This window comes from Stegodyphus dumicola, chromosome 2 (assembly GCF_044657685.1).
Source record: "Stegodyphus dumicola isolate Sdum_Otavi_A_Nest chromosome 2, ASM4465768v1".
NCBI classification, from domain to species: domain Eukaryota; kingdom Metazoa; phylum Arthropoda; class Arachnida; order Araneae; family Eresidae; genus Stegodyphus; species Stegodyphus dumicola.
In genome coordinates, this window is record NC_140769.1 from 207,952,727 (window position 1) to 208,094,662 (window position 141,936).

A 141,936-nucleotide genomic window follows, 5' to 3' on the forward strand; every position below is an offset into this window, starting at 1 on the left:
TCGCAAAGAGAAAACATCGCAGTTCTAAAACATCGTCGTCGAAAATAAAGCGCTTCAAAAACTTCGCAGTTTAAAAATATCGTGGTAAAAAATAAAGTATCTACAAATTATCGCATGACGATAACATCGCAAACATGCTTTTTTCAGGCTTTAATAACTATACATGGATATTCCCGTAATGATTTGTGAGCACAAGATGGAAAGAAGGATAATTTTTACTTTCATATTTTTTATTAAACAATAAATTTTTGCTGAGAAAATAAAAAAGAAACTTAAGCATAGAAAATTAATGCAACTTATAGCATTGAATAGAATTTTAAACCGACAAAGTTAACTAACAAAGGCCATTAATAAATTAGTTTTTGTAAAGTTTTCACTGGTAATTTTTCATGAAAAGTATAATCTATAAGTTGCATTTAGTTTTCTATGATTAAGTTTCTTCTTACTTTTTCAGCAAAAATTTATTAGTTAATAAAAAAAATGTGAAAGTAAAAACTATCCTTCTTTACATCTTGCACTCACAAATCATTATGGGAATATCCATTTACAATTATTAAAACCTGAAAAGAGCATATCTGCGATGTTATCGTAATGCGATGATTTGTAGATACTTTATTTTTTACCACGATGTTTTCTCCCACGATGTTTTGTAGCACGACGTTTTCGCATTGCGTTGTTTTCTCCGCGACGTTTTCGTCCGCGATGTTTTTGCCGCGATGTTATCGGCGGACACCTTAATCCAGACATGACCAAACTGCAGCTCGTCGGCTGCGGGGGGCTCTTATACCCTATAAATGCTACTCAACAAATCGTAGTTTTATTTTCGAAATACAGCTGCATCTTGAAGAAGAAATCGTGCAATGACACTCTTAGCAGTTTCTTAAATATTTTATACATGTAATAATTTGATCGATTTCAAACTGTCCAAGATAAAACTAGTCATCAGAGCAACAAATAAAATAACAAATAATTGGGCTTCTGCGTATTTTATTACATAATGACCAAATTATTTTTAGAGCAGGTCATCGGGACAGCACAAATGATAAATGCGAAAGCCAAATTAAAAAAATAAAAATAAAAGCTAATAAAGATTAAAATAAAGCTTTCGTTTTATTTCAGGCATTTTTTTCTTGTTAATTATTCTAACCTTCCGTATCGTAGTAGCTTGAGTTATTTCTTCGCATGTTAATCGAGAATCTTCTTCCTTCCTAGTCCATTACAAGTATCACATTTCCTCCGTCTGTTGATATTTGTGGTGTTACTGGCTTTCGGTCATCTTTAATTTTTCACGAAATTATTACAATTTTTCACGAAAATTGGCATCTCGGTAGAAGATTGTGCGAAGATTTACTACCTGATTACTATAAATTTCATACATTGCACTGGAAATTCTATTGGAATTTGACCACATAAATTTTAAGTTTTGAAACATGATTGTTTGATTGTCTACAGGCATAGAGATTCTTTGTTCTCCTTAGAGATTCTTTGTTTTTGGGTACCCGCGATAACTTTCGCTATCCCATTATAACTAACTAGCTTAGAGATTTTCGAACACTTAAAAGTTCATAATTCACTAAGAGTTCGAAGAATTCCATAGTACTGGAAGTAGTAATTAACGCATATCGTGAGTAAAAGTTCATAAGTCATAACTCATCAATGATGAATACGAACCGAAATGAGACTATACGCTATTCCTAAGTACCGAAATTCCAAAACAGGTGATGAGTAACTGGAGGTATTTGTAATTGGGTGTTAAAGTACGAAAAAAATAGTGTCAAGCAGATTGTAAAAGGAAATGCCACTGATTGCATAAAATGCCACAATTTCATACAATTAATTTGTAATAATAATGAATATAAACAATTATGTGCGGGTCATATTACAAGGGAAAGCAAAAAATATAAGGACATGGGTGGTATACAGTAATACAGTAATACAAGAAAATATACTTAAATACATTTACATACAATTTTTTTCGTACAGTGTTGCTATTCTCGCTTTGAAATCGTATAGTTTGTTAATCAAAAATTCCTTGAAGAGTTGCAAAATATGAAATCGATAATAAAACAAATTTCAAATTAGGGCCCCCACATGCCCATATTCTATGGAAGATTACGTTATTCAAATTTTAATGGCTCTAGGTACCGTTGTTTTATCACAACGCGAGAAACATGAATACATTCATGTAGATTCTTCATTATTTAATTTCTTTAAATATAATACAGGGCGATAATATTTGGTGGCAACAATTTGAAAAGTGAAACAACGCTTATCGTGAATCGATGCAAGATGCCAAACCAGAGGGGGGAAAAAAAAAATACTGAAAGGTTTTAGATTTTAAATTACCTCAGAAGAAAAGTTTTTTTTTTTTTTCTTTTTTTTTTTTTTTTTTTTTTTTTTTTTTTGTCAGTTACTTTTATTTATTAAATATCTTCGCACTTAAACCATGAAATTCAGTTCAAGAGCAATATTGCAAAATAGTTTTAAATTGAACATATCTTTAGAATTTCCGATACAGTCTCGTGCGTTGGAGATAAAAATGTTTTTTTCTGTACAACGTTTTTTACAAAATATGAAATCGATAATAAAACAAATTCCAAATTTCAAATTTGGGCTTCCACATGCCCATATTCGCAGTAGGATTACGTCATTCAAACTTCCATGGCTCTATGTACCGTTGTCTTATCACAATGCGAGAAATATACACTAAATACAGCTGGAAACCCAAATTTTGGGTTCCGAATTTGATTTGTTATCTATTTTATTTTTTGTAAAACTTTAACGAATTTTTGATTAACGAACTCAACGATTTCAAAGCGACCAATGGCAACACTGCACGAAAAAAAAAAAAAAATTGCATATTTATTTCCAGCACGCGAGACTGTCTATCGGAAATTCCAGAGCTATGCTGTTTTTAAATATTTTGTGATATTGCCATTGAATTAAATTTGACATGCTTAAGTGCAAAGAATGTGATATTTAATAAATTACGGTAATGCACAAACGCCCGTTTGGGCTCAATATACGGTAACAAACGCCCGTTTGGGCGTAATATAAAATCTGAACGCTTTCAGATTTTTTTTATTAGCCCAAAGGAGTGTCAGTCCAGAAGGGCTCTTAGGCTTAAAATGATATTTTGCGTTGAATCACTACTGCAGTGAATCATAACTATAAAAGTCTGAATCACTTTTCAAATTGTTTCCACCAAATATTAGAGCCCTGTATTATATTTAAAAAAATTAAATAATGAAGAATTACCATGAATATATGCATATTTTTTGCATTGTTATAAAACAACGGTATCTAGAGACATCCAATTTTGAATAACGTAATCTTCCACCGAATATGGGCATCCGAAAGTCGTAATTCGGAATTTGAAATTTGCTTTATTATCGATTTCATATTTTGTAAAACTTTCATGAATTTTTTATTAACAAACTGAACGATTTCAAAGCAAGCAATGACAACACTATACCGGGGGGAAGGGCATTTTTATCTCCGGCGCTGGAGACTGTGCATCAGAAATTTTAAAGATAGGTTCATTTTAAAATTTTTTTGCGACATTGCTTTTGAACTGAATTTTATGGTTTAGGTGCGATATTTAATAAATAAAGTTAATACACACACCACACACACACACACACACACACAAAAAAAAAAACAAAAAAAAAAAAAAAAAATTTGCCTGTTTGGACGTATTTAAAATTTGAAAGATTTCAGATTTTTTTAAAAAATATTTTGTGAAAATATTTAACTCAATTTTATGTGGCATAAATGCTAAGAACATGATATTTTATTGCCCACCAGCGGCCGAGCGGTAAAGACGCTGAATACTGGTAGTTCGGTCCGAGGTTCGAATCCCGCGAACGGGCTGGCTGCATGGGCGTTTTCGTGGTTTTCCCCATGTGTAACGTGTATACGAGCCAGTTTCCCTTAGAAAGTCCTCCACGAAGGCATCCCTCCCTTTAGGCAGATAGCCCTCGTGTGCTTTGCCATAATTGAGTAATCCATCCAATCCATGATATTTTATTAATGAATTTGACAAGCAGAATAAATAAAAAAAATATTAAAAAAAAGAAAAAAAAAAAAAAAAAAAGAAGAAGGAGAAAAATTTGTGCCAACACTTAACACCTCATCGGGAATTCAAAACAAACCCTGCTTTTAAAATTCTTGTAATTTTGTTGTTGAATTGCATATGGCGTATGTGCGAAGAAAATGATGCTTAATAATAAAGATTTTTATTGTTGTCTTTTTAAAGATAAAAAGAAATGGGTTAGCTTGAGTGATTGCAGCAGCAGACTTGTAGATTCTGAGCTCAGCGAGAGCATATAATAAAACCCTTACAAACCCTTTTAGTTGACCATTAAAATTCATTGCTAGCCATTTTTTTTTTACATTAACAAATATATTGATAGATATGCTAATTAGTTAATTTTTTAATCATGCACAGTCATAGATTTTTAAAAAATTGTGTACATAAACATTTTCTGTGTATAGTTGAGATTTAATAATAAGAATTTGTTGACATGCAAATGTAAATAAGCCATTTGATTGAAACTAATTTTTTAATTTTTTAACTTTTATTCTAGTGTAAATTTTTACACGGCACTTGTTTTAAAATGTTTGTAAAAAAAAAAAAAATCGAATTTTAATATAAAAGCATAAAAAATTTAAAAAATTTTCACATTTTTTAAGGGTACCTTATTCCTTTTGGAAAGAAAATGTTGAGAAATGCACTGGTAAATAAGACGGTTATATGTTTGTAGGGTTTATATTTACTATTTTAACTAACATTTATTTTAAGCTATCTTTCCTGTCAAGCCTTTACTTTCCGCTAGAATTGCCAATGCTAGAGTATGTAAATTGTAGTAGAGCGCGTAGTATATTCAAATTTTAGCAGAAGTAAGTTGGGTTTAAATAGAAAGGAAACGAGATTGTAAGTGTGCTTCTTGAATCGCGAACGTGAAGGTTGCTAGGTAGAAATTTAAGAACCGCGCGTTTCGGCCTGTGTGCCTATCTCGGCAGTTTGCTGAATCTTTCAACTGCTTAATTAGTAAGCTCGCTGAATCTCAGCTGTACTTTAGAACGCGGTTAGGTTAGTTAAGATCTCAGAGCCTCGTAGGTAGTGATCTAGCTATTTATTCATCCAGTCATTATTTTTTAGTTTCACATTTCTGTTTTTGTTAAACCGCCGGGTCGGCGTAGTTCGTGAGCGTCAAGTGAACGCAGCTGTTATTTTTAAAGTGGAATAAAACGGGCTTTAAACCCTTCTTACGTGTTTGTGTAAATTTACATTTCGTAGCAGTCACTACCACAGTTGCTGACAAGTTGGGGCCACACGTTACCACATGTTTTTAAATATTAATTTGTACACGTTATTAGCTTGTCCATATAATTCATGGAAGAATGGTTGCCAGAACATCAAGGAGGTAGTTTGTATATGTCGGGCGGGCATAAATTACAAAAAAGTATTTTTAAAAGGGTAAAATCCAGGCAATATAGTATCATTTTAACCAAGATTTAATTAAAAAAAAAATTATATCATATTATCTTTTTTTATTCTGGTTATTTTCATTGATGAAAAAATTAGCAGCGTTTCCTTGACATAACTTAATTCTTCTGCCAAAAATATAATTTTTACTTAGGGCAAGGCCATTCCCAGCAGGGGTGCAGCGCGTAAAGTACGCGGGCGGTCGAAATCAGGAGCGGCCGTACTCTTGCGATACTTAGCCTAAATATTTTTAATTCGTTGTAAGAACTTTTCATATGTAAGTACTTTTATACAATTTGTCATATGCGAGTACTTAGTGAGTATGAAATAAATTATTGAGCATTTTTTTTTTTTTTTTTTTTTTTTTTTCAAATTTGAGGACAGCAATTTTATGAAAGTACGCTGCAGCCAATGGCCTAAGAACGGCCCTGACTTAGGGACTGAATTTTAATTCAGAAGCAGTATGGATTTAGAAGGTACACATAAACATTCTTCAGTAGTCTTCAATGACCAGATAGCGTCATTACTAAAAACATAATTCACATGTCACCCCCCCCCCCCCCCTTAAAAAAATAGTCAAAAATATTTTGCTGATATCCTGCTAATTTTACCTCATAAAAATTATCATTATTTCCTGCCCTTTTAAATTATTCTGTAATTTAAAATAACGTTAATTTATTATGATTTTAAGTCGAATTTTTAAACGTATTCCCCTTTCCGCCAAAAAAACAAACAAAAAAAAAAAAAAGTCAAAAGATACATTGTGACTATCCACACACTTTTTTTTTTTTTTTTTACGAGGGGAATGCGAATACAACTCTCTAAAACTATGCATTTGCTGGATTTGTTCCCATATTTTCAAATGTAATAGGGGTTTTAATGTAAAAATAATATAATTTAATTCATTATAATTATTTGAAATGCTTAAAAAGTATTGTCAGCACACAAAAAATGAAGTCAATAAAAATCAACCAATAAAATGGTAGCTCAGATTTGATGAAAGCTGAATGAGAAACGATCTTGTATAAATTAGGTTAAAGACAGAAAAAATAAAAGACAGAACTTTCGCTAGAGTCAAAGCAGATTTCATAACCAAATCATGAGGCGTAATTCTAGAAGTTAAATTTAGTTTATAACTGGAACGTTCCAGCTGCGTAATAGTACTGCGGAAAAAGTAACCAAAATTATCTTTACGATAGCCCAACTAAAGTCGAGTTTTTGCACAGCCAAATAGGTGAAGAACCGGAAACACAGAACGCAGGTCACGTGACGGAACGGACCAATTTGCGTAAGGGAGAGCAGTCGGGAGCACAGGGACGGATGGGATCGATGGGAGGACAAAGAGAACGCTGAGGCATAGGTATAGCAATTTTGAAATGGCAAAGATGTAAGTAAATTGAAATTACTATCATGTTTTATGTTTTATTATAGTGAACGAAAATCGCATTCTCTGAGTCGTCCTTTAGCAGGCATTACGAATTCAGTTATTTTTAGATTGTTTTCGTCGTACGTTCGCCATTGCTTTTTGTTTGTCGTGCCCTCTGGCTTCATAGTGGAGAAAAACTCTCCCGGCGATGTGAAGAGCTAACGAAGAAAATCGCAAACGCGGATATTTAGTTTTTTTTTTTAAATCTTTCGATTGATTCCTGCTATGTTTACAACTAAAGTACCAGAAAATGAATTTATTGGATTTATACAGCTCGGAGTTTTTTACAAGAATAAGTGCAATGGATAATTAGCATAATCGACAATGTGAATCCTCTGGGGAATCTATCGTTAAGGCGGCGGCGCAAAAGCTTGAGAACTGCGTATTGACAGCCATGACAGCTTTCTTTTGCTTATCCCGCGTGGTACTTCTGATCCCTGGGGCTATTTAGAATTTCTTAGACGTTGGGCAACTCGGAAGCTAAGTCTGTAACGAAGCCTTTTCGGCAGGGTTGTGTTATTTCTTTTATCTCTATTGTTTGTCTTCTTGCGAAACTGCCAGATCTTTTATTTGCGACGTTAGCATTAATTTTATCGTTAGGCTGAATCAGTTCCCAAATAAATGTCAGTTGTTATTATTATTTCATTAAGGTACCAGGCATGATTAACTTTTTTTAACGTATATGAGATACATTTTCCGGTAATAACTGATTAATAATTTTCAGTCAAAATTATCGTTTAAATGATTACCCTCGTTTGTCATATGTTCAAATATTAATGTAAATTATATTACAATTTGCTCTGTATAGAATTGATTTGTAATAATAATTGGGAGATGTGGTGTAAATATTTAATTATTCGTTAATATGATTTTTACCAATTTTTTTATTTCCCAGTTATTATTACTGAGTCAAATTTTTTATTATATTTAAGCGTGTATTTTAAAATGTATTATTTTGCGCACAGACCATAGTCATACATACTTTTACTATAGTTTTTTAGTAATAACTGTTTTGTATTGTAGCCTGACCAAATTAACTTTTTTTCGGACAAGTGTGTTGGTTTTTTAAAGATTGGCATATATATAACATTCTCAAAAGAATCATCCACTTCTAACAAAAATACATTATGGCAATATACAAAAAGAAAACTTTATTAAAGAAAATCAGACATAAGAAATCTTACCACATTCTACCAAACCATAATAATGAAACTATCTCTCTTCCAGATACATTTTTTAACTCATTCTTTTTACAATTTAATATCAATGTTGCCAAAATATTAAAACTTAAAATTATGTTTTATAAACAAATACTATCAATTACCCCTTATTTGTATTTAAAGATATAATTTTAATCAGGCAGTCATGTCCATACTTTAATAGTCCATCTTTTAATTTCGCCCTAGGTAGATACTTTGTTAAAATATCCGCTTCTTGATTTTGTGAACGCACAAACTGAGGAATGATTTGATTCATTTCATATTCATCCTTAACAAAGAAATATTTTCTAATAATGTGCCTTGAACTGCTACTTTGTTTCGTTTTTTTAATCCAATCTATTAATGCTTGACAGTCTGTTTTAATTTCTATTGGTTTTTCATAGATCATCTTGACCCAATTCTTCAAGTAAAAAGATGATGCACATTCACAGAATGCTAAAAGTTTAGCTTCCATTATAGATAAAGCAACTATTCTTTGTTTGTTGCACTCACAATTCATGAAATTTTTACCTAATTTAATGAAATAACCTCCAAATGATTTTCCATCTTCAGTGGTACACCAACTTGCATCTGATGTAGCATTTAATTTCCCATTGTCTGAAGTATACACTAAACAAGCATTTTGTGTTCCTTTAATATATCTAAATATCCTCTTTACGGCTTTCCATTGTTTTTCTCTGGGATCGTGATTATATCTTGACAAATTACTTACTGCAAAAGCTAAGTCTGGCCTTGTGCCTGTTGCTAAGTACATCAATGAACCTAATGCTTCTTCATATTTTGTCTTCGACACAAGTGGCAAAGATGCTATGTCATCAAGATTTTCACCCAATATTCCTGTAGTCTTGATAGGTTTACATTCATCCATTTCAAAGTTTTTTAAGATTTTAGTTATATAGTTTTCTTGACTGAGTATAAGTTTTCCAGATTCTTGCTGGATGTCTATTCCTAAAAATGTTTGTGTTTTAGTGACTTCTCGTAACGTGAACGATTTAGATAGTTGAGAGATGATGTCATTTATCTCAAAATTTGAATTTCCAATCACCATTAAGTCATCCACATATACTGCTATGATAAAATATTTGATCTTATCTTTATAAATATAAACACACGGATCTGACTTTAGTCTAGTTTAAATTCTTTTCTTTAAAAACTTTACATAATTCATCATACCAGCATTTTCCTGATTGTAGTAATCCATATATACTTTTGTTTATAAGATATACTTTGTTCGGATCTGATATAAAGCCAGGTGGTTGTTCCATGTAAATTGGTTTATCCAAGTATCTATTTAAATATGCAGTTTTTACATCGAAAATCTTATTTTGTAGTTTTTGTAAACTGCAATCGATAGTAATGTTCTAAAGGTTGCAAGTCTCATTACTGGGCTAAATCCATCTTCATAATCAATTCCTTTTCTTTGATTAAATCCGGTTGCTACTAGTCTTGCTTTGTAAATTGTTTCTAAATTACCCTTTTCATCCCTTTTTGAGAATATCCATTGGTTTTTAATAACTTTCTTATCGATGGGTCTTTCAACTAATTCCCAGACTTCATTAACCTCCATTGAACTCGATTCTTCTGTCATTGCATGTAGCCAGAATTCACTTTCAGCAGATTCTATAGCTTCATTATACGTCTTAGGTAATCCTTCATTTGTATTGTATACTACATAATCTTTTAATTTTTCTGGAGGCTTCGTAGTTCGCGCTGGTCTTTTCTGTACAGAATTTCCATGACTATCATTTCCAGGTTCTTCATTTATTTGTGGATACTTGGTTGGCTTTTCCCATGAATTGTTATCATCGTGTTCATCATCACTGTAGGATGGCAAAATTTTCTCAGCTTCTTCATCTGTTGTATTATCGTCTCTATAGTATCTGTCAGCTATTTCTGAATTATTTACATTTCCATTAGTTTGTTCCTTATAAAAAATAATAAGTTCTTCTAATATTTGATATTTTATCAAATTTTAAATAATTTTCTTTTAGTAAAGGTGATCCAAGTTTCTGCTCATCAAATTTTACATCTCTCACTTCTTGAATTTTATTTAGTTCAGGGATATAAATTTTGTATGCTTTTCTCTTCATGCTATAGCCTATCATAGTTCCTTTCTTAGCTTTTAGATCCATCTTTCTACGTTTTTCTCATCTTATATGAACATATGCTTCACATCCAAATCCTTAAGATAAGTAATGTTAAGCTTGTGTCCTTTATGTACTTCATATGGCGTAAACCTTTTATCATTTTTGTGACTCCTGTTATTCACATGTACAGCTACTTTAACGCTTTCAGACCAAAATTTTATCGGTAATTCTGCATCAATTAACATAGTTCTAGCAGATTCAATTATAGTACGATTAAAACGTTAAGTTTTTCCATTACTTTCCGGAGTATAAGGGGTTGTAAGTTCATGTTTAATTCCCATTTTTTCAAAAAACTCTTTTATATTTTTAGCTAAAAACTCACTACCATTATCACTACGAATTCTTTTTAGTTTCTTTCCTGTTTGATTAGAGCTTCTGCAGTTTCACTCTTCTTCTCAATTGTTATCACAAATATGAAATTACTGTAATCATCTATCACTGTTAAAAAATAACTTCCATCTATTGATTTTTCAATTGGTCCAACTAAATCTATGTGCCATAATTCTAAAATATCTTCAGATTGCTTAAATTTCACACTTTTATAACATGTTCATGTTATTTTACCTAATGTACAAGGTTAACAATTGTTTTCAGAAATTTTTACATTTTCTAATCCAATGACCGATGAGTGTTTTTTCATTTCTATCAGCCTTTGATAATTTATATTACCTAGTCTCTGATGCCATAGTACATCATCAACATAACTAATTTTAGCTTCTTTAACAATATTTCCTTCAAATTTATTTCCATTTCTGTTAGCTATATGTAGAATGTTTCCCTGTTTATTGATCACTTCTGCTTTATTCTTGGTACTTTTAAATCATGATCTACAATTTTTGATACTGACAGCAGATTTTCACTTAAATTCGGTACTTGCAGAACATTTTCTACTCTCAAGATGTTCTTATTTCTATCAGTTTGCATTTTAATATTACCAATACCAACTGATTTGATCATGGCCCCTTTTTCAGCCATCATTATTTGTCATTCTTCATCTTTAAAATTAGTAAATATTTCTTTATTAGTTGCCATGTGAGATGTGGGGCTAATCTTTGGAATATGGTAAAAGGTAGTTTGGCGACATTTTGGTAAGGCGATAAAGGTTACTAGCTAGGACTTTAGCAGTGTACATGGATAAAGTCAAGAGTGTGCGCAATGCCATTTTTGTGCAATTCTGGGCTTTTTTTTTTTTAAGTGAAAATATGTCGACGTGTACATGGATGATACCGTGTATGTGGAACATGCCTTTACTTCGTGAAAACAAAATGGCATCCAAAACAAAATTAGGAGGTTGCTGTAGCACGGTTGATCGCGAAAGTTTCGCCAAAAAATCGCGAAGTTACCATAATCCGAAGATTAACCAGATGTGGCTCCTGAATCAATAATCCATTTAATTTTTCCATTCTCTTGTTCATTTATTTTATTCTTTCCATCATTTCTATCTTAAGATATGAGCTTTCTATTTTCTTAGATACTTCAAATAAGCATGTAGCTGATTCATATTCTCTTTTCTTGCTTGACATTCTATAAGTTTTATTTGTTACATTTCTCTGCTGTCAGTGTTCTTGTTTAGTTTTTCTTTTACATTCAGTTGATTTGTGGCCGAATTTCCCACAGCAAAAGCACTTTATACTATTATTATTATTTCAATATTCTTTTATTAAATGTCCTAATTTTCCACAATTAAAGCATCTTCTTTCATATTTCGATTTTATCCAGTTTTCTTTTGCCTTAGAACTTGTACAGTCAAAAGTCGTTAATTCGGACACCCATAATCCGGAATGATCTATAATCTGGACCTCAAAACTACAAACTTTCTGCGCATGCGTCGCATCCACGCATGCGCACAGGCGTTTACGAGAGCGCGTAAGACCTTTACGGCTGCTAATATGTTTGTGCGCATGCGCATTTAATGTGTAACGGAGGTATAAGCTGAGCTAAAATTATCTAATTCAGTTAATGTTGCAGATTGCGTTGTTCCTTAATCTTCGAATTGGATCCGGCTTATTATTTTTTGCAGACCGTTAGAGCAATTTCATAAAAGTAAGCTTGAACTTTCGATTATGTCAAATAGAATTTCCGATATATATTTACTAATATGTAATTTGTATCTACAAAGTGAAAGTATGTTTTGAAATCCGAAATCTGTTTATCAATTTCACGCCAAGGATTGGAAGTTGATCTGTCAGCACTATCCTTATCTTCAGGGCAGATGTTTTTATTTTATTTGGCTTATAATTCCTTGCTAAGTGTAGTATGAAAGTGACCCAGAGGTTATTGAAAACGAAAACATTTCGATTGACAAGTAAGCCGGTATTCTCGGCACAGCAATTACGGGACTTGAACAGCGGAACTTTGTAACCGAACAAGAAATTATGTCTGTTTATTGAATTAAAGAGAAAGTATTATCACAGAAAACGAAGCAACTTAAACAACTTACATTGAAAGAAATGTTTAATAAAGTAAACAAATAAATATTAAGGTTTTTTTTTTTTTTTTTTTGTAAATTTTGATACCCTTTAGATCATAATTGTTCTTTATTTCATAAATTACGGTTTCATATTTTTAATTTTATAATTTCTGCATGCCGTCTTACCAGGTTTAAACTGATGATCTATAATCCGGAATCGCCGAAGTCCCGACGAGTCCGGATTAAGGACTTTTGACTGTATTTCTTTTTCTCTTTGTTTATTTTTTCCTTCTGTTTCTTTTAAAGCTTGTCTAATTGAAGCTAGGTGTTTCTCTTTATTGCTTTTAATAATTTTAACATCAAATTCAAATTCCTTTCTAAGTCCTTGTAGTATGAAGTAAATTATTTCTTTATCTCTTATTTCATCTCCAACTTGAATAGTTTTACTTTTCAGAATTACAGCTCTATTCATATAATCATCTACTGATTCATTTTGACTCATTTTGTTGAGCTAATTCTATTCTACATTTGATTTGAATATCTTCTGTTCTTGTCACCATTTCATTTTTGATTTTCTCCTATGACTTCTTTGCATTCTTTTCATTCGTATATTTTAACGCTTGTGGAGCTGTCATAGTTTGATTCATTATATTTCTTGCTATCGCATTATTATCATCCCATATTTCCCAAGTTTTTATTTCATTTTCGAAATTAACATCATCCTTTTTATATGGTTTTGGTGGTTCATCAGCTTCTATCACACTTCTCCATATTTTTAAACTTCTTAATTCACTTTGAATTCTGTTGGCCCAAATAAGATAATTATCATCACTTAATATTTCTATATGACTCAAATTTATCATATTATATGCCATATTTTCTAATTTATATTCACTAATTATAATACAAGTCTACTTTATCTCTTAGAGAAATTGGCTATTTTGTTAAGCCTAAACAATATCAATGTTCTATCTGAAAGTTTATTAACAGAGTGGGCAACCACGCTCTGCTACCAAATGTTGGTTTTTTAAGATTGGCATATATATAACATTCTCAAAAGAATCATCCACTTCTAACAAAAATACATTATGGCAATATACAAAAAGAAAACTTTATTAAAAAAAATCAGACATAAGACCACATTCTACCAAAACCATAATAATGAAACTCTCTCTCTTCCAGATACATTTTTTAACTCATTCTTTTTACAATTTAATATAAATGTTGCCAAAATATTAAAACTTAAAATTATGTTTTATAAACAAATACTATCAAAGTGTTACACATTTTCTACAGTAGTACAGAGCTAATTATTCAGTGACCTAATATAAATTACACATACACACAAACTGGGCAAAGAAATTTTAAACAGTTTTTAACAAAAAATAAGTATAAGGTGAATAATATTAAATTATACCATGGTGTATCAGTATGTTAAAAAAAATCTAGCTTTTGATTATAGATTCATTATATATTTTTAGAGGGTTAACACAAGTGATTCATTTGTTTTGAAAAGGCTAGACTTTCAAAAGTATGTTACATACACACATGAAAGGTATATGAAAAGAGCCACAAACTCACGAAGTTCATACACCCTCTACAAATGTGCTGAGTACGGGCCCTTTGGTGACACAACACACATCTAGACAATAATCGAGCTGATGTGGTATATTTTTGTAGCATTGTTGTCCAGATATTAGTCCTGTCAATTGACCAAATGTTCGGAATACCACAAAAAACTGTGTGGAAGATTTTGTGTCAATTCAAACCATACCATCTGTAACTCCTGGCCCACTTTAAGCCGGAGGATTATGACCGACAACTAGATTTTAGCGTCAACATTGGAGGAGAAAATTTTACCAACAAGATATATTAAGCAACGTTCCACTTATCTGGGAAACTTAATGAATTTGTGGTTCTTTTCATGTGTATACCTGTAATACTTTTGAAATATAGCCTTTTCAAAATTAATGAATCAGTTATGCTAACCTTGTATTTTCTGATTAATTTATGTTTTACTTGAATGTTTATTATCATTGCAGCTGAACCTGAAATACTAGCTGAAAATTGTGATTTTGAGCAGATCAGTAGTAAATTTGTAATAAGCTTTGTTGTTGCAATCTTTAAGCTAAAATCTACCTTTTAATTAGAATTAACTGTATGTTTTATTTAATCCCATTAGTAAGTAAGGCAATTACATTTCAGGGGTAAAGTGCAGAATCACCCACTTATTTGTTTGGCACTTTTTACAAGGGTAAGGAGAATTGGATTTTTGTCAATTTTCTTTTACTTTTTAAGTGAAAATAAGTCAATATGTACATAGATAAAGTCAAGGGAGTGCACAGTGCCATTTTTGTACAATTCTGGTATTTTTTTTCAAGTGAAGTAGGTCGATGTGTATATGGATACCGAGTCTGTGCAATTCTTAAAAACGTGCCAAGTAGTGGGTGATTCCGCACTTCCCCCCATTTCAGTACTAGCAAATGAGCATATCTTAGCATATGTAAGGGAAATTCAGTTTTCAACCCCCCTCCCCAAATAAGACAAAATTGAATTCCATAATTTTTAAAGTTCTGTGCACTTTTTATATTGGTTGTTTATACTACTTTTTTTTTTTTATTTCTTTTAAATACTTCTCTTTGGAAATGTGATTTGGGTATCTTTATTGGTTCTACAGCTGATCTTTTCTATTACATAATTATCTTCATATATCCTCACACAATCTTTCGTGCATAATGATGCTGCTGTATAACAGTTATAATAATATGTCTGCTTAAGTCTTTCTTGGTTAAGTTGTTCTTTTTAGCTTTACTACATATTGAGGTTTTGTTCTTTTTAGCTTTATTACATATTGAGGTTTTATTCATCTTTTAATGAGAAGAATTATCCTTATTGTTCTGCTCGCAAGTTGTTGCATTGTTGTAAATTTTTCATTAGTTCGAATGCTTCTAGGAGTACTTGTTGAACGACATATTAACATATATATGTCATTGACTGTGTAAGGATCCAGTGTGATCTACCTGTGAATTTATGTATTTAAAAACTGAATGCTGCTCTCCCATTTGATTGCTGATGGTAAGGAGTATTCAATATATGTTTCTTCATAAATTCTGTATGTTTTCTTATTTACATATTGATGTCTATTATCAAATATATGACATCAGTACTTTGCTACAGCTTGTAAAATAAAATTTATATAATTGGTCACTAGCTGATAATCTGGTAATTTCAGAAAAGTTGAAATAATAATCTGCTGTTGATAATTATACATCTTTTGTTTATCTCAAATATGTGCCAACTTTATACCCAGATAAGAACATCATATAGTACAGTCAAAAGTCGTTAATCCGGACACCCATAATCCGGAATGATCTATAACCCGGACCTCATAGCTGCAAACTTTCTGCGCATTCGTCAACGCATAATGCGTCCACGCATGCACATAATACTTTTACGCATGCGCATAATACGTTTATGCATATGCGTTTAATGAATAACGGATGGTATAAGCTAAGCTAAAATTATCTAATTATCTGTTTCAGTTAATGTTGCAGATTGCATTGTTCCTTAATCTTCAAATTGGATCCGGCTTATTATTTTTTGCAGACTGTTAGAGCAATTTTATAAAAGTAAGCTTGAACTTTCAATTATGTCAAATAGAATTTCAAAGGATCTACAAAGCGAAAGTATATTTCAATGTCCATCAAACAAAAATTGTAGAATTGTGAAACAAGTGGAATTGCTGCAAAAAATAGATAAAGGTATATCCTTTGTTTCTGTAACCATTCCGAAATCTGTTTATCAATTTCGCGCTGATCTGCGGGGGTTGGGGAACGTCGCAGAGCGCAATGAATTGGAAGTTGATCTGTCAGCACTATCCTTATCTTCAGGGCAGATGTTTTTATTTTATTTGGCTTATAATTCCTTACTAAATGTAGTATTTCATCTCCATGTGCTCCATCTTTGATATGATTTAAATCAAATTCCTCGTCATTACAATTTGCTTCCGATAGTAAAGAAAGTGTCACAGAGGTTATTGAAAACGGAAAAATTTCGATTGACAAATTAGTCGGTATTCTCGACACAGTGATTATAGGACTTGAACAGCGGAACTTTATAACTGAACAAGAAATTATGTCTGTTTATAGAATTAAAGAAAAAGTATTATGGCATAAAACGAAGCAACTTAAACAACTTACATTGAAAGAAATGTTTAATAAAGTAAATAAATATTAAGCTTTTTTTTGTAAATTTTGATACCCTTTAGATCATAATTGCTCATTATTTCATATTTTTAATTTTATAATTTCTGCATGCCTTCTTACCAGATTTAAACTGATGATCTATAATCCGGAATCGCCCGACGAGTCCAGATTAATGACTGTTGACTGTAATATGGGTTTTCTCACCTGTTTTGGAAATGCATTCATTATATGATGCTTATTTTATAAGTCTTATCTTTTTTTTTTTGCTTGTTTAAAAGGCATCAAAATAGAACATCTCTTCTTACTTTTTCTATACCAAAGTGACCCTCGTTCATTAAGTTCGACATCTTCTTTTGAATGAATAAAAGGATTGTGACTCTTCCTCTTTTACCCGCTTTATCCTTTTCTGTTATCAGCTTATCTGAAGTAATCCAAGTAATTATTGGTCAGCATTCTTTTTGAATGGAGTAGAGGAAATGCTGATTTATTTTTATAGCAAAATATTAATGCAGTATACATTGAGCCATGTAGTTTTTGATAAAAATCTCATAATCTCATAAACACCTATAAGTACGCATAGGTCAGTTTGACCGATGGGCATTTTTACATTCTGATATTGCCAATACTGGTTGATTGAAACTGAGGAAATTAGTGAGCTTCACAATTACACCAGTATATAAATGTTTGGTAACAAGTTTACTGCTTTTGTGAAAGTTTCAAAATTGTAATACATTTACAGTCAAAAGTCTTTAATCCGGACTCGTCAGGACTTCGGCGATTCCAGATTATAGATCATCAGTTTAAATCTGGTAAGATGGCATGCAGAAATTATAAAATTAAAAATATGAAACCGTAATTTATAAAATAATGAGCAATTATGATCTAAAGGGTATCAAAATTTACCAAAAAAGAAGCCTAATATTTATTTGTTTACTTTATTAAACATTTCTTTCAACGCGCGGATGCGTAAAGCATACCTTACGCATAGCCGAAATTAGAAAATTGCAAGCAGAAAACTATTTGATTTGTATTCGTGATATTTATAATGAGGAGGAATTTGATTTAAATCATATCAAAGAGGGAGTACATCGAAATTAAATACTACATTTAGTAAGGAATTATAAGCCGAATAAAATAAAAACATCTGCCCTGAAGATAACGATAGTGTTGACAAATCAACTTCCAGTTCATTGCCCGCCGCCACGCCCCCCCCCCCCCGCTCAGAGCAGCGTGAAATTGATAAACAGATTTCTTCTTTTTCTAGATCCTTTGGGAGCTCCAGCATCGAAATTCTATTTGACATAATCGAAAGTTCAAGCTTACTTTTAGAAAATTGCTTTTACAGTCTGCAAAAAATAATAAGCCCTATCCAATTCGAAGATTAAGGAACAATGCAATCATCAACATTAACCGAAATAGATAATTTTAGCTGATACTGTCCGTTATATATTAAACGCGCACGCGAAAACGTATTCTGCACTTGCGCAGACGCATATGCGCAGTCGTAAATGTCTTGCGCGCACGAGTAAAACGCCTATGCGCATGCGCAGAAAGATTTTAGCTTTGAGGTCTGGATTATAGATCATTCCGGATTATGGGTGTCCGAATTAACGACTTTTGACTGTATTAACAGTCATGTTTAATAATCTTTCTTTGTTAATTTAAATCTTTTTAAATTTTTTATTGCCTTACAATGTTTTCTAAATAGTAAAACAGGTAAAAAACATTAAAAATGCATGTATGTTCAAAATGGACACATGAGTACCTTTGCATTATAATGAACATGTGTTCTTATAGGTGTTACCTAAGAAATTTGACATCCTGTAATTTTCTGGAGCAAAGAATGTTAGAACAAGAGTAGGTTCACCTTATATGAACTTTATACAGGGATTTGCATTATACGAGATGCTTTTCTATTAAAACCATATGACTTGACCCTCTTTTTGTTTTAGTGTATTTCCTCGGTGTCGATTTCTTGGCAATAATTGTCTTTATGAACCCGGCATGCCAAACTCTCTGTCTGTGGACTGCATATGGCTTTTGACTCATTTTTTTTCAGCCTACCCCAAGAAAATATGAAAAATATAAATAATAATATGTAAATAAAAGTATGATGTTAAAAAGAGCTCAGATAATCATTTAGATAATCTCATAACAAAATTACTTTTGCAGCTGATATTGAGAAAGTGCCAACCCATATACAGATGGAATTAACAGAAAATAACATGCAATTCAACTGTAAAGCAAAAAACTAGTGAAGTGGGTATATCCAGATTTTACAAATACTTGCGTGTTGTCATTGTAAGCCACATATTATCATTATATGTTATATCCATGATTGGTTGTACATATATGAACAGCTTTGTTCCTTACTGCAAAGGCTATATACCTAAGGGAGGGGTGCCTTTGTGGAGGACTTTGTAAGAGAAACTGCCTTATATCCATTATTGCATGTGAGGAAAACCACAGAAACACCCATGTAGCTGCCTAGTTTCAATTATTAGTGTTCAGTGACTTTACTGCACAAAAGCTGGTTGGCTCATAATTTTTATCTCAGTGTATTTTAGGATTTCAGATTTGTCAACAGATGAAGAAGGTAGTAGTTCCCTTCCCTCAAGAAAGAGGTGTTTTCCCATTGAAAGCTTGCACTCAAATAATCATCTCATGAAACTAAAATGATTCAAATGGCTTGCTCATGCTGGGAATAAAAATTCCCAGTATTAGAAAGGTCTGCATAGCCATTTGAACAGAAATGAAATTTCTTGGATGAGACATTTTGTTACTGTGACATGATTAATTTACTTCATGTTGTATATTAAATTGTGTGAAAGCTTGCCTTAAATGAATCACAGTGCAGTGGTTGAATGGAATAATTCTCTTAAAAAATTATGTGTAATTCGTTGGTATCTCATCCTAATATTAAAACAGCTGTGTGCTATAAAATTGTAGAAACAAAAGAAACTTATTAAAAATATAACATAGGCCATGTTCTTCCATTACAATGGCATTTTGGAGAATTTTATTGTGAAATTAAAGAATGTTATTTATTACTGTTTCTGACTGTCTCATTTCATCTAGTTATTGTGCCAAAAGCATCGAAAAATAAACAAGCCAAAATATGGCACCCAAAATGCATGGCTTTAATTAAAAAAATTCTGTATATTATATTGGGCTCATTGTGATTGCCATTGCTACTGTAATAACCCAATAAATCTGCTTATGTGTAAGAGTTGTCATCTTAGGTATTTCAGATATTTTGTTTTCCTTTGTTAAAAGGAACAGAAACTCATATTATGTTGGAGGGGGGAGGAGAAGGCCATAAGAATCCTATAAATTTATTTACATAGTTTTTCTTAATTATTTCATCAAAAAGTAATGTTAACATGAGTAAACAAAACACAATGGTGATAATTATTAATGAATTGTTTTTCTTTTCTGTATTATTATATTGTATTTTTGATGCTTAATTTTATTCAGGGTTTAGTTTTTAATTTGTAGTGATGAGCAAATTGAATGAATTTCTTTCATTTAATTAAGGAATTTGTGTTAAATATGTGTTTGCTGCAATGAAAACACATCATTTGCAATTAAAATCATTGTATTTGCTATATGCATCAAACTGTAATATGACTAATTTTGTGAATTCCATACATTGCTTTATAAATCAGCAATATCAGATTCTTAGCTTCCGAGTGTTTAATTGTTAAAAAAGGGAACTTATTGAAGAGTGTATATGTGATTGATCATTTGAATTTTTTTTTAGTAGTAAATGAAATTTAATTGTTACTTATATAATATAGTGAAATTCTAAGTACTCTTGGAGTCACTTTTCTGTTACATAATCTCATCTGTGACAGTTTATGATAAAAGTTTGATTTATTTTTGGTTTATTCATTTAAAAAACCAATTTTAGAGTTAAATGCTAAATTATTTCTTAACCCGGCGGAAGTCGCACCAAGAAAAGTTACTTGAGTGGGCGCGTGGGGTATCACATACCCCAATATTTAAAATACGATAAAAATAGTTTTAAAGCTGTTTTTCTTGTTCTTGAGTGTTATAAATACGAGAATAATAATTGGGTTTCAAAAAATTAATTTCCAAAATAATCTTAGAGTTAAAATTAAGATAAATGAAAATAATAAAAAATGAACATCATGCCTCTAAGTTTCATTGCATCTCTAATGAACGAAATAAGTTCACATGTTCTTGGAACAGAATGTTTTCACATTTTAAACATTGCATTCACGTTCTTCTGTCCTTAGCACGAAGGCAAAGAATTTATCACATCTTTCATACTTAGTTGTTTCGAATTTCATGTATTCGTTTTAATTCTTCGTCGAAACTTCAGCTTTTGCTATATGCATCAAATTCATGCAGTACGTTAGTTTCTCGGTAAAGTATTAATCTCTGATACTTATTTCATTGTAATGCTAAGTCCTTCAAAAACAGACTTCTGTGTCTGGTTGGTGGATTAGCAGTTGAATGTAATATAATTCAAGCATTTATTACAGCAACATTCAGTGCAGGAAAGAAAATTACCATTGGCCACCTCACCTCCTTGTTATTCTGGCAATTGAATAATTGGATGATATTTCATCCCCCATATCCACTGCTCCTTTAGTCATATTATAAAAACATATACAGTCAAAGGTCGTTAATCCGGACTCGTCGGGACTTTGGCGATTCCGGATTAACGATTTTTCCGGATTATAGATCATCAGTTTAAATCTCGTAAGATGGTGGGCAGAAATTCTAAAATTAAAAATATGAAACTGTAATTTATGAAATAAAGAACAATTATGATCTAAAGGGTATCAAAATTTACAAAAAAAAAAAAAAAAAAAAAAGCTTAATATTTATTTGTTTACTTTATTAAACATTTCTTTCAATGTAAGTTGTTTAAGTTGCTTCATTTTATGTGATACTACTTTCTCTTTAATTCTATAAACAGACATAATTTCTTGTTCAGTTACAAAGTTTCGCTGTTTAAGTCCCCTTAATTGCTGTGCCAAGAATACCGACTTGTCAATCGAAAATTTTTCGTTTTCACTAACCTCTCTGTCACATTCTTCATGTTTCATCCATTTTTTTTAAGCAATTCCACGTTTTATTTGTTGGACATCGAAACATACTTTCGTTTTGTAGATCCTTTGGAAGTTCCAGCATCGGAAATTCTATTTGACATAATCGAAAGTTCAAGTTTACTTTTATAAAATTGCTCTTACAGTCTGCAAAAAATAATAAGCAGGATCCAATTCGAAGATTAAGGAACAACGCAATCATTAACATTAACTGAAATAGAGAATTAGATAATTTTAGTTTACACCGTCCGTTATACATTAAACGCACAGGCGAAAACGTATTCTGCACTTGCGCACACGCATATGCGCAGTAGTCAAGGTCTTACGCGTACACATAAAACGTCTGTGGCAATGCGGCACATGCGCAGAAAGTTTTTAGCTTTGAGATCAGGATTATAGATCGCGGCACATGCGCAGAAAGTTTTTAGATTTGAGGTCCGGATTATAGATCATTCCGGATTATGGGTGTCCGAATTAACGACTTTTGACTGTTCCTGACGTTCCTGACGTTTTATTTTCTCCAATAGTACCATCTATAGTATAATCGTTATATAATGTTGAAAGCATAAGAACAGTTTTTCCTTTTTTAGGAACATCAGGAATTATTGTTTTATTTTTTTCGAAACCAAAACACTGTAGAAAATATTCCTAGTTTCATCTTCAGTTTCCGAAATGCAGTCTTCATCTCTTTCAAATATTTCTAATAAATCTCACAGGCGTTGCATCTCCAATTCATAGGGAGTCATTTTTTTCACCATAATGCAATTAGAAATTTTTCAGAATTTAATGTCAAGTACTTCTTTAAAATCACTTGGGAGTAGAAATATTTACTGTTACACTCTAGGAATAAATTTCTGAACTAAATATTCAGTCAGAAAAACACTTACACGGACAGGCGCGTGGGGTGTGTCATACCCCAGTTCCAACAAAATACCAATCTTTTTCTGAAACACACAGGCAAGGAAAAAGTGGTTCTGAAAGTCAACGACAACGAGAAACTCAGCTACTGAAAGCAGCACAGAATTTCAGTTTCACAAGTTAGGAATATTCCACTTATATGTGGGGTAGGGGTATGATATACCCCACGCACTTTAAAAAAAAGTAGGGCTTCAAAAAAAGTTTTTCATTCCGGTTCAACTAAAAAACTATACAGTCAAAAGTCGTTAATCTAGACTCGTCGGGACTTCGGCGATTCCGGATTATCAATTTTTCCGGATTATAGATAATCAGTTTAAATCTAGTAAGATGGCATGCAGAAAAATTTATAGTTTTATAAAATTAATAGATTTATAAAATTAAAAATATGAAACCGTAATTTATGAAATAATGAGCAATTATGATCTAAAGGGTATCAAAATTTACAAAAAAAAGCTTTATATTTATTTGTTTACTTTATTAAACATTTCTTTCAATGTAAGTTGGTTAAGTTGCTTCGTTTTATGCGATAATATTTTCTCTTTAATTCTATAAACAGACATAATTTCTTGTTCAGTTACAAAGTTCCGCTGTTCAAGTCCTATAATCGCTGTGTCGAGAATCCCGACTAATTTGTCAATCAAAATTTTTTCGTTTTCAATAACCTCTGTGTCACTTTCTTCACTATCGGAAGCGAATTGTAATGACGAGGAATTTGATTTAAATCATATCAAAGATGGAGCACATGGCGATGAAATACTACATTTAGTAAGGAATTATAAGCCAAATAAAATAAAAACATCTGCTCTGAAGATAAGGATAGTGCTGACAAATCAACTTCCAATTCATTGCGCTCTGTGACGTTCCCCAACCCCCGCAGAGCAGCGCGAAATTGATAAACAGATTTCGGAATGTTTAGAGAAACAAAGGATATGCCTTTATCCATTTTTTGCAGCAATTCCACTTTTTGTTTGATGGACATCGAAACATACTTTCGCTTTTTAGATCCTTTGAAATTTTATTTGACATAATTGAAAGTTCAAGCTTACTTTTATAAAATTGCTCTAACAGTCTGCAAAAAATAATAAGCCGGATCCAATTTGAAGATTAAGGAACAATGCAATCTGCAACATTAACTGAAATAGATACAGTCAAAAGTCGTTAATTCGGACACCCATAATACGGAATGATCTATAATCCGCACCTCAAAGCTACAAACTTTCTGCGCATGCGTCATCACGACGCATGCGCACAGGCGTTTACGAGTGCGCGTAAGACCTTTACAGATGCGAATATGTTTTTGCGCATACGTGTTTAATGTGTAACGAACGGTATAATCTAAGCAAAAATTATTTAATTCAGTTAATGTTGCAAATTGCGTTGTTCCTTAATCCGGCTTATTATTTTTTGCGGACTGGTAGAGCAATTTCATAAAAGTAAGCTTGAACTTTCGATTATGTCAAATAGAATTTCCGATATATATTTACTAATATGTAATTTGTATCTACAAAGCGAAAGTATGTAGTGAAGAAAGTGACCCACAGGTTATTGAAAACGAAAACATTTCGATTGACAAATTAGTCCGTATTCTCAACACAGCAATTATAGGACTTGAACAGCGGTACTTTGTAACTAAACAAGAAATTATGTCTGTTTAATAGAATTAAAGAGAAAGTATTATCACATGAAATGAAGCAACTTACATGGAAAGAAATGTTTAATAAAGTAAACAAATAAATATTAAGCTTTTTCTTTTTGTAAATTTTGATACCCTTTAGATCATAATTGTTCTTTATTTCATAAATTACGGTTTCATATTTTTAATTTTGTAATTTCTGCATGCCATCATACCAGATTTAAACTGATGATCTATAATCCGGAATCGCCGAAGTCCCGACGAGTCCGGATTAACGACTTTTGACTGTATCAGCAATTCAGTGTTGGAAGACAGAGCCCTATGAAGGCTTGGTGAAAAAGGGGGCCGTCACGTGCGCAACTCAGTTTGGGACGGAAAGCAAAAGAATAGAGAGCCTGTTTGAGAGTTACATGTGATTTTTAATTTATTCTTTACTTGACTATTTACTTCTAGTTGACCATTGTACTTAGTCTCCATGAATTAATACTGACTGTCATTAGCCTTTTTACGTCTCCTGACCAATTAGAGACGTCTTTTATTATTACACCTATGTCACAATCCCTTTCTTTCTTAGGGCAGCGCCACACTGGATACTTCCTGCTGAGCAGTTGGTTTGTCTATCTAAACAGTCACCAACATCTGTGGATGATCACATGTTCAGGTGCGAAAAATGTAACTTAGACTGATTTTATTTCTTTCAACTGAATTAAATCTGCCTTCTACAAGTAGTTTCATACGAAACTAAAAGAGAAAAGTACTAGTGAACATAAAAACACTAAATCGAGATGCAATGTACATGTAATGATGATAATTATATGATTGACGCTAAATTAGAAAATATTGATAAGCTATTTATGGTAACAAAATGACTGAAGATATATCGAACCGAAATAAATTGATACTTTTTTTTTGGTTCAGTTCCGGTTTTCATTGATACTAAAATGACTGTTTTTTCTGGTTTTCGGTTCAGTTCCTGTTCGAAGCCCTGACAAAAGTGTGCATTTAAGTAATACTGAAATATTTTAATTTTTTTGAGGGGTGGTATGTGTGTGGGGAGGTTAATACCATGAATTATGTTCCAGATAAATTATAAAATTTTCTGGAGCAAAATATTTGCATAATACTTTTATGAGGATAATCAGTTTATTTAACATTTTCTTCTGAAAGCAGACTTCCTTTTGTTAAATCTTGTAATATTTCAATTGAAAATTTGGAATATGTTTTGAAATTGAATGACAGATTTAAATAGTGTTACAAAATTGGGTGTTGTCAAATTATCTATGATAATCAAAAATTGAAATACCATCATTGGGTGTTCTGAGGAAGTATATCAAAGATAAAAATAAAGATTATAGTTTCAAGTTTAGTAATTCAATAATTCGAAATTTTCAGTAATTGAAAATTTCTTGATTTGAAGGATAAAATTAATTTCTTTAATCCAGAAGGAACCTTTTACAAGTGAAGTTAAAATTCTATATTTTCTTTAACACTTTACCGACCGCTAGCGGTTCAACAGCATGCGCATGTTCGACCAGCTGCTCAGCAGCAGATTCTCCCTAATAATAAAATGCAGATGATATAGCAAAAGGCAATTGTTTAATCACCATGGCTACCGATTAATAGGTTATTTTTAGGGAGCCCCGAGAAAAAAGGCGATTAATAGGCTATCGGTCGTAGCTGTTGGCGTAAAAAAGCCGATTATTAGGTTATCGGTCATTAGGCGTTAGCAATAGAAAGCCGATTAATGGGCTATTGGTCGGTAGGCATTGGTGAAAAAAAGCCGATTAATAGCCGATCAGTCGGTAAAGTGTTAATAAATCAAATCCAGTCATGGTGTCTTGCTATGCCAATATGAGCGAATTTCCCATAGAATCCTTCACAGAGGTATCTCTTTCTTACAAGGTAGATAGCTTAGTGTTCTTTGCGATAATCCAGCAATCTAGATGATGGTTTTCTATCATTTATTTAATAAGTAATTGGATTAAAAATTTTTAAGAGCCTGTGCCCTGTCTAAATATGCAGTAAAATTAATTACTAAATAGTGATGAATCGTCAAAACCAGGGATTGTCAACATTTTTTTTTCCATTGACTCCTTTTAAAAGAATGGTTTTCTTCATAGACCTCTGTTCATTTTTCTCTGTAATATACAGCATATAACATAATCATAATACAAATAATTGCTCATAAATAACTTAGATAACAGTTAGACTAAGAATACAAACAAAAGTTTTCAAAAATTGGTCTATTAGATTTATGTTTTACTTTTTGTATTATTATTTTTAATTTTACAAATATAAACAAGTTTTTAGAAATAAGATCACAGATTCTAATTTGCATGATAGTTAGATTTTAATTTTAATGGCTGCATTTGATGTATTGATGCAGTTTTCTTTTTTTTTTAAGCCCAAAGGGCATTAGTCCAGAAAGGCTATTAATTTCATTTTGGCATATTTTGCATTGATTCACTTTTCAAACTGTTGCCACCAAGTATTAAAGCCCTGAATTATATTAAAAATAATTAAATAATGAAGAATCTGCATAAATGTATGCATGTTTCTCGCATTATATTAAAATAACGATACCTAGAGACATCAAATTTTGAATAACGTAATCGTCCACCGAATATGGGCATCTGGAAGCCCTAATTTGGAATCTGTTTTACTATCTATTTCATATTTTGTCAATTGCATTTGGACCTGATTTTGCTGTATCGAGCGGGTTAGACTCGGTCTTTTTTCTTTGATAACGGCAACAGTTAAATACCATCCTTACCTGATCACATGCAGAGCCTTAGATAGGGTTTTCAGTACCAGGAAACAACTGAAGATTTTGTGCCAATTTGGTAACATCAATCTGGCACCAGATAAATTATAAAATTTTCTGGTAAAATGCTGCTCCCGGGGACAGATGTTCCCCCTTACCCCCCCTAGGTACGCCACTGATCACGTGATCTCCATGTCGACACAGATGAGTTCATTGAAAAATGTGGAGATGGTCGTAATATTTTGGCTCGTCGGTGTTATTTTTACTTAGGCAAAGAAGTGAAATTTAATAAATATGGGAAAGAGACTAGAGCATGTGAAATGATAAATATTTAGTAAGCAAAATTTCAAGTTTATTAAAAATAGTTTTGAGATTGCTGGTCTAACATATAATTTTTATGGTAAACTGACTAAGTAACAGAACAGTGTTTTGTATAGAATGGGACAAAAAGAATAGCATAGTATAAATTCTGTAATTGATTTATTAAGCTGAAACAAATTAATTCTGAAACTATGATTGTGCAAGTTTTGTCTGGAAACAGCAAAACATTTTACAGTCAAAAGTTGTTAATCCGGACTCGTCGGGACTTCGGCGATTCCGGATTATAGATCATCAGTTTAAATCGCATAAGATGGCATGCAGAAATTCTAAAAAATATGAAACCGTAATTTATGAAATAAAGAACAATTATGATCTAAAGGGTATCAACATTTACAAAAAAAAGCGTAATATTTATTTGTTTACTTTATTAAACATTTCTTTCAATGTAAGTTGTTTAAGTTGCTTCGTTTTATGTGATAATACTTTCTCTTTAATTCTATAAACAGACATAATTTTTTGTTCAGTTACAAAGTTCCGCTGTTCAAGTCCCGTTAATTGCTGTGCCGAGAATACCGACTAACTTGTCAATCGAAATTTTTTCGTTTTCACTAACCTCTCTGTCACATTCTCCATGTCTTTATCCATTTTTTGCAGCAATTCCACTTTTTGTTTGATGGACATCGAAACATACTTTTGTTTTGTAGATCCTTTTGGAGCTCCAGCATCGGAAATTCTATTTGACATAATCAAAAGTTCAAGTTTACTTTTATAAAATTGCTCTTACAGTCTGAAAAAAGTGATAAGCCATTCAAATTAATTCAAAGTTCGAAAATTAAGGAACAACGCAATCATCAACATTAACTGAAATAGATAATTAAATAATTTTAGCTTATACCGTTCGTTATACATAAAACGCGCACGCGAAAACGTATTCTGCGCTTGCGCACACGCAAATGCGCAGTCGTAAGAGGTCTTACACGCATGCGTAAACGCCTATGCGCATGTGTCAACGCGGCGCATGCGCAGAAAGTTTTAGCTTTGAGGTCCGGATTATGGGTGTCCGAATTAACGACTTTTGACTGTATTACAAAATTGCCGCTACAGGCACTGCTAATTAAGATATCATATCCATGCAGAATAAAAGCATATTGTGTTTTGAAGAATGGCAAAACATCATTGTTTATCCTCGTTCAAAGACATTTTCATGCAAAATTTGGTAAAGAACCACCACATTGTCCAGCGTTGAAGGGTGGGTGAAGCAGTTTCAGGATGTGGGCTGCTTGTATAAGAAAACCAGCCCAGGATGAACAGTAGCAAAAAAAAAAAAAAAAAAAAAAAAAAGTTACAAAACGTTTTTACCAAGTCCTAGAAATTCAAGGTGTAATGCGAGTTCTGAACTCAATGTGCCTCATAGATTGGTGTGACATGTGTTTCGGAAACATCTATAATTCCTGCCATATACCTTTCAAATGGTTCAGGTGTTAAAACCGTCGGACAAACTGTTGTGTAAAATTTTCTGTGAGAATTTGCAAATAAGCTGGAAGTAGATGGTTTTGCTAGTAGGCTTGTGTTTACAGATGAAGCTATTTTTCATGTTTCTGGCAAAGTTAATCGCCAAAATTTATGATTTTGGGGCACGGAAAATCCTCATTTCATTGGAACATGAGCATGATTCTGCAACATTTTCAACAGTTGTTTTGGTACTCTCTTCCTCCTGCAAAAAATCAGTTCATGGCTACATTTACCAAGATATGCTATCACAGTGGTTCTCTATTGGAGGAAGCAGTTCCTGGCTTCGTTTTGCAGCAAGGCGGTGCTTCACCACATTGTCATAAAACGTACACCAGTACCAGAACAGCAGTCTACCCCATTGCTGTATTGGCCAAAAAATATGCCATTGCTTTGTTAGCCTTCGGTATCCCCAGATCTCTTGTGTTTTTTTTCCTGTAGGGTTTTGTTAAAGATAAGGTGTTCTTGCCTCCATTTCCTCAGGACTTACAAAAACTGAAGCAGCTGATAACTAAAGTCTTTGAATCATTAACAAGGATATTCTATCACAGGTGTGGTAGAAACTGGAGTACCGCATAGATATTTGCAGTGTTCCCGGAGGGGTTTACGCAGAACATATATAGAAACTTGGATAACTATAATTTCACTGTAAATTTGATCTGTCATAGAACGAGGATAAACAATGATCTGTCATAGTAATTGCAGCATTCACAGGTATTCTTTTTGACCCATTTAATATAAATTCCAAAAAACTAATAAACAATTCAGAAATTAATTTTGGTTTCACGAACAGTCTTTTCCATTTTCCCGATTAAAATGCTGTTAAAGTACATATTTTTATGCGTTTAGTTATATTTTAGTTAGTTTTAGTAATTAGTTTAGCTTGTTAAATTTTAATATTTAGTTAGTTTTAATAGTAAATTAGTTAAATTGTAATGCTAATTTGAAGGATAAGTTTTCTCATAGCTTAATGTTATCAAGTAGCCATGGGCAAATATGATCACATTAAGTAGCATCTGCTGTATGATTAAAATTCATGGCATTTTTAATAATGTACTGTTCTACAATCATTAGTTATACACGATTAAATTTAAGTATTTCTGCTGAACCATATCTTTTAAATAACATTTTCACTTTTCATTTGCTTCTGTTGCTATTTATAAATATTATTATATTTTTAAGAATATTTTACATAAAATAAAAGTAAATTTTATATTTGGTTGTGAGTTAGATGAATATTTGGCTTCAAATTGAACCAGATATTTGGTATCTGGGAAGTTGCAATATCTTGCATAACTAATTAACACAGTAAACCAAGAAATTTATTAAATTAAAAAATTAATAGCTTTTTAATTGCTATCTATTTAGAATTTTTAAAATTTATATGAAATTTGAATTTATCCATGCACCAGATACATGCAGTTTTCCTTTGAGGTCTTTATAAGGCATATGCATTTGTTATGCGTTAAAACAATAACTTATTAATCAATAAAAATAATTAATAAAATAATATAGTAATAGCATAACATTAAAATAATTATTACCATTAAAAATGAATAATTTTACATAAAGCAGTGTAATGAGATTTATATCAACATGGGTTTGTATTTCTTTTGTAACATTTATTATTAATTATTGCAATGGTTATTTTTCAGTTGCATGGGCAAAACAAACTTAGGATGCATCAAAATACAAGGGAAACATTAAAAATATTCAGCTTTACTATTTTTACTTAATGCATACGAATTCTGGACCTTAGTTTGACTATTTTAAATAGAATAATGTTCATGAGGTTATTTTCTATGTAGTCAGTTAATTTTATTACATAAACCCCATTGTTAGGATCCCATGAACAGTCATGTACACTGGGCATCAAAACTAAAGGATAATGAGAAAAAATATGTTAACTAAGTTAATGTTGCAACCAGTGCCATAATTATTTATGTTAAGGAAATGCAATTATGTTAGAATTCTAGTCTGTAGTATTTGAAGCGAGTGTGGTTTCTGAGAATGATCAGTATTGGCTCAAAGGCATAAAGGCATTTAAGTGAAGGTCAAGAGTGGCAAATAATTTGTAGAATTGAGAGAGGTCAAACACGGACGTCGCCCAAGATTTGAATACCCATCAAAGTGTCATATCAAGAGTTTGGAACCACTTTTGAAGCTCCGTAATAGACAGCCTGGGCAAGGGCGACTAAGAGCAACAACTGCATCAGAAGACACTTTTCTGTTGCTAGCTCAAAGAAACCAAAGCTCTGCTAGCTCAAAGCTTCCAGAGGGGCCTGCTTAAACTGGTGTCGTCCTTATGTTCAGTGCAGCCTAGATGACTGGGCCCAGATATCATTTACTGATGTGTCCAGATATAGTCTGAAGAGTGAATCTAGATGTGTTTTGATTTGAATAGAGGAAAGAACACATAACTTGCCTTCCCTTGGCCTTGAAATGTCCTGTTTCCACGACCACAGTTTAATAGTTTGGGGAGGAATAATGACAAATGGCAGCACCCACTGAGCTGCATATCTGTCATGAAGGTTCTGTAACCACTGTGAAATATGTGGATGAGGTAATGGAACCGTAGGTTAGACTGTTTAGTAGTGCTGTTGGCCGAGAGTTTTTGCTAATGGATGACAATGCTCGACCTCTTTGAGCATATATAGTGTCAGAATACTTGCAGACAGAAGATATCACCAGTGGCATAGCTAGGATTCCAGCGCCTGGGAACAACTAAAGAATTTGCGCTCCTTTCTGTGTGCCAAGAATGGAAAACATTTCATTAAAAAATTTCGTAGTATCAATTTGGCACCACCTGGATGCTGCGCCCGGGAACAGATGTCCCCCTTTGCCCCACCCTAGCTACGCTACTGGATATCACTCAAATGGAGGCACTGAATATCAGCATGCTCAAATTTCTGCCTAGATCCTCCAGGAGCTGAAAAATACACTTTTAGAGGAGTGTGCAATTCTACAAGACCTAATCAACACTAAAGTCTATGAAATCAAGATGTGAGGTATGCATATCTGTCCCAGGTGACCATACACCATATTAAAAAAAAATTTTCCATAAAAGGTGATTTTTCCATCATTTTCCAGTTTCTGTATGTTTGGTTTTAATTTCAATATTTTGCGAATAAACTGCCGGACGTAATTTATTTTAATTAATGATTTTGTACAAATTTCTATTAATAATTTTTAATGAAGTATAACTTACGTTTCATTTCTGTCATTATTCTTTAATTTTGATAACTATTATATACACCTTATTGATTGCTGTGAGAATATTTGTTCCTAATACAGTGAAACCTTTAATAACATATCTTTCTCTCTTTTTTTAATATCCTAATATTTGATTCGGATATGTTTCGCATCATAATTGTGTACAATTATGTTCCGATTATTTCAGTTTTCCAAAGACTTTGATTATGATTGTCCTTCTACAAAGGGTTTTCTTATCTTTCTTTTGCTTACTCTCATTTATGTTGCATGTTTATATTAGATGTAACATCTCCAAGTTAGCTTTATTTAGATGGTGGTGCATGTAGTTATAATTGAGCTTTATTTAGGTGGTGACGTGTAGTTATAATTATGATTGTTTTTCCTGGTTCATAAAAAATGGTGCAATTTTGTCAAAATTTTGGGATGCGAAATTATGTTGGGTGTAGAAGAGCTAGCAAAGGTAAAATATCATAGATTCTAATATATGCTCCATGTGCTTCCATGATATATAATATTATGCCAAGCAATCAGATAGCAAATCAGGGCCTGTAATATTATAAGCTATAATCATAAGTGTCTAGTGTTTTCTTTCGATTCTGAATGGCAACATCACCCTATGAATGCTCAATATTTTACAGTTATGAAATTAATATACCTCGTTCCAAGGTATCATGTTGGAAGATTGATAAATTCTATTGGAGGGAAAGAAAAAAATTCAAAATCTGCAAATATATCACATACACATGCTGAATCTTATATATTTAGTTCATTTCAGTCAGAAGTGATAATTAACAGATTATTTATGCGATTTTAAAACCGGTGCGCCCACACTGAGGGTACACGCCAATAGATGGCAGCACCAGTCTTCTCCTTTTCTTTTCTGTGACATAACAGAATTCCTTTATTATTATAACAGTTTATGATGTAATAATTTTTCATGATTAATTTATAAGTCTTTTAGGATTAAATATTATGTTCATGGAGGAATTGGGAGTTTATTGACTCTGCGCTAGGACTGAATACAAGTATATTTATTTCATTTATTCTTTGTGTACTCAGCTCAAGTTTTATTCCTCTGTGTTTAGTTAAAATTTTTATTTCAGCACTTATCCCTTTCCCAAGAGAAAGACTCTCGGATTTCAAAATTGCCCTCTGGGGTCAAAACTTTACACAATTTTGGGGTTCCTTATCTTCAAGGCAGATGTTTTTATTTTATTTGGCTTATAATTCCTTACTAAATGTAGTATTTCATCTCGATGTGCTCCATCTTTGATATGATTTAAATCAAATTCCTCGTCATTATAATTCGCTTCCGATAGTGAAGAAAATGACACGGAGGTTTTTGAAAACAAAAAAATTTTGATTGACAAATTAGTCGGTATTTTCGACACAGCGATTATAGGATTTGAACAGCAAAACTTTCTTTGTAACTGAACAAGAAATTATGTCTGTCTGTAGAATTAAAGAGAAAGTATTATCACATAAAACGAAGCAACTTAAACAACTTACGTTGAAAGAAATGTTTAATAAAGTAAACAAATAAATATTAACCTCTTTTTTTTTGTAAATTTTGATACCCTTTAGATCATAATTGCTCATTATTTCATAAATTATGGTTTCAAATTTTAAATTTTATAATTTCCGCATGCTATCTTACCAGATTTAAACTGATGATCTATAATCCGGAAAAATCGATAATCCGGAATCGCCGAAGTCCCGACGAGTCTGGATTAACGACTTTTGACTGTGTTACATATATTTGTTATGGCACTTTCAAAGTTAAAACCCCTTCCTGAAATTCACGAAAAATATCACATCCATTGTAGTTCCCTTTAAAGAGCACATGCACGCCAGTTCCTCGGTAATTTCAAAGTTCTCATCAACATCGCTTATAAATAATATGAATTAAGCAGTATCATTTATATCAGTGCTTTCATCCATAGCTATGGAGCAAAATTTAAACTGGCCAATTTTTGATTCTAATTATGATGTCAAATTTTCATTGATGTTTTAGAAGTCATCGTTTTCGAGATAAGGTAACAGTCTCAAAATTATTTTTCTTGTGTGGACAATAAAACATTACAAACTTGGAGTATGCATTGTTTAATGAACTCCCCATTATTGACAGCTTTATTATTTTTAGCAATATTGTATGCTACAGTATAACTTGCATATGTAGCTGCTTCTTGGAGAGTGTTTACTTTCTAGAAAAATATTGTCGGCCTGATAATTTTTTACAAAGACTTTCTGCAATTTGTTTTCTTTCATATTCGGACATTGCTTTGTAATTTGAATCCTTATGTTTAGATGTGAAATGATGAGAAATGTTATATTCTTTGAAGATTGCTACAGCTTCATTGCAAATGAAACACACTGGTTTATCTTTTACAACTGTAAAAAAATATTTCCAGGTCCATTCATCATAAAAAGCACGGCACTCTAAATCAACTTTTATGTTTTTTAGTAGCCATTTTGGGGTTGAAATATTTTACAAATAAATCAAACAAGCACTAGGTATACTTTTTAATAATTTCACCACAATTCACAAAGATGCTATGTCTGCAGTCTTTCCATACACAATCAATAATAGAACTCGCACCAAAAGAAAAAGCTGCTGGCTGGAGCTTAAAATGTGCAGTCTGCCACATCATGTGAGGTCTAATTCGTCTATATTGGATTCCCATATGTTTACTCCCCGAGAAAGAGATGACGCTTGTTGGCGGCAATCGACAGCTGTAACAAAGAAAGAACTTCTACTTTTAACATTTTACTGATTAAAAGCTGTCTGTGCTTGCTATTTCCGTCGATTTATGTTTTGTAGAACAAAAATAGAGAAAGTAAAAAGATCATCAGTCCTTTGAAAAAAAGGAAGGAAAAAAGGAATATTTAAACAAAGTAGAAAAGGAGATTAATATATAAATTATATTTCTTTTAATTTGCCTCGGGGTGACAAATAAAAATTCCAACCGCGGGCCAGATAGAACTTTTCAGTGGCCCATAGTTTGCCCATCCCCTGCTCTATGTTATGTTAAAGTTTTAGGTGTGAATATAATGTGTTTTCTATTATTTATTGCTGATTTTTAAATGCTTTTCTTCATGTTTTGAAGATGTATCAAGTTTTATTTTGGCTTCTTTTTAATACTTGATTTCTCCTCAGTATATAAAATTCCAAGTTCTTCATATGATTGATTTTTTAATATTCAGTTTGATTTACTTAAATAGGACTTATTATCATTTTGTTTCTATTCAGTTTTTTGGGAGTGAGTGGGTGATACTAGCTTTTTTTTTATATGTTTCTTTCAAAATTGCAATCGCCAAAATAGGATGATTGGGGGAATTAGCAATTTTTTTAAATGCACCCCACTAACTCATAATATGTAATCTTATGGGGGTTCAGAGCCAGATTTGGAATTGGTAAGGCCCTATGTTATTTGAGTTATGGGGCCTTTTAAAAGTCTGTTATACTATATTTTAATTTTTTAGAACACCCCAATATTTGGTATAACTTATATGTAAATCCTACACTGTGGGGGGGGGTTGCCTAAGAAATAATATATAATTATTTTTTGCATGTTTCATTTGTTGTGCAGTCTTCTCGGAACCAATGAAATGATTTATGTGATTATTTTATAAATTTGTCTTGTATGATTTTTGTTAATGAAATAGTATATTTTATTATTTTATGTATTGTTTGTTATGTGATTAGTATTTTCTTTACTTTAAAATGAGTTGTCTTTTTGATATTGTATTTTTCTAATAATTAGGTGGTAATGAATGGTAAAGTATTTGCTCCACTAAATCACTGTACAAAGTTTCATCTCAAACACCTTGGAGCCTAGTCTGAAGTGAGTATTGCTATCATGCAAAATAATGCTTTCACTTTGCAGGCAAAGTTTAATACAGAATTTATGTTTGTGATGTTATGATTATCTGGAATTATTTCAGTAGTAAAAAGTGTTTGAGTAAAAACTTTGCATAAAGTGCACATTGTTAGTTTTGTCTGACAGAAAGATAATTAGTGTCAAATCAGTTTTTTTCGAGTAAATTTTGAAGTGTACTGAGAAAATGTTCATTTTCTGCCTTTCGTATATTTTGTTCAAAAACAAGTTGCTGGTTTTGGACTAAGTGTGGAACAGTCTTATTTCTAGTAGTAGTTTAAAAAGTTTAAGAGCTTTCCACAATCAGCTGTTACTTTACAGGGAAAGCCAGAAGTATGGCTATAATGGAGCTGCTAACTCTTCCTGTAAAATGCTGGCTCCACATTTCCTAATTTCTAATTTCTTTGAATTTAGATCTTTTATGTCTTTCCATTGTTTCTAGTGTAGTTTTAGAAGAATGTTGATCATTAAGTGTTAAACAAAATGAAAATGTAAAAAATTTTGATGACAAATTCTTCAGAAAAATTAAGCTAATAGAACTTAAAATATATACATATTTAAAATTTGAATTTCGGGATAGTTTTCCTGATAAAAATATACATAGTTAAAATTTGAATTTCAGCATAATTTTCCTGAATAATTTTTATTTGATTTAACCTGATTCAGTCAATTATAGTCATTTTATGAAACACTTTATGAAGAATTATCTGTGTTTAATGGTATGTTATGGCATGTTTTATGCATATTAATGATAGATTATTTTTAAAAGCACATTAATAAATAAAAACTTTTTTTTTTCTTGTTTGGATTTTTATCAGTGTAAAATTATAAGACAATCAGAAAAGGGGAATGAAGCTTATCGAGTGATACATTTACCTTCAGTTATTTTATTTTTCATAATTGACAACTGTATCATTTGATGACTTTATGTTTGGGGAAATGAGGCAGTGCCAGTTCTTCAAACTAAAGAATAAAACAGCTTTAAACTGTTTGTCATTTTGAATGCTTTTACCATTCTTACTGATTTTTTCTGGATATTTGTTTATATTGTGGAAGCTTTCATTTCACCCACTTTACTCGGAATTAATGGTAAAAGTATTGAATTAAAACCACATTTCTCCAGCAGTTATGTGGCCTTACAATTATTCCAGTGTTCAGTTGCCCACACTGCAGCTATAACTTTCTGCTATATGTTAGTACCATTTTTGGGTAACGTGTTTTAATGTTGTCAGACATGTGATGGAAAAAATATATTTCAGGGTCCCCCTTGGCGAAAATTGGCAATTTTTTGTTGCCATTCCTGTTAATGTGCAATGCTCTTCCAAGTAAAATGGCATCCAAAACATAATGCAATAAAATTATAATCTCAGTAAACTGCATTTTAAATCAAAATAAAACAAATAAATAACATAAAATTAGAAATGCATGTCATCTAATCTGCGCAGTTCAAAAAGGAAATATCAACTTACCTTATTTGGAAATTTGTGTCTTCAGTGTGTAGCACACAGAATTCCTTAACAGAATCCAAAACCTGGTTAAAATTATCTGAACTAAATCTATGTACTGCTATCGCCTCATAAATTCCCAAAAGTAAGAATAAAAAATGTTCTTTATAATGCCGGACTGTTGATGACATTTCTCTTGAAAATCCCTATTAATTACACCCCACACATACCTTTGATAGTGTTGATCCAGCTTCTGAATGTTACTGCATAATTTACTGAGAAATAATGAATCTATTGCAGAAAGACAGTCGTATGACTTCCAGCAGTCAGATATGATTGTTGTTCCAGGTAAGATATTCCGTTGAATTATGAATGAATCATAGGGCATCTTCAAGTTAATCTTAATCACTGGGCAATAATTTTACAGTGTAAAGCAAAAAATAAGCAACTTGCTTAACCGACATTTAACGCAGAAATAAGCCATGAAAATTATTTTTCCCCAAATCAAATTCAGCACCCTGATCTTGCATTAGAACCAATCACGTCATGATAGGGTTTCCACGTTAAAATACTGAGGTTATCGTAACTGAAATCACTTAGTAATAAATGGTTTCCACTTAGCTAATTTGGCAATAATTCAAAGGATACCCCAAAATATAGACTACTCCATGCAACTCCAATTTAAAAGGGGGGGGGGAAATAAAAAAAAATCTGAGAGCTTTCAGATATTACGTCCAAAGGGGTTTTTCTTTAATATTTTGTGGTTGTTACCTTTATTTATTAAATATCATGTTTTGGCAATTAAACCATAAAATTTAATTCAAAAGCAATATGACAAAACATTTAAAAGTGCATATCTTTAGAATTTTTTTTTTACACAGTATTGCACGCTGGATAATTTTTAACAGTAGTGTCATTGCTCATTTTGAAATCATTTAGTTTCTTAATCAAAAACTCATAAATGCTTTACAAAATATGAAATAGATTATAAAACATTCCAAATGCCCATATTCGGGTGGAGACGTTAATTTTTCAAAATTTGATGGCTCCTAGGTACTGTTGTTTTATCACAGTGCAAGATATATACTTTTATGCAGATTCTTCATTATTTAATATCTTTAAATATAATACAGGGCTGTAACATTTGGTGGCAACAATTTAAAAAGTGATTCACTGTTTTTAGTGAATCAACACAAAGTGCCAAAATGAAGTTAATAGCCATTCTGGGGAAATTTCCGCTTTGGGCTAATTAAATTTCAAGTTTTAATACGCATTGTTTTCCATTATCATCTACAATATACTGTAACATTTGATATTTACCTCGCACATGTAGTCGCAACTCCCTCTGTATTTTCAAAATTTGTGTATTAACTGCAGGTGTTGCAAAGGTATAACTTGCAAGTAAATATCTGCTTTGTAATCACAGCCATATCCTTAACTTTCTCTGATTTTGTGTGTTTATTTTTGTTTTGAATTTTTTATTTTTATAATGGGCTTCTGGTATTTGAAATATTCAAAACAAAAGATATCCATTTTTTGCAGAATTATGAAATATTGCTGGAAAGTCGAGAATGATCTAGTTCCCTTAGAGTATTGCATATCACTGAAGTTCAACATTAAAACATGCAGACAGACGGTAAGAAAGAATGTAAGAAATTGGTTTGAAGAAAGCTGAAACTTAAAACAACTGATAATGTATTTACTGTTTCTGTAAGGAGTTTTATTTCAGGCACATTTTGCCAAGAAATGGAGATGGTGGATAGAATTATTTTGAGATCTCCTCATTGAAACTGAAAAATTGAAGCCCTTGATGCTAACATTGTTGCCTAAGTTAACATTAGTTGAAATTCTCATTCGAGAATAACATAATTATCATATTTTATACTTTATTGTTTCAAAATATGTATTTACTTCTGCAGGTAATCCATTGGCAGTGTTTTAATTTCTGCTTGCCAAAGCTTAATTCCACACTACCAGTTCTAACTACAGTTCGAAAATTTGAAGTTTTTTAAAGCATAGAGTTAGTGAAAAGAAAATGTACTTTATTGTTAAAGGTTGGTCACCTCATAGGGCTGTGTGGAGATTTGAAGTTTCCACATAATGGATAAGGTGATTAAGTGCTATTAATTATAATTATTAACATTAAAACAAAGAAAGAAGGAGCCTTTTTCAGGAAAACATGGAATTTTAGCATTACATTAAGAGTCGTACAAGTATTGTTTTATGAAATTTTATTGTGATATTTGGAACTTCACTTTGTACTAAAAAATTGAAAATAATACTGATTTAAAATTTGCATTATTACCCAAATTTTTTTTAAAGCTTTAGTCCATATAATTAATACATAATTTTTTCCAACATTTAAGGTTTGATCCTTAGAGGGGGGGGGGCTTGTAAAAAATGAAAAAGATGTTTGTAAATTGTGATATGAAATTGCATTTTTGAAAAGGACTGCATTTGACAGTATTCAGAATTTAGCCTGTTTCTGTGTTTTATTTATTGTGCTAAGGTGGTGTATTTAATTATGGCAAAGCACACTAGGGCTATCTGCCTAAGGGGAGGGATGCCTTCGTGGAGGACGTTCTAAGGGAAACTGGCTCGTATGCACGTAACACATGGGGAAAACCACGAAAACACCCATGCAACCAGCCCGTTCGCGGGATTCGAACCTCGGACCGAACTACCAGTGTTCAGCGATTTTACTGCTCGGCCGCTGGTGGGCCTTATTGTGCTAAGGAAATTTGAGGTAAAGCCTTATAAATTCTTTTTTTATCTCATTTTTGAGCAATTTGGCATTTGCTACAGCTTCAATATGATGAATGGTGTATACATACTAGTTGTAGAATCTACAAACTTGTTTAATGTTTTGTAGTTGGGGATATATATTAATTTCATCCACTCATCAGAGGCTCTTCAATCTCAGTGTAATGTGTCATTGGCTGCTGCAAATGTTCTTCCTTAACAAAAATTAATTTCCTCTGTTTATAACTAGCAATTAAAATGATGGCTAAATGTAAAAATAATTCAGTGGGAAGAATATAAGGAAGTAATAAACAATGGTAAAGGCATGAAAAATTCAAATTTGGAAATTTATATATTAGAAGTTTAAAGTTGAGCATAGAAAAATGTTAATGCAATAATAGTTTTTTATGCTTTTCTTTGAACATATAATATAAAAAGAAATCTGTGATGTGAGAATAAGATAAAAAAAAAGTTAATACAGAAATTTATCCTTATTACAAAGATATGCTCTTAATAGTTACATGTTATAAAAATTAGATACATAATAAACTTACAAATGTTGTAGATGAGTAAAGCTTTTTATAGTCTTACTATAAAAAGCTTATAAAAATGAGATACATAATAAACTTGCAAATGTTGTAAATGAGTAAAGGTTTTTGAAGTACAAAGCATCTAAGGGAAAAATTACAATCTGAAAACTTTAGATATGTCTTAATGACAAAAAAAAAAAAAAGAAAAGAAAAAAAAAAAAAAAAAGAAACTAAGTAAAAAAATTAAAATCTATACAAACATGCAATAGAATTCAAATAGTCTGTGAGCACTTGTAATCTGGTTTTAATTTTTAATATTAACAGAATTTTGGTTTTAGCTTCTACATCAGTGCTGTTTTTATGAGTGCGCATCATGAACATTAGCAAATTTTTTGCTTTAAATCAATCCTTGTTTCTGGATGCAAGCTTTTTTAACATTCATTTTAAATGTATATGATTAATTTACTTTTAAAATTCTCTGGCATCTGTCAAGAATTTATTCGTCTGCACCTTTTCAGATATCGCATTCAAACAAATAGCTGCTGACTCTCCTGTTTTTTTTTTTTTTTTTTTTTGTCACATCTTCTGGTCTCCCCATAGATGGCCAAATCTCCCAGTTTTCAATTTTTAGCCTTTGTTTATGAAAGTATTTTCATGTCAATAAATGAAACTTGAACTCTGCATATTTTGTTATCCCACCCCATTGTTACTTTCATCAGCATATTTCAGTTGTCATTCTTTCTTGTAAAATTATTATCTTTCTTACTTGGAATGTTCTTTTAAAAGGAAATTGCGGAATGAAATTGTACAAAAATTATAAAATTTATGGTATTCAATTAAATATTAATATATTGTATATCAGAATAACATAAATAGTTCAAGTATGTGAATTATGTTTTATAAAATGAATAAAACAGTTTAAAGTTCTTTTGAAATACATCGGTGCACAGTGTGAAAACTTCCTAGAAATTTTTAGTTTTCGGCATTTGATTTTGCATGCTTTAAGGCTGGCAGCTATAATATAGTTTCTTGAAAATAGCAATTATAAAGATTTTCGTGCATAGGAAATGAGAAGCATAAAGGAAAAAATGCTGAAGAACAAATTTTTCTTTTTAATAAATCTGAGGTTTCAGCTGTAACATTGATAAGTCATTTATTCAATTCAAAATAAGTTCTGCTTTGTCTCTAGATAGGCAAAAGCTTAAGGAATTGTAGTATGCATGCATGTGTAATACACACACACGCATGCACACTATAATTTCATAAGCTTCTGTCATAGCTTTTTACTTGAAATATATATATATATAAACTTAATGCATCTAAAGTTAAGATTAAATTGGAATCAAAGCAATTCCTCAACAATATTAATAATTGCAACCATGTATAAGAGGTTATATATATGAGATAATATAATCAATATTTCTTTCGTAAATAAATTATTATCTTACTTTGAAGCTATTGAGCAAGTATTAGAAAACCTTGTTTTTGAATTCAATGAATTTTAGATCATTCAATAAAAGCTAACCATATGCTGCATAAAAGACATTGAGAGGTGTAGGACTAAGCCTGTGATATCATAATATATGCAGATATAATTTATTGTTTTAAACTGAAAATAAGGAGTAATAGTTTATTATTCTAAATGTGTATTTAATGCTTTTTAAAATTTACATTTGTAAGATTAATCTTTGGTTTTACTGAAAATTATTATCAGTTGTTTATTTTAAATAACATAAATGAACCTTAAATCTACCATTTATAAAGGTTGTAAGCAGTGTTGCAGACTCATGTGTTTGTATCTCATACAGTTTAATTCAGAATTTTTAAGCCTTGGCAGTAGCATAGCTGCTAAGTTTCCCACTTATTAAAAAATCTCCAAATAGATTGCTTTATTTGATGGTTTTTAATTTTTAGCCTTTATTAAGGAAAATTGTCCTCACAGTAAAATAAGTTTATAGAATTAATGAAACATAAATTGTGCTTTCCTGCAAATTTTATAAGATCTGAAGACATCTGCATTTTTTTTTTTTTTTTTTTTTTTTTAAATTTTTTTTACTACTAGTGTTTAATTAGTTAATATTTGTGTTTAATTTTGTTTCACGTCCATAAATAGTACATTACCTAATTTATTCAGATGATATTATGTGCAGTGATTTAATTTTTTTTTTCATCCCATTTAATAGTGTTTTGATAAATAAAGCTTTTTCCTTACTCAGTGTAAAATTAGACAAAGGGCATAGAATTTTGAATATTTAAATAATACATTTTGCATTGAGAATTGTATAAATAGTTTAATATCCATAATCATGCATTTTAAGTTGATCTGCATTTTAAAGTGAATAAAAATGGCACAACTTGCAGTGCAAAAACTTCCATGAGAATGATTTCCTATATTTCAAGATTGGCAGCTACATCATCATTTTTAATCAAATTTCATGTCATGGAACACTTTTAATTCTGCTATTTGCACAACCTATTTTACCCCGATCACAAAATTATAATCCATTATTGCATAACACATTAAGTGGATTGATTTCATTATTATCTGAAATTTTTAAGCTTTAGCATTAACATAAGCAAAAATAATTTCTTTTATGGCAGATGAGCATCATACATAATTATATTTTCATTTCCAAACCCTCTGACTGGCTAAACTTCTTGGATTTACTCTTCAAGAATTATATTTAAATAATGTCTGTTAACTTAATTTGTGTGAATATATAATATTACGTTTTTCTCTTCCTGACACCAGTTGTTACGTTATTTTCTTCCTTCATGTTCGCACGGGGTTTATGGATTTGGAGTGAATAACGATGACACTGGATGAAGTATCGAAACACACTTTATTTAGCCAATATTATTCAGAACAGCTCCAATAACACTTTTTACAGTCATCAAAAATCTACTATAAACACGCTGGAACAATCAGCGACACAGCCTTCACACTGTCAGACAATAACGGTGGAGATGGCTTTACTGCAAAGCACCAGAGTATAGCTTCCGACTCTGTTTGGTCGTTCTCGGAACTCCACGTACTCACGAGACTCTCTACGCGATGCACTCGACGATACACAAGAGTATAGCTCTCGACGATGCACTAACTCTCGATGCACTCGACGACCAACTTGGCACTGGACTTCGAGACACTCGCTCAATGACTGACTGACTATCAGCTCGCTAGACGAGGCACACACACATTAACTGACTGCGCGGACCAGCAGGATTTATATAGCTTTTGGCTTGTGTTCAAGAACATTCTGGGCTAAACCGGTAAGGATTCGTTCCAGAAGGTTCTCCATCCGTCCATGGCATAGCGCCAAATGTCGCCAAGTAGAGGATTTCTCGCCAAATGTGGCAACCCTGCTATACCTTGCCATTTTATGGCAACCCTAAAACTGCTCTGCATCATACCCCACCTGTACATTTCGTAACAATATTTTAGTCTCTATTTTCATGTATTTAAATTCAGTAAAATGTTTACATCAATAAAGCCCCCCCCCAAAAAAAAATAAAATAAAATAAATTTTCAAGTTAATATATATCTAGTAAAAAAATGTTGTGCCCATATATAGGCAGTCATGTTACTCAGGGCCCATACAATATCAGTATCTATTAAATGCAGTTTTTTGCAATGATGAAAATAATGTACTCTGCTCAAAAAAAAAATGGGACAGTCCTATATCTCCCGATCTACTAAGCCGATTGACAAAATTCAAATTGCGTTCTTCATGTCTCGAAAGCGCGACTTAGGATATATATTAGATTTATATATAGAACTATTCTAACATAGGTATTTTGACACAAAATCGGACTTTTTCTGAAATAACATACCAATTTTTTTACATATTTCGGTTCTACGACTCAAATTATACACGTTACACATGGGAAAAACCACGAAAATGCCCAAGCAGCCAGCCCGTTCGCGGGATTCGGACCTCGGACAGAACTACCAGCGTTCAGTGACTCTATCGCTCGGCCGCTGTTTCATCACGAGGAAAAAAAAAACATCTTTAGGTGACATCCACACACATCACTGGATAAACTCCTGAATCTTCAAATAATTCGAATGAGAAAATCATGGGATTCTCCATTTATGATACGATATGATGTTCTATAACGTAATTTAAATTTATACAACCATATAGTCTGAACCATATTGCCTTTTCTGTTAACCACAAGCTCAATTGATGGTATTTGCTGGTGTACACGTCCAAGTGTTTTTTCTTTGAACACCTAAATTCATTGAAGTATCCTGAAAGTATCTTCAAAAGCGTCCAACTTTTTGAAACATCTTGGTATGTCTGACAGCCAAATTTCTCTGCAAATTTTTGCTTACTTTTCTCCCTAATTTTCTTCTTTCCTTCTACAGTTATTTTCAGTGCACACACAAGAAAATTAAGATTTTTCGATTGCTAGACTTCCATAAATTTTGCTTTCTTGTCAATTTTTTAAAATATCAATTGCATGAATTGCGTTTCAGCTGAAGACAGCTTTTCATTTTCTAGTCATTTTAACTATAAATAAAAAAAAAAACGAAGTCCAAAGAATAAATATTTTAATTAAAAGATTTTTGCTAAATGACAAAGAAATAAAACAGTCCAGCAGGGTTAATTCTGTACCACCGAGTGACCCGATTCTTATATCGGCTGAAACAATCTAAATCATATTAAAGATCATGTTTTTTTATACAATCTATAACGCGAGAGAAAAATTAGCTTCTTAAAACATTCTTTCTAAGAGGATTAATATAAAAGATTATTGTTATATATACATATTTTTAAAGCTGGGACTTGAACCAAACTGTAAAATTTTTAAAGTTTAATTTACATGGTGGTTATAATTAAAGTTCAAATTTGAAATGGTCATAAAAGGAAAACTACCGTACCAAATGTTATCAAACTTGGGAATCGTGTAAAGGAGGTTATGGGAATTTATTTTCAGCGAGAAAAAAATAGTTAAAAAAAACTCATCACCGGGGGGAAAATGACGCTGTATACAAGATTCTTAAATGAAATAAGACACGAAAACATCTGCTTAAAATGTGTTTAATATTTTCCGAAACGTGTTACAAAGCATGTTCAATGTAGCGTCTAGCATTTTACGAAAGCAAGTTAAATCCTGTTACTGCATTCTCAACAGCAGCTCTTAGCATATCGGGAGGAATGTTACGGACATGTCAGTGTTTAACATTTTTCATTTCTGCCAAATTGTTTAGATTATCACCATAAACAGTGCTTTTGAGAAAACCCCATAGCTAAAAGTCACAGAGGTTGAGGTGTGGTGGGAAGAGGGGAAGTGTTGGCGTATAAGACGTTCATTCGTGAAATGTTGCCTAAGTAACTGTGCGACACACATAAGGTGGGGCTCAGCCGTGCATAAAAATCGTAGTATCTAAAATGCCACGTTACTGCAGTTCGTGTATCACGAAACACTTTAACATTGACTCTAAGTGAGCTGCAATCACAGTGGTCCAGCTGTCGACTGTTCTTCAGAGAAAAATGGTTCAGTTATAAAACTAGCTGTCATTCCACACCAAACGGTGTGGAATGACTGCTATGCAATCGAATGTAGTAGGAGAATGCAATGGAATTAGATAGATAACATGAGGGATTTTTTTACCTCAAATCGATTAAAAGCGTTTTGAATCAGTATCTTTATGTTTTAGGGCCGAATTCAGGCTTCAAAAATTACAAATTAGCGATCGGTAAGAAAACGATTTCCAGATTGTACGCACTTGTGCGAGTGATTTGCGATCTCACATTTTCTGATCGCTAATTCGTGGTTTTCACGGACGAATTTCTCACTTACACGGATGGCGCACTCGACGTTTATCGAATTTAACGCCTTTAAATGGTAATTTTCTTACTTCAAAATTTCTTAAGGGTATGCAACATATTAAACCCGTGCAACAAAAGGTTAAGTTAGATTCCGATCCATATTTCGTTTAAAAATATTGCATACAGCGCCATTTTCCCCCTGGTGGTGAGGTCTGGAACTTCCCTTTTTTCGCGGAAAATAAATTCCTATGATCTCCTTTACACGAATACCAGGTTTGATAACATTTGATCCAGTAGTTTTTGTTTTATGACCGTTTCAATGTGGAACTTTAATTATAAACACCCTGTATATTATTAAATTTTAATTGAAGCTATGCGTTATATGTGTACCATGCGTAAGATTTCCGCTTTTATAGAAAAAATAAAGAATCGAAGCAAATATACTTAGGATAATGGAACAAAACTGAAAAAAATTCCCCTCCCTCCGAAAATAAAATATTGAAACTTCGACCTTGAATTTATTGGATTATCGAAATATTCAATATGACTTATCTTCCAAGTCCTAGTTCCGACAACAATTCCGTCAAAAATTCCGAATTACTTAAGCTGATGTAAAAGATTTAGTATATATTCACTGTATGTTAGTAAAGTAATCAGAGTGTAATAAAAATAGATTATAGAATTTACGCTGATGCAACCTTTTGTCTGACTGCACAACATGTAATGGAAGAGAAGGCATTGTAGAGATCTGTTTTTGACATGCCTCTAAAAGTAGTCGTCATACTCCTTTTGTCTCTTCAATATCAAAAAACTTTCCTTTGAGAGGCAACTTTAGTTTTTGGAAAAGAAAAAAAATCACAAGAAGACAAATTTGAAAAACATGCAGGACGATTGAGTACACATACTTATTTTCGGAACACAAGCGGTTCTCCGACTGGTTATTGAATAATGAAAAGATGCATTATCATGCAATACAAAACATTTGGAATACGTTGTCTGACTGAAAACGTAAGATTAAAAGTCATCTGCTTAATTCACAACCATTTACAAGTCAACTACTGGGGCAATTGCAGAATCGTTTTGATCTTGAGCTTCTAAGACAAACCTTATATCACTGGATTTAAACACTTCTTTAATCTTCCGAGAACGTTCCTTCTTTAGCTCATATTCCAAGAATATTAAGTGAATACAATTATTGCAAAAGAAAATGAATATTCATTTGCACTACGGCTTGGTAGTTCTGCTTTTTGTGTCTAAGTATACAACAATATTTTAAATATTTACAAATAAAATATTAAATTGGAGATTTAATTGGAGCCTCACCAGTTGCCTAGCATTTGAAGATTGTTAAATAGTAATTGTTTGTTGCGAAGTCTAACCCAGGGTTTTGCATGGTTGGTTTTCGTAGTTTTCTAGGTTCTCTTTACAAAGGTTCTCTATGAAAGCATCTTAACCAAATAGCTCCCATATTCTTTCTATGTTCAAATAGCCAACTAACCTAGTTTAAGCGCGATTTCCAAATGAAGTTACTAGCAAAACCCGAATACTCATTAAAAATCATGTAGCTTGCCAGTCGGGAGTAACATGAAAGATACGGCGCCAATAATTGAATTGCTGTTACAGTACGCTGTTTCTAAATTTAGATGGTCATTCCTTAATTAAATAGCCCACCAGCGGCCGAGGGGTAAAGACGCTGAGCACTGGTAGTTCGGTCGGAAGCTCAAATCCCGCGAACGGGCTGGCTGCATGGGCGTTTTAGTGGTTTTCCCCCTGTGTAACGTGTATACGAGCCAGTTTACGTTAGAAAGTCCTCCACGAAGGCATCCCTCCCTTTAGGCAGATAGACCTCGTGTGCTTTGCCATAATTAAATAATCCAATCCAATCCTTAATTAAATATAATTGATTTGTAACTTCTACTAGAGCTGACGGTAAAAATTGAAGTGCAAATAAATAATATCGTGTGCAATCTTGATTAATATAAATTAAAAATTTTGCATAGAAAAATATTTGCATTCAGACAGAAAGTTTTTTGAAATATTTGCAATTACTTTATAAGAAGAATTTATTAATAACCGTAATAATTACTTATTATATTACTGATGATTAGGATTCAGTTCTTGACAATTACATTCTAAATTAGAATTTTAAGGATATAATGAAAATAAGCTACGCTCAAAAATACATTTTTACAGATTAAATTGACATTAAATACAAAAATACAGAATGTTGGTTGTCGTTTATATAATTATTCTTGCTTGTCCACAGAATCTGCTGAGTTATCCAGCCATTAAGTAGCTGCAGATCATTTCTACATAACCATTGAACTTCCATTAATTCAGTCTCTACAGGGTTGTATGTTTATATCATAATTTGACTTTTATAAAAATGATTATTCTAAATCTTATATTTCTATAAAAATATACTGTGCTTTAAAAATATGGATGATAGTATCTGCCGCTCTTTCAGCCACTTCAAAAGCAACAGTTTGTTTAGAAATAAATTATGCAGTTAATGTCATAAAATATTTTCATTAAATTCAAATAAACATTAAACGAAAATTCTCAGTTTCAGACAATTCGATTTAAACGAAGTAAAGTAGCAGACGATAAAACGCCGAAGGTAAAAATTTACTCTTAGAAAAACGTACTCTTATTTTTTTAAAAAAAGGAAGAAAGAGAGAAATTAAAAAAAAATTTTAAAAATTTGAATAATATCATCTATAATTTAAAAAATAGATTTTCATATAGTATTAATAAATATTTATTACGCCTTATTGTGGGAAAAAATTTCATATAATTAATTCTCCGTAAAATTTTACTTGAAATTTAAGGTTAAAAATAGCTGTGGCAATTCAGTGTAACAAAAATCCATAGACCACATTTGGCGTTATTATCGCTCAAAAAAAAGATGCCAAATTTCAAAACGCGAAAATATGTAAATTCGTGTATATCTTAGAAAATTTTGAATAAAAAAAGTCTAATTTTTTGCAGATATGCTTAAAAATACACTTACTTTATGATGATGGTAAAAATTTTATAGGTTATAATTCAAAATTTTTTTCGAAAAATTTATAAAAATTATTTAAAAATAGAAATTTAAAAAATAAAACACAAAAAATGGGTAAATTTTATTTGGAATGAACCTAAATTTCAAAATGTGAGAGAACAAATAAAAAAAGTTTAGTAAAAAAAGAGATATTAATAAATATTTGCCAAATTCAATTAACATTGAGGAGCTAAAATTTTGAGAGCTAATATTTTAAAAACTACTCGTACAATTTTTACAAAACTTGGTATTCTGGCATAATTTGAGCCGTAGAATCGAAATATGGAAAAAAATTGGTATGTTATTTCAGAAAAAGTCCGATTTTGTGTCAAAATACCTATGTTAGAATAGTGCTATATATAAATCTAATATATATCCTAAGTCGCGCTTTCGAGACATGAAAAACGCAGTTTGAATTTTGTCAATCGGCCCAGTAGAACGGGAGATATAGCACTGTCCCATTTTTTTTTTTTTTGAGCAGTGTACATAATGTTTTGCTATATTAACCCTTTAATGGTTGACCCGTATTTTCTCGTTCTCTTATGCAGGCCTCTTGACAGTTCGCTATGGAATGTTTTTAATTTAAATGTACCTTCGAAAACGGATCGTCTCGTGTATTTGTAGTAGCGAAAAGATACGCTAAGAAGGACTAGCCCTTATTTTTGTACGTCTTCCAACCCCCAATGCGTAAAGGGACAAGGTTCCACGCAACCCTGACGACAATGGGTAATGTCTGTCATTAATCGGGAGAAATCTTGATGTTTTGAGATAAAGGCCTTACACTTAATCAAAAGAAACAAATTTATTACCAGTTACAAAGTGAATGTATATATAATAGGAATTAAAAATTTCCGTTTTAGAGCAATTATTGAATAAAATGAAGTTATATAATATTAATAATGTATTATATATGCATTGCGGCATGCAATTAACTGGAAGTTGATCTGTCAGCACTATCCTTATCTTCAGGGCAGATGTTTTTATTTTATTTGGCTTATAATTCCTTACTAAATGTAGTATTTCATCTCGATGTACTCCGTGTTTGATATGATTTAAATCAAATTCCTCATCATTATAAATATCACGAATACAAATCAAATAGTTCAATCACGAATACAAATCAAATAGTAATCAAAATGATGCAAACTTAAAATTTTTGAGATTTTTAGTTTATTCTTTAAATGGAAATATGTGCAAAACATTTCTTCAACATTAAATTTTAAGACCTCTAAATTGAATTTTATAAAACTCGGTTTACCACGCCATATTTTCATCCGTAAACAGTGTTTGTACAAAATTTAAACTCGGTAGCTTATTGAGAAATAGTTTAAAAATCGATGACGAGCTTCTGATTATAGCGACAAATACTGTGAGTGGAATAAATTCAATTTTTGAAACAAACTTGCCGACTCTTAAATATTATATTTTTAAACATTTTGGAAAGCTCTGTAAATTGTTGATATCACATAATCGTAATTTTTATAACATTCTTTTTTATTATAAAGCATGCATGTGACATTCATACATGATTCCCAGCAGTTCTATTCATTTGTCAAAGTGGCTGCTTTTGATAATATTGTGATGCTCATTCTATATGCTCCACTATCTATAATACTCATTATCAATATTTAATTATGTTCTGTATCTATACAGAAATATTGGTAAGATTAAGAGAGGTCAGCAAAATTTACGCATATATTTAATTGAGTTATATAACTACTTATACTAGCTCAGAAAATTTTGAGTCATTATTCCTTTCCCCACGCTTAATGACTTTATTACTATTCTGATGAATGTAAGGTTATGAAAACCAAAAGCTGAGTATATAATTATAAATCTAACTAATTAATGCTTTACAAATACAACTCTTCATATTTCAGGAGAATTTTTTGAAAACACATTTATATAGATTGTTGTAGAAATCCATATAGTTTTATGCCAATTTAAGGTTTTTTTGTTTCCCACAGTTGCTTATGAGCGTATTAAAAAAGCTTTCCTGCTCAAAATGTTAAGTATTTTAAAATATTCGTAATCACACTCGGTTTGATGCTTACAGTTTTTTTCCTCCTACGATTTCTCTAAAAAGAACTATAGTTGCATTTAATACAGAAAATTTAATGGATTTGGAATCTGTGCAAGAGTATGAAACTATCATGGAGGGAATTGCTAAGGGGAACTAGATCTCATCCACACTGAACATAGAAAAACCCTGGAAAACTTTCTATAGAACAAGCGCGTTCGCCAGGGTTTGAACCCATGTCGAATTACCAGTGCTCAGCGGTTTTAGCGCTTGGCCACCCGATTTAAAAATCTTGTTTAGAAAACTTTCATCTTGATTTAGTGTGACAGGTGCATAGTTTGAGGGTTAGGATTATTTGAATACAGCAAAACACACGAGAACTATCTGCTTTTAAGGAGAAAGATGCCTTCATAAAGGACTTTGTAACGAATGGCTCATATTCATGTTACACATAGAAAAATACCATACAGCCATCACATTAGTTCATCTGAGTTTGAATCCAAATCGAACAACTAATATTTTTAGCAGTCTTATCGGCCACTGATATGGCCATAGTATAACAGGGGAAATAACTATTACCAGAACTGTATGGCATCTAAATTAAGAAATTTTAAAAAATCCACTTCTGAGGTAATCTTCAACCCAAGTTAATTTTTTTTAAATGCTAATGAGTAATATAATTATGAAAGAGTTCACTTCATTTGTGTCATTTTCAGATTATTAAAATTAGTGTGGTTTTAATCAACAATTATTTAAACCTGCTACAAGAAAAAAAAAAATACATGGAAATTTTCCTTTAAAATATCAGGAATTATTGAAAAAAAATTCTGTAATTTATAAACGAGGAAACGTATTTAACCAGATTTTACATGTGTGAAAAAAAATATTGAATTATGATCTCCTCTAGTGGAGATCTTTGAAATTATATTTCTAGTTCCAAAATCAAAGTGAGAAGAAACTAGTCGCTGAAGCCACAGAACACTATCGATTCTTTTAGGCTTCTATTTTCAGCGACGGAATAGATCAGGTGCATGGAATTTTTATGATTTTTCTCTATATGTAAACTAAATGCATGTAAGTTTTCCTTAGAAAGTTCGTCGGAAGTGAAATATTTGTATCTTGGAAGATAGATATTGCGTGCTTTAGTAAAGTTAGCAAATCAGAGTCAGTCGTCAGTAATATGTTTGGGGAATTACATCACCCCCTTTTACTTACTTTTATCTTAGAATTATATATTGCGTCTATAAAAATTTCTCTAAATTAATGTTATTTGGATTTGACGACCATTTTATGCTAAAATACATGTTCCCAGATAGGCATCTTTTACTCACTAGGAGTTTGTGCTTCTTGAAGATGCCGATCCATGAATGAAGTATTATTTTGTTACTTTTTTGGTTTCCCCTAATCGTTCACACGAAGGCCGAACCTTCGATCGAAAACAGCCTATCTGTTTGTGTTAATTCCTCAGTAAAGAGATACAGCACTGAATGGGGGAAGTACGTTTGTTCATTTGTAGAAATCTTGACTTTCCTTTTCCCTCAAAATTCAAGCAATACAAAAATCTACTATAAAAGATATGCTCTCTAAGGTATAAAACTTTTGTGTAATGAAATTATAAAATGCGGTATATATATATATATATATATATATATATATATATAATTAACAAGCAACATAGTTAGTACATTAACATAAGACCAATTTGGTCTAAATAATGTTTTTGCGCAATATGCAGCAAAATTAAAGATAAGAGAAATTGTAGAAAGCTCGCCAAAAAGTTACCAGGAGCTGTGGCTCCAAGAAAAGTTCAACACATTTTTAAAAAAAAACTATGTCATTGAAGTGTGAAAAATGTGCTATACGTTAAGTTAAATACAGTAAAATACTAATCTTTGGAAACTAGTAACGGCAAAAAATACAATAAATACCAATCGATGAGACAAGTGTAAAGTTAAAACATAGAAAAACCAATCAATGGTACAAGTAAAACATAAAACTAATATAACATATAAAAAATACAAAAATACAAAGCGGAAAATGGCAAATTAGCTTAATCCGAAGTTCAACCTGGCTTTTCAATGGAAATTTCTAGCTGGACATCGAATTAAGCTAACTCCATTACACGTTTCGCCGAAACAGACAATTGAAACTTTTGCATTACAAATTTTAACTAAATAGACGTATTGTCTTAGAAAATTTATTAGCCTCAATTCTCTGTTCCAATTTCCCTACGCGTCCGCACAAAATGACACATTGTGTTAAAAGAACTAAAAACAGTTTCGATTTACAAGAATTCAGAAAAATAAAAATAAATAGCTGTCTGCTATTGGTCAAAAATTACAATAACTTACGGGCTGGACCTGCTAGCTTAAATAATTATACCTCTATAAATTTTAGAAAACTGAAATAAAATTTAAACGAAAACAAACACAGTGGGTCTTGTTAAGACCAAGAAAAAATTTTTGTAAAAGAAACTGAAAAAACAGACTTGTGGTTATGTAGAGTCCTCCATCGTGGAACGAGTTGAAAAGGGTTTGCAATTCCCCTCAGTGTCCTTTATCGCCATCCCACTCGTTGTGTGACGTAAGTAGCGGGGAACAACATCTATACTAATTTTAAATACGAAAATACATTTTTCTGCGGATACGTAAGCTTAAGAAAGTAGACAGAAATCTGCATTGTTTCACCTATCAACATACTATGATGGAAAAAGGATACCAGAAAAAGTAAATTCGAAAAATTTGCGAAAGGCGGGCAGACTTTGGAATTTTTTCGAAGTAAGAAATGCAAAATTTCTGCAGTGCTCTCATTATGCTTCTACCTATAAGGTCTTCCAAATTCTAGCTGAAAGAACATCCATTTATAGCAAGCTAGGGAGATTGGCATAATTCCTTATTGTTTCCCTTTTATAGGGGGAGTGAGAAGAAGCACAAGGCACTGTCGGCCTAACTCATGTGTTCACGAATTATTATTTATCATGTTTGCATTTGGGTGCCACTGTAGAGACATTCTGTTTTTCTGAGGAGAAAATACGAAAAATCCTCTATGCTCTTACCGGGATACGAACCGTAGACCTTCATACTGCTAGTCCGATCTACTATCACTTACACCACGAGAGCCCTAAAAAAAAGAATGAGATACTTTCTTATAATCTATATGGATATACAAACTGATGATTCTAAAATTTTATTATCATAAGACTGGAAAAAATTCAGGGTTTATTTATTTTCATACATTTTAAAAGAAGTTCAATTTTTCAGAAAGTATAATAGATACAACACATTTGGCAATAAGTGTCAAGATTGTCTTTAATGGTTTTATCTTTAAAGAAGAGTTTCTGAAAATCCTACTGCTTAAGAGCATATACGAGGAAAGAATTTATTTTGTGCAGTAAAAATGTTTTTGATTGACGCTAAAATACCGATCGAGAAATTGTGTGCGCAAGCCGTGACAGGGTAGACTATGCATATACTGCTTTATGCCAACAAGATCCTTTTCTTCCAAAATTTTTTGCATATCATTGCATTATACACCAGCGCTCATTGTGTACAAAAATCATTGTATTCCAAGATGTAATCACTGCTGTTGCGAAAATAATCAATTTAGTAATGAAAGCAAGTTGAGTGCAACATAAAACTATTTAAAGTGCTTTTGGAAAATGACGAAGATACACAAATTATCCATCTTCTTTTGCACACTGAGGTTCATTGGCTGAGCTAAGGAAACATGCTAGAGTGACAGTTTGTTTTGGCAAATAAGAGGTGGAAACTATGACCAGTTGGAAGACAAAAACTCGTTAACATATTAGGCTTTTTTTACCTATGTAACATTGAAACTTAACGAGCTAAATTTGAAATTACGGGTCGGAAATAATCACATTGCTGACACGGTCAGCACGATCAGTAACTTCAAATCAATGTAGAATTGTATAGGTCTTATCTCTTACGAAAATTATTAATTCATTTCCCCAATACCGAAAAAATGGCACTCTGAAAGAACATAATATTAATAGAGTCATATCTTCAGATTATCTCTGCTTTGCAAACTTATTTGAGACAGCTGTAGCAGTATTGAACTATTTTCATCTCAACAATATGGAAAACATGGAATTAGAAATGGTAAGCTTGCAAAATGATGTTATTTTAAAATCTTATGAAACTAATAAGATATTTTGGTATCATAATTTGGGTAATGAGATATCTTGGAACAGAAAACAGTATCTTATTTTAAAGTCGTGTGGTAAAGATTAATTCTTATTGCTCAAGTATCTATAATTATGAGACGGTTTTGAATATGACTTATTTAAAGTCAAAGTATCATTCAGAATTTACTGATTCATACTTAGATAATTGTTTAAAAGCATGCAACTCAAATTATGTTGTCAATTATAATTAGCAGACAAATTACAAACAAAAACTTAAAGTTGATATATCAAAAAAATTTATATAAATGATATGAATTATAATTATTTGTTATTTAGTTCAATAAAGTTATAGCTCTTAAACAAAATTAGTTTGCAATATGACGTTGGATGGTTGATTTATGAAATTTGAATGAGTGGTGCCTGCTAAGAATTTTAACCACTTGCCTGATTATCCCGAATTATCTCGGGTTTGTATATATTGCAGATCATTATTATCCCATGAAAACTCGGGCGAAGCTGAATTTGTTAGTACGATTTGTTTTATAACAGTTTTACTCGGCCTAGAGGAAATGAAAGGAAATATTCAGCTTTGAATGGCAGTTTGTCAAATTTTGTTGGTTGTGCTTTTGCACTTCTTTTGGAGGGACTGGTCTCGTGTTTCCCTATTGTATACATCGGCTTGTGGATTAATAATGTATAAAGAAGGATATATGCGTTGAAAAAAAATAAAATAATGGCGATGATGCAAGCAATGATTTTTCAGGTAGTGATTATGAAGAAGTGGAAAAAAATAATAATAAAAAAAAATAAATAAATAAAATCCAATGAGACGGTGTACTCTGTGCTCCCGTGAAAAAGATTCCAGCGGTAAGCCAGTAAGAAAAGAGACCAGATACCAGTGTAGAATGTCGGGTATCACTGGGTGTTGTCCCTTGTTTCAAAAACTATCATACAAAGACTAATATTTAACTTTTTTCATTTGCCCGAGATAACTTGGGATAATAACCTAATATTAAAACTAAATGCTTTTACACCTTCAAAAAATTAGAAATTCATCTTAAAACCTACAGGTTTTGATTTATTTCGTTTTGTTGTATTTAATAATAAAATTAAAAAATGTGATGATTTTTTTGCAATTTTTTTCAAAAAAATTTGTAAGGGAAGCAGTTAAACTTTTTGTTTTCCATGACCGCAAGGTTGCCAACCCCTGATCTAAATCATCATGTGCACACTATTATATATATATAATAAAACCCATACCGGAAACATTGAAATGATTGAAATTATTTAATTTAAACTCTCCAAAGTAAGGAATTTATTTGCATTTAAATGTATTATGCTGACATTTGTGAAATTAAGTAGAGCATCATGCACAACAAAATAGATACATGAAATTAATTAAAAAATAGTGAAGGGTGTGTAGCTAATATTGCTGTACTTAAAAGCATTATTGCAAAATACTGAAGATATGTGTAGTGCATAGTAATACATATGTAAAACAGCCTAAGTGCAAGTAATATATGTGTACATGCATAAAATTAAAGAACAAACTACATAAATGATAAAAATAATAGTGAATTTACTTTAGAATCTGAAGTTAATAGCAGAATAGACTTTTATAATTGATTCAATAAAATTTAAGAATTTTTCTCCCATGATGCATTTCTAAATAATATTATTTAAGTTACCTTTATCATGATGCCTTGGAATAGCACTTTTAATTGCTTCCCATGTGCTCTCAGTCGTATTTGTATGTGTGCTTGTCTCGGGATCTTTGAATTGATATTGATTAATCACAAAATGCTGAAAGCCCTTCTTCTTCAAACAGCCATATGGTTTTCAATAATCAGATATTGTTGTAGTGCCCCTAAAATGGATAGAAAATAGTACTAAAGCAAAACACAAAAAAACAAAGTTGGGTAAAGTATTGCAGATAGTATTGTGAATCTCTTTTATTAGAATAAAGAACAGTAATTCATGTATAAATAAATGTCCCATAATCTCTGATTTGTCAATGGCACAGTAAACTGATTAGAACTGTAATTTCCAGACCATTGCTGGTGATCTGTTTTAGGCTCTCAGCTAGCAGTCTTTATCAACAGACAAACTGCTGTTAAATTGCCTGTTACCACATACCAGAAATCAATCCTAAAACAAAGTTTTCTCCGAGTTATAACAAGCTGACTGCTTGTTAAGATCAAATGAGGTAATATTTAGTTGGCATTCCTGTCCTAAACCCAATTGTTAGGTAACTCTTCTCAGTACATATGGTTAAAACAGATTGGATATTGAACCTGAAACATGCCATTGTAATTTAGCTTGTCGTAAATTTAGAATAGGTGTAAACATGTGAGAGAGTTAGTATTGAGCCTGCTTATCTTGATGAAAATTTTTGTTAACTTAAATAGAAAATTAATGATTACCCTGTAATATACGAGATTTTTAGATTTGCTTGATTATGGCAAAACATGCCAGACTTATCTGCTCTGAGGTGAGGGATGCTAACATAGAGGATTTTCGAAGGCAACTGGTTAATATCTTTGTGGCACATGGAGAAAACCACGAAATTGGCCATGCAGCCAGTCGATTTGCAGGGATTTCAACCTCAGTCTGCCTCTTGTGAGCCTTAATGGTATTAAGTTATTCTGTATTTATAGAAAACATATTTGAGATTTATTTTAAAAACAAAGTGTTGTTGTATAAATAGATTTTTTAATGTGGTAATGTGTTTTTGTATGTCAGTATGTTTTATAGGGAATGTGGAATTTCATAATGCAACACAGTAAAGATTCTTTTAAGAACAAATTTCGATGTATTCTGTTTCTTCATTTATTGTGCTGTAACATGATGGATTGGTACATTGTATTATTTTATGTGTATTCATTTTTTTTTTTTTTTTTTTTTTTTTTTTTTGATAAACTAAAATGTGATGAAGAGCCTGAATACTTACTGTGCTGTAGTTTTTTTTTTTTTTTTTTTTTTTTTTTTTTACTCTCATTATCCTGATCCTGAAATGTGAAATTCTTATTTGTTAATCATACAGTTGAACATTTAATGTCTGAACTAAATGAAATTGTAGCCCATTGTCCTACTAGAGATTTTATTTATTACATTTCATTTTGGTAAAATTATGCAGTTAAAAATGATGCTGAAACTTTCTGAGTATTTGTTCCCTCCACTGAAAAGTTACGAACTTTTTGCTGACTAATTTTTTGTCAAGCTAATCGAAAAAGGCCACCACCATTTCGTGTGGTGGGTTGAGAATTCTATGTAACTGCAATTAATCAATTAAAGCAGGAAATATTGGTAATAAAATACTTAATTTTTTTAAAATTCTTTTTTGATCTGTTGTTCTGCTGATATACACTGCTCTTGCTTAAAAAACAGAGAATTGCATAAACTCATGTCTGCGTGCCTGTCAAAATAGACATGTGCTATGTGCATACCTGAGGTGTTGCATAAACACTTTTTGGCAGCATTGCGAATGTCACATAAACATTTTTGTGACATATTGCTTTGCCTCATGAATGTTTTTTAGTGACTTTCCTGCAGAGGTGTGGATTATCAGAAAATATATTAAAAACAATCTTTCTCTTAAATGAGTATATCAATGGACATTCTAATGTTAATCAGCTATCATAATTTTGAACAGAATAAACTTTGTTAGTACATAAAAAAATTATTAATTAAAAAAAGTACTGCAAAATATTTTTGTTGTTGTTGTTTCATTGTTTGATTTTTGAATCAGTATTCTTCTAAAGCAGTATTTTGAAAGTTTTAAAAATGTAGATGAGTTTTCACATGGCTCATTCACTCGTTATACTGCAAATGTATTTGCTAGCTTAGATGATAAATTACGTGATGAAACAAAATAGATGTGTTAACATCAAAATTTTAAGTTTAAGATACTTTTGTTAATTTAAAAATTATAAAAATAACTTTAAAATATTGACCGTTTTAAAGATTGGATTTTTATGATGTGTTACTAAATAGTGCCTTTTTATATCATATAGATGATAAAACAGAAATGACCGAAAGTAGCAGGCAGAGTACTGTACCCACTGCTCTGCCTGGAGGATATGTGCCTGCTATTCCGACATCTAGCGTTGGACCAGGATCTGGTTACTTAGGACAAGATACATGGATGGCTGGATCAGCCTCCCATCTTGGTCCTCCATATACAGTTATCACAGCTCAATATCCTTCAGAGTTCACATTAGCTGAAAGCATCAGACCTGCCTTTCTCTCACCAGCTTTCAGTGCTGCCTCATCATCACCTCATGGTTTTATACATAATTCTGTAATTGATGTGCGTGCTCAAGGACCATTGTTTGCTAGATCAGTTAGTGGTGGCAATTGTTTTCCAGTCTCATTTGCCACTTCTCATTCTTCTCCTGGAACAGTGTTCACAACTAGTTCACATGAAAGTGATGCTTCCCATCAAAGAACTGTAGAAAATTCCTCTGTGCCAAATCACGATGCTTCAGCTGAAGGACTTTCTGCTCGTTTAATGTCCAAAAGTCCAAGCAATAGTTCTATTAGAAATGTGCCAACTCCTAATCCTCCTTCTCGAGATGGAACACCAGCTGGAAATGTAGGTTACAGACCATGGGAACAAATAGGTGGAGGAACTGAATTTCCTCATAGTCAGCCATCGACTCCACGATCTATATCTGATATGCAGAATGAATCAGGTCAGTTGCAGGAACATTCAAGTGACCCTCCGATAGAAAAAATTAATTCTGCAAATATGCAAGAGATTGAAAATAGAGTATCTTACAAAAACCAAGACTTTTTATCACAAACAGCTCAGCTATCTGATTCTATACAGCCACCAAGGTCAGTTGAGACCCCTGGTAGGCCATCCTCCTGCATTTCTTCTGTGCCTAGCCCTGTAGATATTCAAGATTCTCACTTGATAGAAGAAGCTGTCAATCGGGACAATATGCAGAGAATTGCAGCTCATGCTCAAAATTTTTCTAATTCAGCTCCTGCATCTCAGCGTTTGAGTAATATCAATATGCAGGTTAATGCTGCATTAAGACCATATCCTGGTGTTGTTTATTTTCCACCTTCTAATCCTCAGATGCAGTCTTTCATTTCTGGATCTCAAATGATGGTAGGATATCCTGATGTCAAACGTCTGAAATTAGATTCTGAAATATCAGATTTAGATTTGCGAGGAAACACAGAAAACACATTTCAAGTGCCTTCAGTGTCTTCCACTACTCCTCGTCAATCTATGTCTCATATTCCATCTCATCAAGTGCAAATTGAACATTGGGGCGATCACATGAATCAGCCAGCGGTTCCTAATATACCACCTGCTCCTGAAGTTGAGAAAGTAACAAGAAAGAAGCGAAAACGTTGTGGTGAATGCCCTGGGTGTCAGACAAAAGCAAATTGTGGCCAGTGTGGTCCATGCAAAAGTGTTCGTAGTCATCAGATTTGCAAAATGAGAAAATGTGAACAGTTGAAAACCAAAAAAGAAAAAGTTAGTATTTGTTATTTTTATATTTAGGACATTAATTTTTCAATTATTATAATATTTTATTATTCGGAATTATTTGTACGTCATTATTTCTATGTTTGATATTTTTATTGGTAAATAGCCAGAAGCATTTGGAGGGTGGGACGGTCCTATTTTAGTTCTTAGTGAAGCTGTTATGGAAATTTATATTGGGACTATTATAATTTACCTTGTATTCTTAAATTAAGATGTATAGGTAAAGAAAATGTGTTACTTTTTCATTGGGTTTATATTTATATATTAAAGAAAAAATCATGGTATAAAGTCTGGTGTATTATAGTTGTTTTACATATTTGGTTTCCTATCGCATAAATTTGCAACTTATTATGTCATAAAAAATTTGTTATATTTATGTCTTAATATCATGATTCCGGACATATATTTCCCTTAGCGTTTTTCAATGTATGACTTAGAAACTTGGTAACAATGTAAAAGAATATTTTTGATATATGTTAAGTCATTTGAAATACATAATATAACAGTATTAGTATGTTTATACATGTGTTTTAATGTGCTGTGTGTATTATTCAAGCTGTCATCATCAAAAATAGTCTATATCACATATTTTTGCCCTCCTGGGTTTCAAACATTAAAATTAGTAAGAAAAGGAAGGATGGGCATACACAAGTAAGTACTTATTTGCTTGCTTCCAAAAATGTGATATCTGATGTCTAAAATTGCTTGTCTTTTAAATACTTTATCCGTTTGAAGAAAAAAAGGGGGCTGGTCAGTGCCTAGTTATTGGTATACATGTAAGAGTAGATATGTCTGAAATGCTGTGTTTCAGTTCAGCAAGTTTCAAGAACTGCTGATCAGCCAGTAAGCACAAAGCAGTATTGAGACTGTTTTTTACTTCCGGTACAACTCTGATATACGCCCTAATTTCACCAAATGTGGGGATATGTGTTCTACGCTGGTTTTTGGAGCGATTGCATGTTATATGGCAACCCTATTGACGTTGGAAAATCTTTTGCTGGAGCTCGTTGGTTCGCGTCATGCTCTGTGTCTGAGAAGATAGGGGGGAAAAAAATAAAATGTCGGAAGTTGTTGAATTGAAGTTCGGCAAAATGAAATATCGTGGTCATCCTGTTGAGGGACAGTGGGTATTTGGAGGTGTGGAAAGAGGGTCTGGGAAATTATTTTTAGTGGCTGTGCATGATAGAAGTAGTGATTTTATTTATTTGTGAACCATAGTATGAATTCTCTGAATTGTGTGTCTGGCTGTCATATAAATACGATAGTGATTACGTGGCAGCATGTTAAAGGCGGTATGGAATTGGTATTTCTGCTGTTTGAAAAAGCATTAATTCATGGTAAGTGCATTTTATCCTTGTTCTTATTTTGTAGAATGTTATGTTCATTGTATTTTTAGTATGAATTTCTGTAGTTATTGTTGTTTTTTAAATTATTTGAAATTTATTTGAGTTTATTTTGTTGATTAGTGCATAGCGTCTAGATTGCAAAGTTGAAACTGAGCGCTGTGTACATGGTATTCTTTGAAATTTATTGTTGTTATGTTAATTTATTAAAGCGAGGTGTGCGTAGTTCGTAGATTCGTTTGTTGCTTAGATTTTGCAGTTCGTAGATGTTTTTTTAAGTTTAAACAGGATGCTGTGTACATGGCATTCTTTGGAATTTATTGTTATGTTAATTTATTAAAGCGAGGTGTGCGTAGTTCGTAGATTCGTGCGTTGCCTAGATTGTTCCATTCGTAGATGTTTTTTGAAGTTAAAACATATCGCTGTGTACATGGATTCTTGTCAAATATTTTTTGGTTAGAAACTTTACGTTTTTGCTATCTAAATCTTTTGTTTTTGTTTCGGATTTGTTGCTTAAATTGTGTGTTCAAAACATGGTTTTTGCATGTGCGAAAACGGCGTTTTTGGAGACATTTTAGGCTTAAAGTTCGAAATGTAGACAAAAAAATTAAATAGAAACATGGCAGCGTGGAGTTTCTCGCCAAAAATGTTTGGTGAAAAATTTGGCGACTTGAGGGCGCATATCAGAGTAGTTCCTTACTTTCTTGTACGAAGTAAAAAGGAAGTATTGTAATCGCGAAAAATTTCGGGTATTGTATTTCAATGAAAATATCCATTTTGACCACTATCGAATGCAATTTAATGATGTTTTTGCATGACATCTGTACATAAGGGCAGAATAAACGATTCTCCCCCCCCCCAAAAAAAAATTATAAAACTGATTTAAAGTGAATTCTGAAGAGATTTTTTTCGGCGTGACTGTATGCATGTATGTATTTCGCATAACTCAAAAATAAGTAGCCTCAGAAAGTTGAAATTTTGTATATAGTACTGCTATAACATATAGATGTGCACCTCCCATTTTGGTTACAATCGGCCACACCAAAAGTATATGAATATATGTAAATATATAGCCACTCTGTTACTCAGCTCAGTGATCTCAGTTTCTTTACTCTTATATGTTTGTAAATTGTACATTTTTTTTTTTTTTTTTTTTGCTTTAAAAAATTATTGAATTATGTTGTTCTTATCTTCCAGTTAAGGATTTTATGCCGTTAGTAAATCTGTATGCAATATTTTTTAGAATTATCAACAATTTTAAAGTTGTTTAAGTGCCACTAAGCCTAATAATTTTTTTGATGGCGACCATTGCTTGTTTCCCTTTGAAACAGCAGGATAGTGGATTTATTGCCAATCTAGTAAAATATTGTAAAGAAGTAGGAGCAGGTTTAAGAAAAGCTTTGCAGTCATACTTAGATCAGTTTAGATACCTTCCTCGAACAGTATTTTTTGGGCAAAGTAAGATACTTTTCTTACAGTAACTGAGTTTTCTTTCTTTTTCTTTCCTTTGCACCTTTTTTTTTTTTTTTCCCCCCCTTTAACCTTTAAATAAAGTCTTTTTTAAAATAAAATATGTGCTTTATTTTCTTGTACTGTATTTCAACATTAAAAGCAGCTTTGAATGTATTGTTATGAATTTTGTATTTAGTTATTTATTTTTAGTAGAATTATAATTAAAATTGTTTTATTTCTCTGTGCAGTACAGCACGAGACTATTTTAAGAGAAGGCTAGGCAGCAAAAGTAAAAATACAGGAGCACATGAATTTAACATTTAATAAATAGATATCAGAATTTATATTTAATTTGAGTAAATGTAATTGACTACTATGTTAGCTATAACCGTAATTCTTCTCTTTTGCTTTCCAGAAATCTCGAGAAGCAGAAATTACTAGAATCTCTAGTAACTGGTTTAAAAGCCATAAAAAGCCAGACAGAGAGGATCTCATTTCAATTGTTGCTGTTTACTTAGCTGCTGTAATTTTGTTGATAGAATTAACTATCTTTGCGCTGTGGATTGCGTTGTGTTCTAATGCTTTTACTAGTTTAAAGGATAGCTACTGATTATATTTCACGATATTGTGATATTGTACGATATATTTAAAATATCTAAGGAGAATTTCCTGCATTTTGTTTTATTTCTTGTAAGAAGAATAAATTTTATTAATCTTTTACCGGACTTGTGCATTCAATCTATTACGAGCCTGTGCACACACTACAGTGTATTACGTCTGCTTGTTACGTAGTTAAAGTGTCACCATTCTGTTGGAAGAGTAAATGAAAAACATTCTGTTATTTTATTTGGCTTCTCTTACATTATTCATACAGTTTCTGAGATTTTTAAAGAATTTTATCACCTGGAATTGTAAATTTCTGTATTAAGAAAATGATCCATCATAAGCATTAGTTAAAAAAATACAATTTAACAACAGTTTTGTTATTAATTTAAAGAATATATCTAGTGATGTCTTCTTATATCTGAATTATTTAATAAAAATGTTTAATCTTAATAAAAATATGCTAAATTAAAAAAAAAAAAAAAAAAAAAAACCTTTTTTATAGGCTGCTGCTGCTAAGGCAAGTGGACATATTCTTGTAGATTCTGATAGTAGTCAAAACATGAATGGCCAGACTTCCTTTCAAACGGATAATGATTCTTTGCAGTTACCAGGAACTCCAACTGTAAGTTTTGCCACTTACTCAAAAGTACAAAGCAATATGTTTTGCTGCAAAATGAAAATAAGGTACTCTTCTGTTATCAGCCCCTGATTTAGAAATGTATGTTTGTATACATGTGCATATGTATATATGTGCATATCCCGATAACAGAACAGTGCCGAAAATAATAATGCTGCTAAATTCTTATACATATATCTGTGTTTATGTAACTTTTAAGTAAAAATAACTTATGGATCATTGAAGTATTGCACATCTAAAAAACAGTGTGTCAAGTAGAAGATAAAATCTTAAACTCAAAGTTGTCGTATTTAAAGCCGCAATCTAGTGTACCAACAATTTGTTAAAATTTAAAATAGTCTGATATGTAAAAATGGAAATATATCTTATTAAAAAAATGAAGTATTTTTAAATAAAGGAAAAAAATTTTAAATGTTACCAGTTTAAAAATGCCAGCAGCCTCACTAAGCATTGATTTCTAATTAAATAAGTGGCTAATAACAGAAATATGCTATACTGCAATAACAATATTGAAAGTATGAGTCCCTTGCTTGAAATTTAACGTATTATTGAAACAAGATCAGCCCATAGAAAAATGCTACTAAATCACTAAACTGCTAAGGAGATTTTATGGTCACTATAATTTTTTTTTCCTTGTATTTCAGAGATGATTTTCTGATTTTGCATTTTCTTATAAAATAACTTGTATAAAAATCAGGAGTTTTAAAAGAACCTGCATATCAGTATATTTCACATTAAGTATATTTGGAGTTTTTACTCTTCTGGTTAAAATGATTATATTAAGCTTTAAAATTATAATAGCAATTAAGCCTTAAAATTATAATAGCAGTTCTTTGCTGTATGTTGCATGCAAATTTAGTAAGTGGTCATTCATAGAGAAAAGTGTTGGACAGTGCTATTCCGAGCAGTAGAGGAGTAAGTAATAACCTTTAGCGAATTCCTCAAAGTGAACTGTAATCTAATAAAACATATTTTGAAAAATATTTTTGTTTTGAAAAACGTGAATTTAGGTATTTTGAAAAACTTTTTTGGAAGCAAAGTATGGAAACTCTTACATAAAAATTATACCTGTAAGCCAAAAGTACACAAATGTAGTGTATCTTAATTTGCGTTCATTTGTGATTTGTTGCAATATTTATTACTCTTAATTCATATTGCAGACTCTTTGCTGAATTTAAATTTACTTACTTTAGTAGCATTTTGATTATTTAATATGTTTTTTAAGACAATAAGATAAAATTTTATACTTTATCCTGCAAGCGTGTGCACTGGGTCAGTGACCTGCACGATTAAATGAACCTTTCTCAAAGAAAGCCTATTTCACGCAAGCTATTGACGTCCAGTGTAACTGTGTCTGAGGTTGACCTCTTTATGTTTCCGATGTTTTTTCTGTGGACTTTTAATTCACAGCCTTGATTTAGATCGAATTGGATCTTAGATTCAGTGAGGCTGTTCATATTACTGTTATATAGATGATTTGTGATAGTATAGAAAGTGGCAAACATCTTGCGTAATTTTTCGTACAAGGAAGAAATGTCGCAAAAGTTATTAGATGTATCAACTGGCAAAGAATGTATTGGAGAAAATGAGGATTGAAGTGATCATGAATTATTAGTTCACGTGTTACTGATTCAGAAACTGATTTAAATTCTAAAAACAAGAGTAAAAATGACGTAAATTGCTTTACTGGGGGCAAAAGTTATTGTGAATGAAAGAAAAAAAGAGATGCAGTGTTTTGCCCATCAAAAAAGCACAGAAAACGAAAACGCGCTGCGCCGAATGTGTTAGTGTTTGGAACACATGACAACACTTTATTCGGTGTTCTGCTAACATTTGTTGTAGCATTTTTTGTCTGTGTGAAGAATATAAGTGCATATAAAGAAAATAAAGAATCAATACACAGTAAATGTATACTTTGTTTCTTCTTATGCTAATATATATGGTGACATGCTTCTTTTTATATGTAAGAATGGCAACATGCTCACCATCAAGGTTGCGGGACCACTTCTTGAGTGGGATGCAACAATGAATTTCGAAGAAATTCATTGTTGCATCAATACGAGATGGGAGCAACAATGAATTTCGAAGAAGGACTCTGAATTTTTATGATATTATTCTGCGTTTTATGATGCTATGGACAGAGCTTTCTCTTCTTACTTATTTTTATTTGTGTTATCTTCATGTTAATTATGTTTGTTGTTTTCACTAAATGTCACTAAATGTTACTACCGTTGTCCATAACATCATAAAAAGCAAATAACATCATAATAATTCAGCGTCCTTCGAACTTCAATTTTGCTTCCATCTCGCATCTCCCTCGAAGTGTTCATGTGATCTTGCTTTGCTGGTGAGCATGTTGCCATTCTTGCATAAAGAAATAAGCATATCATTACATATTAGCTCGATTTGTGTTCTTTTAGGAAATTTTATTTCGTAAAAGCATTCGGAGAAATTAAAAAATTTAATGTGCATATTTTTAAAGTTTGATGATGAAATTTATTATTGGCATAGATGTAATACTTTTTTTGAAAATTTATAATTTTTTCTTCATAAAACTCAAACTGGGTCTGCATGCTCTTGTATATATGCTTTTATGTAGCTATTCTGTTCTCTTAAATTATTGAATAATACTAATGGCTGAAATAGTTTTTAATGCAGCAACTTAACCAATTTAATGTGTATTCTTAAGTTAAAAAACTTCCCTCTTATTAATGCATAAGGTAGAGAGTTTTTATCTAACTAATTTGGTATTGATGTGTCTATAAATGGAAAATAATAATAATGTAGTGTTTTCAATTGTGTTCAGTCATGTGAATTTTTCATTTGATATCCAGTGTGGTAAAATTACCCTTCAGATATTATTTATTCGAGTTGAATAAAAAGTTTGGGAAACTTTTGCAACTATAATAGCTGTAGCCTTTCAGTAGATTTTACTAAAAAAAAAACTGGATGTTAGTTGTCTTTCCCATACAAATTACCTCTGATTCCTTTCACTGTGATTAGCTAGCGATGGAGAATTTATTGGCAAATAAATTCTTAAATGGAAAGCAGAATTTGTGGACCCCTAGCTGTAAGAGATCCCAGTAGCATATTAGATTGAAATTGAAGAGTTTGTTTTAGGTAAATTATCTCAAATATACTTATTTATTTGAACACCTCTATCTGGCTGTTAAGTCTAGTGAATTTAAGAACTGGATAGATTTTCTGAAATCGGTAATTTCACTTTTATAATTAACTCAAATAGCTTGCAACATTTTAAGTTTATTTTTTTAAATAAAACATTGAGAAACCCTGGAAGCATTTTTGTGCAGTTAAGATGTTAATAATAAAAACTTATTTAAAATTAGAAACGGAAGTTTCGTTTAAAATCATGCAAATTAATTCCTAAAGGAAAGGATGCAAAAAAGGACAATGGAAATTGAGTTGATTCAAAATATTAGATTACTAGTTTCTACAAATTATCTTAGTAGGCTGATTTGTATGGTATAATCATAAGTTACTGTTGACACCAGATTAGAGGTCTTGCTAGATGTATAATTTCTGCTATATCGTAGAAATCAACGACCAACCTTCCTAGTGAACTGGAAAACTTCAAATTTTTCATATGATCCCCTGGATGAATTTAGGTTTCTTTTTAATGTAATTCTGGAAGAAGAGTTGATTTAGTATAAAGTAAATTTTGATAGTTTATTCTTTAAAAAAATGTATATTTTCATCTCTTTAATGAAATGGTACTATTCTCGTTTTGCCGGTGCAAGTCTCGCCAAGCAGACTTTATTGGCGACAACAAACAGTATACATATAAAAAATGTAAACAAATGTTAGTTCCAAGAAATTTTATTTAAATTTTTTATTTTATTTTTTTTAATGTCGTTTCAAATTTTGTAAAAATACCAATAAATAAATACAACAAATTTTTAAAAAGACGTTAATTTAAGAATTTACTATGCATTCATGGCTCAACATCCTGATTCGCCGTTTCATATCACGTGACCCCAAGTGATCTCATCTCACGTAAACTACGCTACAAAAATCTAATTCTCTCAGTAATTATCTACATTAATTTCAAGTTAAATCTTAATTTGGAATATAAGTTTAATCGCAAGAATTATTTCAATTCTTATGAAAAGCTTACTCAGAAATTATGTAAAACCGCAGTGCTTTACTTCGCTAGTGCATTCTCATTAGAATTGATGAATTTAACCCTTGACTTTGCCTTTTCTATACTTTCGCCATCGGGTGAGTGGTGTGATTGCATCCTAATTGACTTAATTACTGCCCACGAATGGCCTCAGGGCATAAAATTGAACTATCTTTCAAAAATTCTATGTAACTGTATGCCAGTATTGAAAGAAACAATCAATCTGATAAGAAATGGCTGCGACTTGTTTTGGAAATAAGACGTAAAAGGTTATCAGCGAGGATATTCCGTTCGGCATCGGTTGTCCATTATTGGCGACTTTATCGCCTGCGCCGGCAAAACGGAAAAGTACCAATGAGACTTTAAAGTGTGAAAATTTCCATATTGCATTTTTTTCTCCATGTTAATTTTAGATTACTTTTTTAATGCTGTCAGAAGTGTTTTAATACAGTACAGAGTCCGAGATCCGGATGTCCAATATCCGAAATGATCTAAAATCTGGACCTAAAAGGACCACTACCAACTTTTTATTTGTGTGCTTTATGCATGCACCCCCCTACGCACAATAAAGCACATGGAGAGTCCCAATTCTTAATTTCACTTCACTAACTAAAATACTTCGTTATTGAAGAAACAATCATTTTAGCATAAATTTGTATGATCAATAATTTGGCTCCATAGCTGCGTATCTGCCTGTCATACATCTCAAACCAAAACATTCTACAGCTACATCATTGTTTTATACCTACTAATATTTTATATCCCTGACTCCAACCTGGCAAATCAATTATTTATTATATTTTGTTTTCATCACTGCATGACAACTTGAGTAATGACTCATGAAGTGATGCCTAAACACTATTTTTATATATTAGTAATTGAGAAACAGTATGGCATGGTATCCTTGTATGTTGACATTACACTTGACGATGATTACAGATTTAAGTTTAAATGTGCTAAGAAATGTTGACAGGAAAATTTAACAAAAATTTCTTTCCATATGCTGAAAGTAGATTTTGTTAATGATAGGCCAAAAGATTACATTTAGTGCTATTTCAATTTAGAATAATCGATTTGTTTTTCACATAAACCCAGAATCAGCACTAGAGTTCATATAGCTGCACCGGGCCGCTGAATGTAGGGAAGTCAAAGGGAGGCACTTGGTAGCAGAATTTAGAAGCCACAGAGACTGCATCAGGCTGTAAGATATCTAGCGCCGGTCCTTAATAAGCCTTAAGTATATGTGAGAATTTATATATTCAGTACTCAAATAAGCATTAAGCATGTGCAAGAAATATGCATTAAGTATAATAAATAACTAAACTAAATACAATTCAGGCTTAATTGTCTCAGTGTGCAGTAGAAGCAAGATAAAATTTAGCAGAGTAATTGGTCTTTAGTCATCAATCTCATAATACATAGCCAAATATGTACAGTGAACGATAGTTAAATTTTATGGTGATAGTGGTGATAGCAAACCCAAAGGTTTTTGGATATCATAAAAAAGGTGAAATTTTCTAATAAATGGTTTTTTAAAGAAATGTGTAGATACGGTAATAAATGAAGAGGATATAAAAGAAGTTTCCCACTGTGATTACAATGCTCCTCAATCATCAATAAATTACCGTATAACGAAATCTGTAGTATGATTGTAGATCCAGAAAATACCGCTACAGACGGAGTGACGAAAAAATTTCGATTCCCAAGTAAGTCGGAAGTCTGGACACAGCAATTACAGAATTTCAACAATGGAACTTTGTAACTGAATAAGAAATTATATATCAGTCAATAAAATTAAAGAGAAGTATTAGCACAAAAAATGAAGCAACTTAAACAACTTAAAAAAAAATTTTAATAAAGTAAAAAATAAGTATTAAGTTTTTTTTTCTTTTTTTTAAAATTTTGATAACCTTTAGATCATAAGTGCTTCATTATTTCATAAATCGCAATTTCGTATTCTTAATTTTATTATTTCTACATGCCATCTTACTAGATTTAAACTGATCTGATATCTGGAAAAATTCCAAATCCAGAATCGTGAAAGTCCCGACAAGTTCGGATATGTGACTTTGTACTGTATGTATTAGAGATTTGAAAAGTTTAACATATTTAATAGGTAAAATTTTTATTTAAATTTGTGTAAATTGTACATTACTAATTTTACCTGCAAGATTATATTATTTTCTGTATGTCAAAAAAGCAATGTGAATAAATTTAAAAATTTTTATTTTTATTCACAATTTAAAAGAACCTGCATAAACTACATATCAGTATATTTCACATTAAGTATATCTGTAGTCTCTTTTCTTTTGGTTAAAATTATTATATTAAGCCTTTCACATGCTTAAAATGATATATTAATTTTATGAACATTTGCAGTTTGGGCCTGGTGAATAATTTTATGACTCGATATAAAAGTCTTTCCAAGAAAAGTAATTAGTGTTGTTTATTTGATTTATTGCCATTGCCATATGTTGTAAAAAATTAGCAGGTAAGTAATTTTTTTATTGAAAAATATTTTTGATTTATTTATTTGAATTTTTCTGTAGGGATTTCAACAAAATGAATATATGATGAGCGGACAACATAAACAAATCAGCCAATCACCTAATTCTGGAAATTCTGCTAATGTTTTTGAAATAAATTCTCCATATTCTGGTTTCCAATCGCAGCATCATTTATTACCTTTCAATGGCCAAATAACACCAGTTGATCCCATGAAAATAGATCCTCAGAGTCTTCCTAATGATGGTATTATAGAATTTGGAGGGCCTACAATGCATCAGGTAACCAATACACGGCTAAAAAATCTTATTAATAACCGTAAAAGTCAAAAAGAGCAATTACAAAACTATATGCCTTCGCAAAATGTTGGAAATATGTATTCTGAAACTCCTACAAGTCCCCTACCAAACAGACCACTATCTAATGGTAGTGATAATTATGGGCATCCTCCACCATCTACTCCAACATCAGTTCAAAGTAGATCTGGAAGTAATCCAACTGATGCAGGACTGAACAATGAAGAATCTGGTTACTTGGGGCAATCACTTGAGCCTACCTATGAGCCATTACGGAACTTGGCTCCACCTTCTCCTGATTCTGAATTGTCGTGGAGGAAAACTTCTTCTCCCAGCAATTTGGAACAGGAGAATATGCATAATAAAAGTAATGAAAATGGTCATCAGAAATCTGACAAAAATACCAAGAATTATATGAGGAATAATACAAGTCATTCTGAAGAAACATTGAGCTATTCAGGAACTGACCAAGATTCTGTTAATGGCTATTCTTATAGGTCATTTTTTGAGACTGGAAGTTCCCAGGATATTAATAGTGCTGGAATAGAATCCTTTGGTTCTGATGTCCCTAATCAAGATGCATTTTCAGCATCGGTTAATAACTCATCTACTCCTCCAAAATATTCGCCTCAAAATGCACAATCTATGTATGATAATCGATATTTCCAGACTAACGCAGATGTTAATACCTATTCTGGAAGTGTTGGAAATGATACTTCCATAGCCTCTCATGCTGCATATACACCAACATCATCTGGACAGACTAATCGCTCATCACCTTATGCACAACATCACTCACCAGTGACCAGAGAACCATTGCCATCTCCATATGCACAGAATCAGGCTTCACCTTTTGATCGACAGCATAGTGGCAGTAAAGCAGCGGAAACTTCGTCTTCCAGTTGTGTTAATACCTCTGGGACAACAACGCCTTCTGTTGATGTGGTGAGTCGAATTTCAAATGAATCTGCAGAACAGGAGCATTTTTTATTGAATACGACCACATCTATGAATACATATTCAAATATTATCAATTCCTTTAACCCTAACACTTCAACCTTTTCTACATCAAGTGCAGCTGGAACTCTCCCTACTATAGCATCACTCTTCAGTTCTGGGCATACTGTGATATCAAATGCATCAGATTTAGCACCACAGCTGAAGGTATCCTATGTAAATCAAGCACATGGCACCACTGCACATTGGATTGGTGGTGGCCCTCTCCCCTCCACCATAGATAGTGGTCGTAATGAAGAGTTCTGTGGATTAGATGCAACTTCTTTAGGTGGTCTCTTGTCCTCATTGATACCATCATCAGTTTCAAACCCAGCACCAACAAACAGTGCATCAGATACTGTGAAGAATTTTATTTCAAATCAGCAAGAATCAAGCTGGTGGGAGCACCTGAAGACTACTGTTAAGTTAGAAGTGCCTCCTGCATCACCGGATTGCGAAGTCCTTGAAAACCAGCCTTCGAGTCCATCCGCCATATCGTTGCCTACGTCTTTGTAACTCGCATTCCGTTAGTCCCAAAGAGAGAGATCTTGTGGGACTAATTTTTTGAAGTGGGAGAAACATTTTTTATAAAATATAAAATAACTAATTTCGTATTACTTGATGCTCCTCTTCCAAACAGAAATAGTATTTGTTACAAAGTGCCATTTGTCATTTCATTAAAAAAAATGTTTGGCTGAACTTTATTGATTTTAATTATGTCGCAGTTGATTTTTGAGATGCATTGTCATTCATCATTATATTTAAAGTAGTAGCAAATATAGGCCTTAGCAGCTTCTCGTGGCCCAGTATTTTCCTGCATTGATTTCTCAGTTCACGCTGCACATTTTTGTCTACCTCATTTGATTTTAGTTCATTACGCATCATAAGTAATATTTGCCATATATGCAAAATAATTTTAAGTCAAACTCTTAGCTTTATTGTGATTGTTTTATTCAGAGTGATCATGATTTTATACTCAGGACAAGCTTTGGGAACTATATGTTTCTATACTGTGTGGCAACTCCCTTTATTTATTAATGGCAGTGTTACTTAATTTTATGATTCATGAAAGGATTTTAATATCTATCTCTCTATAAATACTTTAGGGAAATAGCTGATATTAAAATTGATGTCAGATTTTGATTAATTTTAATTAGCTAGAAATTAAGTTATAATGTTTATTTTGTATCATTTACTTAAAAAAATTTGTTTTGTTTTTTTATGTTTCAAACTTGCATCCTTGTTCATAAATTCTTCTATAGTTAATACAATTTAAACTTTATTGTCATTTCATTTTATCATCAGCCATTTCTGTATTTCAATTTGCGTTTCAGATCTGATGTTTAATATTGCATGTTGCAGCAAATTTTTATTTTTAAATAAGGTATAATGTTTTCGTAAGAGGACATATCTACTTACTTGATTTCATTTTATTATGAAATGTATTTTAATCTCTTATATTTTGTTTTGATGATGTAGACCTTAATTTAGTATTGACTTAAAATTAAGAAAGGAAAAAAATGAACTTTCTGCATGTGAATATTGGCAGCTTTTATCAAATGCAAAATACACTGCTCCATCAGTATTAGTATTAATTTATTTTATTGTATCTTTTATGTGTGTGTAAATGTTCTAATCATTTAACATGAGTGTGACCGTTTTGTTCATAACATGTTCATAATTTATTTTTTTAGTGAGAAGAAACAATATTGTGATAGTATACCGTCTTTTATCCATTACATAAAGCAATTTTTTAAAGTAATATTAGGTACTTTAAAGCAGTTTTTTACAAGTAGTAATAGGTACATTTCATTGTTTAATAATGCTGTTATTTAAATAATATGAACTTTTGTAGCAATGTTATAATGTTTTTAACCTTTTTCAAACCTTTTTTCTTTCATTAAGTTTAGAGTGAAATTCAGTTGCCTGGTTTTACATTTTAGGGCGTTACAAACTAGCAGTTTGCCATATCCCTCTATTTCTTTTTTTTTTTTTATTATTATTATTATTATTATTATTAATTTTTTTTCTTATGTACAGTCAATCTGTGTTTCAACATATGGTTTGATATGAAGCAATCCATGCTTATAATGGAATTTGAAGTCTGTTTTAGAAATACCCAAATGTAGAATTTCACATGAAGACAAAATTTAATGAGAGATACAGCTTAGCTAAAAATATTTCAGTATTTTTATTGCAGTAATATAACCTAGTAATTAATATAGATTTGTAATTAAAAAAATTGGAATATTGTTGACAAATTGATGTATTGGCGAATGAGATTGAGAACAGAAGAATGTATGTGTGTATATGGAGGGGTGTTAAAAATGACTGGATGAAAGATTTTAAAACATCAATTACTTTTAAATTTGAAAGTCATCCAGGGGTAGTTTAATTTAAGTTTTGATCCTGGCCAATGGGATAATGGTTCATGGTAGTTTTCGTGGTTTTTGGCATATGCTGAATAAGCACGAGCTAGTTTACTTGAGAGAGTAGAGCCTGACCAGCAGCTGAGTGGTAAAGCTGCTTAATACTGATAGTTTAATTCCAGGCAAATGCATGGGAGTTTCTGTGTGGTTTTCCCCATGTGTTGGGGTATATGAGCCAATTTTCCTTTAGTCCTCTGCAAAGGCATCCTGTCACCTCTAGCAGATAGCCCTTGTGTACTTTGCTTAATCAAATAACTCAAACCAAACCCTGAGAAAGTCCTCTTAAAAGACACCCTCCTCATAGGCAGATACCCTTTTGTTGTGTCTTGCTTATAAAGGTAATAATAATAACCTAAAACCTCTGTCATTATATTTTTTAGCAGTTAAGAATTTGAGGTGTTTTAATTTGAAAAGGTAGACACTGTTTATATTTTTCCCCCCCTCAAAGCCAGTAAATTTAAAAGATCCTGCAAGGTAGAAATTTCATATTTAACATCTTACAAGAGTAATATTTAGATTAGCTAGATTATTAAGGGAACATACTTGAATGCTATCAATCATACGCCAGTGCCTTTGAGGAGGAATTCAGAGAGAAGTTGAATCAAACTCCTGTCACATGTTGGAAAACCTGCATACTTCTAGTCTGTTTACTTGTCACAGTATTTACAAATTATGAATTAAATGTAAAAGAATAATTAAACAGAGATAACTTAGCTTAAATGATCTCAAGCTTGAATGTATAATTAAACATAACTCCCCCCCCCAAATTACTCGGTAGTTCCCTCATGAATCATATCATAAAAAAGACCAAGCAGGTTTTTTGTTTTCCTTTGCTTGTTGTTGTTGTAAAATATTAAATTGTTAAAAGAATTGTAGAATACCTGAGAGAATTTTTTGAAATCTTGTAGTTAATGTTTTTAAAGTTGCTGAAACTAACGCTGCTGGGATCTTATTCTCTTCTTTTTCTTGGTTTGTATTCACATAAGGTAAATGATATATTGGAACGTTTGGAAAATGCATATAGTAACTGAGCTTTACAGTAGTGTTTCTAAAACTAGTAGGAATTTTATTCATAATTTTAGCCCCCCCCCTTTGTGTGTGTGTGCCTACTGACTCAAATACACCTAATGGTGCCATAACTATTTAAGTAGTATAATATGACTAAAGTGCTCTAATTTAAAGTGTTTTTCAAGCAATAAGAAAATCAGTGCTATTTTCATTTTCAGAATGTGCCTGCATTTTCTTGATCTTCAGTTTTTGTGTGATATTTTTTGTAGATAATTTGCTGTCGTACAGAAGAAAAAAAAAAAAAAAAAATTGTAAGTGTTTGGAAACGTGTAATTTTTATAGTACGTCTGTTCCTAAAAATGAACTATTTTTACAATTTACTTAAAAGTTTAAAGAATTTTATATGTAATAAAAAGTCATTTCTGTACTGCTAATTTAAATTGCTGTCCAAAAGTACAAAGCTTTTTCAACGTATACTAGTCCATATGTACTTTATGTTTATTAAATGCTGTTTGATAACAGATGTTCAGAGAATGATAGTTTCTATAAATTATACCCTATGCTAAAACATATACAATTTAGCCTGATGCGAAATGATGCCAAAGTGTAATTTTTGTAATTAGTCACTGAAGTCGTGATTTCATGCACATTATGTTTTCTTCTGCTAATGAGCATACAACATTAGTGTTAAGAAATATGTTTTAATGCTTTGTGAAAAAGTTTTATTGGTATATTACAGTGCTAAAGAAATATTGGTACTTTCTGATTAATCTGCATCCCACAGGGTGACTTTCCGTAAATTGGCAAAAAAAAATTATTTTGCTATATTTATAGCTTGTAGCTACTGTTTAGTTCATAAATAATTATAAAAAGCTATTTATAAATAAGACATTTCAAGAAGGAAAACAAAAATCTGTATTATTAATATTTATGTTTTTACAACTGGTAGATACTGTTCAGCGAAATGAATTTAAAAAATACACGCACTGAAGAAAAGGGTAATTTAAAACCAAAATTTGAAATGGGTTGCAGGTAATGAGAAAGTACCAAAATATTTTCCATAGTTATTACTATGGAAGTTATTCTATAGTTATTATTACTTATTTCTTGTAAGACAACTCCATTCAGAGGGTAATTTCAGTTTTGTTTAGAGAGTATGATAAAGGTCGTGATAAAGAACATGACTTATCAGTTATGTTCAGTACCATTATTTATGGTCTTCAGAAGTGGTTACCAGCAGAAAGATCACTCTATGGGATTTATTGACCTTGTGCATTATTTTACTCGTGTAAAATCATAAGTATCTATCTGTATTTAGTCTCAACAATCCAAAAAAGCAAAAGTTAATGTCATATATTTATGTAATAGTGAAAGGGTTATAGTTGCAGGTACGTCATTCAAATTTTGAATCTTAACACAGCTTGGTAAGATTTGAAAACTGAAATCCTAGCCTTTCCCCTTTTTTTCCCTTTGAATCAGAGTCTTTAAAACCATTAGTTATTTTAACTCAAAGCCTTTGAAAGATTAATTTTGTTCATGTCTTAAAGTGTTCATTTTGAAAAGAATGCAGTTGATTATGAATATCATATCATAATTAGCTTGAGTTCCTATTCCTGGAGATAATTGATTATTCCATATATAGTATATATCTGATTAAATCCTGTAATAATGTACTTGCTTTGATTTAATTGATTTATCTCAAAGCCAGTAAAGATTTAACTTGATCTGTCCAGTTCTATCTTGCTTTGATTTTAAAAATACCAGAATATCTAATCTAAAACTTCAGTATACAGCTGCTAAGCCAGACTACCACTGAAAGTGCATTCTAGTGTGGCTTGGTGGATTCCTTTTTAAAGGCCTGGCAGTGAAAGTCCATGAATTTCAATTTCTTAAAACAAATAAAAGCTGGGATTGTTGAGAGTAAAGAAGGCTATACTTATACTGCCTGAAGGCAGTATAATTTAGATTCATTGCTCTGTAGAATTATAAAGAGATGAGTAGACAGTAGTGTAAGTATGGAGTTTAACTTAACACTTCAGCAGGTGTGAAATTGAACAATTCTTTCTTCCCAAATACATGCAATATCTGTCAGTTATGGCATTTGTGTTCACATGATGGCATTTATGTTCTTCTTAGATGTTTTGCTAAGTGTCACTGTCTTTGAGCTAGGAATAGACTTTTTTGAAAGGGAAAATATGAATGCATCTTTATTTGATGCTGATTCTTAAGAAAATAATAAAATGTTAAATGCTATAACAAATTATTGCATTTTTTAAAGTAACAAGACATGTTAGAAAACATAATTAAAATTATATGCTTTAATGAATTACAAATCATTAAAGCATATAATATTATAAAATTAAAATTTAATGTATATATATGTAATAAAAGCACAATTTTGGAAGTACTGATGTAAGAGCACTAAACCGTAGACACGCAGAAATACTGATGGAGTAGATACTTGATGCTTAGAGCGTCATTCAATTTTGAAGAAGCGGTGAAGCCAGATTAAATTCTATTTTTTATTTATATTCAAATTTATAGCTTACAATTCACTTGGTACTCTACTCATGCCTATTAAAGAACATTTACTTTTTTTATTACTGTTGCTATAGGAGGCAAGTACAGGAAAACTACATCCAAGCAGTGCATAGAGAAAAGCTAAAGTGAAAAGTGACGCATCGAATCAGAGAAAAAAGGGAGGGAATCAAAAGTTTCAGTTTTAAGTTTTGGTTCACAATTTGGTAATTGGTTAAAAGGCATCTGCATTAAGCATGATTAATTTGAATGACTTGCAGTGCTTTTTTAAGAGAGAGATATGAAGTCCCCAAATTAAAAAAAATAAATAAATAAATAAAAGAGGTTATTGACAATTAGAATTAATTTTCATATTTTTGATCTTGCATATAATATATATTCATCTAAAAACAATTCCTTTGTAATATTGTCTCAGTGCTCAAGAGTTTTAATAATGCACTTCATTCACACTCTTTTCTGCCAGTATAAAATAATTCCTGACGTATGTTGCATCTTAAGTTACAATACAGAGAAACCAAGATCAGAGATAACTTCCTTCCACGCCTTTTTTTTCTTGCTATTGTTTCCTATTTGAAGAATTTCTTGAAATTAGCTTGCGCTTCTGCATTTGTAAATGACAGACTAGTTGTTTTTTGAAACTACATTCAACATCATTTATACTTACAGCATCATTAATTTCTGTACCATCTGTATCTTTCCTTCCCCCCTATTTAAAAGTACAGTTTCATTGGGACAAATTTAGGTCCTTTTATGCTATTAGGTCCATGAATCCATTAGGTATCGAATATTATCTAATCAATGTGTATCTATCTTTTTAGTACCATGAGAGAGAGTGTTGGAAATTAGTATTTCCAATAGTTTTTTTTATAGATGCGTAGTAATGAAAATTACTAGGATAAATTCTCAAAGGTTGGGCACCAGGCTGCAATACACAAAGAATCCATTATAATAATACAATTAGTAGAGATTACTAAATTAAGGTAAATATAATGGACTCTGAATGTGTATGCTGTTAGAGATTATTAAGATCCAGTTTGGCAGACTTAATGTATGCTCTTTCAAAATGCTATATACACTTAAAATTTTTGCATTTTAGAAAAATTTAATCCCACAGCTGATAAAACCCTGAATTATTTATTTTTCTAATTTGTTTATTAAAAAAATTCATAATAAAGATACCCAGGTATTAAATTTTGGGTACTTATAAAATTACTGAAATTTGCTAGTGAAGATAAAATTTTTATTTTTCATGCGCAGATTGTTGTATATTGTATACGTTTTGCATTTTTGTAAACTTGATTTTCTCAAGTTGGATTTTGATGTTCTTTGTCAATAATATTATTAAATACATTCACATATAGATAGATTTATTGGCATAAGCAAAAAGTATGCATTTAGAGAACTAGTCTCACGAGATTACAGTATAATGCTGCTGTACTGCTTACAAGAAAGAAATACATACTCCTTTCCTCACCTCAAAAGAAGAGGTATTGCCTGGGCTATTTCTTAGAAGTCCCACACCAGTACCTAAGTCATTTATATCTATCTCTATAATTTATAATATATTTATAATATTTATGCTTTCCACTTTTGTATATTTTAAACAAATATTCAAAAGCTATGAGATTTTTGTATGTTAATATTCATGCCCTGTGCATTGATGGGCTATTTCAGGCAAAGCATGCAGTATACTTGCTCCAGTATATATCAGTGCCAGGGTAGTCTGACTAGTTATACTGGTCAGATGTAGTATATGCTTTGCCTGAAGTAGCCCAGCAATACACGAGGTGTGAATATTATTACATTGATTAGTTGAAATTCTAAATTAGAGGCATTCCTACAGATGTTAGCTGGAGTGTGCATCTCGGCCATATAGGTCAGGTTACACTGCAAGTGAGGCCTATTTGACTTGGAGACGCTTTTGATGTGGTTATAAATCGAATTCTCTGAGAGAACATGAAGTTCAAAATATGCAAAAGCTGAAAGCAAAGTAGAATATACAGAGAGTAAAGTTAGAGGAAGTAGTTGAATTAGGAATTAGAACTTGAAGATGACATACATTTCATATTATATTTAGAGAAGAAAATCAATCATGAGAAATGAAATTGAATAAAGAAAGTTTAGAATGAGAGTAAAACAATAATGTAGAAACAGTTCCGTCTGAAAGTGAAATAGAAATTACAGATGATGACGGAATTGCAGCTGAAAAAAAAACTAATGTAATCATAAAAGTTGATACAAAATAATATTAAGACAGCTGCACTTCCAAATAAAAAAAGAAAAATATAGAAATTATTGATTCTTTAAAAATAAAAGAGGAAATATAAATTAAGCTGAATCTAGCTTGACAAAACAACTCATTTGTCATTTGCGAATGCTAAAACTAAATTATTTTCAAGAAATTCTGACAACAAGAAGTTCTGCCTCAAAAAAATTTAAAGGACAAGTGAGATGTTGCGAGGTTAACAATGAAGGAAAGTCTTAGAATTCAGTCTTGAAACTCTTGACTTCAGTGAAACTATGTCCTGTCATGCTTTCTGTGAGTTATAGTTTATGTTAGTTAAAAAGTGTTGAAGTTCATTTTTTAAAGGAAAGAATGCCAAGCTATTTGTGTAATGCTGATTTGCTTTTGTTAAAATGTTTCAAAGCATTATGTGTATGAATTATCATTTGGCAAAATAATGAAGGATTCATGAAGTGTTATGAGCACGGTACTTTTGAAATGCTCAAAATAGTGATCTTTTTAATTGGTTTCAGTTATAGGTTGGATCTTTATAAATATACCGGGAAAACTTCATGAGTAGTTTAAGGAAGGCATGTCATACTTGTGGCCTGCAGTCCACATGTGTCCCTCAACACAGTTTTTAGCTAATAAATATGTAATGAAAGCAAGTCTTTAATACCATAAGCACTGCAAGAAGCTTCATCAATTGAAGGCTAAAAAAGATTCTGTTATATCAGATACATAGAAGATTAGTTCTGCTTTTTTTTCCCCCTTCCTTTTTCAGTTGACTATGAGTCCCATCCTATTTACAGGTGGAATAGAAACTCATTGCGACCAAACTTGTACAAAAATTCATTCAAGTAAATGCCTCTGAATTTTACTAATGCTAGTTAGCATGATTTTCAGTAAGCCACAATATGTAATTTCTAAATTCAGTAGCACTTATCAATTTGAACAACTTTTCCTATTTATGAAAATAAAGGTCCCATTAAAATTCGGGTTAATACACATTCATCTGACCTCCATTTTGAAAATTTCTGGTGTAAGCAGCATGTTTTCGAACATCTGAAAACTGGTTGCAGGAAAATGTTGCCAGGTGTCTGTCTGCTATGTGGATTTTGATATGTATTTTTTAAGAGCTACAGTATTAGATAAGATTTTATGCATTTACTCACTTTTAATTATAATATTACGTGTAAAAATGGCTTCCTTTTTCTTGCAGCCCTTTTAATTCAGCACTGATGATTATTTGGCCCACTTGAGTTTCACATGCCTGCTTTAAGGAGTCAGATACCTCTAAACATAAGATCAGTTTATAATTTTATTTTTTTCAAGTATTTTAAAATAAACCCATGTAAAATTCTGCTGTAGAGCCAAAAGTAATAAAAAGAAAAAGTTCTAAACATTTTTGCTGTACAGTGCAAAGTCCGTAATCTGGACGTCCATTATCCAGAATGATCTAAAATCCGGACTTCAAAGCCACAAACTTTTTTTTTTTTTTTTTTTTTTTTTTTGTATGCTTCACGCATGTGCGCGTTGAATGAAAATTAAGTAAACAAATAAATATTAAGCTTTTTTTTTTTTGTAAAATTTGATACTCTTTAGATCATAATTGCTCTTTATTTCGTAAATTACGGTTTCATATTTTCAATTGTATAATTTCTGCATGCCATCCTACCAGATTTAAATTGATCTATAATCCGGAAAAATCCCTAATCCGGAAGCCCCCCCCCCCAATAAAAAATTCTGTTATGGAAATTATTATCCTATGATATTTTTATTTCTTGTCAGAGAAGACAAGTTATGTTGTCAAAGTTTCTTACTCTAGATACTTTTTATTTGAAATGCAACTAAGAGGGCATAGTTTTGACACAAAATGAAAATTTTGAATCCTCATGTTTAATGTCCTAAATTATGCATTAATGATTCTGTATATAGTTTTGTGCAAATATATAATTCCATATAACTTATTTGCACATCTTTCTTCGTATGTATTTAGCTTGCATGTATATGTATGTTTCTTTCCCTTTGGTCATGAACGAGCTCAGCTTGCATTTCAATTATGCACTGCAGTGGGTGCAAATGAACAAGCTTGCATTACAGGTTTACAACTGACAGATATCGCTCAAATTTGGAAAGAAAAAGTTGCTTAATCTCACATCTGCTGAAGGGTAAAACTGGCTAATTAGAAAATCAGAATTTTTAATTAATTTTTTACACTGTGTTCGTAAAATGATCCATTATTGTTCAAGCAAGAATTAAATTTGAAAACGAGAAAATTTAGGCTGCACTCTTCATTGTCTCGATTTAAATTATGATTATATATATATAATGCTATTTAAATGCATAATTATGCATATTTATAAGCTTTATCCTAAAAATATATTTTTATATTTCTTTATTAATATAAGCAAATGCATTTACAGGTTTTGAAGGTATATATATATCTCAAGTTATGATGCCTCAAAATTATAATTCAGTTATTTGTAAGCATGATTGCTCTAAAACTGCTGAAATTTTGTTATTGTATGAACACTGAATGCATAAATATGTTATATAAAATGATTATTTGTTAAGCTTCTCATTAAAAGATTTTTTATATTATTACACTTAATTTTATGTTGAAGCCGTTTAGGGGGGTCTTCGCAGTCTGTATCAACATGACTTTCATTCCACCTCACTTCATGTTTCAGGGGGGAACTCTGCGAACAAGCTCTTATGTTCTACTTCTTGTGTGATTTTTTATTTGAAATAAGTAAAAATCTTTGAAAAGTTAAGATTTCCTCATGCTAATACTATTTAGCATGCTTAATTGTATTATAATGAAAACATTCTTTTAGGAATTTGGAAGCTTAAATTTCAAAGAAAATTTGGTGGGATTCTGAAACTGCAAATTTGTGAACATGAAAATTTCTTTCAAAGAAATTAGTTTCTTTGATTGGAAGCATAAACAAAACTGGGAGGGAGGAAGGTAAACTATGGCTCTTGAAGTGTGCAAATTATCAGAATTCTGCTGTATTGTCTGATAGTATTAACTGCTACTAACTATGAACTCAAAATATGCAAAACTTGATATTATATCTAATTTATATTGTTTAACATTGTATGCCTATTTATGATGTTTAACATTGTATGTCTATTTCCATTTGGAATTTTATTTCCAGTAACATGCAACATTTTTTTTTTTTTTTTCCCCCTCAGGTATGTGATTTTTTTTTTTAAATTGCTATTGAAGTTCTTGAATAGAAAAATATAACTTTAACATGTAATCTCAGGACTTTATATATGAGTTTAATACAAATTTTTCGCATGAAATTCGTTTATTGTGTGATTGACTATATTTTAGTATTATGATTACTGCATAGTAGTGAATATGTATCTTTGATAATATGGTCCATGTTGTATGCTCATCAGCTTGAAATTGATTATTTGTGATTTTGTGAGCTTTAAAGCATCTAATAGACTAGTTTTACATACATACATACATACATATATATATATATATATATATATATATGCATGTATATATCTGCCTTCTCTTATCTATGCAAAAGTTTATATATTTTCTTTATATGATTTTACATACTATAATGATGGGACTAGCTCCTTTTGAACAAAAACCAAAGAAAATTTATTGTGCTCAGTTTTATTTGTTTATATGTTTAATTTTGTGCATCATACTTTATTTCAGTTTTTGTTTTATATAGTTATGGATTAAAAAGTGCTTAGTTTTTTCCTTTTAATAAGGAAAATTATTCTGAATATTCTCAAAGAATGCCTTATATTTCATTATAATTTTACATTGTTGTTTTTATGTACAAGATTTATTCATTTTATAGCATGCTGAATATTCTTCATGTAGTTCAATATGTATTATTTTTTAAATTTTTACTTAATATGTCCTGTAAAACTGTTATTAAATTTGTTGCTGTATTGAAAATAATGAAACAGTATATTTCAAACTTTTTTTATTTCTTATCAGAGAAAACAGCTATTTATAAACTTTGTTATGTTGTCAAAGTTTCTTACTCTAGATACTTTTTATTTGAAATGCAACTAAGAGGTCTTTTTATTTCTTATCAGAGATAACAGCTATTTATAAACTTTGTTATGTTGTCAAAGTTTCTTACTCTAGATACTTTTTATTTGAAATGCAACTAAGAGGTCATAGTTTTGACACAAAATGAAAATTTTGAATCCTCATGTTTAATGTCCTAAATTATGCATTAATGATTCTGTATATAGTTTTGTACAAATATATAGTTCCATATAACTTATTTGCACATCTTTCTTAGTATGTATTTAGCTTGCATGTATAAGTTTACCTTTTCAAAATTTTTTATTTTGGGGAATGTCAAATTTTTCTACTTTGTGCTCACAAGGATAAGTTGCATTGTAGCTAATGCAAAGTTAGCAATTTTGCTTTGTTATGTTTAATTCATGCACCAATAAGCTGCTAAATAATTTTAAAAAGTGCATGCATAGTATTGTAGATTAAGTTTACAATGATCTTTTAGTTTAGGAAGCAGCGAGATAATTATGATGCTCTTTTATTTAACAGTATTGTTTAGCAAGAAGTTGTAAGTTGCCTGCAGCCAAACTAAGTTAAACATTCTTCTGCTGTAGTTATTGGTTTTGAAACAGTTTTTTAGACTTTAAATTTTATGATTTGTGTACACTGTGTTAATAGTTACACATTGTATTAATTTGTGTACGCTGTTTAAATATTAATCATATTGGAAAAATAATTACATTATTCAGAAAAAAAAAAAAAAGATTTTCATTACTAAATTTATAGTTAAATGTCTCACTAAATTATACTAGTATTTTTACATATTATCAAACTGTCCATGTATCGTAGTATTACTGTCAAATATTTCACCTAAGACAACAGTCCATGCTAGCCTGTCAGATCTTTTGTCCAGAGAAGCAAGTGGCCTTACCATAATATTAGTTTGTAGATTCAAAAACATATACATCTTTTCTTTGTTGTAATGTTTGATATTGTACTCTGAAATGTGTAAATTTTTTTTGTTTTGTTTCTTGATAACAAAATATGTAATATACTACTCTGCTTATCAGATTAGAAGCAGTATTGTCGTGAAACTATGTAATACTGTTGTGTGTCATATGATGCTTTATGCAAGGTATTTTACTTATTTGAACATAGAAAAATTTCCCACCTAAAAGGATCACATAATGTTGCTGTAAATTTTGTAATCATTTTTTTAATCATGATGAAATATGTACATTGTGCTAAGAGTGTTTTCCAGTCATGAGCAATGAGATGCAATAAAAAAGGAGAGGGGGTAAATCATGAGCATAAAATGATATTCAGAAAGGGGCAATCTTTAGCTTAGTTCTTAAAATAGCTGTTATAATTTAACAAGTATGGATCAGAATCGTGAGAAAAAATAGTGTAAAAAAAATTGGGTATTTAGAATTTGAGTTAATACAAAGAATCTTCATGTTAGTGACCAAAATATACTTCGGGATGCTCTTGATGAAGTGATGTGCACAGTGGCTAGTGAATGCCTTTCTTATAATAGTGTCAATTTTATTATGATAAATTTAAACTTAAGAAATTAATTGATTGACTATAGTAACCTGTAGTATGATGCATTTGCAGATTTGAATATTCATTCCAGAGATAGATCTAAAATTCATTTGGATATTGTTCTTCCAAGAGTTGAAGAAATGGGTATCTATACAGATAAATCTGGGTTTCAAATGCCTTATGCTTGACTTTGCAGTGTACTGTTATGGTGAAGAAATTGTTAATTTGAAACTGAAATGGTGCTACACATTGATGCCACCATTCTTTCTCGTTGATAAAAAGGTTGTTAATGTACAAACATGTTAATTTTTATACTGTACTATTCCCAGAATTCTACATTTAGTTTTTTAAGTCGTTAGTTTAATGTATTTTTTCTTTAATCTGATCAAAGCTCAGAGAATTTTGCATTAAAAGATATATTGGCAAAACTTAAGATACAGCAGCAGTATATAAGAAAGAATTAAGACAATTTATTTTAAAAATATTTAACTTTAGTGCCATGTAATAAAAAAAAACATTTTATATTTGAAGATAATAAATGGAAACTTAGTTAAGGTCATTTTTTATGAAAATATTTTGAGAATTTGAGGAATATTGTATCAACTCATATATAAGATTGCATTTTTGATTATAAAATTATCTTTTTAAAAGCTTTCCAAAAATTTTAATAATGTAATATAATCACATGTCATCGGTAGTGTTTGACAAATGTTGTTATTATGTAAAAATTGCCATTTGTAGGCTGCTATCACATGTCAGTTTGTTTCGGAAGAACAACTGTTTGGAAAATTTTTTCTGCTTTGTCACAACAGCCAATCAATCAGATCACTTTGGGCTTAACACAGGAAAACTGGTTCCCCATTACAAACAAGCTGATTGGTTGAAAAATGAACAACTTGCAATTTAGATTAGACTAGAAGAGAAACACGCTAATGTGACAATCAAAATCGTGAAAACAACCTTGTATTTAGCGTTAAGTATATTGAAACACTCAATCGATTTCGAGGGCAGCTAAAGGTCCCTCCTCATCAGGAGAAAAAAATACGTAGAAAGAAGAAAAATAAAGGAGAAGGAGTCTCAGAAACACGTGGTCCTTATCAGCACTGCACGTGGTTATAACTGGATTTTTAATCAGAGTTACACTGGTCACCTACTTTTACTGAGCCAGGCTATCTGATCAAACATGTAACACAGAGGACAAGAAAATTAGCGAAGTTAAAAATAGGGAGCAAGAGGCAATTGTACCTTCACGCTCAAAATCTGAACTTCGAATAATGGAAAGCAACCACTGAACAGATTTTTATACCCTCTGGTAGTACCAAACGCGAGGAGGTAACGCTATCTATTGGCAAAAATAGTAACTGAATTAAGATAGTAGAATTTTAAATGCATTAGGAAGGACTGGATTGGACTTAAAATCATTAACTAAACATGCTAAATCTTTGTGAATATGAAAAGCCTCAAGAAAATATAATTCACCAATGGAAGAAGCCTTTTGGATAATTTTTGCAGACCCAAAGTCAAAATTATGGTTAAATGTCCAACTATGATACGCTATTGAAGACTTGTTAATTTTGCCTTTTCTGACATAAGATTCATGTTCCTTGATACGAAACTTCAACGCTCTTTTTGTTGCAATTTTTTTGGAAAGGAAGGAAAAAGTCGCATGTCTTTCTTTTAATAGTAATCCAGGCAGAAAAATTGTCTGAAACAGTTGTTTTTGTGAAACAAACACCGTGTGATATGGGCCTTAGATACTTACAAAGCTCTAAAATCAGGTGGTCTACCACATGGTTAGGTGACTAATAGAACTAGGAGCATCCATGGGTGGCATGGTATGAGGGCCTTTAGATTCTTTTGGATCTACTACATGGTTTAGTGAGTCATAGAACCAAGACCACTTATGGTCTGGAGCCTTTAAGATCTTACATATCTCAAACCAGGTTGTTGGTCATCTTAGTGAGTCATAGAATTAGAAGCACCGCTGTGTTAGATGGTATCGGCCCTGATATATTTAAATTCTGTTTATGGAGTATGTTTTTTCTTGCTTTTGTGTAATGAGAGTTTGGAATTCAGTTCCTCCCCCCTTCTCCAAAACTTGAAAAACGAATGGATTTTAGTTTCTAAAGCCAGTAGCTCATGCAAACTTAATTTCTTTATTGAAAATTTTTTAAAAAAATTATACAAGTTAATTGCATATAGGTTGAATAATTAATTAAAAATTGGTAATTTCACATAAAAAAATCAGTATGATTTTGTAAGAGGTTCCTTTTACAGCAGGCTGTTTACGAACTGTGACATAGATTATATGGTTCTGGTTTCATTCGACATCAAGAGTGCATTAGATTCTTTTGTGCTGTCATCCATGGTTGTGACTTTAAAAGTCTAAGATGATTTCTGAAAATTTATATAAGCCTCTCAAAAGATATTTAGTGATAGAATACTTACATAGCTAACTGAAACTGGAAATGAAATTTGTAAGCTTTCAAAGAAAGATAGACATTGCTTCTCTCTCTCTCTCTCTCTTTTTTTTTTTTTTTTTTTTTTTGTGGGGGGGGGAGTGCTTCTTTATTTTGGTAATTGATTTGCATGATAAAAATTACCTGTTATGCCAAAAAGGATGTTCATAGAGTTTATGTAGTCTTCTATATTCTGGAACCTCATTTCAAATAAATTACTCTTTAAAGAATTGATGTTCCAGATTCTATTAGCCAGTTTGCTTGTTGAAAAGCAATGTAAAAATTGGATATTCATAGAATTTGTATGATACCTCTCGAATGCCATTATGGATAAATTAATCGATAGAATTAATGTTCCAAATTCTATGAATAAATTAATTTCCATAACAGCTTATCTGTAAGTAAAGTAAAGCCGAAAATAAATTTAAAAAAAGGAGGTTCCTAGAGTATGTGTAATGTCTCTGTGTTCTAGAATGTCATTACAAATAAATTGATTCATGTAATTCATATTCCAAGTTCTGTCTGTTTATTTCCTAGAACAGAGAAATTCTACAAGAGCTCTGTGGGCAACCTTTTTTAACATAATTTTTCGGCATAACAGGAATTATCTCTCGTTATAAAAATTATGTTAAAGAATTTTTCTAATAGAGTTCTTTTAGTACTCCTCTGTTCTGGAATTGCATTGCAAGTAAATTACTTGATGGAATGATAGTTGAATTGATGTTTGAAATTCTCTCAATTTCTGTTACAGCTAATGTGTTATGCTGTATAGGGCCTGTGTAGTGCTCCTCTGTTCTGGATCTCATCACTAATAAACTGGTATAATTAATGTTCCAGATTCAATCAATTTATATATTTGCATAGCAGAAATCAAAATAAATATTCATAGCTCTGTGTAGAAATCAATTAGAAATTTTAATGTATTACAAAATATAAACTTTGTATACAATACTGAATTAACTACAGTTGACTGTGCTCTGGACTAGATTCTTACAGGACAAAGAGGGGTGATGTGCATGAATGAAAAAAGAAGTTATTCATATCAGTATGTAAAAATACAGAAATATATGATGATGTGACTAAAACCAAATTATTAATGGTTGGTTTCTGGCTTACTTAGATTTCATCTTTAACCTTTGCAAAAATTGTATGTTGGAAAAAGCAAGCACTTCAAGTCTAGTCCCTTAACACACAGGGAAACTGATATGGATGAAAATGTAGTCCTGAGTAGTTTGTAGCATATAAAATCTTTTCTTTCCCCCTCATATGGCATAATAATGATGGTTGATAAAAATTAGATGTCATAAGTAATCATAATTAGATATTATCAATAAAGTGAGTAGAAAATTTTGTGTTCAGTTATTTTCTGTTCAAAGTTTTTAGTTAGTGTGTGTTTAGGCTTAGTTGGTATCCTACTAATCATATTCTTTTTTGTTTACTTAATTTCTAACATTTTTTGTTTCTGTGTTTCCTTGAGCTTTTAATTTATTAAATTTAGGATATTCTGTTTTAAAAAATTGAGTTAGAGGTTTAATGAACACAGTCATGGTGCTGGCTGGTTAATTGCTGATCTGGCTGAGGCTTTGCTCTTATTGTGCTAGTAATGTAGACAAGAGAAGTGATTCCCAAGAAAATTAGATGTATAAAATATATTATGGAATTAGAAAAGAATAAAAAATGGTTACATCAAAGAAAGAATCCCTTTTGATTTTTTCTAAAATTAATATTAAATATATATTAAGGTAATTAATTATTTATCCTTTTATCTCTTTTATTAACCCTTTGAGATGCAAGGCTTTTTTTGATCTGTTCATGAAAAACTGCAATAGATTTATATAATTACTTACTTGGTTCCCTTATCATTAGCTTTTCCTCATTAGGATATCTAGATCATTAAAAAAATTATATAGAATAAATATTTTAAATGGCAAGGCAAATATTGTACTTTTTTGATTATATGATGGCCATCAACAGGGGAAGTTAGGGAGTAGATTAATATTTTATCCGTGAGAAAGGTGAAGGGCACACAAACATGCCTTAGCATTCAGTGTTTGCAAACTACTATGATGCCCAAGTGACTCAATAAAAATATATCTAGAAAATATTTTTTTAATATTTGACTGTAATTGATACATGATAGCAATAGATTTTTTATAGGAACATCATTATTAGTAATAATTACTAAAAATAATGGTTATTAAAAATGTGCAACTCTGAGGCACATCTTGCAGTCAAAGGAATACTTTTTATAGGAAATGGCAATAAATATGGTCTTTGCACTAAGTTTAAAGAAAAAAAACTTTTGATTTCATATATGTATATGAAATTAAAAGTTCTGTATGTATCCTTTGATATATACACACGTTTCTGTGTATGTGTGTATATATGGAAAGAGACTCTGAGAGAGATTTACTGTTTATGTGCAAGTGTCACATCATTAATGTATATTTGTACTATGTAATAAAATTGGTCTATTTGAGAGAAGTTCCATAATGCTTCAAAATTTCAGTTCAAAGTACTGCTTTAAGCTAGCTGTTGGCATAGATGATTGTGCTGATGTAGCTTGAATATTAAGATTATTCTTTCTTCAGTATCCCCCCTCTCCTTTTTTCTAAAAAAATATATTCTAAGAGTCATTGAATTATGTAAACTTCTGGTATTGACATACAAATATTTTTAGAGGAGAATCTCTTAATAAAAATAAACCCAAAGTATTTTTTGTTATACTTAAAAATATTTCTAATATGTTATGCAGTATTTGTTGTGACATGACTACAGAATCATGTAAATCATTTTAAACTGCATTTTGTGGGTAGCTGAGTAAACTGTTCAAAGAAAAAAAAAAAAAAAAAAAACAGTGTCTCATTTGTAATTTTTATTTCATGAAATTTACTTGTATTTTTTTCAGCCTACCCATTTGATAAATATGCACTTTGATATGTGTTTGTAGCTTTATAAACATTGTGCCATACTTACCCAAACATTATTTTTGTCTGTATTGAGCCTTAAATTGTGTCTCTGTGACTTTGAAAAAAATTAAACATTTTTAACAAATGATTGTGTGTCTGCTTTCTTCTTAAAGAAATGAATATATTGCATAAAAATATAGTGATTATTATGCATAAAATAATTAAATTTTACTTGCAAAACCGACAATTTATTAAATCAGGAAGTCTTGTTTTTTTGTGCTAAAATTGGAAAAGTGGCACATGACACTATATTGGATTAACATTTCTCGTCTACGAGCTTAGGATCAACACAACAGCACCTTATAAATAATTTAATCAAAATTTTACTTTCTTGATTATGCTTGTTTTTCCAATAATCTATATATACAACTCTATGCAGATATTAATTCTATGTAAATTACATATGGAGAAAGTTGAGTGTCAAAAATAACTATGTCAAAAAACAAATGTGTTTTAAGGGATTATTTGCAATTCTATAAGGATTATCACAAATCTTGATGTTGCAATTTTAATTTTGTAAAATTTTGCTTAAATTCAAGATGTAGTGTAACAATTTAATGTTAAAAAAAGATTTTTTAAATTTCTTTCAAAAAAGCCTTTTTTTTTAAACTTTGGATGCATGAATTTATTAAGTTTTTAGGAATTGGAACACCCTTGATTTTTTTAAAACCCAATTGATGATTTGCAGTTCATAGAAATTTGATGAATAAATACTCATTCTTTATGCTGAACTGAAAAGTTCTTATTTTCAGCAAGAAGAATAAAATGATTTCACATGCTTCTTGCTTGAGAAATAGCAGCCATTGTTCACAATGATTTTCATATTAATTTACAGTACTTTTTATTGGCAGTACTTAAAAAAAAAATAAAATAATAGAGAAAGATCTACAAAATTGGATAAAATGTTAAGACTAAAAAATTATAAAGTTATTTAAGCCTTTTATTAAAACAGTAAGAAATGAAACAACCTTATGCCAGTAGAAATTATAAATGTATTTGACATTATTTCAAGAATAAACCAAATTTAATCAATACCACTCTACAGAGTTGCGAGGACACTATGGAGAGGGAACTTTAGGTTTTGCATTGCCTTTACTTTCTTATAAACCTATCAGATGAATAGATTCTAAAAACGATATTTTAGTAAAAAGAAGTCATTATTGAGTATTAAATTAGTAGCTGAAAGTTAAGTTAGCAGATATTATTTTTTGAATGATGACAGGAAAGTCTGTTATTTAGGTAAAACAGTTAACTTGCCACTCTGAAAAGCTGTATAATTGAAGGTTTTTTTTTTTTTTTTTTTTTTTTTTTTTTTTTTTTTTTTTGGTAAATTAGACATTGAATAAATAAGAAAATTTTTTTGTGTTAACAAGCAGAGGTAAAAATTTGAGATAATAAATCAGAGGGTCTCAGTGCCTTATTGTCAAGTTAAATTTTATATTTGTCATTTCTCTTTTTAGTCAGACATCTTTCTTATACTTAGTACTTCAACAGTTAGTCTCTAGTCCCATCAAAATTTTAATTTGAATAGCTTTATGTATCCATGTCATAATTTTCAAATCGTTTTAATTGCTACATATTGGAATTCCATCTTTAGCTTTTTTCCACTGCATTTCAAATATTCTGCCTTTGCTGAATATCCATACTTTCTTTAGACTGCAGGACAATTTTCATTTGCCAACTATTGTCCTCATTGATTTATCTTCTTTGCCTTAGTTCCAGAGTAGTGGAGTATTCTGAGCTGTGTATTGACAAATTAAAATAGGAAAAAAGAACTAGGCTAGGTTATGCAAGACCCAGCAGAAGTGAGTGTTTAAATTCATTCCTTGCAGTAGTAATTTCTAACACAAATCTCTCTAACGTCAGTTATAACTTTTACTATTACATTGTTGATAATATGGTAAGGAATGTGGCTTTTGCAGCTGGAGTTGTTAAGCTGAGTAGTTGTTCTTTATTGCTTTCAGCTTATTTATTCTGTGAGCTGTAATTATTCAAGGGCTCACTTATTCACTTAGTATTAAGTTTTGGTTAAGTATTTCTTTTCTCAATAGTTCTAACAGCAAGATTTAATTTGATCAGAAAGTTCATGATTAATAAATAAAACAATCAAGGTCAGTCTGCCAAAAAGAAAAAACGCTTTCATAAAGACCTTTCAAAGAAGAAATTAATTAATATATTTGATGAGATTAATTAAAATGAGACAATAAAATTTCCATCTTGAGATATTGGAACCAAATTCAAGATTAACTATATAATCAGTATTTCTTAGCTTTAATAGCTCGGCTACTGAATAAATGGATCATAATTTGCAATATCGTGTAATTTCAAGCAGTTTACGACTCTCAAAGAAGGTAATTGTCTGAAAAACAGAAAAAAAAAACTGATGTGATCTTCCAGGAAACATGATGTAAAAACCATTTGCTAAGTGAAGGAAATATGAATGAGATTTTAATTTAAATAATCCAAGCAGAGACCAAAATAAAACACCTACATGAAGCTATCACTTATATTTATGTAAGTTTTAAATGTCTAAAAACTCTGAGTACTTTTTTTACTCCACCGTTACAACACGAATAACATGTTTGCTGTGCCGTTCACACACACAAGATCTTATCTGCTTTTATTTTCTGTTTTATTATTTAAAAATGGATATAAAAGTATTTTAGTAGTAAATAAAATTGAAGAAGTAATATTTTGCTTTCTGCGCTAACTACGAGAAACTTGCAACTAGATTAAACAATACTCGCAAGTGTATTATTACTCGTTTTGCGTATTCATGCAAAACTGCACTTGTGATGTGTTATTTTCCATTAATCTTGCATAAATTTGAGCAATCAAATTTACATTTAGAGAAATAAATGATTCGTTTCAGTATGGCAAGTGTATTATTACTCGTACTCGGTAATTTAGCCATGGCGATTAATATTGAATTATCTCGTAGCTGGTAAACTCACTTTGCCAACAAGAAGTGGATGGCAGTGAATGTGCTGAGTTGTGCTAGGCACAGAATTTTGTGTGAATGACTTTAACACAAGAGAGATGTAGCAAAAACACATCTGTCAAATTCATATCATTCAAATGCCCAATTTTATTTATTTTCTTCTCTATGGAATCCCAAAAGTATTTTTTGACTGCTTTGCAGCTGTGCAGATACTTTCACAAAGTATGCAAGTGCACATTGCAGCACAAATACATAAATGTTAAACACACACCATCTGTACTCTGTTACCAAGTGCACTAAATATTGTTCCGTTCTACGGGTTTGTAGATTTAAAGTTATTGATGACAAAGAATCAAAACATAATTTATTTGTCAGTATTACACAGGACAGTTCTAAAGACGTGTAAGGCTCTGTTCAGACGGTGGTATAAATGTCATATCTGGTTTAAGCTGAGCTTCGCTGCTAGCTAACCAGACCTTGCTATGTCACAAAAACTGGTTTCAAGGTTTTGGCATGAAGTTCGAAGTTTTCAACTTTGCTGACTTGGTATAATTTCAGTAATTATCTCTAATAATAATCTTTTAATTGAATTCACAGGGTGAATGTGGTATATATATAATATAATTGTAATACAGTCAAAAGTCGTTAATTCGGACACCCATAATCCGGAATGATCTATAATCCGGACCTCAAAGCTAAAATCTTTCTGCGCATGCGCCGCATTGACGCATGCGCAAAGGCGTTTTACTCGTGCGCCCAAGACATTTACGACTGCGCATATGCGTCTGCGCAAGTGCAGAAACGTTTTCGCGTGCGCGTTTAATGTATAACGGACGCTATAAACTAAAATGATCTAATTATCTATTTCAGTTAATGTTGATGATTGCGTTGTTCCTTAACCTTCGAATCGGATCCGGCTTATTATTTTTTGCAGACTGTAAGAGCAATTTTCTAAAAGTAAGCTTGAACTTTTGATTATGTCAAATAGAATTTCCGATGCTGGAGCTCCCAAAGGAACTAGAAAACGAAAGTATGTTTCGATGTCCATCAAACAAAAAACGAATTGCTACAAAAAATGGATAAAGGCATATTCTTTGTTTATCTAACCGTTCCGAAATCTGTTTATCGATTTCACGCTGCTCTGCGCGGGGGGGGGGGGAAGACGTCGCGGCGCGCAATGAACTGGAAGTTGATTTGTCAACACTATCGTTATCTTCAGAGCAGATGTTTTTATTTTATTCGGCTTATAATTCCTTACTAAATGTAGTATTTAATTTCGATGTACTCCGTCTTTGATATGATTTAAATGAAATTCCTCGTCATTATAAATACCACGAATACAAATCAAATAGTTTTCTGGTTGCAATTTTCTAATTTCGGCTATGCGTAAGGTATGCTTTACGCATCCGCGCGTTAAAAGAAATGTTTAATAAAGTAAACAAATAAATATTAGGCTTCTTTTTTGGTAAATTTTGATACCCTTTAGATCATAATTGCTCATTATTTTATAAATTACGGTTTCATATTTTTAATTTTATAATTTCTGCATGCCATCTTACCAGATTTAAACTGATGATCTATAATCCAGAATCGCCGAAGTCCCGACGAGTCCGGATTAAAGACTTTTGACTGTACTGCCAACAATATTAAATATACCACATTCATCCCTCCCAAAGATTATTAATAAGTTACATAGTTAAGTAAGTTACTTAATAAATTATCTATAGTATTAATAAAATGGCTGACAGTTGTTGGAGAAGAAATTAATTTACTAGAAGAAAACAACACTTGGGAATTGATTGATTTACCAAAAGGAAGAAAACCAGTAGGATGTAAATGGTCTTTCAAGACCAAGCTCAATGCTGAAGGAAAAATTGAAAGATACAAAGCCAGGTTAGTCGCAAAAGGATTTAGCCAGAAGTTTGGATCTGACAATGATGAAATCTTTGCTCCTGTAGTAAAATATACAACTCTATGAGCTTTCCTATGTGCAGCTTCGTATAAAAACATGTCTGTCACACATATCGATGTCAAAACAGTTTTCCTTCTTAGAGAACTAGAAGAAGAAATTTATATGAACCCCAAAGGATATTCAAAAGCTGGAAATGAAAATAAAGTTTGCAAGCTGAAGAAATCTATATATTGTTTTAAACAAGCTACTAGAGCTTGGAATCTGAAAATTGAAAAAATACTTCTTAAACATGCCATTTAAACAAAGTAAGGCAGACCCATGCTTGTTTTTCAAAACCTCAATGGACAATTCACGTATATAATATTATATGTAGATGATATGCTTATAGGAAGTGAAAGAGAAGATGTAATAGAAACAATCCAACAACTAAACAAATTGGAAATCAAAAACCTAGGAGAAGTCACCTACTACCTCGACATGAGCATCGAAAGATTTAAAGATGGAACTTTTACCATTAACCAAAAGAATAAAATTGAAGAAATAGTTAAAAAATTTGGACTTCAAAACGAGAAACTGAGTAGAAGAAACGAAAAACCTCGGAATATAGATTGGAATGCTATCAAGAAAGTCATTCGATACTTGTATACAACTAAAGACTTTAAGTTGGTCTTTAACAAAATTCAAGAACCTATACTAACTGCATATTCAGATGCAGATTAGGCAAATGACAGAACAACAAGAAAATCCATCAGCAGATACATATTCAAACTAGGAAATAACTGCATTTCATGGAACAGCAAAATACAAAACTACATTGCACTATCTTCAACTGAAGCAGAATATATTGCAGCAGCTAGTACAGCACAAGAAGCACAGTAGATGTTATAAATTTGCTTACAGATTAGGACTTAAACAAAATTTGCCGATTACTCTCTATGAAGATAACAAGTCATGTATCAAACTTTCACAGACGGAGAAAAATAGCTCCAAAACAAAACGTATAGACGTCAAATACCACTACTTGCGTGAACTTCAACAAAACGAGATCCTGAGCCTAGACTACTGCAGAAGCTCCGAAATGATTGTGGATCTACTCACCAAACTACTAGGCAAGCCTGTTCGAGAATCGCTGCAAATGGCGATGCTGCCCATCAAGTAGGGGTATTGGTATGCAAATAGTAACGGACTGTCCCCAATAGCGCGATAAACAGTATGAACTGTAAACCCTGTAAAGGAGTAATTTTTTATGTCTTATGACTATACCTCTATGACATTCATGCCACCGTCTGAACAGAGCTTTACAGTCATTGAAAAACTACGACAAACACATTGAAACTATCAGCAACACAGCCATCAGGCTATAACGGTGAAGGCAGCTTCACAGCAAAGCATTAGAGTACAGCTCATGTAATGCTTTGCTGTGAGCTCATCTAATGCTTCTAACGAGCTAATCTCTCAAGGCACTACTGCTAAGCTAACATACTCCTACTATGCGTGCACCTACCTTGGGTCGTACCTCTAACCCTACTGGTTAAAGCTACGCTGCGATAATTGCAAGTTCTTTGTACTGGATCTGTTGGTAAGAATGTTAAAATTTTTAAAGTGTTAAAAAAAATGAAGTGCTTGTCTGCGTTCCAGAGCACTTCTGGAATATCTGACGGCATACTATATCCAGTGATGGTTTCTTTGGTATCAGACCAGCTCTCTTCCATAGATTATGAAATTCGACAAAATCATTCTGCCATTTCCTTAGCACTATTCTAAGAATTTCAGCACTTTCAATTCTGGTTTTCAGAGCTATCTCTACTTTCTCAGCTCCAACAACAAAATCGTCAACCTGGTAGTCATTTCATGAGAGTTCTCCTTCATGAGCTGTATCATCAAATACAAGATATGAGATAAGTAAACTGATATTTCATTCCCTAGCAAATGAGAAGAATCTTTCAACTATTCCTCTTTCAGACTTAACAACCTCCAATATTCCTTATAATAATAGTTCTCTATTGAAAATCCGAACCAGTTTCCGTTCAGTTCAATGATATTATTTTTGATCTTAATTAAATATAATTACTTGATTACATTCATCAATCCGCTCTATTTCCGATTTGATTTCTGCATCACCTAAAATATCTTGGATTTTATTATCAATAGATTTGAGCTGTTTTTACTTGATTTGTAACTGAACTAAAAGGTTATCCATTTCTACATATGGTTCAGATATCTGATTTTCTAATTTTGTTATTAATTTTGAAACTTTTCCCTATGGCAGGTACATTGTACAAAAATTTGTACAGTCAAAAGTCGTTAATTCGGACACCCATAATCCAGACCTCAAAGCTAAAATCTTTCTGCGCATGCGCCACATTGACGCATGCGCATAGGCGTTTTACTCGTGCGCCCAAGACATTTACGACTGCGGATATGCGTCTGCGCAAGTGCAGAATACGTTTTCGCGTGCGCGTTTTAATGTATAACGGACGGTATAAACTAAAATTATCTAATTATCTATTTCAGTTAATGTTGATGATTGCGTTGTTCCTTAATCTTCGAATTGGATCCGGCTTATTATTTTTTGCAGACTGTAAGAGCAATTTTCTAAAAGTAAGCTTGAACTTTTGATTATGTCAAATAGAATTTCCGATGCTGGAGCTCCCAAAGGATCTAGAAAACGAAAGTATGTTTCGATGTCCATCAAACAAAAAACGAATTGCTACAAAAAACGGATAAAGGCATGTTCTTTGTTAATCTAACCGTTCCGAAATCTGTTTATCAATTTCGCGCTGCTCTGCGGGGGGGGGGAGACGTCCCGGCGCGCAATGAACTGGAAGTTGATTTGTCAACACTATCGTTATCTTCAGAGCAGATGTTTTTATTTTATTCGGCTTATAATTCCTTACTAAATGTAGTATTTAATTTCGATGTACTCCGTCTTTGATATGATTTAAATCAAATTCCTTGTCATTATAAATACCACGAATACAAATCAAATAGTTTTCTGGTTGCAATTTTCTAATTTCGGCTATGCGTAAGGTATGCTTTACGCATCCGCGCGTTGAAAGAAATGTTTAATAAAGTAAACAAATAAATATTAGTCTTCTTTTTTGGTAAATTTTGATACCCTTTAGATCATAATTGCTCATTATTTTATAAATTACGGTTTCATATTTTTAATTTTATAATTTCTGCATGCCATCTTACCAGATTTAAACTGATGATCTATAATCCGGAAAAATCGATAATCCGGAATCGCCGAAGTCCCGACGAGTCCGGATTAAAGACTTTTGACTGTATAACTCCTTAGAAGCCATAACTGAACTAAAAGGTTATCCAAGTCATCCATTTCTACATATGGTTCAGATATATGATTTTCTAATTTTTTTATTAATTTTGAAACTTTCCCCTATGGCAGGTACACTGTACAAAAGTCTGTATAACTCCTTAGCCATTAATGTAACAGTACTGCAAAACAATTCTGCATTACTTCTACTCTAACAGCAATGCTTCAGTACAAAATACAACAACAATTCTATACTGCCAAACAAAACTGAAACTGAGACTACTATCAACAAATTCTCTAAATATTATTACATACTCCACCTTTCTACAGTTACAACAAAAATTTTCAGCTGATGCAACATTAAATAATGTGAAACATTGATGAAAAATAAATAATTAAAACACAAATGCAAATTATCCAAACATTTAGTTTTTATGATTGTTCTATCTCCATGGTCAATGAAAAATAATTTTAGACTGCTTTGCAGCTGCGCAGGTACTTTGACATAGTGTGCGAGTGCACATTGCAGCAAAAATACATAAATTTTAAACACATGCATAATTTTAAGTGTTCAGTAATACAGGTTAAAAAATATACAATTTATATAAAATACTAGTCAGTTTGTATGAAATCCCAAGAGATTATGTAGAAAATTATGGTATACCTTATTTCTCAAAAAAAGCAGTTGACAGTTCATAAGTTCTCACTGAAGCAAGCTGATTTCACTACAACCACTCTTAATAATAATATCCGAGACTGCATTTAAATTAAGGGAAAGGAAGCATGCTGGTCAATTCATATTACTCCATTTTTAACCACTTCGCACTTTAGGAAGTTAAACATATCATCCACGAAAAGTAAATGGGTAGCACACAACACTACCCTGTCAGACAGCTATTTTTGGATCATTCCCCCTTCAGAATATGAAATTTTTACACATGTGCTGATTAATTTAGCTAACATTCTCTGAAATAAGGGTTAACTCTTTGGGAATTGTCAATCAAAATTTTTTCGTTTTCAATAACCTCTGTCACTTTCTTCACTATCGGAAGCGAATTATAATGACGAGGAATTTGATTTAAATCATATGAAAGACGGAGTACATCGAGATGAAATACTACATTTAGTAAGGAATTATAAGCCAAATAAAATAAAAACATCTGACTGAACTGAATCTGACATCTGACAACTGAAGACAAGGGCAGAAGTTTAGTGCTGACAGATCAACTTCAAATTCATTGCGCGCCCCGTATTTTTCTAATAGAGTTCTTTTAGTACTCCTCTGTTCTGGAATTGCATTGCAAGTAAATTACTTGATGGAATGATAGTTGAATTGATGTTTGAAATTCTCTCAATTTCTGTTACAGCTAATGTGTTATGCTGTATAGGGCCTGTGTAGTGCTCCTCTGTTCTGGATCTCATCACTAATAAACTGGTATAATTAATGTTCCAGATTCAATCAATTTATATATTTGCATAGCAGAAATCAAAATAAATATTCATAGCTCTGTGTAGAAATCAATTAGAAATTTTAATGTATTACAAAATATAAACTTTGTATACAATACTGAATTAACTACAGTTGACTGTGCTCTGGACTAGATTCCTACAGGACAAAGAGGGGTGATGTGCATGAATGAAAAAAGAAGTTATTCATATCAGTATGTAAAAATACAGAAATATATGATGATGTGACTAAAACCAAATTATTAATGGTTGGTTTCTGGCTTACTTAGATTTCATCTTTAACCTTTGCAAAAATTGTATGTTGGAAAAAGCAAGCACTTCAAGTCTAGTCCCTTAACACACAGGGAAACTGATATGGATGAAAATGTAGTCCTGAGTAGTTTGTAGCATATAAAATCTTTTCTTTCCCCCTCATATGGCATAATAATGATGGTTGATAAAAATTAGATGTCATAAGTAATCATAATTAGATATTATCAATAAAGTGAGTAGAAAATTTTGTGTTCAGTTATTTTCTGTTCAAAGTTTTTAGTTAGTGTGTGTTTAGGCTTAGTTGGTATCCTACTAATCATATTCTTTTTTGTTTACTTAATTTCTAACATTTTTTGTTTCTGTGTTTCCTTGAGCTTTTAATTTATTAAATTTAGGATATTCTGTTTTAAAAAATTGAGTTAGAGGTTTAATGAACACAGTCATGGTGCTGGCTGGTTAATTGCTGATCTGGCTGAGGCTTTGCTCTTATTGTGCTAGTAATGTAGACAAGAGAAGTGATTCCCAAGAAAATTAGATGTATAAAATATATTATGGAATTAGAAAAGAATAAAAAATGGTTACATCAAAGAAAGAATCCCTTTTGATTTTTTCTAAAATTAATATTAAATAGGAATACTTTTTATAGGAAATGGCAATAAATATGGTCTTGGCACTAAGTTTAAAGAAAAAAAACTTTTGATTTCATATATGTATATGAAATTAAAAGTTCTGTATGTATCCTTTGATATATACACACGTTTCTGTGTATGTGTGTATATATGGAAAGAGACTCTGAGAGAGATTTACTGTTTATGTGCAAGTGTCACATCATTAATGTATATTTGTACTATGTAATAAAATTGGTCTATTTGAGAGAAGTTCCATAATGCTTCAAAATTTCAGTTCAAAGTACTGCTTTAAGCTAGCTGTTGGCATAGATGATTGTGCTGATGTAGCTTGAATATTAAGATTATTCTTTCTTCAGTATCCCCCCCCCTCTCCTTTTTTCTAAAAAAATATATTCTAAGGGTCATTGAATTATGTAAACTTCTGGTATTGACATACAAATATTTTTAGAGGAGAATCTCTTAATAAAAATAAACCCAAAGTTTTTGTTATTCTTAAAAATATTTCTAATATGTTATGCAGTATTTGTTGTGACATGACTACAGAATCATGTAAATCATTTTAAACTGCATTTTGTGGGTAGCTGAGTAAACTGTTCAAAGAAAAAAAAAAAAAAAAAAAAAAAAACAGTGTCTCATTTGTAATTTTTATTTCATGAAATTTACTTGTATTTTTTTCAGCCTACCCATTTGATAAATATGCACTTTGATATGTGTTTGTAGCTTTATAAACATTGTGCCATACTTACCCAAACATTATTTTTGTCTGTATTGAGCCTTAAATTGTGTCTCTGTGACTTTGAAAAAAATTAAACATTTTTAACAAATGATTGTGTGTCTGCTTTCTTCTTAAAGAAATGAATATATTGCATAAAAATATAGTGATTATTATGCATAAAATAATTAAATTTTACTTGCAAAACCGACAATTTATGAAATCAGGAAGTCTTCTTTTTTTGTGCTAAAATTGGAAAAGTGGCACATGACACTATATTGGATCAACATTTCTCGTCTACGAGCTTAGGATCAACACAACAGCACCTTATAAATAATTTAATCAAAATTTTACTTTCTTGATTATGCTTGTTTTTCCAATAATCTATATATACAACTCTATGCAGATATTAATTCTATGTAAATTACATATGGAGAAAGTTGAGTGTCAAAAATAACTATGTCAAAAAACAAATGTGTTTTAAGGGATTATTTGCAATTCTATAAGGATTATCACAAATCTTGATGTTGCAATTTTAATTTTGTAAAATTTTGCTTATATTCAAGATGTAGTGTAACAATTTAATGTTAAAAAAAGATTTTTTAAATTTCTTTCAAAAAAGTCTTTTTGTTTTAAACTTTGGATGCATAAATTTATTAAGTTTTTAGGAATTGGAACACCCTTGATTTTTTTAAAACCCAATTGATGATTTGCAGTTCATAGAAATTTGATGAATAAATACTCATTCTTTATGCTAAACTGAAAAGTTCTTATTTTCAGCAAGAAGAATAAAATGATTTCACATGCTTCTTGCTTGAGAAATAGCAGCCATTGTTCACAATGATTTTCATATTAATTTACAGTACTTTTTATTGGCAGTACTTAAAAAAAAATAAAATAATAGAGAAAGATCTACAAAATTGGATAAAATGTTAAGACTAAAAAATTATAAAGTTATTTAAGCCTTTTATTAAAACAGTAAGAAATGAAACAACCTTATGCCAGTAGAAATTATAAATGTATTTGACATTATTTCAAGAATAAACCAAATTTAATCAATACCACTCTACAGAGTTGCGAGGACACTATGGAGAGGGAACTTTAGGTTTTGCATTGCCTTTACTTTCTTATAAACCTATCAGATGAATAGATTCTAAAAACGATATTTTAGTAAAAAGAAGTCATTATTGAGTATTAAATTAGTAGCTGAAAGTTAAGTTAGCAGATATTATTTTTTGAATGATGACAGGAAAGTCTGTTATTTAGGTAAAACAGTTAACTTGCCACTCTGAAAAGCTGTATAATTGAAGGTTTTTTTTTTTTTTTTTTTTTTTTTTTTTTTTTTTTTTTGGTAAATTAGACATTGAATAAATAAGAAAATTTGTTTGTGTTAACAAGCAGAGGTAAAAATTTGAGATAATAAATCAGAGGGTCTCAGTGCCTTATTGTCAAGTTAAATTTTATATTTGTCATTTCTCTTTTTAGTCAGACATCTTTCTTATACTTAGTACTTCAACAGTTAGTCTCTAGTCCCATCAAAATTTTAATTTGAATAGCTTTATGTATCCATGTCATAATTTTCAAATCGTTTTAATTGCTACATATTGGAATTCCATCTTTAGCTTTTTTCCACTGCATTTCAAATATTCTGCCTTTGCTGAATATCCATACTTTCTTTAGACTGCAGGACAATTTTCATTTGCCAACTATTGTCCTCATTGATTTATCTTCTTTGCCTTAGTTCCAGAGTAGTGGAGTATTCTGAGCTGTGTATTGACAAATTAAAATAGGAAAAAAGAACTAGGCTAGGTTATGCAAGACCCAGCAGAAGTGAGTGTTTAAATTCATTCCTTGCAGTAGTAATTTCTAACACAAATCTCTCTAACGTCAGTTATAACTTTTACTATTACATTGTTGATAATATGGTAAGGAATGTGGCTTTTGCAGCTGGAGTTGTTAAGCTGAGTAGTTGTTCTTTATTGCTTTCAGCTTATTTATTCTGTGAGCTGTAATTATTCAAGGGCTCACTTATTCACTTAGTATTAAGTTTTGGTTAAGTATTTCTTTTCTCAATAGTTCTAACAGCAAGATTTAATTTGATCAGAAAGTTCATGATTAATAAATAAAACAATCAAGGTCAGTCTGCCAAAAAGAAAAAACGCTTTCATAAAGACCTTTCAAAGAAGAAATTAATTAATATATTTGATGAGATTAATTAAAATGAGACAATAAAATTTCCATCTTGAGATATTGGAACCAAATTCAAGATTAACTATATAATCAGTATTTCTTAGCTTTAATAGCTCGGCTACTGAATAAATGGATCATAATTTGCAATATCGTGTAATTTCAAGCAGTTTACGACTCTCAAAGAAGGTAATTGTCTGAAAAACAAAAAAAAAAAAAAAACTGATGTGATCTTCCAGGAAACATGATGTAAAAACCATTTGCTAAGTGAAGGAAATATGAATGAGATTTTAATTTAAATAATCCAAGCAGAGACCAAAATAAAACACCTACATGAAGCTATCACTTATATTTATGTAAGTTTTAAATGTCTAAAAACTCTGAGTACTTTTTTTACTCCACCGTTACAACACGAATAACATGTTTGCTGTGCCGTTCACACACACAAGATCTTATCTGCTTTTATTTTCTGTTTTATTATTTAAAAATGGATATAAAAGTATTTTAGTAGTAAATAAAATTCAAGAAGTAATATTTCGCTTTCTGCGCTAACTACGAGAAACTTGCAACTAGATTAAACAATACTCGCAAGTGTATTATTACTCGTTTTGCGTATTCATGCAAAACTGCACTTGTGATGTGTTATTTTCCATTAATCTTGCATAAATTTGAGCAATCAAATTTACATTTAGAGAAATAAATGATTCGTTTCAGTATGGCCAGTGTATTATTACTCGTACTCGGTAATTTAGCCATGGCGATTAATATTGAATTATCTCGTAGCTGGTAAACTCACTTTGCCAAAAAGAAGTGGATGGCAGTGAATGTGCTGAGTTGTGCTAGGCACAGAATTTTGTGTGAATGACTTTAACACAAGAGAGATGTAGCAAAAACACATCTGTCAAGTTCACATCATTCAAATGCCCAATTTTATTTATTTTCTTCTCTATGGAATCCCAAAAGTATTTTTTGACTGCTTTGCAGCTGTGCAGATACTTTCACAAAGTATGCAAGTGCACATTGCAGCACAAATGCATAAATGTTAAACACACACCATCTGTACTCTGTTACCAAGTGCACTAAATATTGTTCCGTTCTACGGGTTTGTAGATTTAAAGTTATTGATGACAAAGAATCAAAACATAATTTATTTGTCAGTATTACACAGGACAGTTCTAAAGACGTGTAAGGCTCTGTTCAGACGGTGGTATAAATGTCATATCTGGTTTAAGCTGAGCTTCGCTGCTAGCTAACCAGACCTTGCTATGTCACAAAAACTGGTTTCAAGGTTTTGGCATGAAGTTCGAAGTTTTGAACTTTGCTGACTTGGTATAATTTCAGTAATTATCTCTAATAATAATCTTTTAATTGAATTCACAGGGTGAATGTGGTATATATATAATATAATTGTAATACAGTCAAAAGTCGTTAATTCGGACACCCATAATCCGGAATGATCTATAATCCGGACCTCAAAGCTAAAATCTTTCTGCGCATGCGCCGCATTGACGCATGCGCAAAGGCGTTTTACTCGTGCGCCCAAGACATTTACGACTGCGCATATGCGTCTGCGCAAGTGCAGAAACGTTTTCGCGTGCGCGTTTAATGTATAACGGACGCTATAAACTAAAATGATCTAATTATCTATTTCAGTTAATGTTGATGATTGCGTTGTTCCTTAATCTTCGAATCGGATCCGGCTTATTATTTTTTGCAGACTGTAAGAGCAATTTTCTAAAAGTAAGCTTGAACTTTTGATTATGTCAAATAGAATTTCCGATGCTGGAGCTCCCAAAGGAACTAGAAAACGAAAGTATGTTTCGATGTCCATCAAACAAAAAACGAATTGCTACAAAAAATGGATAAAGGCATATTCTTTGTTTATCTAACCGTTCCGAAATCTGTTTATCGATTTCACGCTGCTCTGCGCGGGGGGGGGGAAGACGTCGCGGCGCGCAATGAACTGGAAGTTGATTTGTCAACACTATCGTTATCTTCAGAGCAGATGTTTTTATTTTATTCGGCTTATAATTCCTTACTAAGTGTAGTATTTAATTTCGATGTACTCCGTCTTTGATATGATTTAAATGAAATTCCTCGTCATTATAAATACCACGAATACAAATCAAATAGTTTTCTGGTTGCAATTTTCTAATTTCGGCTATGCGTAAGGTATGCTTTACGCATCCGCGCGTTGAAAGAAATGTTTAATAAAGTAAACAAATAAATATTAGGCTTCTTTTTTGGTAAATTTTGATACCCTTTAGATCATAATTGCTCATTATTTTATAAATTACGGTTTCATATTTTTAATTTTATAATTTCTGCATGCCATCTTACCAGATTTAAACTGATGATCTATAATCCAGAATCGCCGAAGTCCCGACGAGTCCGGATTAAAGACTTTTGACTGTACTGCCAACAATATTAAATATACCACATTCATCCCTCCCAAAGATTATTAATAAGTTACATAGTTAAGTAAGTTACTTAATAAATTATCTATAGTATTAATAAAATGGCTGACAGTTGTTGGAGAAGAAATTAATTTACTAGAAGAAAACAACACTTGGGAATTGATTGATTTACCAAAAGGAAGAAAACCAGTAGGATGTAAATGGTCTTTCAAGACCAAGCTCAATGCTGAAGGAAAAATTGAAAGATACAAAGCCAGGTTAGTCGCAAAAGGATTTAGCCAGAAGTTTGGATCTGACAATGATGAAATCTTTGCTCCTGTAGTAAAATATACAACTCTATGAGCTTTCCTATGTGCAGCTTCGTATAAAAACATGTCTGTCACACATATCGATGTCAAAACAGTTTTCCTTCTTAGAGAACTAGAAGAAGAAATTTATATGAACCCCAAAGGATATTCAAAAGCTGGAAATGAAAATAAAGTTTGCAAGCTGAAGAAATCTATATATTGTTTTAAACAAGCTACTAGAGCTTGGAATCTGAAAATTGAAAAAATACTTCTTAAACATGCCATTTAAACAAAGTAAGGCAGACCCATGCTTGTTTTTCAAAACCTCAATGGACAATTCACGTATATAATATTATATGTAGATGATATGCTTATAGGAAGTGAAAGAGAAGATGTAATAGAAACAATCCAACAACTAAACAAATTGGAAATCAAAAACCTAGGAGAAGTCACCTACTACCTCGACATGAGCATCGAAAGATTTAAAGATGGAACTTTTACCATTAACCAAAAGAATAAAATTGAAGAAATAGTTAAAAAATTTGGACTTCAAAACGAGAAACTGAGTAGAAGAAACGAAAAACCTCGGAATATAGATTGGAATGCTATCAAGAAAGTCATTCGATACTTGTATACAACTAAAGACTTTAAGTTGGTCTTTAACAAAATTCAAGAACCTATACTAACTGCATATTCAGATGCAGATTAGGCAAATGACAGAACAACAAGAAAATCCATCAGCAGATACATATTCAAACTAGGAAATAACTGCATTTCATGGAACAGCAAAATACAAAACTACATTGCACTATCTTCAACTGAAGCAGAATATATTGCAGCAGCTAATACAGCACAAGAAGCACAGTAGATGTTATAAATTTGCTTACAGATTAGGACTTAAACAAAATTTGCCGATTACTCTCTATGAAGATAACAAGTCATGTATCAAACTTTCACAGACGGAGAAAAATAGCTCCAAAACAAAACGTATAGACGTCAAATACCACTACTTGCGTGAACTTCAACAAAACGAGATCCTGAGCCTAGACTACTGCAGAAGCTCCGAAATGATTGTGGATCTACTCACCAAACTACTAGGCAAGCCTGTTCGAGAATCGCTGCAAATGGCGATGCTGCCCATCAAGTAGGGGTATTGGTATGCAAATAGTAACGGACTGTCCCCAATAGCGCGATAAACAGTATGAACTGTAAACCCTGTAAAGGAGTAATTTTTTATGCCTTATGACTATACCTCTATGACATTCATGCCACCGTCTGAACAGAGCTTTACAGTCATTGAAAAACTACGACAAACACATTGAAACTATCAGCAACACAGCCATCAGGCTATAACGGTGAAGGCAGCTTCACAGCAAAGCATTAGAGTACAGCTCATGTAATGCTTTGCTGTGAGCTCATCTAATGCTTCTAACGAGCTAATCTCTCAAGGCACTACTGCTAAGCTAACATACTCCTACTATGCGTGCACCTACCTTGGGTCGTACCTCTAACCCTACTGGTTAAAGCTACGCTGCGATAATTGCAAGTTCTTTGTACTGGATCTGTTGGTAAGAATGTTAAAATTTTTAAAGTGTTAAAAAAAATGAAGTGCTTGTCTGCGTTCCAGAGCACTTCTGGAATATCTGACGGCATACTATATCCAGTGATGGTTTCTTTGGTATCAGACCAGCTCTCTTCCATAGATTATGAAATTCGACAAAATCATTCTGCCATTTCCTTAGCACTATTCTAAGAATTTCAGCACTTTCAATTCTGGTTTTCAGAGCTATCTCTACTTTCTCAGCTCCAACAACAAAATCGTCAACCTGGTAGTCATTTCATGAGAGTTCTCCTTCATGAGCTGTATCATCAAATACAAGATATGAGATAAGTAAACTGATATTTCATTCCCTAGCAAATGAGAAGAATCTTTCAACTATTCCTCTTTCAGACTTAACAACCTCCAATATTCCTTATAATAATAGTTCTCTATTGAAAATCCGAACCAGTTTCCGTTCAGTTCAATGATATTATTTTTGATCTTAATTAAATATAATTACTTGATTACATTCATCAATCCGCTCTATTTCCGATTTGATTTCTGCATCACCTAAAATATCTTGGATTTTATTATCAATAGATTTGAGCTGTTTTTACTTGATTTGTAACTGAACTAAAAGGTTATCCATTTCTACATATGGTTCAGATATCTGATTTTCTAATTTTGTTATTAATTTTGAAACTTTTCCCTATGGCAGGTACATTGTACAAAAATTTGTACAGTCAAAAGTCGTTAATTCGGACACCCATAATCCGGACCTCAAAGCTAAAATCTTTCTGCGCATGCGCCACATTGACGCATGCGCATAGGCGTTTTACTCGTGCGCCCAAGACATTTACGACTGCGGATATGCGTCTGCGCAAGTGCAGAATACGTTTTCGCGTGCGCGTTTTAATGTATAACGGACGGTATAAACTAAAATTATCTAATTATCTGTTTCAGTTAATGTTGATGATTGCGTTGTTCCTTAATCTTCGAATTGGATCCGGCTTATTATTTTTTGCAGACTGTAAGAGCAATTTTCTAAAAGTAAGCTTGAACTTTTGATTATGTCAAATAGAATTTCCGATGCTGGAGCTCCCAAAGGATCTAGAAAACGAAAGTATGTTTCGATGTCCATCAAACAAAAAACGAATTGCTACAAAAAACGGATAAAGGCATGTTCTTTGTTAATCTAACCGTTCCGAAATCTGTTTATCAATTTCGCGCTGCTCTGCGGAGGGGGGGGGAGACGTCCCGGCGCGCAATGAACTGGAAGTTGATTTGTCAACACTATCGTTATCTTCAGAGCAGATGTTTTTATTTTATTCGGCTTATAATTCCTTACTAAATGTAGTATTTAATTTCGATGTACTCCGTCTTTGATATGATTTAAATCAAATTCCTTGTCATTATAAATACCACGAATACATATCAAATAGTTTTCTGGTTGCAATTTTCTAATTTCGGCTATGCGTAAGGTATGCTTTACGCATCCGCGCGTTGAAAGAAATGTTTAATAAAGTAAACAAATAAATATTAGGCTTCTTTTTTGGTAAATTTTGATACCCTTTAGATCATAATTGCTCATTATTTTATAAATTACGGTTTCATATTTTTAATTTTATAATTTCTGCATGCCATCTTACCAGATTTAAACTGATGATCTATAATCCGGAAAGATCGATAATCCGGAATCGCCGAAGTCCCGACGAGTCCGGATTAAAGACTTTTGACTGTATAACTCCTTAGAAGCCATAACTGAACTAAAAGGTTATCCAAGTCATCCATTTCTACATATGGTTCAGATATATGATTTTCTAATTTTTTTATTAATTTTGAAACTTTCCCCTATGGCAGGTACACTGTACAAAAGTCTGTATAACTCCTTAGCCATTAATGTAACAGTACTGCAAAACAATTCTGCATTACTTCTACTCTAACAGCAATGCTTCAGTACAAAATACAACAACAATTCTATATTGCCAAACAAAACTGAAACTGAGACTACTATCAACAAATTCTCTAAATATTATTACATACTCCACCTTTCTACAGTTACAACAAAAATTTTCAGCTGATGCAACATTAAATAATGTGAAACATTGATGAAAAATAAATAATTAAAACACAAATGCAAATTATCCAAACATTTAGTTTTTATGATTGCTCTATCTCCATGGTCAATGAAAAATAATTTTAGACTGCTTTGCAGCTGCGCAGGTACTTTGACATAGTGTGCGAGTGCACATTGCAGCAAAAATACATAAATTTTAAACACATGCATAATTTTAAGTGTTCAGTAATACAGGTTAAAAAATATACAATTTATATAAAATACTAGTCAGTTTGTATGAAATCCCAAGAGATTATGTAGAAAATTATGGTATACCTTATTTCTCAAAAAAAGCAGTTGACAGTTCATAAGTTCTCACTGAAGCAAGCTGATTTCACTACAACCACTCTTAATAATAATATCCGAGACTGCATTTAAATTAAGGGAAAGGAAGCATGCTGGTCAATTCATATTACTCCATTTTTAACCACTTCGCACTTTAGGAAGTTAAACATATCATCCACGAAAAGTAAATGGGTAGCACACAACACTACCCTGTCAGACAGCTATTTTTGGATCATTCCCCCTTCAGAATATGAAATTTTTACACATGTGCTGATTAATTTAGCTAACATTCTCTGAAATAAGGGTTAACTCTTTGGGAATTGTCAATCAAAATTTTTTCGTTTTCAATAACCTCTGTCACTTTCTTCACTACCGGAAGCGAATTATAATGACGAGGAATTTGATTTAAATCATATGAAAGACGGAGTACATCGAGATGAAATACTACATTTAGTAAGGAATTATAAGCCAAATAAAATAAAAACATCTGACTGAACTGAATCTGACATCTGACAACTGAAGACAAGGGCAGATGTTTAGTGCTGACAGATCAACTTCAAATTCATTGCGCGCCCCGTATTTTTCTAATAGAGTTCTTTTAGTACTCCTCTGTTCTGGAATTGCATTGCAAGTAAATTACTTGATGGAATGATAGTTGAATTGATGTTTGAAATTCTCTCAATTTCTGTTACAGCTAATGTGTTATGCTGTATAGGGCCTGTGTAGTGCTCCTCTGTTCTGGATCTCATCACTAATAAACTGGTATAATTAATGTTCCAGATTCAATCAATTTATATATTTGCATAGCAGAAATCAAAATAAATATTCATAGCTCTGTGTAGAAATCAATTAGAAATTTTAATGTATTACAAAATATAAACTTTGTATACAATACTGAATTAACTACAGTTGACTGTGCTCTGGACTAGATTCCTACAGGACAAAGAGGGGTGATGTGCATGAATGAAAAAAGAAGTTATTCATATCAGTATGTAAAAATACAGAAATATATGATGATGTGACTAAAACCAAATTATTAATGGTTGGTTTCTGGCTTACTTAGATTTCATCTTTAACCTTTGCAAAAATTGTATGTTGGAAAAAGCAAGCACTTCAAGTCTAGTCCCTTAACACACAGGGAAACTGATATGGATGAAAATGTAGTCCTGAGTAGTTTGTAGCATATAAAATCTTTTCTTTCCCCCTCATATGGCATAATAATGATGGTTGATAAAAATTAGATGTCATAAGTAATCATAATTAGATATTATCAATAAAGTGAGTAGAAAATTTTGTGTTCAGTTATTTTCTGTTCAAAGTTTTTAGTTAGTGTGTGTTTAGGCTTAGTTGGTATCCTACTAATCATATTCTTTTTTGTTTACTTAATTTCTAACATTTTTTGTTTCTGTGTTTCCTTAAGCTTTTAATTTATTAAATTTAGGATATTCTGTTTTAAAAAATTGAGTTAGAGGTTTAATGAACACAGTCATGGTGCTGGCTGGTTAATTGCTGATCTGGCTGAGGCTTTGCTCTTATTGTGCTAGTAATGTAGACAAGAGAAGTGATTCCCAAGAAAATTAGATGTATAAAATATATTATGGAATTAGAAAAGAATAAAAAATGGTTACATCAAAGAAAGAATCCCTTTTGATTTTTTCTAAAATTAATATTAAATAGGAATACTTTTTATAGGAAATGGCAATAAATATGGTCTTGGCACTAAGTTTAAAGAAAAAAAACTTTTGATTTCATATATGTATATGAAATTAAAAGTTCTGTATGTATCCTTTGATATATACACACGTTTCTGTGTATGTGTGTATATATGGAAAGAGACTCTGAGAGAGATTTACTGTTTATGTGCAAGTGTCACATCATTAATGTATATTTGTACTATGTAATAAAATTGGTCTATTTGAGAGAAGTTCCATAATGCTTCAAAATTTCAGTTCAAAGTACTGCTTTAAGCTAGCTGTTGGCATAGATGATTGTGCTGATGTAGCTTGAATATTAAGATTATTCTTTCTTCAGTATCCCCCCCCTCTCCTTTTTTCTAAAAAAATATATTCTAAGGGTCATTGAATTATGTAAACTTCTGGTATTGACATACAAATATTTTTAGAGGAGAATCTCTTAATAAAAATAAACCCAAAGTATTTTTTGTTATTCTTAAAAATATTTCTAATATGTTATGCAGTATTTGTTGTGACATGACTACAGAATCATGTAAATCATTTTAAACTGCATTTTGTGGGTAGCTGAGTAAACTGTTCAAAGAAAAAAAAAAAAAAAAAAAAAAAACAGTGTCTCATTTGTAATTTTTATTTCATGAAATTTACTTGTATTTTTTTCAGTCTACCCATTTGATAAATATGCACTTTGATATGTGTTTGTAGCTTTATAAACATTGTGCCATACTTACCCAAACATTATTTTTGTCTGTATTGAGCCTTAAATTGTGTCTCTGTGACTTTGAAAAAAATTAAACATTTTTAACAAATGATTGTGTGTCTGCTTTCTTCTTAAAGAAATGAATATATTGCATAAAAATATAGTGATTATTATGCATAAAATAATTAAATTTTACTTGCAAAACCGACAATTTATGAAATCAGGAAGTCTTCTTTTTTTGTGCTAAAATTGGAAAAGTGGCACATGACACTATATTGGATCAACATTTCTCGTCTACGAGCTTAGGATCAACACAACAGCACCTTATAAATAATTTAATCAAAATTTTACTTTCTTGATTATGCTTGTTTTTCCAATAATCTATATATACAACTCTATGCAGATATTAATTCTATGTAAATTACATATGGAGAAAGTTGAGTGTCAAAAATAACTATGTCAAAAAACAAATGTGTTTTAAGGGATTATTTGCAATTCTATAAGGATTATCACAAATTTGATGTTGCAATTTTAATTTTGTAAAATTTTGCTTAAATTCAAGAGCGTAACAATTTAATGTTAAAAAAAGATTTTTTAAATTTCTTTCAAAAAAGTCTTTTTTTTAAACTTTGGATGCATGAATTTATTAAGTTTTTAGGAATTGGAACACCCTTGATTTTTTTAAAACCCAATTGATGATTTGCAGTTCATAGAAATTTGATGAATAAATACTCATTCTTTATGCTGAACTGAAAAGTTCTTATTTTCAGCAACAAGAATAAAATGATTTCACATGCTTCTTGCTTGAGAAATAGCAGCCATTGTTCACAATGATTTTCATATTAATTTACAGTACTTTTTATTGGCAGTACTTAAAAAAAAAATAAAATAATAGAGAAAGATCTACAAAATTGGATAAAATGTTAAGACTAAAAAATTATAAAGTTATTTAAGCCTTTTATTAAAACAGTAAGAAATGAAACAACCTTATGCCAGTAGAAATTATAAATGTATTTGACATTATTTCAAGAATAAACCAAATTTAATCAATACCACTCTACAGAGTTGCGAGGACACTATGGAGAGGGAACTTTAGGTTTTGCATTGCCTTTACTTTCTTATAAACCTATCAGATGAATAGATTCTAAAAACGATATTTTAGTAAAAAGAAGTCATTATTGAGTATTAAATTAGTAGCTGAAAGTTAAGTTAGCAGATATTATTTTTTGAATGATGACAGGAAAGTCTGTTATTTAGGTAAAACAGTTAACTTGCCACTCTGAAAAGCTGTATAATTGAAGGTTTTTTTTTTTTTTTTTTTTTTTTTTTTTTTTTTTTTTTTGGTAAATTAGACATTGAATAAATAAGAAAATTTGTTTGTGTTAACAAGCAGAGGTAAAAATTTGAGATAATAAATCAGAGGGTCTCAGTGCCTTATTGTCAAGTTAAATTTTATATTTGTCATTTCTCTTTTTAGTCAGACATCTTTCTTATACTTAGTACTTCAACAGTTAGTCTCTAGTCCCATCAAAATTTTAATTTGAATAGCTTTATGTATCCATGTCATAATTTTCAAATCGTTTTAATTGCTACATATTGGAATTCCATCTTTAGCTTTTTTCCACTGCATTTCAAATATTCTGCCTTTGCTGAATATCCATACTTTCTTTAGACTGCAGGACAATTTTCATTTGCCAACTATTGTCCTCATTGATTTATCTTCTTTGCCTTAGTTCCAGAGTAGTGGAGTATTCTGAGCTGTGTATTGACAAATTAAAATAGGAAAAAAGAACTAGGCTAGGTTATGCAAGACCCAGCAGAAGTGAGTGTTTAAATTCATTCCTTGCAGTAGTAATTTCTAACACAAATCTCTCTAACGTCAGTTATAACTTTTACTATTACATTGTTGATAATATGGTAAGGAATGTGGCTTTTGCAGCTGGAGTTGTTAAGCTGAGTAGTTGTTCTTTATTGCTTTCAGCTTATTTATTCTGTGAGCTGTAATTATTCAAGGGCTCACTTATTCACTTAGTATTAAGTTTTGGTTAAGTATTTCTTTTCTCAATAGTTCTAACAGCAAGATTTAATTTGATCAGAAAGTTCATGATTAATAAATAAAACAATCAAGGTCAGTCTGCCAAAAAGAAAAAACGCTTTCATAAAGACCTTTCAAAGAAGAAATTAATTAATATATCTGATGAGATTAATTAAAATGAGACAATAAAATTTCCATCTTGAGATATTGGAACCAAATTCAAGATTAACTATATAATCAGTATTTCTTAGCTTTAATAGCTCGGCTACTGAATAACTGGATCATAATTTGCAATATCGTGTAATTTCAAGCAGTTTACGACTCTCAAAGAAGGTAATTGTCTGAAAAACAAAAAAAAAACTGATGTGATCTTCCAGGAAACATGATGTAAAAACCATTTGCTAAGTAAAGGAAATATGAATGAGATTTTAATTTAAATAATCCAAGCAGAGACCAAAATAAAACACCTACATGAAGCTATCACTTATATTTATGTAAGTTTTAAATGTCTAAAAACTCTGAGTACTTTTTTTACTCCACCGTTACAACACGAATAACATGTTTGCTGTGCCGTTCACACACACAAGATCTTATCTGCTTTTATTTTCTGTTTTATTATTTAAAAATGGATTTAAAAGTATTTTAGTAGTAAATAAAATTCAAGAAGTAATATTTTGCTTTCTGCGCTAACTACGAGAAACCTGCAACTAGATTAAACAATACTCGCAAGTGTATTATTACTCGTTTTGCGTATTCATGCAAAACTGCACTTGTGATGTGTTATTTTCCATTAATCTTGCATAAATTTGAGCAATCAAATTTACATTTAGAGAAATAAATGATTCGTTTCAGTATGGCAAGTGTATTATTACTCGTACTCGGTAATTTAGCCATGGCGATTAATATTGAATTATCTCGTAGCTGGTAAACTCACTTTGCCAACAAGAAGTGGATGGCAGTGAATGTGCTGAGTTGTGCTAGGCACAGAATTTTGTGTGAATGACTTTAACACAAGAGAGATGTAGCAAAAACACATCTGTCAAATTCACATCATTCAAATGCCCAATTTTATTTATTTTCTTCTCTATGGAATCCCAAAAGTATTTTTTGACTGCTTTGCAGCTGTGCAGATACTTTCACAAAGTATGCAAGTGCACATTGCAGCACAAATGCATAAATGTTAAACACACACCATCTGTACTCTGTTACCAAGTGCACTAAATATTGTTCCGTTCTACGGGTTTGTAGATTTAAAGTTATTGATGACAAAGAATCAAAACATAATTTATTTGTCAGTATTACACAGGACAGTTCTAAAGACGTGTAAGGCTCTGTTCAGACGGTGGTATAAATGTCATATCTGGTTTAAGCTGAGCTTCGCTGCTAGCTAACCAGACCTTGCTATGTCACAAAAACTGGTTTCAAGGTTTTGGCATGAAGTTCGAAGTTTTGAACTTTGCTGACTTGGTATAATTTCAGTAATTATCTCTAATAATAATCTTTTAATTGAATTCACAGGGTGAATGTGGTATATATATAATATAATTGTAATACAGTCAAAAGTCGTTAATTCGGACACCCATAATCCGGAATGATCTATAATCCGGACCTCAAAGCTAAAATCTTTCTGCGCATGCGCCGCATTGACGCATGCGCAAAGGCGTTTTACTCGTGCGCCCAAGACATTTACGACTGCGCATATGCGTCTGCGCAAGTGCAGAAACGTTTTCGCGTGCGCGTTTAATGTATAACGGACGCTATAAACTAAAATGATCTAATTATCTATTTCAGTTAATGTTGATGATTGCGTTGTTCCTTAATCTTCGAATCGGATCCGGCTTATTATTTTTTGCAGACTGTAAGAGCAATTTTCTAAAAGTAAGCTTGAACTTTTGATTATGTCAAATAGAATTTCCGATGCTGGAGCTCCCAAAGGAACTAGAAAACGAAAGTATGTTTCGATGTCCATCAAACAAAAAACGAATTGCTACAAAAAATGGATAAAGGCATATTCTTTGTTTATCTAACCGTTCCGAAATCTGTTTATCGATTTCACGCTGCTCTGCGCGGGGGGGGGGGGGAAGACGTCGCGGCGCGCAATGAACTGGAAGTTGATTTGTCAACACTATCGTTATCTTCAGAGCAGATGTTTTTATTTTATTCGGCTTATAATTCCTTACTAAGTGTAGTATTTAATTTCGATGTACTCCGTCTTTGATATGATTTAAATGAAATTCCTCGTCATTATAAATACCACGAATACAAATCAAATAGTTTTCTGGTTGCAATTTTCTAATTTCGGCTATGCGTAAGGTATGCTTTACGCATCCGCGCGTTGAAAGAAATGTTTAATAAAGTAAACAAATAAATATTAGGCTTCTTTTTTGGTAAATTTTGATACCCTTTAGATCATAATTGCTCATTATTTTATAAATTACGGTTTCATATTTTTAATTTTATAATTTCTGCATGCCATCTTACCAGATTTAAACTGATGATCTATAATCCGGAATCGCCGAAGTCCCGACGAGTCCGGATTAAAGACTTTTGACTGTACTGCCAACAATATTAAATATACCACATTCATCCCTCCCAAAGATTATTAATAAGTTACATAGTTAAGTAAGTTACTTAATAAATTATCTATAGTATTAATAAAATGGCTGACAGTTGTTGGAGAAGAAATTAATTTACTAGAAGAAAACAACACTTGGGAATTGATTGATTTACCAAAAGGAAGAAAACCAGTAGGATGTAAATGGTCTTTCAAGACCAAGCTCAATGCTGAAGGAAAAATTGAAAGATACAAAGCCAGGTTAGTCGCAAAAGGATTTAGCCAGAAGTTTGGATCTGACAATGATGAAATCTTTGCTCCTGTAGTAAAATATACAACTCTATGAGCTTTCCTATGTGCAGCTTCGTATAAAAACATGTCTGTCACACATATCGATGTCAAAACAGTTTTCCTTCTTAGAGAACTAGAAGAAGAAATTTATATGAACCCCAAAGGATATTCAAAAGCTGGAAATGAAAATAAAGTTTGCAAGCTGAAGAAATCTATATATTGTTTTAAACAAGCTACTAGAGCTTGGAATCTGAAAATTGAAAAAATACTTCTTAAACATGCCATTTAAACAAAGTAAGGCAGACCCATGCTTGTTTTTCAAAACCTCAATGGACAATTCACGTATATAATATTATATGTAGATGATATGCTTATAGGAAGTGAAAGAGAAGATGTAATAGAAACAATCCAACAACTAAACAAATTGGAAATCAAAAACCTAGGAGAAGTCACCTACTACCTCGACATGAGCATCGAAAGATTTAAAGATGGAACTTTTACCATTAACCAAAAGAATAAAATTGAAGAAATAGTTAAAAAATTTGGACTTCAAAACGAGAAACTGAGTAGAAGAAACGAAAAACCTCGGAATATAGATTGGAATGCTATCAAGAAAGTCATTCGATACTTGTATACAACTAAAGACTTTAAGTTGGTCTTTAACAAAATTCAAGAACCTATACTAACTGCATATTCAGATGCAGATTAGGCAAATGACAGAACAACAAGAAAATCCATCAGCAGATACATATTCAAACTAGGAAATAACTGCATTTCATGGAACAGCAAAATACAAAACTACATTGCACTATCTTCAACTGAAGCAGAATATATTGCAGCAGCTAATACAGCACAAGAAGCACAGTAGATGTTATAAATTTGCTTACAGATTAGGACTTAAACAAAATTTGCCGATTACTCTCTATGAAGATAACAAGTCATGTATCAAACTTTCACAGACGGAGAAAAATAGCTCCAAAACAAAACGTATAGACGTCAAATACCACTACTTGCGTGAACTTCAACAAAACGAGATCCTGAGCCTAGACTACTGCAGAAGCTCCGAAATGATTGTGGATCTACTCACCAAACTACTAGGCAAGCCTGTTCGAGAATCGCTGCAAATGGCGATGCTGCCCATCAAGTAGGGGTATTGGTATGCAAATAGTAACGGACTGTCCCCAATAGCGCGATAAACAGTATGAACTGTAAACCCTGTAAAGGAGTAATTTTTTATGCCTTATGACTATACCTCTATGACATTCATGCCACCGTCTGAACAGAGCTTTACAGTCATTGAAAAACTACGACAAACACATTGAAACTATCAGCAACACAGCCATCAGGCTATAACGGTGAAGGCAGCTTCATAGCAAAGCATTAGAGTACAGCTCATGTAATGCTTTGCTGTGAGCTCATCTAATGCTTCTAACGAGCTAATCTCTCAAGGCACTACTGCTAAGCTAACATACTCCTACTATGCGTGCACCTACCTTGGGTCGTACCTCTAACCCTACTGGTTAAAGCTACGCTGCGATAATTGCAAGTTCTTTGTACTGGATCTGTTGGTAAGAATGTTAAAATTTTTAAAGTGTTAAAAAAAAATGAAGTGCTTGTCTGCGTTCCAGAGCACTTCTGGAATATCTGACGGCATACTATTTCCAGTGATGGTTTCTTTGGTATCAGACCAGCTCTCTTCCATAGATTATGAAATTCGACAAAATCATTCTGCCATTTCCTTAGCACTATTCTAAGAATTTCAGCACTTTCAATTCTGGTTTTCAGAGCTATCTCTACTTTCTCAGCTCCAACAACAAAATCGTCAACCTGGTAGTCATTTCATGAGAGTTCTCCTTCATGAGCTGTATCATCAAATACAAGATATGAGATAAGTAAACTGATATTTCATTCCCTAGCAAATGAGAAGAATCTTTCAACTATTCCTCTTTCAGACTTAACAACCTCCAATATTCCTTATAATAATAGTTCTCTATTGAAAATCCGAACCAGTTTCCGTTCAGTTCAATGATATTATTCTTGATCTTAATTAAATATAATTACTTGATTACATTCATCAATCCGCTCTATTTCCGATTTGATTTCTGCATCACCTAAAATATCTTGGATTTTATTATCAATAGATTTGAGCTGTTTTTACTTGATTTGTAACTGAACTAAAAGGTTATCCATTTCTACATATGGTTCAGATATCTGATTTTCTAATTTTGTTATTAATTTTGAAACTTTTCCCTATGGCAGGTACATTGTACAAAAATTTGTACAGTCAAAAGTCGTTAAGTCGGACACCCATAATCCGGACCTCAAAGCTAAAATCTTTCTGCGCATGCGCCACATTGACGCATGCGCATAGGCGTTTTACTCGTGCGCCCAAGACATTTACGACTGCGGATATGCGTCTGCGCAAGTGCAGAATACGTTTTAGCGTGCGCGTTTTAATGTATAACGGACGGTATAAACTAAAATTATCTAATTATCTATTTCAGTTAATGTTGATGATTGCGTTGTTCCTTAATCTTCGAATTGGATCCGGCTTATTATTTTTTGCAGACTGTAAGAGCAATTTTCTAAAAGTAAGCTTGAACTTTTGATTATGTCAAATAGAATTTCCGATGCTGGAGCTCCCAAAGGATCTAGAAAACGAAAGTATGTTTCGATGTCCATCAAACAAAAAACGAATTGCTACAAAAAACGGATAAAGGCATGTTCTTTGTTAATCTAACCGTTCCGAAATCTGTTTATCAATTTCGCGCTGCTCTGCGGGGGGGGGGGAGACGTCCCGGCGCGCAATGAACTGGAAGTTGATTTGTCAACACTATCGTTATCTTCAGAGCAGATGTTTTTATTTTATTCGGCTTATAATTCCTTACTAAATGTAGTATTTAATTTCGATGTACTCCGTCTTTGATATGATTTAAATGAAATTCCTCGTCATTATAAATACCACGAATACAAATCAAATAGTTTTCTGGTTGCAATTTTCTAATTTCGGCTATGCGTAAGGTATGCTTTACGCATCCGCGCGTTAAAAGAAATGTTTAATAAAGTAAACAAATAAATATTAGGCTTCTTTTTTGGTAAATTTTGATACCCTTTAGATCATAATTGCTCATTATTTTATAAATTACGGTTTCATATTTTTAATTTTATAATTTCTGCATGCCATCTTACCAGATTTAAACTGATGATCTATAATCCGGAATCGCCGAAGTCCCGACGAGTCCGGATTAAAGACTTTTGACTGTACTGCCAACAATATTAAATATACCACATTCATCCCTCCCAAAGATTATTAATAAGTTACATAGTTAAGTAAGTTACTTAATAAATTATCTATAGTATTAATAAAATGGCTGACAGTTGTTGGAGAAGAAATTAATTTACTAGAAGAAAACAACACTTGGGAATTGATTGATTTACCAAAAGGAAGAAAACCAGTAGGATGTAAATGGTCTTTCAAGACCAAGCTCAATGCTGAAGGAAAAATTGAAAGATACAAAGCCAGGTTAGTCGCAAAAGGATTTAGCCAGAAGTTTGGATCTGACAATGATGAAATCTTTGCTCCTGTAGTAAAATATACAACTCTATGAGCTTTCCTATGTGCAGCTTCGTATAAAAACATGTCTGTCACACATATCGATGTCAAAACAGTTTTCCTTCTTAGAGAACTAGAAGAAGAAATTTATATGAACCCCAAAGGATATTCAAAAGCTGGAAATGAAAATAAAGTTTGCAAGCTGAAGAAATCTATATATTGTTTTAAACAAGCTACTAGAGCTTGGAATCTGAAAATTGAAAAAATACTTCTTAAACATGCCATTTAAACAAAGTAAGGCAGACCCATGCTTGTTTTTCAAAACCTCAATGGACAATTCACGTATATAATATTATATGTAGATGATATGCTTATAGGAAGTGAAAGAGAAGATGTAATAGAAACAATCCAACAACTAAACAAATTGGAAATCAAAAACCTAGGAGAAGTCACCTACTACCTCGACATGAGCATCGAAAGATTTAAAGATGGAACTTTTACCATTAACCAAAAGAATAAAATTGAAGAAATAGTTAAAAAATTTGGACTTCAAAACGAGAAACTGAGTAGAAGAAACGAAAAACCTTGGAATATAGATTGGAATGCTATCAAGAAAGTCATTCGATACTTGTATACAACTAAAGACTTTAAGTTGGTCTTTAACAAAATTCAAGAACCTATACTAACTGCATATTCAGATGCAGATTAGGCAAATGACAGAACAACAAGAAAATCCATCAGCAGATACATATTCAAACTAGGAAATAACTGCATTTCATGGAACAGCAAAATACAAAACTACATTGCACTATCTTCAACTGAAGCAGAATATATTGCAGCAGCTAATACAGCACAAGAAGCACAGTAGATGTTATAAATTTGCTTACAGATTAGGACTTAAACAAAATTTGCCGATTACTCTCTATGAAGATAACAAGTCATGTATCAAACTTTCACAGACGGAGAAAAATAGCTCCAAAACAAAACGTATAGACGTCAAATACCACTACTTGCGTGAACTTCAACAAAACGAGATCCTGAGCCTAGACTACTGCAGAAGCTCCGAAATGATTGTGGATCTACTCACCAAACTACTAGGCAAGCCTGTTCGAGAATCGCTGCAAATGGCGATGCTGCCCATCAAGTAGGGGTATTGGTATGCAAATAGTAACGGACTGTCCCCAATAGCGCGATAAACAGTATGAACTGTAAACCCTGTAAAGGAGTAATTTTTTATGCCTTATGACTATACCTCTATGACATTCATGCCACCGTCTGAACAGAGCTTTACAGTCATTGAAAAACTACGACAAACACATTGAAACTATCAGCAACACAGCCATCAGGCTATAACGGTGAAGGCAGCTTCATAGCAAAGCATTAGAGTACAGCTCATGTAATGCTTTGCTGTGAGCTCATCTAATGCTTCTAACGAGCTAATCTCTCAAGGCACTACTGCTAAGCTAACATACTCCTACTATGCGTGCACCTACCTTGGGTCGTACCTCTAACCCTACTGGTTAAAGCTACGCTGCGATAATTGCAAGTTCTTTGTACTGGATCTGTTGGTAAGAATGTTAAAATTTTTAAAGTGTTAAAAAAAAATGAAGTGCTTGTCTGCGTTCCAGAGCACTTCTGGAATATCTGACGGCATACTATTTCCAGTGATGGTTTCTTTGGTATCAGACCAGCTCTCTTCCATAGATTATGAAATTCGACAAAATCATTCTGCCATTTCCTTAGCACTATTCTAAGAATTTCAGCACTTTCAATTCTGGTTTTCAGAGCTATCTCTACTTTCTCAGCTCCAACAACAAAATCGTCAACCTGGTAGTCATTTCATGAGAGTTCTCCTTCATGAGCTGTATCATCAAATACAAGATATGAGATAAGTAAACTGATATTTCATTCCCTAGCAAATGAGAAGAATCTTTCAACTATTCCTCTTTCAGACTTAACAACCTCCAATATTCCTTATAATAATAGTTCTCTATTGAAAATCCGAACCAGTTTCCGTTCAGTTCAATGATATTATTCTTGATCTTAATTAAATATAATTACTTGATTACATTCATCAATCCGCTCTATTTCCGATTTGATTTCTGCATCACCTAAAATATCTTGGATTTTATTATCAATAGATTTGAGCTGTTTTTACTTGATTTGTAACTGAACTAAAAGGTTATCCATTTCTACATATGGTTCAGATATCTGATTTTCTAATTTTGTTATTAATTTTGAAACTTTTCCCTATGGCAGGTACATTGTACAAAAATTTGTACAGTCAAAAGTCGTTAATTCGGACACCCATAATCCGGACCTCAAAGCTAAAATCTTTCTGCGCATGCGCCACATTGACGCATGCGCATAGGCGTTTTACTCGTGCGCCCAAGACATTTACGACTGCGGATATGCGTCTGCGCAAGTGCAGAATACGTTTTCGCGTGCGCGTTTTAATGTATAACGGACGGTATAAACTAAAATTATCTAATTATCTATTTCAGTTAATGTTGATGATTGCGTTGTTCCTTAATCTTCGAATTGGATCCGGCTTATTATTTTTTGCAGACTGTAAGAGCAATTTTCTAAAAGTAAGCTTGAACTTTTGATTATGTCAAATAGAATTTCCGATGCTGGAGCTCCCAAAGGATCTAGAAAACGAAAGTATGTTTCGATGTCCATCAAACAAAAAACGAATTGCTACAAAAAACGGATAAAGGCATGTTCTTTGTTAATCTAACCGTTCCGAAATCTGTTTATCAATTTCGCGCTGATCTGGGGGGGGGGAGACGTCCCGGCGCGCAATGTACTGGAAGTTGATTTGTCAACACTATCGTTATCTTCAGAGCAGATGTTTTTATTTTATTCGGCTTATAATTCCTTACTAAATGTAGTATTTAATTTCGATGTACTCCGTCTTTGATATGATTTAAATCAAATTCCTTGTCATTATAAATACCACGAATACAAATCAAATAGTTTTCTGGTTGCAATTTTCTAATTTCGGCTATGCGTAAGGTATGCTTTACGCATCCGCGCGTTGAAAGAAATGTTTAATAAAGTAAACAAATAAATATTAGTCTTCTTTTTTGGTAAATTTTGATACCCTTTAGATCATAATTGCTCATTATTTTATAAATTACGGTTTCATATTTTTAATTTTATAATTTCTGCATGCCATCTTACCAGATTTAAACTGATGATCTATAATCCGGAATCGCCGAAGTCCCGACGAGTCCGGATTAAAGACTTTTGACTGTATAACTCCTTAGAAGCCATAACTGAACTAAAAGGTTATCCAAGTCATCCATTTCTACATATGGTTCAGATATATGATTTTCTAATTTTTTTATTAATTTTGAAACTTTCCCCTATGGCAGGTACACTGTACAAAAGTCTGTATAACTCCTTAGCCATTAATGTAACAGTACTGCAAAACAATTCTGCATTACTTCTACTCTAACAGCAATGCTTCAGTACAAAATACAACAACAATTCTATACTGCCAAACAAAACTGAAACTGAGACTACTATCAACAAATTCTCTAAATATTATTACATACTCCACCTTTCTACAGTTACAACAAAAATTTTCAGCTGATGCAACATTAAATAATGTGAAACATTGATGAAAAATAAATAATTAAAACACAAATGCAAATTATCCAAACATTTAGTTTTTATGATTGTTCTATCTCCATGGTCAATGAAAAATAATTTTAGACTGCTTTGCAGCTGCGCAGGTACTTTGACATAGTGTGCGAGTGCACATTGCAGCAAAAATACATAAATTTTAAACACATGCATAATTTTAAGTGTTCAGTAATACAGGTTAAAAAATATACAATTTATATAAAATACTAGTCAGTTTGTATGAAATCCCAAGAGATTATGTAGAAAATTATGGTATACCTTATTTCTCAAAAAAAGCAGTTGACAGTTCATAAGTTCTCACTGAAGCAAGCTGATTTCACTACAACCACTCTTAATAATAATATCCGAGACTGCATTTAAATTAAGGGAAAGGAAGCATGCTGGTCAATTCATATTACTCCATTTTTAACCACTTCGCACTTTAGGAAGTTAAACATATCATCCACGAAAAGTAAATGGGTAGCACACAACACTACCCTGTCAGACAGCTATTTTTGGATCATTCCCCCTTCAGAATATGAAATTTTTACACATGTGCTGATTAATTTAGCTAACATTCTCTGAAATAAGGGTTAACTCTTTGGGAATTGTCAATCAAAATTTTTTCGTTTTCAATAACCTCTGTCACTTTCTTCACTATCGGAAGCGAATTATAATGACGAGGAATTTGATTTAAATCATATGAAAGACGGAGTACATCGAGATGAAATACTACATTTAGTAAGGAATTATAAGCCAAATAAAATAAAAACATCTGACTGAACTGAATCTGACATCTGACAACTGAAGACAAGGGCAGATGTTTAGTGCTGACAGATCAACTTCAAATTCATTGCGCGCCCCGTATTTTTCTAATAGAGTTCTTTTAGTACTCCTCTGTTCTGGAATTGCATTGCAAGTAAATTACTTGATGGAATGATAGTTGAATTGATGTTTGAAATTCTCTCAATTTCTGTTACAGCTAATGTGTTATGCTGTATAGGGCCTGTGTAGTGCTCCTCTGTTCTGGATCTCATCACTAATAAACTGGTATAATTAATGTTCCAGATTCAATCAATTTATATATTTGCATAGCAGAAATCAAAATAAATATTCATAGCTCTGTGTAGAAATCAATTAGAAATTTTAATGTATTACAAAATATAAACTTTGTATACAATACTGAATTAACTACAGTTGACTGTGCTCTGGACTAGATTCCTACAGGACAAAGAGGGGTGATGTGCATGAATGAAAAAAGAAGTTATTCATATCAGTATGTAAAAATACAGAAATATATGATGATGTGACTAAAACCAAATTATTAATGGTTGGTTTCTGGCTTACTTAGATTTCATCTTTAACCTTTGCAAAAATTGTATGTTGGAAAAAGCAAGCACTTCAAGTCTAGTCCCTTAACACACAGGGAAACTGATATGGATGAAAATGTAGTCCTGAGTAGTTTGTAGCATATAAAATCTTTTCTTTCCCCCTCATATGGCATAATAATGATGGTTGATAAAAATTAGATGTCATAAGTAATCATAATTAGATATTATCAATAAAGTGAGTAGAAAATTTTGTGTTCAGTTATTTTCTGTTCAAAGTTTTTAGTTAGTGTGTGTTTAGGCTTAGTTGGTATCCTACTAATCATATTCTTTTTTGTTTACTTAATTTCTAACATTTTTTGTTTCTGTGTTTCCTTGAGCTTTTAATTTATTAAATTTAGGATATTCTGTTTTAAAAAATTGAGTTAGAGGTTTAATGAACACAGTCATGGTGCTGGCTGGTTAATTGCTGATCTGGCTGAGGCTTTGCTCTTATTGTGCTAGTAATGTAGACAAGAGAAGTGATTCCCAAGAAAATTAGATGTATAAAATATATTATGGAATTAGAAAAGAATAAAAAATGGTTACATCAAAGAAAGAATCCCTTTTGATTTTTTCTAAAATTAATATTAAATAGGAATACTTTTTATAGGAAATGGCAATAAATATGGTCTTGGCACTAAGTTTAAAGAAAAAAAACTTTTGATTTCATATATGTATATGAAATTAAAAGTTCTGTATGTATCCTTTGATATATACACACGTTTCTGTGTATGTGTGTATATATGGAAAGAGACTCTGAGAGAGATTTACTGTTTATGTGCAAGTGTCACATCATTAATGTATATTTGTACTATGTAATAAAATTGGTCTATTTGAGAGAAGTTCCATAATGCTTCAAAATTTCAGTTCAAAGTACTGCTTTAAGCTAGCTGTTGGCATAGATGATTGTGCTGATGTAGCTTGAATATTAAGATTATTCTTTCTTCAGTATCCCCCCCCTCTCCTTTTTTCTAAAAAAATATATTCTAAGGGTCATTGAATTATGTAAACTTCTGGTATTGACATACAAATATTTTTAGAGGAGAATCTCTTAATAAAAATAAACCCAAAGTATTTTTTGTTATTCTTAAAAATATTTCTAATATGTTATGCAGTATTTGTTGTGACATGACTACAGAATCATGTAAATCATTTTAAACTGCATTTTGTGGGTAGCTGAGTAAACTGTTCAAAGGAAAAAAAAAAAAAAAACAGTGTCTCATTTGTAATTTTTATTTCATGAAATTTACTTGTATTTTTTTCAGTCTACCCATTTGATAAATATGCACTTTGAAATGTGTTTGTAGCTTTATAAACATTGTGCCATACTTACCCAAACATTATTTTTGTCTGTATTGAGCCTTAAATTGTGTCTCTGTGACTTTGAAAAAAATTAAACATTTTTAACAAATGATTGTGTGTCTGCTTTCTTCTTAAAGAAATGAATATATTGCATAAAAATATAGTGATTATTATGCATAAAATAATTAAATTTTACTTGCAAAACCGACAATTTATGAAATCAGGAAGTCTTGTTTTTTTGTGCTAAAATTGGAAAAGTGGCACATGACACTATATTGGATCAACATTTCTCGTCTACGAGCTTAGGATCAACACAACAGCACCTTATAAATAATTTAATCAAAATTTTACTTTCTTGATTATGCTTGTTTTTCCAATAATCTATATATACAACTCTATGCAGATATTAATTCTATGTAAATTACATATGGAGAAAGTTGAGTGTCAAAAATAACTATGTCAAAAAACAAATGTGTTTTAAGGGATTATTTGCAATTCTATAAGGATTATCACAAATCTTGATGTTACAATTTTAATTTTGTAAAATTTTGCTTAAATTCAAGATGTAGTGTAACAATTTAATGTTAAAAAAGATTTTTTAAATTTCTTTCAAAAAAGTCTTTTTTTTAAACTTTGGATGCACGAATTTATTAAGTTTTTAGGAATTGGAACACCCTTGATTTTTTTAAAACCCAATTGATGATTTGCAGTTCATAGAAATTTGATGAATAAATGCTCATTCTTTATGCTGAACTGAAAAGTTCTTATTTTCAGCAACAAGAATAAAATGATTTCACATGCTTCTTGCTTGAGAAATAGCAGCCATTGTTCACAATGATTTTCATATTAATTTACAGTACTTTTTATTGGCAGTACTTAAAAAAAAAATAAAATAATAGAGAAAGATCTACAAATTCACGGTGTATTTAATTATGGCAAAGCACACGAGGGTTATCTGCCTAAGGGGAGGAATGCCTTTCGTGGAGGACTTTCTAAGGGAAACTGGCTCGTATACACGTTACACATGGGGAAAACCACGAAAACGCCCATGCAGCCAGCCCGTTCGCGGGATTCGAACCTCGGACCGAACTACCAGTGTTCAGCGACTTTACCGCTCGGCCGCTGGTGGGCCGAAAGATCTACAAAATTGGATAAAATGTTAAGACTAAAAAATTATAAAGTTATTTAAGCCTTTTATTAAAACAGTAAGAAATGAAACAACCTTATGCCAGTAGAAATTATAAATGTATTTGACATTATTTCAAGAATAAACCAAATTTAATCAATACCACTCTACAGAGTTGCGAGGACACTATGGAGAGGAAACTTTAGGTTTTGCATTGCCTTTACTTTCTTATAAACCTATCAGATGAATAGATTCTAAAAACGATATTTTAGTAAAAAGAAGTCATTATTGAGTATTAAATTAGTAGCTGAAAGTTAAGTTAGCAGATATTATTTTTTGAATGATGACAGGAAAGTCTGTTATTTAGGTAAAACAGTTAACTTGCCACTCTGAAAAGCTGTATAATTGAAGGTTTTTTTTTTTTTTTTTTTTTTTTTTTTTTTTTTTTTTTTTTTTTTGGTAAATTAGACATTGAATAAATAAGAAAATTTGTTTGTGTTAACAAGCAGAGGTAAAAATTTGAGATAATAAATCAGAGGGTCTCAGTGCCTTATTGTCAAGTTAAATTTTATATTTGTCATTTCTCTTTTTAGTCAGACATCTTTCTTATACTTAGTACTTCAACAGTTAGTCTCTAGTCCCATCAAAATTTTAATTTGAATAGCTTTATGTATCCATGTCATAATTTTCAAATCGTTTTAATTGCTACATATTGGAATTCCATCTTTAGCTTTTTTCCACTGCATTTCAAATATTCTGCCTTTGCTGAATATCCATACTTTCTTTAGACTGCAGGACAATTTTCATTTGCCAACTATTGTCCTCATTGATTTATCTTCTTTGCCTTAGTTCCAGAGTAGTGGAGTATTCTGAGCTGTGTATTGACAAATTAAAATAGGAAAAAAGAACTAGGCTAGGTTATGCAAGACCCAGCAGAAGTGAGTGTTTAAATTCATTCCTTGCAGTAGTAATTTCTAACACAAATCTCTCTAACGTCAGTTATAACTTTTACTATTACATTGTTGATAATATGGTAAGGAATGTGGCTTTTGCAGCTGGAGTTGTTAAGCTGAGTAGTTGTTCTTTATTGCTTTCAGCTTATTTATTCTGTGAGCTGTAATTATTCAAGGGCTCACTTATTCACTTAGTATTAAGTTTTGGTTAAGTATTTCTTTTCTCAATAGTTCTAACAGCAAGATTTAATTTGATCAGAAAGTTCATGATTAATAAATAAAACAACCTACCTTGGGTGCACCTACCTTGGGTCGTACCTCTAACCCTACTGGTTAAAGCTACGCTGCGATAATTGCAAGTTCTTTGTACTGGATCTGTTGGTAAGAATGTTAAAATTTTTAAAGTGTTAAAAAAAAAATGAAGTGCTTGTCTACGTTCCAGAGCACTTCTGGAATATCTGACGGCATACTATTTCCAGTGATGGTTTCTTTGGTATCAGACCAGCTCTCTTCCATAGATTATGAAATTCGACAAAATCATTCTGCCATTTCCTTAGCACTATTCTAAGAATTTCAGCACTTTCAATTCTGGTTTTCAGAGCTATCTCTACTTTCTCAGCTCCAACAACAAAATCGTCAACCTGGTAGTCATTTCATGAGAGTTCTCCTTCATGAGCTGTATCATCAAATACAAGATATGAGATAAGTAAACTGATATTTCATTCCCTAGCAAATGAGAAGAATCTTTCAACTATTCCTCTTTCAGACTTAACAACCTCCAATATTCCTTATAATAATAGTTCTCTATTGAAAATCCGAACCAGTTTCCGTTCAGTTCAATGATATTATTTTTGATCTTAATTAAATATAATTACTTGATTACATTCATCAATCCGCTCTATTTCCGATTTGATTTCTGCATCACCTAAAATATCTTGGATTTTATTATCAATAGATTTGAGCTGTTTTTACTTGATTTGTAACTGAACTAAAAGGTTATCCATTTCTACATATGGTTCAGATATCTGATTTTCTAATTTTGTTATTAATTTTGAAACTTTTCCCTATGGTAGGTACATTGTACAAAAATTTGTATAACTCCTTAGCCATAACTGAACTAAAAGGTTATCCAAGTCATCCATTTCTACATATGGTTCAGATATATGAGTTTCTAATTTTTTTATTAATTTTGAAACTTTCCCCTATGGCAGGTACACTGTACCAAAGTCTGTATAACTCCTTAGCCATTAATGTAACAGTACTGCAAAACAATTCTGCATTACTTCTACTCTAACAGCAATGCTTCAGTACAAAATACAACAACAATTCTATACTGCCAAACAAAACTGAAACTGAGACTACTATCAACAAATTCTCTAAATATTATTACATACTCCACCTTTCTACAGTTACAACAAAAATTTTCAGCTGATGCAACATTAAATAATGTGAAACATTGATGAAAAATAAATAATTAAAACACAAATGCAAATTATCCAAACATTTAGTTTTTATGATTGTTCTATCTCCATGGTCAATGAAAAATAATTTTAGACTGCTTTGCAGCTGCGCAGGTACTTTGACATAGTGTGCGAGTGCACATTGCAGCAAAAATACATAAATTTTAAACACATGCATAATTTTAAGTGTTCAGTAATACAGGTTAAAAAATATACAATTTATTTAAAATACTAGTCAGTTTGTATGAAATCCCAAGAGATTATCTAGAAAATTATGGTATACCTTATTTCTCAAAAAAGCAGTTGACTGTTCATAAGTTCTCACTGAAGCAAGCTGATTTCACTACAACCACTCTTAATAATAATATCCGAGACTGCATTTAAATTAAGGGAAAGGAAGCATGCTGGTCAATTCATATTACTCCATTTTTAACCACTTCGCACTTTAGGAAGTTAAACATATCATCCACGAAAAGTAAATGGGTAGCACACATCACTACCCTGTCAGACAGCTATTTTTGGATCATTCCCCCCTCAGAAAATAAAATTTTTACACATGTGCTGGTTAATTTAGCTAACATTCTCTGAAATAAGGGTTAACTGTTTGGGAAATGGAATTCATGGTTGAGACCACAGCAAGATCTTGCCGAAGCAAGTGCTGGTTAATTTAGCTAATTTTCTCTGAAATAATAGTTAGCTCCTTGGGAAAAGGAATTCATGGTTGAAACTGCAGCAAGATGTTGCCAAAATATGAAATAAACTGATGCAACTTGGCAAAACGATTATCCTTTTATCCCAAATGGACTGAATTTTTTCATCATGTGCAGAAGCATTGCAGGGATCTATAAAAAGAGTATATTGCTATGTATTCCAATGAAATATTACTCTTGGGATAACCTTGTAGTGTAGGTGTTAATGGATAGCCTTGATTTTGTTTCAAATGCTTTGTTACAGAAAAGATTTGATAGACTTTGTTGATATCGCACTATGTGAGTGAGCAATTTCTAATCTGCTAACTTTTTATGCAATATATTTAGGTAAATCATACCACTTTAATCTCATAATTTTATTCAAACTAGATTTTCAGAAATAAAGTGTCAGAATAAATGTAACAAAACATATTACAGTCAAAAGTTGTTAATCCGGACTCGTCGGGACTTCGGCGATTCCGGATTATAGATCATCAGTTTAAATCTGGTAAGATGGCATGCAGAAATTATAAAATTAAAAATATGAAACCATAATTTATGAAATAAAGAACAATTATGATCTAAACATGATAAAGAACAATTATGAATGAACAATTTACAAAAAAAAAAAAAAGCTTAATATTTATTTGTTTACTTTATTAAACATTTCTTTCAATGTAAGTTGTTCAAGTTGCTTCGTTTTTTATGTCATAATACATTCTCTTTAATTCTATAAACAGACATAATTTCTTGTTCAGTTACAAAGTTCCACTGTTCAAGTCCTATAATTGCTGTGTCGAGAATACCGACTAATTTGTCAATCGAAATTTTTTCGTTTTCAATAACCTCTGTCACTTTCTTCAGTATCGGAAGTGAATTATAATGACGAGGAATTTGATTTAAATCATATGAAAGACGGAGTACATCGAGATGAAATACTACATTTAGTAAGGAATTATAAGCCAAATAAAATAAAAACATCTGTCCTGAAGACAAGGGCACATGTTTAGTGCTGACAGATCAACTTCCAATTCATTGCGCGCCGCCGTGGCATTAAAGATAAACAAAGGTTAAAGTTTAGATAAACAAAGGATATGCCTTTATCCATTTTTTGCAGCAATTCCACCTTTTTGTTTAATGGACTTCGAAACATACTTTCGCTTTGTAGATCCTTTACATATTAGTAAATACAGTCAAAAGTCGTTAATCCGGACTCGTCGAGACTGCGGCGATTCCGGATTATCGATTTTTCCGGATTATAGATCATCAGTTTAAATCTGGTAAGATGGCATGCAGAAATTACAAAATTAAATATATGAAACCGTAATTTATGAAATAAAGAACAATTATGATCTAAAGGGTATCAAAATTTACAAAAAGAAAAAGCTTAATATTTATTTGTTTACTTTATTAAGCATTTCTTTCAATGTACGTTGCTTCGTTTCATGTGATAATACTTTCTCTTTAATTCTATTAAACAGACATAATTTCTTGTTTAGTTACAAAGTTCCGCTGTTTAAGTCCTATAATTGCTGTGTTGAAAATACCGACTAATTTGTCAATCGAAATGTTTTCGTTTTCAATAACCTCTGGGTCACTTTCTTCACTATTGGAAGCGAATTATAATGAGGAGGAACTTGATTTAAATCATATCAAAGACGGAGTACATCGAAATACTACACTTAGTAAGGAATTATAAGCCAAATAAAATATAAAACATCTGCTCTGAAGATAAGGATAGTGCTGACAGATCAACTTCCAATCCGCGGCATGAAATTGATAAACATATTTCGGATTTCAAAACATACTTTCGCTTTGTAGATACAAATTACATATTAGTAAATATATATCGGAAATTCTATTTGACATAATCGAAAGTTCAAGCTTACTTTTATGAAATTGCTCTAACAGTCTGCAAAAAGTAATAAGCCGGATCCAATTCGAAGATTAAGGAACAACGCAATCTGCAACATTAACTGAATTTTTAAGCTTAGCTTATACCTCCGTTACACACTAAACGCGCATGCGCACAAACATATTCGCAGACGTAAAGGTCTTACGCGCACTCTTAAACGCCCGTGCGCATGCGTGAACGCGACGCATGCGCAGAAAGTTTGTAGTTTTGAGGTCCGGATTATAGATCATTCCGGATTATGGGTGTCCGAATTAACGACTTTTGACTGTATATATCAGAAATTCTATTTGACATAATCGAAAGTTCAAGCTTACTTTTATAAAATTGCTCTAACAGTCTGCAAAAAATAATAATCCGAATCCAATTCGAAGATTAAGGAACAACGCAATCTGCAACATTAACTGAATTAGATAATTTTAGCTTAGCTTATACCATCTGTCATACATTAAACGCGCATTCGTAAACGTATTTTGCGCACGCGCATATTCGCAGCCGTAAAGGTCTTATGCGACGCATGCGCAGGAAGTTTGTAGCTTTGAGAACCGGATTATGGGTGTCCGAATTAAAGACTTTTGACTGTATAATGAATACGATTTTCCTAACACAGTTTTTTTTTTTTTTTTCTCGAGGTATGAATAGCATGTCTCAATATGGATTTTCAGTTTTTCATAAAAATGTACGACTTGTAGTTTTGCCAGTATCAAGCAGCATAGGTTGGCATAATTTTATCAGAAAAGGTATACAGTACAAAGTCCGAGATCTGAAAGTCTAGCATCCGGAATGATCTAAAATCCATTTTTGCTTTTACGCATGCACATTTGATTTCGTCCCCTCATAATAAAACATGCAGAGAGTTCCAATTCTTAATCTCACTTGGCACTAAATAAACTACATCATTATTGAAGAAATAATAATTTTTAGCATAAATTTGTGAGATCAATAATTTGACTCCATATCTTCTTGGCATACATCTAAAACCATGACATTCTACATAGAAACATTTTTTATTTTAAACCAACTATTATCTTATATCCTTGATTCCAACCTGGCGAATCATTATTTATTATATTTTCCTTTCATCACTGCATGTTTATCAACAAATAACAATTTGCAGCGACACCTAAACATTTTTTTTCTTTTTATATTAGTAACTGAATAAGGAAGAGTATGGTAATATTGACATTACGCTTGGCGGTGATTACAGATTGTTGACGAGGAAAGATTTAACAAAAATTTCTTTTCATATGCTAAAATTAGGTTTTGTTAAGTCCAAAAGATTACGCTTAGTTTCATCTGAATTAAGAATAACCGATTTGTTACTCACATAAAGACAGAACCAGTGCCAGAATTCGCACAGTCGCTTCGGGCAGCAGAATTGAGGGAAGAAGAGTAGTTAAAAGAAGTTGTTCATTGTGATGACAATGCCCCAATCATCAATTAGTTAACGGACGGCGAAATCTGTAGTATGGTTCTAAATCCAGAAAATACCGCTACCGATAGGAAAGAAAGTGATGGAGAGGTTATTGAAAATGAACAAAATTCGATTCACAAGTTAGTCAGAATTCTTGACCCAGCAATTACAGAACTTGAACAATGGAACTTTGTAACTGAACAAGAAATTATATCTGTCCACAGAATTAAAGAGAAAGTATTAGCACAAAAAACAAAGCTACTTAAACAACTTACACTGAAAGAAATGTTTAATAAAGTAAACACACAAATATTAAGCTGTTTACTTCTGTAATATTAAGCTGTTACTTTAATAAATAATAAGCTGTTCTTTAATTAAATATTAAGCTGTTACTTTCTTACACAAATATTAAGCTGTTTGTGATTACAATACTTTTACTTCGCATAACGAAGTAAAAGTATTGTAATCACAAAAAATTCTGGGTATCATATTTCATGAAAATATCCATTTTGGCCACTATCGAGTGCAATTTAACTATATTTTTGAGTGACATCTATATGTAAAGATAGAATAAAGGGCTCTTTTTCCCCAAACGAATTATAAACCCAATTTAAAATAGATTCTGAAGAGATATTTTCGTGGTGTCTGTACATATCTCGCAAAACTCAAAAACAAGTAGCCTCAGAATGTTGAAATTTTGTATAAAAGACTGCTATAATATGTAGTTGTGCACCACTTTTTTTGGTTGTAATCGGACACAACAAAAGTATATAAATATATGTATATATCCACTCTGTTACTCTGCTCACTGAGCTCAGTTTCTTTATTCTTATATGTTTGTAAATTGTGAATATTTTGCTTTAACAATGATTGAATGGGTATTATCTTCCGTTAATGTTTTAATGCCTTTAATTAATTTGCATGCAATAGTTGCAGAATTATGAACAATTTAAAAGTTGTTTAACTGCGACTAAGCCTAATTTGTGTTTACCATAGCAGTTTACATTTGGTTAGGTTATTTAATTACGGGAAAGCCTCGAGGGCTATCTGCCTAAGGGGAGGGATGCCTTCGTCGAGGACTTTCCAAGGGAAACTGGCTCGTATACACGTTACACATGGGGTAAACCACGAAAACACCCATGCAGCCAGCCCGTTCGTGGGATTCGAACCTCGGACCGAACTACCAGCGTTCAGCGACTTTACCGCTCGGCCACTGGTGGGCCAGTTTACATTTGAAACTTAGCAGAATAGTGAATTAAGTTTCTGCACCTTCAATGTCCTTTTGCCGGGTAGGACCAAAATTAAACTTTCATTTTTGTGCACCGAAAAATCTGCATTGTTGCCTGCTGGCCGAATTGCTTGTTTTTGCATAGAAACTAATTTAAATTGTAAAAATTGTTTTAACTGTATTTGGTGTTTTATTTTTTTATATATATTTTTTCAATTTTTAATGAAGATATTTTGAGGTTTTATGTATATTTGCCTTGTCGCAAAGTGAGAGCAGAATTAATTTAATGAAAAACATGAAATTTGAAGAAATAAGCGTTTGGCATTAGCAGCAAATGTTGTCGCCAGTCTGTCTCGGACAGAGAATGTTTACGCGCATCGCATACGCATTAGGTAAGCGGCACTGAATCGTCTGGGAAAAACTGTTTCTTTTCTTTTACACATCATTTTGGATTTATTATAGTATTTGACAGAACATGTGGCAATGATTAAATAGTTCTTTGATGATATAATTTTTTTTTGCATTCTGAGTTATAAAATGAATGAGATGTAACGCTGTTAAATGCACCTAGCGCCAGAGTGTCTCTATGGTAAATATAGTGAATTTTAAAGAGTGCATTTATTCTATTGTGGTTTGTACAAAGTAGATTTAATTCAATTCAACAAGTTTAAATGAAATGCAGGAAAAATGTGTACAATTTAATAATCCATAGAAGGAAGTCATGTGGTGTACACATCAGATTTTTTCCTGTAAAATTTGATACCCTTTAGATCATAAATGCTTCATTATTTCATAATTTCTACATGCCATACCTTATTAGATTTAAACTGATAATCTAATATCCGGAAAAATCCCAAATCCAGCATCGCCGAAGTCCCAACGAGTCCAGATCTCAGACTTTGTACTGTATTATACTTTAAATTGTACTACTTTGTCATTTTAAGTATTAACCCTATATTGTATGGTGTTGCTCTTGTCACACAAAACATGGATTACTTATTTCAGGGTTGCCACTCAAACAGAAGAATGAAATTCCCTGACTTTTCCAGGTGTGTTTCAAGAAAATTTCAGCCTATCCGCGTAATGTACGTTGGCTGTGCTAAGAGGTACTGTGGGTAAAAAAGTATTTGCACACCTACATTTTTGTTTGCAGTTCATAAAAAGAAGCATTAAGAAATAAAAAAATAGGTATTGCCAAATCAGAATAAGTTTAATCATCCAAAACAAACAGAAAAGTTACAATAATATAAATAACAATGCTTTTTTGTAACAAAATTAAAATATCTCGTATCAAAAAAAGTATTTGCACACCTGCATGAATATAAAAGAAATAAAATATATAAGCAAATTTCAAATAACTAATATTTAGTATGCATGCCTTTAGCATCTATTACTGCTTGTAATCTTGCTGGCATTGATTTAATTAAATTTTCTGTAACAGTAGGGTCAGTATTCGACCACTCTTCAAAAAGGGCTTGTTTAAGGGCAGATTTGCTTGAAATCTTCCTTTTTCTTATTTTTAAATCCAAAGAATTCCACAAGTTTTCCAAAGGATTTAAGTCTGGTGATTGTGGTGGAGCAGCACGTTTTCTGGGTACATTAAAAACAACCACATACGTGTTATACCGGCAGTGTGCTTAGGATCATTGTCTTGCTGAAAATAGTACGAATTACTGATACCCAATTTTATTGCACTTTGTGGCAAATTATCTCGCAACACATCTACATAGGTTCGAGCTGTCATATTCCCATCAATGAAACATAAATTACCAACTCCTTTGCTAGCCACGCACCCCCAAATCATAACAGAACCTCCTCTATGTTTAACTGTAGGTAACACATTTTTGGTATGAAAAGCAGTACAAGGTTTTCTCCAAACTAATTTCCTGCCATCTGATTTTAAAATATTGAACTTACTCTCATTGGAGAATATGACATTTTTCCAGAAATCAATTGGCTTATTGACATATTCCTTAGCGAATTCAAGTCTCTTCAGTCTATTTCGTTCAGTTATGAGAGGTTTTTTCCTTGGTGATCTTCCATAAATGTGTGCATCATGCAGGACATTTCGAACACTTTGGGCACAGATTTGAACTGTTGAAGCGACATCATTGGCTACAGTAATTGCACTACCAAATGGATTTTTTGATGCTTCTCTTGTGATTTTTCGCTTCACTCGCAGTGAAAGTTTCTTTGGGCATCCAGAGCGCAAGTTATTTGATGTAGATCCTCTTTCTTTATAACATTTTATTACATACCAAATAGGAGAGAAGCAAACATTTACTTTTTTACCTATTTCTTGATAACTTAGGCCATTTTCACGTAGAGAAAAATTTTTTTCTCGCAACGAAATCGGCAATTCAGATTTCTTAGGTGCCATTACAATTTGAATCGACAATCAACTGATAACGTTTCGACAACACCTCCTTTTATAATCGTCTTACGTATGTTATTTACTGCAGGATGACTGTCAAATAATAGCATAAAAATGCAAATTTGCTAAAGTTGAGTTGAGTGTGCAAATACTTTTTTTGACATAAGCTATTTTAATATTGTTGCAAAAAATGTTTTTTTTATTAATATTATTGTATTTTTTGTAATTAATTTAAATGAATACGCTTATTCTATTTTTAAATGCCAATTTTTGTATTTCTTAATGCATTTTCTTATAAATCGTGAACAAAAATGTATGTGTGCAAATACTTTTTGTACCCACTGTAAATTAATTATGGTATTACTTGTATTGTGTAGCAAATTCACTTAATTATTCAATAAATCCCAGAGGACATTTATTCTTAATTATTCTTGGTATACTTTGTTTGATAATTTTGTTTACTTTTCCAGTTAAGAAACTTAATAAAATTTAAGATATATACATTGGATAACAAATGTATGTTTTATTTAATTATTACTCATGATCATCACCAGTTCAACATGAGGCTAATCCGGTCCTTATAAACCACAACGCAATGCTAAATAGTTAGGTTAGATTTTAGGTAAATTTAATTTGTGTGAGGTATGTTCTTAAAAGGCACCTTAACACTTGAAAACACAAATATAATTATAATAGTTGTTGTTTTCTCCACTGAAGATTGAGATTAGAATCTTCCAAATCTGGAATAAAATAAGGCTTTTTTTGCAGATATTCTGCAGCTAAATGAAAGAAAGAAATCTATTTTAATAAATTGAGGTATTTTATATTTATTTTGTAGCATACATAAGGAAAAAATATGTGCATTAAATTTCGTTATGGTATGTCATCATACTGCTAGAATTAATTTCAGGATTACGCCAGAGAAAATTTCCTGAAATTTGGAAATATTATTTACTATTTTTTTTTTTTACTGCAAAACGGCAAGGTATTTATTAAAAAGAAAGAAAAAAAAAAAAAGGTTTAAAAAAATTTTGTGGTAAAAT

General features: G+C 31.7%; 2 protein-coding genes across 5 annotated transcripts; one reads left to right on the plus strand and one right to left on the minus strand.

The window, feature by feature from the left end:
* Window positions 1–6,747: 6,747 nt before the first annotated feature.
* On the plus strand, window positions 6,748–92,674 carry LOC118200961 (uncharacterized). 4 transcript variants are annotated; one of them, XM_035372954.2, is made up of 7 exons: window positions 6,748–6,878; window positions 25,106–25,192; window positions 36,103–36,183; window positions 39,204–39,297; window positions 59,934–61,414; window positions 65,330–65,449; window positions 72,155–92,674. In XM_035372954.2, the coding sequence occupies exons 4-7, from the start codon at window positions 39,285–39,287 to the stop codon at window positions 73,916–73,918; spliced, it is 3,378 nt and encodes a 1,125-aa protein (XP_035228845.1). In that variant the 5' UTR covers window positions 6,748–6,878; window positions 25,106–25,192; window positions 36,103–36,183; window positions 39,204–39,284; the 3' UTR covers window positions 73,919–92,674. The 4 variants fall into 4 exon arrangements, with proteins under 4 accessions (XP_035228845.1, XP_035228849.1, XP_035228846.1 ...); XM_035372958.2 differs by lacking the exon at window positions 39,204–39,297; XM_035372955.2 differs by lacking the exon at window positions 25,106–25,192 and having other exon boundaries at window positions 6,767–6,878.
* Window positions 8,515–9,005, minus strand: LOC146998802 (uncharacterized). Its single transcript, XM_085810257.1, has 2 exons — window positions 8,648–9,005; window positions 8,515–8,537 (listed from the first exon to the last, which is right to left on the minus strand). The coding sequence occupies exons 1-2, from the start codon at window positions 9,003–9,005 to the stop codon at window positions 8,515–8,517; spliced, it is 381 nt and encodes a 126-aa protein (XP_085666383.1).
* Window positions 92,675–141,936: the final 49,262 nt, after the last annotated feature.

Coding starts and splice junctions, on each gene's coding strand:
- LOC118200961 (XM_035372954.2), top strand. Junction 61,415..65,329: donor TGAAAACCAAAAAAGAAAAA/GTTAGTATTTGT, acceptor CCTTTTTTATAG/GCTGCTGCTGCTAAGGCAAG. Junction 65,450..72,154: donor AGTTACCAGGAACTCCAACT/GTAAGTTTTGCC, acceptor ATTTTTCTGTAG/GGATTTCAACAAAATGAATA.
- LOC146998802 (XM_085810257.1), bottom strand. CDS start 9,005: ATGGATGAATGTAAACCTATCAAGACTACAGGAATATTGGGTGAAAAT. Junction 8,538..8,647: donor AGGTTATTTCATTAAATTAG/GTAAAAATTTCA, acceptor TTTTACTTGAAG/AATTGGGTCAAGATGATCTA.